General features: G+C 33.7%; 5 protein-coding genes across 5 annotated transcripts; 1 reads left to right on the top strand and 4 right to left on the bottom strand.

The window, feature by feature from the left end:
• Positions 1–9980: 9980 nt before the first annotated feature.
• Positions 9981–54039, top strand: LOC132736776 (sacsin-like). The gene is made up of 9 exons (XM_060723997.1): positions 9981–10006; positions 20995–21071; positions 25835–25950; positions 28013–28126; positions 31511–31658; positions 32175–33824; positions 34563–45508; positions 45681–45777; positions 48299–54039. The coding sequence occupies exons 2-9, from the start codon at positions 21068–21070 to the stop codon at positions 48490–48492; spliced, it is 13269 nt and encodes a 4422-aa protein (XP_060579980.1). The 5' UTR covers positions 9981–10006; positions 20995–21067; the 3' UTR covers positions 48493–54039.
• A 22-nt stretch (positions 54040–54061) lies between these two features.
• Positions 54062–80487, bottom strand: LOC132736669 (adhesion G protein-coupled receptor L3-like). The gene is made up of 21 exons (XM_060723862.1): positions 80286–80487; positions 79371–79468; positions 78899–79090; positions 74665–74747; positions 73877–73938; positions 73320–73418; positions 70454–70532; positions 69805–69934; positions 69008–69054; positions 68202–68328; positions 65334–65437; positions 64843–64945; positions 64305–64455; positions 62325–62394; positions 61799–61865; positions 61357–61442; positions 60384–60510; positions 59198–59239; positions 55758–55850; positions 55482–55526; positions 54062–55002 (listed from the first exon to the last, which is right to left on the bottom strand). The coding sequence occupies exons 1-21, from the start codon at positions 80443–80445 to the stop codon at positions 54859–54861; spliced, it is 2109 nt and encodes a 702-aa protein (XP_060579845.1). The 5' UTR covers positions 80446–80487; the 3' UTR covers positions 54062–54858.
• A 1356-nt stretch (positions 80488–81843) lies between these two features.
• On the bottom strand, positions 81844–97375 carry LOC132736725 (A disintegrin and metalloproteinase with thrombospondin motifs adt-1-like). Its single transcript, XM_060723925.1, has 12 exons — positions 97052–97375; positions 90848–90947; positions 89998–90143; positions 88769–88862; positions 87901–88067; positions 87523–87619; positions 86767–86867; positions 85485–85649; positions 84785–84955; positions 84057–84203; positions 83114–83260; positions 81844–82043 (listed from the first exon to the last, which is right to left on the bottom strand). The coding sequence occupies exons 1-12, from the start codon at positions 97101–97103 to the stop codon at positions 81919–81921; spliced, it is 1512 nt and encodes a 503-aa protein (XP_060579908.1). The 5' UTR covers positions 97104–97375; the 3' UTR covers positions 81844–81918.
• Positions 97376–102843: 5468 nt separating this feature from the next.
• Positions 102844–105308, bottom strand: LOC132736680 (uncharacterized). Its single transcript, XM_060723872.1, has one exon. It carries the CDS (start codon positions 105306–105308, stop codon positions 102933–102935), a length of 2376 nt encoding a protein of 791 aa, XP_060579855.1. The 3' UTR covers positions 102844–102932.
• A 10451-nt stretch (positions 105309–115759) lies between these two features.
• Positions 115760–118556, bottom strand: LOC132736787 (uncharacterized). Its single transcript, XM_060724007.1, has 2 exons — positions 118304–118556; positions 115760–116667 (listed from the first exon to the last, which is right to left on the bottom strand). Exons 1-2 carry the CDS (start codon positions 118392–118394, stop codon positions 115820–115822), a joined length of 939 nt encoding a protein of 312 aa, XP_060579990.1. The 5' UTR covers positions 118395–118556; the 3' UTR covers positions 115760–115819.
• Positions 118557–119937: the final 1381 nt, after the last annotated feature.

A 119937-nucleotide genomic window follows, 5' to 3' on the forward strand; every position in this document is an offset into this window, starting at 1 on the left:
CAACAAAACTTGTTAAGATATAATTTGTGTTCTTAACAAACATTACATCGAGTAATGAGCAAGAGCTTTCTGTAAAGTGGGTTGGTGTAGTAATAAGTTGTTATGCATTGTAAGAGGCTATAAGATTAGACAGTTTGTTTGAATTAGAATTTAGAAGATTTATGTTAAAATCGCCAGCAATCAGGATATTGTTAGATCTCTCGGAAAATGCTTGATCTATACACTGTTCAAGAAGAAGCCAATGCTGATTGTTAGAGTCTGGGGGTCTATAAATACCACCTAGAAGAAGTTTACGACTGTTTATATCAAGTTCCTTCCATACACATTCGATACGACGTACAGATAAATCAGATCTTGTATGAAATCTTAAGCCCTCTGTGACCATGGTGACATAGATCGCTACTCCACCACCGACTCTGTCTGTTCTGTCGCAACGAACCGGGCATTGGAAATGTGTTATTTCAATGTCATTGTTATGCACTTTAGGACGCAGCCAGGTTTCAGTAAAAATAAGAATATCATATGGCTGTGTTTCGAGTTCAAGTATATCAAGCTTAGGTCTAAGACTCTGAATATTTAAACACTTAATACTTAACCCACTATTTATAAGCTCAGAAGTCGAAGATGCAAAAGATGAGTCGGTGCTAGAGTTGCTTTCAACAGATGGAGCAGGATTAAAATGAATATCTCCAGCACAAAGTAATATTATTGATAGCCATATACAGAGTAAAAAAGGGTGATGATATCCAATGTGTATTTGTCATTGCTTTCAGGTTCTGTCTGTGACACTGTCGTATTTGCATGCATAAACGATATCATGGGGGATGGTATCTAACAACATTTAATAAGTAAGATATCAGAGACAGAACTGATGATATATATGTTTTATGTGTCACATCCTCCACGAAAATACCGTGTGCAGGTCATTAAAAATGAAACTTATAAAAACATGAATAAACCTGAATCAATGGTAGTCATAATAAGAGTGTTGGTGCAGCGTTAATAATTAAGATTACTACGGAAATGTGTCTTGAAAATTATAGAGAATTGTATTTTTCTTTAGTGCCGATAAATATAACTGTTTCCTATAAACTTTATATTAAGTCTGCAGCAAAATGTGTGATATGAAATAGTACTGACACAAAAAGGGATAATTACTAACATTTACAAAATATGACATGTACATAAAGACAAACAATTAGCATTATTAACAAAGAAAATCATATATATATACATGAAAACAAAATAATTACAAGTAATTGAGTTAAGCATGGCTATTTTGATTTTTTTTTTAAATGTTTTGTTTCTTGTTAAATTTGAATTTAAAAGAGATGTAAAGACTTAGTATTTTATGCTTTTATGCAACTGAACTCTTTACCAAAAATGACTGGTGCATCATTACTTTTAATTTAAAGAAAGGACAATATTTATCAATTCAATAAATATGAAATGTCTGAAAAAATTTATATAAAATTTTGCAGTATAAGTCCAATATCAAAACAAGAAATAACAAGTTAAACAACATGGTAAAGACCAATAAAACTTTATCATCCTTAATTTAGTATTCAGTTCAAAATTATTTTATTCAGAATCGACGAAGTTTGAAGAAGAAAATTATTGTCTGGTACAGTAATTTATAAGTTTTGGCGCCTATTTTACATGGCTTTACATGTAGATAAGATCATTTGATCATTTGAAAAAATAATAGTTCAATATTGAAGCGGTACAGAAAAAAAAAAGAAAAAAAAAAGTAAGCAATAGAACAAACAAACAAAACACGAGACAATTGTTATCAATTACATAATTATATGACAGGTATGTAAAGACAAGTCAATACTTTTTACACTGAAAAACAAAAAACAAAAACAACAACAACAACAACAACAACAAAAAAAAAACAACAGGGATTTTACAAGTTTATGAAACACAAATATATGTTTGATTATTTTCCATGTGTTATATTTTCATGATATATATATATAACGAGGAACTTATAATTTAGGTAGGTCGGAAACTTCATAAACAGGACAATTGCAGCAGTTGAACTAAGTCAAGGGAATCAATCCTAATAACAAAAATATAGAGTATGCAATTAGTTGTGTCCCTTATATTCGTCAGCGTACCGTCTACTATAATTATACAACAAGGTTAGCTTTTAAAAAAGCTAGTAGCGACTCGCTTCGTAATTTTTTTCCAGGGGTGCGTTTAAATGTAAAAATGACAGTTCTGTTAGCTGAAGAGACTTCAGCGAACATCAAAATAAAAGTGACATAAAGTTATGGAAGCCAGTTTCACTCAGTTTAACAAAGAGGAATATGAGTATATATGAAGATGCATGTAAACAGATAGAATGAAGTCCCTATGTCTATGCACATTTACTATATGGCCTTTTGACCTTGACCAAATAAATGTTAGATAGGTAGAATTCATAAAGATGTCTCTTTATACGGAGTTAAGTTGTAATATGATATTTAGTATTGGAATGAGTGACAGATACAAGTCCTAAAGTAAACAAAAGTTGTCAATTAATACAGCCAGAAAAGCTGGGATCCTATTAAAAATATAGGGATCCCGGGAATTAACCAGTCTAAGATGCTTTTCAGATAAGTCGGGATCCTATTAAAACATATAGGGATCCCGGGAATTGACCAGTTCAAGAATATAGTTTTCAGAAAAGCCGGGATCGTATTAAAGTATAAAGAGATCCAAGGAATTGGCCAGTTCAAGAATATAGTTTTCAGAAAAGCTGGGATCGCATTAAAACATAAAGGGATCCCGGGATTTGACCAATTCAAGAATGTAGTCTTTGATTTTTCGATTAATTAGGCATATAATTATAAGTATTGTGATTTTTAAGTTTGTTGATAAATAGCTCTAAATATATTTATATCCAAAGTTTAATTAATTTAACGTTCATTACATACAATAAAAAACTTAACGTTTAATGGCCTTTCATTACGACAATAATCAACACAAATATAGTTTAAAAGTTTTTCCTCTATATCTTATACGATCCCGGATCCCGGCCAGTCCGGGCGTCCCGGATCCCGGCCAGTAAATATATACACTAAATACCGGAAAGGATAAAATGACCGGAAAAAAATGCACAGAACCAGGTGTACACTTATGTTAATTAACCAAACGAAAACTTACTACAGAGGAACAGGTGAAATCGCTAAATCAAAAGTCAGTGTTAATATGATTTATTGAAAAAAATTCATGAAAACAAACATTTTTAATCATCATAATATCTTTGCGCTCAAAACAATACTTGCTGCTTTTAAAATATGGCGTGAAAATTGAAGGTTTTTTGACGCTATGTAAGATTAAATTTGATTGGCTAAATAATTTTGGATCCTAGCCCTGATAGATAAATTTTTATAGAAAGCTGGAAGCCAAGCTTCGATTAAATTTTTGGATGGATTCGGAGTTTTAGGTTGTTTCTCAGTAAAATCCTAACGTAATACCGGCTCGCCGTGGCGAGCCGGCATCAATATTTTTACTGAATAAATATCGTTTTTATTTGAAATATGTTTTAAGGTTATTGTTATTATATTTCCCGTGACATTGTTATATGAAAAAGGCAAAGCCTCAAAGCGAGCTCGATGTACTTTTTACGTGAAATAGTATGAAATAATCGCTCATTTTTATTTCAATTGCAGTGACGAGTGCGTGTGACGTCACACGTACTGTGTTATATATGGCTCCGTCCCTGTCGTTAAATGAATAACGAGTTTTGAAAACGTTGATTAAACTTTGTTTGTTTATTTTATTTCACTCTATAATTTTTCAAGTGAAATAAAGATTATTAAAAGTGAAATAAATGAAAAACTTTAAACGTTTGCGACATTAAAATAGCGTACTTGATTTGATTGCTTTGCACGTGCTGTTTGGAGCTACAGTGTGACGTCACGTAAACAATACTTTAAACGTCTGTACAGCGTTAACGACTAAATAAAATATATTAGTGTTCGGATTCATTTTCTTAGTTAGACCATTTTCTTTCTTTCTAGATAGTTTTCACAACAAAATTCGACAAAAAATGTTTTTATTTATCAGATTTTTCAAACAAAATGGCGCCTTCAATTTTCATTTTACATTTTCCGTTTTAAAACTGTCATTCGATATTTTATACACAGCTTCCGTTATTCTGGTTCCCTGTCCAATTATGGTTCCCATAGACGTGCGCGGGTGACCAGTCTACACATCCGTTTTCAGTCAGAATTCCTCAGTTTTTATCGTTATCTTTAAATTCGAAAAGTTGCGATGTGTCCAATTCGGTACTTCGGACGAAAGTTTTCAAAACCATCACTTAACAGGTACTCGCGTTACCGTAAAGCTCGCTTTGCGAGCAGGCCCTTCGGGCCAGCTCGTCGAGCTCGCTTATTAAATGAGATATTCACTGTATAAAGAAAACATTTATTAAAAATAAAACTACACGTACTGTACAACGAAAAAATAGTTTATAATCTAGTTGAAGCCGAATTCGTATTAAGGATTCTAAGGCCAAAGAAAATAATAAGCTGGTACTGTATATTCGTAACGGTCAGTATGTGAAATCTTTGACTTACTGTTATAAAAATGTAAACAATTCAACCATTAAATGATCGGTATTACAAACACACAGGGTGATCAAAACGAAACAGATAAAACACAACGTGACATACTATATTTAACACTGTTAAGCCGTCAACATTATAACTTTGACAGGAAAGAGTCTAAGTCATTCTTTGTTTCGATGCGGGCTTTGTTGTCAGACTTGTCTTTATCATTATTACACTGTCTACGATCCATGTTCCGCTCACAATCTTGTCTTTGACTAATTTGTGAGTCTGTTGAAACAAAGGCTACGTGTATGTGTAAGGTCTTCATTGAGGTACACGCCTTTAAACTTTGAGACTTTAAATTTGCTTTTATTGCTCAGAAGTTTAGATCTAGCACGATAACTCACAAATTTAACGATGATGTCCCTTGGTTTCATATTTGAAGACGTAGCTTTGAATGGCTTTGCCCTGTGCGACCGATCCACGTCATCAAGGGTAATCTTAGCCCCCACTGCCCCAGCGACATCAAGCACGATTTGGTCTGTGGATTCGCAACTTTTTTCTGGTACGCCACTATTGCGTAACAAGTTACGCCGAGAGTACTGGTCCGATCTGTCTTGTTTAGCCTCGGTTACCAAGAGCCGGGTTTCGAGCTCGGACACTCTGCTTTGGGTTTTTTAGGTTTTATTTTCAGCTTCAAGTATCTCGACTTTAGAGTTGATATTCGACATAACACCATAAATAACATCACTCACCATTGTTGAGAGTTCATGAGATCTTCATCACAGAGGCGTATATGTTACTGCTTCATCCATTTGATCTGACTTTCTTTGTTTCGTTATGATCAAAGGGCGACGAGAGTTCCCTCTTATTACCTTCAGAAGACACAGGGGTGCTTGTGACCGATTTGTTTACACTCATATCAACAAACGGGATAAGCTTTGGGTGTGATGTATTGTTCAAATATTTGTCAGCGTGACTCGATATATAACGGTGTGTTCATATATGGTATAAAGTTATTGGTATAAATGTTTATATAGCTATTCAATGGAGCGCGACACCAGAAGTTTTCTTGCTCACCATTATAAGCATATCAATATTTTGCTTCGTACTCCAAGTAAACACTTTTGTAAACAATTTTGTCTTCATCCGTCAAGAAAGTATCGTGGCGTATTATATTTTCGACGTTCTTATATTTTCGACGGTAGCCATTTCTATCCGAATATGTTATGATCTCGCGAGAATTTTTTAACTCCACCCCTTCCGAATGTAAACAAAATGATGCTGGATGCCGCTAAAATGTCAAAGTAACATAACATGGAAATTAGACAGGTAAACCTTTTATCACAATGTTTATAATGGTCAAACACGTGTAGTTTCTTATTTCCTAAAAATTTGTTGCTAAGAAACACAATAATATAAATATTATTGCCTAAAAAATTAAATGTGTTTCCATACGTCTGCTATGATCATCAATTCTCCCAAAGGTCATGTGATATGTCAAATTTTATGTACAGGGTGTTGATTACACAATGTATGCCTAGGGTTCAGACTACTAAATTAATTTCTTCTTCATTTTTTTTTTCAGATTAAGACTCACGTCCGGGGCAAGTATAGGTCCTACACAGCAAGTGACCTGAATGAAGCTTACAGGACAGTAATAGAAGAAGGATTGCCTGTAGAGAGAGTTGCAAAAAGGTTTAGTGTTCCTGTCACAACCCTTAAAGATAGAGTTAAGGGGAGAGTTGATATTGACACTGTAAAAACCAGGTCCCCAAACTATATTTAGTCAAGAGCAGGAAGCTTTCTTAATTGAACATTTGAAAACTATGGTAGAAATAGGTTTAAGACACCAGATTCCGCATATTTTGTTTTTCCTGGAGCAAGAATGTTGCCAGCTTTATTGGAAGGCGCTACAGCAGGGTCTCAAGGTGATGTCTCAGAGTCAGGGTGGTCAAATACAGAAATATTTACTAATTTCATGATTCAGCACTTAGAGCCATTTCTGCCAAGTCGCACTAAAGAAACCCAAGTTCTGTTGTTGTATGATGGTCATAAAGTCTACTCTAGGTCTTATTACACATCATTCTTTTCGTACTTCCACCACATTGTTCACATCTATTACAACCTATGGATGTTTCATGTTTTGCACCTTTTGAGGTAGGATGGAATTCAGCGTGTCATCAATACCTGAGAGAATCTGGTGGTCGTATAGTTACGCACTATGAAGTTGGTAAAATAGCAAGCAACGTATACATAGCAAACCTCACACCTGTCAATATACAGTCTGCCTTCAAACGCTGTGGTTTTTACCCATTTAACTCTGATGTTAACTCTCACCTGAGGTTTTGCAGTCCAGTTAGAGTGTTAAGAAGGAATGTCACTTTTCTGTGCCCTTCTTGCTCTAATGAACAATAGACTTATCTGTTAAGTTATTTTATATAAAAAAAATGAAAAGAAAAAAATTACCGTTTTATTATGTTGTTGGACACTACCATTATTTTCAAAAATTGTTCTACATTGTTTGGAATAATTTGCTTTCTTCTTGGACTGATTGTATTTTACTGATATACAGTGTGAAAAACTTTTTTGACCACCCTGTACCTTAATTTCCTCGACCAATGAAAATCGTCGAAAATATAAGACGTCATTTTTCTCAGAAACCAAAATGGCAGCCTCCATGAAACTAGTGTAAAAAGGTAAATTGTTATGTTTTTGTATTAAAATTTTCAAATTATAAAGGAAAAGGGTAATTTTAGTTGATGGAAATATGAAATATGCACTTATTTCCTTTTTACATTTTTGCCGACACGAAATGTCCTTACACCGTCGAAAATATAAGAAGCCAGGATATATGATATTTATCCATAAATAGACACTTATCAAGCAAAAATTTGTCCGCGCACTTTTTTCTAACCCTCCATTATTCTAACCGGAACCGGAAATGGCACCTTTTGACAGAGCAGCCTCCCCGTAAACTTTTTGAAAATCTTCACGAATATCGGGAAAAGACTTTCCGAGTTTTGTGTAAAACCTTATAACGATGCGCTGTTCGTTGACGCTGTGTGACGCCATTTTCGAACGGACGCCCGTAACGTGACGTCATTTGCGGTTTATGACGTCATAAGTGATGACGTCAAAGTTGTGTACATTGTACGATTCAATTGGAAATAATCTGTTTTCACAGCATTTAAAGTTTCATTTTAAACGGACCAGTAGTTTTGATCCGCGCTCCCGCGAGGCGACGTTTATGTTTTTTAAATCACGTCCCTCGACCCCGCTTATTAGCGTGTTTTCGATCCGCACCCTCGCCATTTTATTCCTTAAATCTTAAAAGTTTAATAAATAACAATCGCCCCGCGGGGCGCAGAGCGAGATTTAAGAAAGTAAACGGCGGGGATGCATATTAGCCGAGCGCGCAAAACGAGGTTTGATGAATGTATAAAAAGGCGAGACGCGGAGCAAAAACACGATAATTAGCGGAGGGCGTGGCGAAAAGTCGAGATTTTAACTTCTAAAACGGCGGGCGAGGAACGAAAATAGGCTTATTAGCGTGGGCGTCGAGCAAAAAGTCGAGCTTATTAAGAAAATTTGGCGGGGCGTGAACAAGAGCTATAACAATAAATATTCCGCTTTGCGGCACCGCCGTATTTCAAGTTTAACCCGACTTTTCGCCTCGCGCAACCGCTAATTAGCGTATTTTCGCTTCCCGTCCCGCTATCTTAAGTTGTTTATTCTCGACATTTCGCTTGGCGGGTTCCCGGAAAAAACGAATGGCACAAATCAGCCGCCATACTTTACTATTAAAGAGAACTATAATGATAACACCTTCCATGCATTTTGCTAAATGTCAAATAAAGAAATTCATATCTAGCAGACGATATTGAAAACCGTTTTGTGCTATCTATAAACAACTGATTGTTACGCTATTATTTGTAAGTCAATGTTCAGTTACAATTAAATATATATCTTATAAACTTTATTTCACTCTAAATGTCGATGACACATAAATCAATCTGTATGTTAGAAAATGGGGCTTTAATCAGTCTAGTATTACAAAAGCCGATTTGCCGATTTAAGTAAATGTGTTACGATTCGTCTGAAATGCTTTAATCTTATTGGACAACAAACACTTATAATATATAATACTTATCGGCTCTGTTGTTAAAAGCGGATTACATGTAGCAAATTGCTTAGCGACTGCTTAACAGGTATTCAAATATTTACCCACCAGTTTTTTGTGTTCTTTAATATAAAAATGAAAATTCACAAACACAAATAACATTTTTTTTAAAAAACCCTGAAAAAAATGGACAACCATAGGATGCAATAAAAACAAAACAAACAAAAAATAAATAAATATTAAAATTGCAGGTTTGGTTGAGTCTAGTAAATTCATGAGAGATCATGTAAAAGTGCAACATCTCTCACCCCCCCCTATCTTCTTAAGCGTATGCCCCTCCCCCTATCTTCTTAAGCGTATGCCCCTCCCCCTATCTTCTTAAGCGTATGCCCCTCCCCCTATCTGCTTAAGCGGTGTTCAATCTTCAACACACTGAAATCAGAGAAATATAACAACACTGGAACTACTACATGTATATGGTACTAGGGTTTACAACAGTCGTCGAAAGACACTTTATAGAATACGACAATTAAAAGAAGGGACATATTATAGAAAGTTTAAATGATAGAGTGCGACACATGGTCGAAAAATATTTAAACCTTCAGACACTTGACGTGTCTCCTATTGTTATAACTCATCTCTGGTCAATTCGATTATATAATCTATACTTTCTATACTCTAGAATACGCTCGTGCAGTTTGAACATTTAAAAACTAATCATAGTAAACGTAAGTATGAACATTTAATGTACTGTTATTGATGTATGTTTTTAAGTTATACACTTGCTATCAAACAAATAGAGCAGGAAAAAATGGAAAAGACACCAAATGAAAACAACAAAATTAAAGTAAAAATTGAAGCCATAGTTTGTGTCTGTTCATTGGAGATCGTGTCAAAGTGCAACATCTGTCACGCTCCCATCCCTACCCGTTAAAAACAAAACGTAATGGCGACTGTATCACAATTCCTCACATCACAATAGACCTTTAATCAGAGGTTTTGTCCAATGAAATCGTGCAATTCATCATTTAATCATTTGATGATCACCAACATATTATTTAATTCTATCCCGCTAAATCACCGCATCATATCACATTACATGAACCGGATACACGCGATATTAAACATTTTATGTTCGTCTCTCACATTTTATTTAATAGACATAATTTCCCAACCACAAGTACCCGCAACCAGTTGTTTTTCTCGTAACCGGTTAAAGGGTGTGAATTTATATCTTAAAGATTTTTCGAAAAATGATATTCTAGTTTCGATATCTATGTTTTCCGAAAACCGATAATTATCACGTGACCAAGTCAGTATCGAGGATTACTTCGTGCGGGTAAGTCGATGTGTTTTTATCTCTTATTTAAAAGGTGAATTGATTTCAAAATTTTGCTTGAATGGCTTTTTTATTTCACCCTGCTGTAGACACACATGTACATTGTTTTTTCAGTTATATATATATATATATATAAATAACTTGATTGGTGTGAATTAATTTCAAAATTTTGCTTGAATCAGCTTTTTTTATTTCACCCTACTGTAGACACATGTACATTGTATTTTCAGTTACATGTATTTATAAACAATTTTGTGATAGATCTTCATTGGTATTAAAAAGTAACTAAAAACTTTAAACTTTCGTCCTCATGAACTTTATATGAAATCAGATTTAAATCTTTATGCATTATCACTGGAGATATAAATTTGATTTTATTAACGTGATTATCGACTTGTAAGATAAATGATATCGTTCATTTGAATATTTTTTTGAAGTCAAGAAAGAAAAACAGTATAATTATGGTATATCTGAAAGAGTTCTAGATCTACTTGGAATAAGATACTTGCTTAAAATTATTCAGGATTCAATCCGGACTTCCGTGAAAATAGTACCTCAGCCCATCGTACGACTACGTACGTGCCTTAATTATTTCTTGTGAAGCATGTTCAAAATTCTTGTATCTATAAACACATAAGTCAGTGAACGAGCATCTGAATACGACTTTTCTATTTCTCTTAATAAGTAAACCCCAGAACAAAAAGAATCAAATCAACGTGTATGCTATAGACATACAGTGAGTGCGTGTTAATAATAGTATACACTGTGCATGTATTTGATATACGATTTTAACTCTGACACGTTTTAATACCATGATACAATTTGGTTTTAACGGTATAATGAAAACTCTGTCTAGCCGGTGATGATATAATATGTGGTAACTATTTCTTTCTTTGTTAAAACGCTTTACATTTGTTACGATAATGTCATGTGATAACATTATAATGGCTTAAGTTGATAAAATGTAATATTTGATATCATTGTACAAATATACACTTAAAATATTACTTGTCTTGGATTTATTACAAAATAACAGTTGTCTGTACGATTTCCTGATTATTCTCAGTGCTCAACAAAAGGGGCATCAGTCTGTTAAAGATAATTCATAGTTATAGGAGCTGTGTCTATCATGTTAGATAATCACAGAAGAGAACAAGTGTGTAAAGTTTAAACCCATTCCCTTCAGTAGTTTTAGAGATACCAATATGCACCCTGCCTAAAATATGTATTTTGATAAATTTGTTAGCGACTTGTCATGATGTAAACATCGAAAATTAAGTGATATAATAAAATTTCACTAGTGACTAACGGATAACTTACCGTTAACTTGTATCAGTAAAGTTTATTTATTCAATATTTTATTCTTCGGCAGAAATGTATATGAAATATATGTACATCGCCAATATCTGATACTGAAGTTATGTACTAGATTAAATTGATAGATAAATTATTTACTTAACACATATTTCAATAGTTTATAAATTAATACACGGTTGTCCTTTTTGCCAATGTTTCTTGAACGACTTTGTTAAACCGGTTTTGCACGGCCGTGAAATACATGAAGACAATAATCCAATATAAATCACAGTGATTTTGATTTTCTTGAAAAACGAAAATATTGTACATGTATTTATTAAAAACTTAATGAAACATGACATGATATGTTATGAACGCAAATTATTGATTGAAGGTAATAGCTATAGAACTTGTTTTGTAATTCACATGTATTATGCCTAGGTCACAAATAAAACGGGCGCCGTCCGATTAAACGATTTTTATTTAATCGGCAGATTTTTTGATGTCGTGGACACCGGGCGATTTTAAATCTGATATTGTTTGGTTTTATTAACCTGTCAATTACATACTGATTACACGGTCGATGCACCCAGTATATTAATCTTCGGTAGATGTTCGGTAAGTTTCGTGATATGTACGCTGTACGATGGAATTTAATTTAATTTGTATCTCTAAACTAAGTGTACTCATCGTTATAGCGCAATAGGATAAATCACGAGTTTATAATCTAAGTGCCACACGTGTTTTAAGTTCGAGGCCACGTTGGTCCATGTTTTTTTCTTATTAATACTTTCAACATAGCTTAAGGTCTTCAGCGTACCCGTTTATATACTATGACATGACGTGAACGCTGAAGATAACCCCATAGGGAAAGTCCACCAATAATCGTGCCAGGAATCTGACACGCTCGTATTTATTCATCGAACATGCCATGAAGTAAGTGAAGCATACCTTGATAAAACTATATATAATCTGTTGATAAGCCAAGGATGGACAAATAAAAATCTTATTACGAACATAAACTACCTAATAGTTTCCGACAGGTAAAATTTTCGGCACTTGGCCGCCATATTGCCAAAATGTTTGATCACGTGATTACGAGATTGACCTTTACGAACCCATGTGCCTCCAATATTTTTATAAATTACTTTTTTTAAAGATATTGAAAAAGGTGATTTACTGACTTTTATATTCAATACAATCGTATTTAAGTACTAAAAAATTAATGAACATAAATAAAAACATTATCTTGAATAAAACTATCGAAATCATGTCAACAAAATGTTCTAAATATAGTACACGACTCTATTTAAATCTGTTCCCGCGAATGACGTCATACGAGATCTCGCGTGGCACTTGAATGTCATGGCCAACTGTAGTCGGCGTAAATTGATATTTTACAGTTAAATAGGCAATTTTATTGACGGTATTAATATTTTGATACTTTAATTGGTATAGAATGATATTAAAATGATTGTTTTATCGTAAAATGCACAAGAATTGATTGGGTCAAGTGTATTTGCAAGTGAAAAACAAGAATAAATCAACTTATGTTATTCTGGTTAGGTTTCGTAACGGGTCTAATCCAAAACTTTAATGCCGCATCAGATGAAAAACAAAAATGTTAAAAAGCGGCTTATAAAGTTTTGGAAGCCAGAACTACTTTCAACATTATTGAATCTATATATGATTATTTTATGTTGTTCGTTTTGTTTGATTATGTTTTACTTAATTTTGTTATGTATGTACTCTTTTTAAATAACATGTTTTTTAAGAATTAATGTTTAAAATTAAAACGGATTAAAATCAATAAATGTCTTTTCAATGCCGTACAACACACTACAAATCTGTTCCATTAAAATATACTGCAAAAATAAAGAAAGGGTACTAAAACAATAGCAACAGTAAGGATCGAACCACAGACCTCTCAATTATCAGGCATTCTCTTTACCGACTGTCCTATTGTGAATTAACGAAAACCTTCAGATTAAGCTGGCGTGACTTTCAATCCATTACTAATATACTCCACATTAATTCTCGTAAACTGCACGGACCAAACCGAAGTGGGATCGAATATTTAAATGAGTCCTATAATGTATTCATAATTGACAGGTCAATAAAATCAGACTATACCTTGTGTGGTCACGAATGAAACAGTCGTCGGGCGATTTTTGCCGAGTGGATTTTACAGACAGAATTGAACGGATCAGGCGGTCGCCGCCCGATGTCCGTACGGCGCCTGTGCGATTTAAAAGTGAATCGGACGGTTGCCGCGCGGGCGCCGGGCGACAATGACTTTACATTTAATGACATCCTAGATAAATCAGCCAGTTGTAATTATGCCAGCAAAGAAGTCAGCTGCCAAACCCAAGGGGAAGGCCAAGGAGTTGGTCCGTGTTGTTGACAACGAGTCACCAACGGCCAGTATCGAGGCCGTAGAAGGCGAAAATCAATCAGACATTCGCATGGACATTGAAGGAAAAAATCATGTTTACCAGTATTCAAAAGAAATTCACAAATATATTTTTGAGGCAATAAAAACTTCTTCAAGCTGAAATTACAACAAACACAAGCAGCCCGGTCGCCGGATGACAGAACGATGACCGCCCGGTGCCTGTACATGAATCGTCCGGGTACCGGGCGATAATCGTTTGACTACTTAGCTCTATTCAGGCACCGGGCGGGGCCCGGCCGATGTCCGCCCGGACGCCTTTTAAATCGGACGCTGTTTTAGTAGAACAAAAAAATCATCGCCCGGTCGCCGCCCGGCGACCGAACGATGTCCGCTCGATGATATTTATACTCAGTGACCCCAAAAATTATCGTCCGGCCGCCGTTAGCTTTTAAGTATTACTTAAAACTCGAAGGCGCCCGCCCGATGAGCAAAATTTTCAGCTGCTGCCGTCCGATAGTCACTGCCGCCGGACGGACGCCGGCCGATATTGCGATTTTTAGCTCGACTATTCGATAAGAATAAGTAGAGCTATTGTAGTCACCCGAGCGTCGGCGTAACCACTTATGTTAAAGTTTTTGTAATAGTTCAAATATTTTCAAAGTCCATTGACATATGGCTTTGAAACTTTGCACACTTGTTCACCATCATGACCCCAACCTGTAGACAGGAGGAGGTAACTCTATCAAGCATTTTGACAGAATTATGCCCCTTTTTCGACTTAGAATTTACGTTAAAGTTTTTGTAATAGTTCAAATATTTTCAAAGTCCATTGACATATGGCTTTGAAACTTTGCACACTTGTTCACCATCATGACCCCAACCTGTAGACAGGAGGAGGTAACTCTATCAAGCATTTTGACAGAATTATGCCCCTTTTTCGACTTAGAATTTACGTTAAAGTTTTTGTAATAGTTCAAATATTTTCAAAGTCCATTGACATATGGCTTTGAAACTTTGCACACTTGTTTACCATCATGACCCCAACCTGTAGACAGGAGGAGGTAACTCTATCAAGCATTTTGACAGAATTATGCCCCTTTTTCGACTTAGAATTTACGTTAAAGTTTTTGTAATAGTTCAAATATTTTCAAAGTCCATTGACATATGGCTTTGAAACTTTGCACACTTGTTCACCATCATGACCCCAACCTGTAGACAGGAGGAGGTAACTCTATCAAGCATTTTGACAGAATTATGCCCCTTTTTCGACTTAGAATTTACGTTTAAGTTTTTGTAATAGTTCAAATATTTTCAAAGTCCATAGACATATGGCTTTGAAACTTTGCACACTTTGCCATCATGACCCCAACCTGTAAACAGGAGGAGGTAATTGTATCAAGCATTTTTTCTTACTATCAAGCACTAAGAATAGTCGAGCGTTGCTGTCCTACCGACAGCTCTTGTTCGACTTAGAATTTACGTTTAAGTTTTTGTAATAGTTCAAATATTTTCAAAGTCCATTGATATATGGCTTTGAAACTTTGCACACTTGTTCACCATCATGACCCCAACCTGTAAACAGGAGGAGGTAACTGTATCAGGCATTTTTTTTTTACTATCAAGCACGAAGAATAGTCGAGCGTTGCTGTCCTACCGACAGCTCTTGTTTGGAGAAACAGACGCCGCCCGGCGGCATTTTCTTATTTGTGACCTAGGCTTTAGTTGTATATTCTGTATATGTGTATTGGCTGGTGGCCATATATCGCATAAATAAAAGTATCAAAGATATTGACCGAGTACGAGGTCTTTATATGTCATACATTATTATTTCATGTGCCCAAACAGAAATATCAATGTACAACATGGTATTAGCTTGAACAATGGCTGATGATTACGGCTCAGATAAAATTATATCCCGAACACATATCATGCACAAAGATTATTTTAACACAGCGCATACATTGGTGAAATCTTTTTAGTTACATTATGCCCACCAATGGTAACTTTTAAGGAAAAAGTCTTAATAATTTTACGCTTTGGCTTAATAGACTTACTCCGGAATAAAGAATATTCGTTTTTTTCCAGCCAATCCGTAGGTACAAACAAACTTAACAGTTACAACTTCGGAAATAAGGGCAACATGTTGACTAGTCTATATAGAGACGCACCTTGAAGCTATAACGGTAAAAATTTGGTTGGATAATTTGGAAAAAAACACATTTGCCGAGTTCTGGATAACATCACATACACTTTCACACCGTATTACCGGCGGGAGTGATGGCAGATAGCTGAAATTTACCGCTCGGTACAGGTAGGTTATACATTTGGTTGGTATTATTATTTTACACAAATACGGCCCATTTCATTGCTATGAAACTATTGTCCATTGAATGGAGATACTGTTAGGTAATTTTGGACTAGTTTTACCTGTTTTTAGGCTATTTTGAACAGGATAAAAGTGACAGCTTCGGAAAAATCCGTGAAAATGTCTGTTTTTTTTGTTCAAAATATCTCAAGTTTTAACTAAATGGCAGAATTTCGTGTTATTAATATAGACGTTCATCCATTTGGGTTACGCAAGCCAAATATCTACCCCGTGATTCTTTCTTGAAAGTTTTACAGACGTTCAATCTGGTCCGGTTGAAGAAAACATGTTGCCGTTGTAGGCAGATACTTATTTTAAATGCTGCCGTCGATGGCAGAAATACCATGAAAGTGGCTAACATTCTGACAGAAAATCAAGGTCAATCTTTTATCAATTCCTCTGTTCTTTGCGCCCTTTTAGTCGGAATTGAGACGTTAAACTATCATTTCTAATATTTTCTCAAGATAGAAAAGTAATTAATGCGGTATGTGCATCGAAAAAGCTTTTTAGCAACACGCAGATACAATACAAAATGTGATGATTCAGTACGACCAAATTGCACTTTAAATAGAGCAATACAGATGAAGAAATTCAGTTTTCTATATTCATGCATGTGTGCTTGATCTGTTGTGTCTGTCAGTTACACGCATACAATACCATATGTATCTTAAGTTTAGCAGCGCATAATTCACTGCCTTTTCAAGACATAACGCCATTTGCATATTACAGCTGTAACTTCAGTAAGTGGATATTCATTTGCTAGCATATAACATTAATTTTCTCGAGGTAATAATGTTTATCGCTTTATGACATATAAAATCTGAAATTTACTTAGTCGGCGCTAATGCTGCAGACTATAAGTTACTAAATCGAGGTAATAAAGGGGAGACTATTAACCTTGCAACTGACAAGATCTGTGGACATCAGTGTATCATACAACAATGTATGTTAATGTAAAATGGAGATTAAGATAATATTATCGACAGTTCAAATATTTTCCTGTATTACCAAGTTCTTGAAAAACACGACAACGTGGATTCATTTCTTTAAATTTTCATGTTTGAAATCGCGCTGTATGTCCACCTTACTGTTAGTACTGTTGTTAATATTTTAGCATAGTAAATGTTATTCAAAGGCAAACTACAACGCGAATTTCAAACATGAAAATTTAAAGAAATGAATCCACGTTGTCGTGTTTTTCAAGAACTTGATAATGTAGGAAAATATTTGAACTGTCGATAATATTATATTAATGTCCATTTTACATTAACATACATTGTTGTATGATACAATGATGTTCACATATCTTGTCAGTTGCAAGGTTAATGGACCTTTACGGTTTTTCGTAGCGGAACATTTAGCCACACCTTTTCCATTCATTGCTAGGTCAACTGCTCACAAACAGTATCACAAACATATGGACGTGTTCTTTTGTGCAAACCAGGTCAACCAGTGACTATGTATTATCTCTGTGTAGCGATTGGATAACAAGTTAGCCAATTTAAATAAAACTGTTAACACCGGAAAGGTCCTATCTTCCCTATATTACCTCGATTTAGTAACTTATAGTTTGCAGCATTAGCGCCGACTAAGTAAATTTCAGGCTTTATATGTCATAAGGCGATGAACCTCGAGAAAATTAATGTCATATGCTAGCAAATGAATATCCACTTACTGAAGTTACAGCTGTAATATGCAAATGGCGTTATGTCTTGAAAAAGGCAGTGAATTATGCGCTGCTAAACTTAAGATACATATGGTATTGTATGCATGTAACTGACAGACACAACAGATCAAGCACACATGCATGAATATAGAAAAATGAATTTCTTTATGCTAATTGCTCTATTTATAGTGCAATTTAGTCGAAATGATTCATCACATTTTGTATTGTATCTGCGTGTTGCTAAAAAGTTTTTTCGATGCACATACCGCATTAATAACTTTTCTATCTTGAGAAAATATTAGAAAGATATTTTAACGTCTCAATTCCGACTAAAAGAACGCAAAGAATAGAGGAATTGATAAAAGATTGACCTTGATTTTCTGTCAGAATGTTAGCCACTTTCATGGTATTTCTTCCATCGACGGCAGCATTTAAAATAAGTATCTGCCTACAACGGCAGCATTTTTCTTCGACAGGACCAGATTGAACGTCTGTAAAACTTTCAAGAAAAGACTCACGGGGTAGATATTTGGCTTGCGTGACCCCAATGGATGAATGTCTATATTAATAACACGAACCCCTGCCATTTAGTTAAAACTTGAGATATTTTGAACAAAAAGAGACATTTTCACGGATTTTTCCGAAGCTGTCACTTTTAACCTGCTCAAAATAGTCTAAAAACAGGAAAAACGAGTCCAAAATTACCTAATAGTATCTCCAGTCAATGGACAATAGTTTCATAGCAATGAAATGGGCCGTATTTGTGTAATATAATAATACCAACCAAATTTATAACCTACCTGTACCGAGCGGTAAATTTCAGCTATCTGCCATCACTGCAGATCAGTGATCTGCCATCACTGCCGTCGGTAATACGGTGTGACTTTACTTGGGATGTGGAGCTCCAAACGCCTTAAAATCCAAACAAAATGTATATTTGTCAATCCCAGCACATATACTTATCATATATGTCCAAAAATCTTAATGTAAGCTGTTTTTTAAAAAAAATCTTATTTCAACATCTCATCTTCATCTCATCTTCAAAATTAATACTTGTAGAAAAAGTAAAAAAGTCGAGCGCTGTCCCAGCCCGGCGTTGGCTCTTATTATATTTTAATCTTTTCATTATCAAAGCGGCATGCCTCCAGATGAGCCAAAATATTTCAAGAAAAACAAACTTCAGAAAAATGTACTAGAATTTTAATAAGAGTGAAAAGATTCAAAATGTAAGTAATAATTTACATGCTGAATACGAATAAAGACTGATTTTACGATATTTATCACCATATTTCTACTGCATGATAAAGGCAGTAGGGACTATTTTTGCATATTCTTACCTCTTTTAATAATTAATGTGGATTACCGTGCCGTTTGTACTGTGTAAAATACTTCATTTTTTTACGTTCACAATATTTTACTTTTAAATATTTTTCAATATATTCTTGAAAAAAAAAGCAATAATCTGAAGGCCGCTTTAAAAGTGTTTTTTTTTTTTTTTTTTTTTTTTTTTTTAGAAAGGCAAATAATTTTGTTATATTTTTCTATATAAATTTTGGCACAATTTTTATGTACTGTTAATTTTCTATTTAAATCGTTTTAAACATTAAAGCTACTATATAGTGTATATAGCTTCATTATTAAATTTATTATGGATCCCGTGATATGAGGTTTTTTTCTCAATAGATTCAGTATTGTACATACACACATTCAATATCCCTTTATTATAACATAATAAAGTGCAAACAAATGAATAACGACACTTATTATCGAAAAGCAGATATTGAACAAGTTGTAATAAAAAAAGTACAGGCCTTTTTATTTAGCAGGTTTTTATCAGATGAACTTTCAACGAGTAAAGCTAAACGAATATTGTCAAAACATTTGTATTTCCTTAATCGTTTTTGTTATTAGATTTATTGAATTGAATTTATATATCTTTGCAGGGGACTTCACGTAAAATGTTTGAATGAAATGAAGTACATGCAGCCAAGAAAATGTTAACGTAAAAGTGTAAAAATGGTAAGTTTATGTAATATTTTGTTCAGTAACTAAGTTTCTATGTTGTGAACGTCCAAGACCGTTAGGTCAATGTGACTGACTACAAATCACGTGCCTTAACGTTTTTTTTTTCAATTCCTGCAAGGGATGTTGATATTTTGTAGCAAGGAAGATATCTTGGTTATTGAAAGTCAACGGTCCTATCCACTTGCCTGCTCGCGCAAGAAAAGAATGCACGGAAAGGTACTTAGGGTGCTCATTTTGCCAAAAAAGGAAGACAACAACAAATAACATCAGACATACACCTCGACTCTACATACTCGTGATTTCTGTAACCTATTTTTCGTTTAATAATAAATGATTAAAAAAATTACATATTAAAATCCAGGAGGTTAGTCATGATTAGTAGATGACCCTATTGATTTTGGAGGTCACCAGGTCAAAGGCCAAGGTCGAAGGCCTTGACTTCAAAAAGCTTGTCCACCCAATAACTTAAGAATCCTATAACCCTCAGTCTTCATTTTTGGCATGGAGGTTAATCATGGTTAGTAGATGACCCCTATTGATTTTGAGGTCACCAGGTCAAAGGTCAAGGTCACAGGGACTTTGACATCAAAAAACTTGTCCACCCAATTACTTAAATAAACTTTTGACCCACCGTCTTCATACTTAGCATGGAGGTTAGTCATGATTAGTAGATGACCCCTCTTGATTTTGAGATCACCAGGTCAAAGGTCAAAAGGTCACAGGGGCCTTGACTTCAAAAAGCTTGTCCGCCCAATAACTCAATAACTTAAGAATCCTATAACCCACAGTCTTCATATTTGGCATAGAGGTTAGTCACAATTACTAGATGACTCCTTTGGCACAATTTTTTTATGTACTGTTAATTTTCTATTTAAATCGTTTTAAACATTAAGTCACTGGGTCAAAGCTACTATATAGTGTATATAGCTTCATTATTAAATTTATTATGGATCCCGTGATATGAGGTTTTTTTCTCAATAGATTCAGTATTGTACATACACACATTCAATATCCCTTTATTATAACATAATAAAGTGCAAACAAATGAATAACGACACTTATTATCGAAAAGCAGATATTGAACAAGTTGTAATAAAAAAAGTACAGGCCTTTTTATTTAGCAGGTTTTTATCAGATGAACTTTCAACGAGTAAAGCTAAACGAATATTGTCAAAACATTTGTATTTCCTTAATCGTTTTTGTTATTAGATTTATTGAATTGAATTTATATATCTTTGCAGGGGACTTCACGTAAAATGTTTGAATGAAATGAAGTACATGCAGCCAAGAAAATGTTAACGTAAAAGTGTAAAAATGGGTAAGTTTATGTAATATTTTGTTCAGTAACTAAGTTCTATGTTGTGAACGTCCAAGACCGTTAGGTCAATGTGACTGACTACAAATCACGTGCCTTAACGTTTTTTTTTTCAATTCCTGCAAGGGATGTTGATATTTTGTAGCAAGGAAGATATCTTGGTTATTGAAAGTCAACGGTCCTATCCACTTGCCTGCTCGCGCAAGAAAAGAATGCACGGAAAGGTACTTAGGGTGCTCATTTTGCAAAAAAGGAAGACAACAAAAATAACATCAGACATACACCTCGACTCTACATACTCGTGATTTCTGTAACCTATTGTTTCGGTTAATAATAAATGATTAAAAAAATTACATATTAAAATCCAGGAGGTTAGTCATGATTAGTAGATGACCCTATTGATTTTGAGGTCACCAGGTCAAAGGCCAAGGTCGAAGGGCCTTGACTTCAAAAAGCTTGTCCACCCAATAACTTAAGAATCCTATAACCCTCAGTCTTCATTTTTGGCATGGAGGTTAATCATGGTTAGTAGATGACCCCTATTGATTTTGAGGTCACCAGGTCAAAGGTCAAGGTCACAGGGACTTTGACATCAAAAAACTTGTCCACCCAATTACTTAAATAAACTTTTGACCCACCGTCTTCATACTTAGCATGGAGGTTAGTCATGATTAGTAGATGACCCCTCTTGATTTTGAGATCACCAGGTCAAAGGTCAAGGTCACAGGGGCCTTGACTTCAAAAAGCTTGTCCGCCCAATAACTCAATAACTTAAGAATCCTATAACCCACAGTCTTCATATTTGGCATAGAGGTTAGTCACAATTACTAGATGACTCCTATTGATTTTGAGGTCACTAGGTCAAAGGGTCAAGGTCACAGGGACCATGACTTCAAAAAGTTTGTCCGCCCAATAACTTAAGAATCCTTTGACCCACAATCTTCATATTTGGCATGGAGATTTATCATGACCATTAGGTGATCCCTATTGATTTTGAAGTCACTGGGTCAAAGGTCAAGGTCACAGGGGCCTTGACTAAAAAACGCTTGTCCGCTCAATTGCTTAAGAAGGCTTTGGTCAAAAGTCTTCATATTTGGTATTTAGGTTGTTTATGACTAGTATATGACTCCTATTGATTTTTAGGTGACTGTGTCAAATGTCAAGGTCACAGGGATTATACTTTAATAAGCTTGTCTGCTCAAATGCTTAAGAATGCCTGTCCGCAGTGTATTGATTTGACATTTTACATTTGTAGCATGTAGAATACATAACTTAGCAAATGCACTGGCTTAGTAACCTCAGATTTTGCAGGGAGGTTGTCTTTGAGCTCTCAATGGTCACTGTTGATTCTGACAAAGTGGTATGCGGGGGTATTCACGCCATGACAGTGGCAGTTCTATTTATTTGTCAGCTTCTTATCACAATTGCAACGAATATAGGTTCAGGACTGGGAATCAAACTGCATCGTATCCTACAAAACGTAAACAAACGCGCAATCTTGGAACAAAAAGGGATGTTTTTGCTTATAACTCTTTTTGTTGGAAATGACTATTTTGTAAAACAAAAGTTATAACGAACTTGCAACTCGAAGCGGAGCAGATTTTTTTATGAAATTGTGTAGATTCGACGAAGTTCATGTTGCTTTATCTATCATTTTTTCCTTCAAATCAATTATATACCCGTTTCAGAGTTCACCATAAACTTCAAAATATTATTTTGCATCATTAATTAAAATTTCATTAAAAAGAAATGTTTATTTTCCGGGAAAATAATAATTTGTATGAAATGATACGACGCAGTTGAAAATAGAATATGATACGACGCAGTTGTATTTTCATTGCAGGCTGCATATTAGTTCAGTTATTAAATTATGCGTTAAGTATGGTAGTAACATCCAACAACATTTCATGTTTACAACTTAAGGTATGAGCCCCCTAATGGGCACTATAAGGAACTATAAAATTGACAACATAAGTCAGTTATATACCTTAAAAGACGCAAGAATGCAAAATTTAAACAAAGTTTACCGTATGGTTTACGAATTATGGAGATTTTTCTTAAGTAAAACTTGGCTATTAGAAGGGCTCTTCTTCAGAAATGAGAAACTCTAAATATTCTTTTATATAACCATTATAAAAAAAAATATTTTCCTATAGAACATTTTTAAAAAACAAATAATAGCATTCAGCTAACAAATGACCCAACAAAATTATTGTTTCTACTCAAATTGTTTGAAATATGTATACAAATGTTACCCTACCCCACCCATTATAGGTAGTTGTTTGATCATTTTTCTACTTGGAGGGCCTTATTCAAGATATCCCTAAAATTTACTCAAATCAGGGACTGTTTCAAAGTTTGCATAAATTTTCTTAAAAGTATATTCGTTGCGCTTGTCAAATATAAAATACTTTTATCGTCTAGTTTTTATTTTATTAGACTTTGGATATATCAGGTACCATGTTTGATAATAAATTTGGAACAATTTAGCCAATAAATACCAATAATATTTTTTTAATTAAAATAAAACTCCTTTTTAACTTATCAAGAGTGATCTGAAAGACACAAATAATGTTCGAAGAAAAAAGAAAGAAAGAAAAAAAGTTGCCTCTTATGGGGCTTGAACCCGCGCCCCTCAGTTTCAATGCAGTTGACAGTAGTTCTAGCCTATTAATTTGAGTACTCTTCAAAGTGGAGGTAATGTATACCTTAAGTCAAAAGCAGAGGTCACTCATTGAATTAAAGCCAGGATGAGAAAATTTAGGTCAGATTATCGCATCGCATTTTCTACAGACTAGAGACATGGCATCTTAACATACCTTTATACTTAAGTGCGATTTTTATTTGATAATGAATTGCCCGACACATAAAACAAAAATTTTCAAAAAATGACTTCACGTTTACATTGAAAATTACTCTACTATTCACACCACTAACACATACTTTTTTTAAACGATCGAAATGTCAAGGCAAAAAGTGATCTTAGAAATTGATAAAATATTTTAATATAATAAGAAATTAAATGTAATTGTCTTTATAATTAATTCAAATGAACTTAACTTTTTAAAGAAAAAACCTACTTATTTGTACAGTTGACAGTTAGGACCAAAACAAATTTTGTTGTAACAGAAAGGTGTGTCCGACCGAGGCCGAACTCTTTATGTTTACTGACTTCAAATCACTTGCACTGAACTGCTAAGAATTTCGAAACTATCAGGGACTTTTGATTCTTTCGCGTGGAAAACCTAGCAAGCAAGTTTCAAAATGTCGACGGTTCTCTGCAGGTGCAACATTATGCCTGAAGTAATGCACAAAAGCGCACCCGAGGTCCTTGCCCTCAGTAAAGCTAAATGGTAGAGTGAAAGTTTGAAATAAAACAACAAAAAATCAGCTATTACCCTGAACATACAGAACCACATTTTACTAAATGCATAGCTGGCCAAAATGAAGTTTGTGATTCAAGTTCATATACTTCTATATGTTTGCAAGAAAGGGAATAATATTGAACATACAAGAAAATATAAACAATTATTTCAGATATTATGATAAATTAAGTAACATGTTCATGGTTTAAAGTAGCTTCCGCAATTTAAAAATTCAAATTAAATGTTATATTGGACATCACACAATGTATTCTAAATAATCAAAAGCAACAGATCATTGCCATAAACCGCGAATAATCTTCATTTTTATCTAGCACAAACGATTATTCCGTAAAAAAGACATATATTATCAAAATTATCCTTGTTGAAAAGACTGCCAAAAAAATAGAACTGCGTCGTATCATATCTTAACACAAAACCTCATAAAAAGTCTGCTCCGCTTCGAGTTGCAAGTTCGCTATAACTTTTGTTTTACAAAATAGTTGTTCAAGCAACATATACCGAACGAACCGGAAATTGGTGGAGCGTGTTAATACATCTATCTGGTTTTCAGTCATTTCTTTTGAAACCGATTCATGTTGTTGGCAAATATAGCTCCCGGGAGCTTCATATGTCCATTCTTATCAGATATAGCTCTCGGAGATCTATATGCATTACAGCCACACTGACAGAACACTCCATCGAAAGTTTATACTGCTCCGCGGCTCTACTGACTGAACTATCTGGTTGCGAACGCATTGTCTCACCTAATAAATGAACTATTCATTATGTGTAAAATATAAACCGTGTACGAGGTCTTTCTTTTCAGGAAAGAATTTCATGTGAATTTCATGAAATTCCTAATGAGGTCTTTCCTAAAGCATGAAAGAGAAAGATTGATGTACGAGGCCGATATCCAACTAACACACCGTCATATAATTGGTTTAAGCAATGACTGACGTGTAAGATGTCGGATTCCTGGCACAATACGACCTTGACTTAAGTGTATCTGTCCTGTCAAAGTATAAAACCAGTACTACTAGTACGGACGTAGTGTAATTACCATGTCGGAACGTGTCCCCTTTACTTCCAACCACTAAACAGACACTCGTCTAGGTAGAATTATGAGGAAGTGCACAGCTGACCATTCTTTCACGGCCATCTAAGCGTGCGTAAAATCTCGCTTGTTTTTATGTTTCAAAATCTAATTCTCTAACAGCATGGCAGGTGACATGTCCGGCCTCCGAACTCCCCCAAATAGCTTTACACTTTGAAAAGGTGGGTGGACTTTTGGTTAACAAACGATTAAGATCTGTTTGAATGTATGTATTTCATAAAATATTTTCTTAGGGAAACTTGTTTGCCAAACACAGACAATTATGTAGTGAAATTTGAATGTTTTAGGTGACTCTAGCTCGGAGTCGGAGGGTGAGGAATATTCGGGGATCAAGCAACCTACCTTGCTACAGCAGATCAAAACTATTCTTGATGAATACAGGAATGATGTTCAAATTATCAAGGTAGGACAAGCGAAATTATCACACAAACAAAATTGAATAAGAAATATTAAACCCTGTAAAATAAAACAAGAAATAAAGAAGTTTTTGACTAAGTAGTATTTTGCAATAATAAAATCTGATAAAAGCATGCAAATGTACTTTCAAAAGCATATATGATGAAATGCACAAAAAGTATCAAATATAACTGATATTTTTAGCAGTTCCACATGACTTCGTTTCACGCTTGTTTCCTAGCATAGTAACATTTTTAAAATGTTGGCTATATTTTTATGCCCCCGCCATGTAATGGCCGGGACATATAGTGTTACCCTGTTCCGTCAGTCATCATCAGTTTCCGTTCATTATCTTAGTAAAGGTTGCACACATTCAACTCAAATTTGACATATTGATATGTCATGTGAAAATGCAGGTCAAGTTCGAATTTGGTTATGGTTCGATGATTTTTCGCAGAGTTATGCCCCTTTTACTTTAAAATAAAATGAAATTTTCAGTTTACGTTCATTATCTCCACAACGGTACAACACATTCAACTCAAAATTGACATATGGATATGTCATGAGAATATACAGGTCAAGTTCTAATTTGGTTATGGTTTGATAATTATTCGCAGAGTTATGCCCCTTTTACTTTAAAATAATATGAAATTTTCAGTTTCCGTTCATTATCTCCCCAACGGTACAACACATTCAACTCAAAATTGACATATGGATATGTCATGAGAAAATACAGGTCAAGTTCGAATTTGGTCATGGTTCGATGATTTTTGGCAGAGTTATGCCCCTTTTACTTTGAAAATAATATAAAATTTCAGTTTCCGTTCATTATCTCATCAACGGTACAACACATTTAACTCAAATTTGACGTATAGATATGTCATGAGAAAATACAGGTCAAGTTCGAACTTGGTTATTGTTCGATGATTTTTCGCAAAGTTATGCCCCTTTCACTTTGAAAATAATATGAAATTTTCAGTTTCCGTTCATTATCTCCCCAACGGTACAACACATTTAACTCAAATTTGACATATAGATATGTCATGAGAAAATACAGGTCAAGTTCGAACTTGGTTATTGTTCGATGATTTTTCGCAAAGTTATGCCCCTTTCACTTTGAAAATAATATGAAATTTTCAGTTTCCATTCATTATCTCCCCAACGGTACAACACATTTAACTCAAATTTGACATATAGATATGTCATGAGAAAATACAGGTCAAGTTCGAACTTGGTTATTGTTCGATGATTTTTGGCAGAGTTATGCCCCTTTCACTTTGAAAATAATATAAAATTTCAGTTTCCGTTCATTATCTCCCCAACAGTACAACACATTCAACTCAAACTTGACATATAGATACGTCAAAGAAATGCACAGGTCAAGTTCGAATTTGGTCATGGTTCGATGATTTTTCGCAGAGTTATATGCCCCTTTCAATTTGAAAATTATATGAAATTCACAGTTTCTGTTCATTATCTACCCAATTGTGTTACATATTCAACTCAAATTTGACAGATGGATATATCAAAGGAATGGGCAGGTCAAGTTGGAATTTGGTCATGGTTCGATGATTTTTTGGCAGAGTTATGTCCCTTTCACTTTGAAAATAATATAGATACATCTTAGGAATAAACAGTTTAAGTTTGAATTTGTTTGCGGTAAAATGATTTTGAACAAACTTATCTTTCTTGAATGTTGGAAAAAATTTGAACTTTCAGTTTCAGCACTCATACTTTTGTGGGAATGTATGTAGCCATTATTTTGGCTACAAATATGCAATATGCTATTTTCAAAAGGTTAAGACTGAATAATTTCAGTGCCTTGAACATTGTATGAAAATGGTTTGTGTTAACATTGAAAAGTTTTAAGGGGTTTGAACTTAAAATGAAAAAAATAAATTGTGGAAACAAATTTGGAACTGAATATTTTAAGATCTGAAATTTTGGCTGCATGCGGGGGCATCTGTGGCATGATGACACATTTCTAGTTATATTTAGAATTACTCTATCAAATAAGTACAATGTAATAAGTTAAATTTAAAATAATTCTGAGCATGTGGCAAATACAGGAGCTCGTTCAGAACGCTGATGATGCCGAGGCAACAGAAATGGGTATACTTTACGAGGGGAAAACAAACGCCGAGGACAGGACTGCAGGGCTAAAGTATGGAAAGTTCTTTAAGGTATATATAATTATGGTATCACTTTATTGTACGTTCTTTGTATTGACAGTTTAAATGAAAACCAAATAATTCTCGTGGACAGAGTGATACGAAAATCAATAAAAACCTACCTCGGACATATTTTTGTGTCATATGCCCAAGTTTTATCAAAATCAAAATTTGGGCCGATTTTCACTATAGTTGAACTCCTTTATTTGAAAAAGGTAATTTGTTTTTAGCTCGACTATACGAAGTATATGGAGAGCTGTCCTACTCGCCCCGGCGTCGGCGTCCGCGTCCAGATTTTAGATTAAAGTTTAGGTGCAGTAAAATATTTTTCACTATAACTTTGTCATTTCTTAAGGTATCAACTTCAAACTTCAAATATATGTTCCTTATCATCAACCACATCTTATGTGACAAGGTTCATAACTGTAGCACCATTATTTTCAGATTTATCTCCCCTTGAACTTAGAATTTTCCTTAAAAAATACTATTTTTTACTGTTACTTCTTTATTTCTTAAGGGATCAACCTCATACTTCAAATATATGTACCTTATCATCATCCCCATCTTATGTGACAAGGTTCATAACTCTAGCATCAATATTTTCAGATTTATCTCCCCTTGAACTTAGAATTTTCCTCAAAAAATACTATTTCTTACTGTTTCTTCTTTATTTCTTAAGGGATCAACCTCATACTTCAAATATATTTACGTTATCATCATCCCCATCTTATGTGACAAGGTTCATAACTCTAGCACCAATATTTTTAGATTTATTTCCCTTTGAACTTAGAATTTTCCATAAAAAATATTATTTTTTACCGTTACTTATATATTTCTAAAGGGATCAACTTCATACTTCAAATATATTTACGTTATCATCATCCACATCTTATGTGACAAGGTTCATAACTCTAGCACCAATATTGCAAGAATTATCTCTCCATAAACTTAGATTTTTTTACTAGAGAAATGTTATTTTTTATTATAACTTTTTTATTTTTAAAGGTATCTAACTCCAACTTCAAATACTTATTCCTTATCATCAATTACATTTTATGTGACAATGTTCATAACTCTAGAAGCAATATTTACAGATTTATCTGTCTTTGAACTTAGGATTTTCTTTAAGAAATATAATAACTTCTTTACTTTTTAAGGTATCTACTTCAAACTTCAAATATATATTTCTTATCATTACACAAATGTTGTGTGACAAGGTCCATAACACTAGCATGACTATTTCTAGAATTATTCCCCTTAATCTTGGAATAAATGTTAACAAATGTTATTTTTTTTCTATAACTTAATACATAATTATACATAATGGATTTTTCTTTCATAGTTTTGTCCTCCTTACTGCGTCCAGTATTTTATTAGTCGAGCTTCGCTGTCTCCTGTGACAGCTCTTGTTTCTATTATGCCCCCGATTATGGCATATATTCTCTTTTAGTTGACAATCTGATAATCAGCTGTCTGTACGCCTTTTAGTCTCAACCCTCACTGTTTCCTTCATGAACGGATTTTGAATTAATTGTGCATAAATATGGGACACATGGATATCATGCAAGACCAAAGTATGAATGTCAGATGCCAATTTCTCGCCGCTTGACTTGCAATGATTTCTTTTACTTAAATGCATTGATGGTCGTGGGTTGTCAATATTTCTGTCGTTCCTGTTAGGATTTTAACACTTAAACTTGCAAATCAGCGTGATGGTTTGATCAGTTTAAATTTGGAGACGTCTGTTCAAGGTTTCAGGGATTTTAATCTCAGCATACAAAATTTGAATATCCAACATTATAGAGCTGTCAGACAATACGGATGGTGCGAGATGATCTGCCTCTTGTGTCAGAGGCTTTTCACATTCGTTTTAGCAAATTAAAGGGTAAATGACTAGGCATAAAGCTTTTTGGACATGATGACGACGTACTACGCCCACAATAGGCCTCACGCTCAAACTACTTTCAAGGCCTTGCAAGAGTAATCTCTGCAGTTTAAAGGACATGGATTCGCATGTAAAATAGCTTAGATATTTGGTGCAAAACATTTTTCTGTGAACCAAAAATCAAATGTTCAAATCATGGTATTTGGTCAACATTAGCCCTGACCCGCGGGTTTCACTTGATTGGAAAAAGCCTGTCTGAGAACCGTTTGACATCCTGTAAAATATACAGGGAAGAAATGAATATAGGTAGGATTCTCATTGGTCTTTTTAAAATCACATAATTTCATTGGCCTTTCTAAACTAAATAAGGAAATCTTAAGGATTTTTTTTAAAAACGAATACATGTCTATTTTTAAATAATCTGAAGAAGTTTCGAAAAAAAATTGTCAGTTAAATACTGTTATTATTAAACAAGCGCTAAGCTAACATTTCTACTCACTCCATAATAACCTAATTATGCTTACTGCGACCGAGTATCTTTTTAAATATACTTCTTGTTTTATATTGTTTAATAGAGGTAATCATTTAAGATACTCATTCTCCAAAATTCCAGTGCATGAAGCTCAGATATTTTGTGTGTGGACCATAACCATGTTCGTTTAAAACATAACACTAGGGTCAAAATTGGCCCCGCCCCGGGTTGACTTGATTCCACATAGTCATATCACATAGTCATATAGGAAAATTTAAAATACTCATTCTCCAAAATTCCAGAGCATGAAGCTCAGATATTTTGTGTGTGGACCATAACAATGTTCGTTTAAAACATAACACTAGGGTCAAAATTGGCCCCGCCCCGGGTTGACTTGATTCCAAATATAGGAAAGGCTTTAAAAAATCTTTTTCTCCAGAAACAGAATGTCTACAAAATGTCTACAGCTTAGCTATATTTGGTATCTAGCAATTGATTTTACTTTCACATTTATTAAATTCCTAAATTATGATCACTGATTAAAAAATTGGCCGCGACCCGGTGGTCTTTTGACTTTACATACATGAGTGTAATTTGACACATTAGTGAAATTTGACCGACTTAATAAAACATACTGTTATTTTAACCTGAACAAACCAACAAAAAATAGTGCAAAAACCGTGATGATTAAAACAATCTGACATTGTTATTGTACTGTAATTTGAACAATGTTATAAAGCATACTGTTATTTTAACTTAAACAAACCCAAAACAAACGTCCCCATTATATTTATAATATATCATAAGTTAGATTTACATAGATAAACCACTAGTGTTGATGCAAAAGAAGACGTAAAAATTATTATAAATTTTTGAGTGCGTATCTGTTGCAGTTTCATAGAAATACAGTTTTGTCATTTAAGGTATATTATGAAAAAATAAACAGGTCAATATTACAACAGATATTTACAATATGAATAACATATTAACCATTTTCATGTTTACAATTCTATCATGCGTTTTTTTGCTCATAACACAGACACCGGCCCTCATTTTCTACAATGATGCCAAGTTTACAGACGCAGATTGGGATGGAATTAAAGCTATTTACAGCAGCGTAAAAAAGGACAATCCATTGAAAATTGGTCGATTCGGTCTTGGATTCAAGTCTGTTTTTCACATGACTGGTTAGTAAGTTAAAATTCTTTAGGATAACATGCCAGTTTCATAGACAACCTGCCTCATAATGTAACCTTAAGCTTTCATTCCTTTTTTGGCGTTTTTGCTTGTTTAGAATAATCACATATATTGTATTTTTATAGCAAGTCTGGTTGTCTATTGTAGTATACAAAACATATTTCATTGTTGAGAGAAAATTTTTATATTTAAAAGCGTAATCATTGTAAAAAAGGAGATAAATTATTTTTCAAATTAAAAAAAGTGATCTTCGTCAAAAAAGAAAGAAATTAAATATATGTCAATGTATAAATTGTCCGATATGCAAAATCTCAATGTCAAACTCATTTATTTTCTACTTAATGTTAATCCAAAAATAACGATAAATTACTTAATTTCAGCTAGTTCATACTCGTAACTTATAATTAAGAAAAATATATATCCCTTATCATATATCCTTTGTAATATAAATGTGTCTTATATGTATTTTGTTTCATCAAAAATAGCGTACTATCACTATTTTGTAGATAATCCATGCATAATAAGTGGTGAAAAGGCGTTGTTTATTGATCCACTTGAAAGTAAGCCTGACAATGTTTGTGCTATGATGAATATTGCAAAATGGAAAAAATCAAAATTCCGAGGTTACTTCAATATTTTGAAAGACACATTTGGATTTTCAGAAGAATCAGTTAATACAGGAGAGTTTCAAGGAACCATGTTTCTGTTTCCACTTCGACAGAAAATTTCCAATCTGTCAGATGATATTTATGGCGAAAAAGAGGTCTTATCACTATTTCAGGCATTTATCAGTGAATCAAGAAGAAGTCTGCTGTTTCTTAATAGATTGTGCAGTGTAAAAATGTACGTGAACCTGCCTTTTGAAGAAGGCATTTCTCCATCTAAACGCAGAAAACTTGACAAAGAAGAGAATACTGCAGAAGGGAGTCCTACCGCTATTAAAAGAATGAACTTTGGTAAACACAAAACATTCTACATTGTTGAAATAGACAATAAAACAAATGACTTGATAGGGAAAAGGACTGCTTGTTTGAATCAATTAAAGGAGAATGGACTTAATGTCCCTGATAAAACCATGTGTTGGAAATACGACGTGACTGTAAAGACAAAAATGATAAACGAAAGTAACATATGCGAAACAGCTGAAGCTAGGTGGTTGATAGTAAGTGTTCTGAAAGGTGGAGGTGTTGCCGACAGAACAAAGACCTTAATGAAAGACGACGATTTAAAATACCTTCACCTAGTTGGTCTTGCAGCACCAATACATGAGAACATCGACTACAAAAATGATGATGGTCATATATTTTGTTACCAGCCACTTCCTCAAGACATCTCATCTGTAACCAAACTTCCAGTGCATTTAAATGCATTTTTTGCTTTAAGTCAAAATAGGCGTCAAGTTAGGTGGCCAGACAAAGACGACGATGCCCAAGCCCAAGGTGACAAGAAAATTGAATGGAATCTTAGACTTGCAGCAGAAATGTTTCCACCGGCTTACTTTGAATTAGTTAACGGGCTAGTTGAAGTAAGCAAGCAAGAAAAGAATACAAAACCTCTTATTCAGGCTGTATATAATTCATTTCCAAACTTGGAAGAAGTTGAATTACAATGGAAAGATATGGCGGAAAAGTATATTCTTTTAAGCAAAGATCAGGCTTTATTGTACACAAAAGCAGGTGGCGGTAAATGGATCAAAGTAAAAGATGCAATATTTGTAGACTTCAAACCATATCCTGATACAACAAGGTGTGAAAGCACTATTCTAGATCTCTTACTTACAGATAATGTTCAGTATGTTACAACTCCTGAACATATGACAAAATCACTGAAGTCTGTTTTCTCAGACCTAAAGTTTGTCACACCAGCATACATAAGATGCCATTTGACACAACACAAATCCTACTTGAACCTTACTTTTGATAAGAAGCAAGACATTCTTCATTTCATTATGCTCGACCTCCAATATAATTCTTTGGATGATTTGAAATTGCTTCCTTTGGCAAATAATTCATTTGAGTCATTTTCAACCAACAAATCCATATTTTTTGAAGAACAAGGCATTATTGATCTCTTTCCTGGGAAAGAAGCAGAATTTGTGTCAGCTAAAGTTAGACCAGAAATAAGAGAACTATTATACAAGCTGATTACTGACAAAAGTAAGCATACTAATTTTATCAATATTATAACAATTGTAAAGCAAATTTTAATTTGACAATACATGATCAAAATAGCATGCAAGTTAATATTTTTCTGTATATAGTTAATGTGACGGTTATATAGTGCGAGTCACATTTTCTTTTGCGTAAATTACGTCTGCCCCTATGGATAAATAAAGAAAGAGCAATGCATATATCATATAGGTGTCGTTAGTCCGATCCTCGGTCAAGGCGATTTTTCTCCTACACAATTAATCTCATTTGCCTCTCACCGCTGATTCAGAAATCATGTGAGATAAGAAGTTGGTCACTTGCGGTGAAAAAGGTAAATACAAATGTACTGGTAAGTTATCCAGGAAAGGCATTTAGATTATATGTCCATAAATGTGTGAAGTCGGCGTAAAGATCAACCTTACAAGTAAATAATGTCTAAAATAAAAACACTTTTGGCAGAATTACGTCTGGTCGTTTATCTTAATACCCCACCCCTCAACTTTGCATCTGCTTGTCTTCTCCAGTTTTAGTGACTGCAGTATGAAATTACTTGTTCTACACTGCCAGAAAAAGGAGTTGAATAAATTTATTATATCAAAACAATCATAATAACATTTGACATTGAAAGAACTTAATTACAGCATTCGTTTCTTTGAAAATCATTGGCTGGAAAATGAGTTTCTGAATAAATATCTGAGTACATTTAGTTAAATAAAATAATTTATACTATACAACTTATTTCAGACGTTGCATGCGTTCAAAGGTTGACAGAAGAAGATATGGTCAAGATGTTGAAATATGCAACGAACTGTAAAAATGAAATAGTAGCACCGCTTGAAAGCAAGGATAAGTGGTTATCGTGGGTAAGAGCTATTTGGGAAGTACTTAAAACTCGGTTCAATTTAAAGTTGGATATGTTTAGTGAACTCCCAATATTTCCTATTGTGCTAGATTACGAGTTTGTAGAACAAAAACGTATGTGTCTGTTTTCTCTGAAAGCGAATATTTTGTATATGTCATCACTTAGACAGTTAGAAGGAAGCAAAGAAATCTATAGATGTATGAACTACCTAGGTGTTACTGTTACAGATAATGTACCTGATTGGTTAGATTACAATCTTATACGTACATATTTGCCAGAGGACAACAGCCAAGGTCTTATTTCTGTTTTCTCAAAAATAGATGAACTACATGCTAATAGTTTCAACACAAAATCAAGTGAAAATGCAGCTACGCTTTTGAAGTTCGTTTCAAGTAGAATACTTTCAAATTTAACTACTAGTGGTGTTGCAGTATTCAAAATGCTGAAACTATTCCGTGGTTACACCAAAAAGGATGAATGGCAAGTTGTTTCGCTCAATCAATGTAACAAATTGTATGTTGGCAAAACGATTCCTGTACGTTTTCCAGAAAGATTGATAAAGATAGAGTCTGAAACAGAGGTTTCATTTGCAAAACGTCTCCAAATAAAAACATTAACTGAAACTGATGTCATTTTAAAGACATTGGAGCAAATCAAGAATTATCAAGCTGAAGAGAAAAAGATATTGATGTATTGGATAATGGAACAAAAAGCACTTTTTTGCCAAGACAAAATTTTCAGTAGGATGAGAGACATAGAGTTTATACAGGCCTCGGATGATTTATTCTACAAACCATCTGCTTTGTTTGATCCAACTGATCAGAAATTGATCGATTTGTTTAGCGATCAATCGGTTTTTCCAGATTTGGAGTCTAGTCAAGACTTCCAATATATCGCAAATTTGAAAAAACTTGGTCTTAAGTCTAGGGACCAAGTGACAGGCCAAGATTTAGAAAATATATGTTCAAGCCTTCATGGAACGACCAATTTTGATGAAAAGCAGTGTCGGGCACTTCTCGTCGTAATGAATGAAAAAAGTGAGTTACTTGTCACATGTAACATATCAAAGAAGTGTTGCATTTTAGTAGAAAAAGTTGCAGATGGTAATTATCCAACTTGCGTACCACAGAAAAATGTGGAACCACCAACACTTTGCTCACCAGTAGATATTAAGTCTAAAGAGTACATGCATTTAGTAGGCTCGACAATGTACATGTTGGATTGCAAGTTGTTGCAAAATTTATCTCTGAAATTTGGATGGCAGAAACAGCCATCTGCCTCTAAGGTTGTTGAACATTTATATAATATTGTTTGCCATTTCCGTTTGGAAATGAAATCAGAGTGCCTGTCTATGATAACCAAAGTGTATCAATGGTTAGCCGAATATGAAGGTCTCGATATCAAGGACATCTTTGAGAGACAGTTTGCGTCAAACAAAAGATATATTTGGTTTGGAAAAGGATTCGAAGATCCAAATCATATTTATATTGAAGACATGGCAACAGATATAGATTTAGAACCATTATTATATAAACTTCCTAGTGAAGTAAACAGTCTTCGAAACTTTTTTGTTCGGATAGGTTGCCAGGAACGTCTTAATTTCGATTTGTACCTAGATTGTTTGTACAGAATAAAAGAAGAAAGTGAGTCACAGTCAGTAAGTATCCCACACCAGATGAAACTACGTAAATTAGCTGTTGCAATACTAAATAAAATTCAAGAAGATTTCAAGGATGAATATGTCAAAAGCAAGAAAGATCTGTACTTCCCAGTTAAATGTGAGCAGACATTAATGTTAAAACCAACAAAACAGTGTACATTTTGTGATGCACAGTGGCTAGAGGATATAGAGATCGGAGACGAGGAAGAGATCTTTTATGTTCACCCAGATGTACCGAATTTAACTGCAGAGACACTAGGTGTACCGTCATTGCGACAACAAATGCTGTCCAACGCAGAAGCATTTGAAGATTGGGGCCAAGAGGAACCATTGACAAGGCGTATAAGAAACTTGCTTGATGACGGATATCTTGAAGGTTCTATTGCTAAAGAATTGTTTCAGAACGCCGACGATGCCGGGGCCAATAAATTACATATTTTACTTGATGAGAGGGAAAATAATGACTATAAAGTACAGCTTATTAGTGATGGCATGGCGGAATGTCAGGGTCCAGCTGTTTGGGTGTTCAACGATGCACAATTCACTGACGAGGACTTAAAAAACATAACAAAATTAAGTGGAGGAACAAAAGGAAACGACTCAACAAAAATTGGCAAATTTGGACTTGGATTTTGCTCTGTCTACAATTTAACTGATGTGCCAAGTTTTGTTTCAAGAGATAATGTTGTGATATTTGATCCACATACAAGCTATCTTGGAAAAGCCTTATCTGGTAAAAGTCCTGGTCTAAAAATTAATTTTAAAGTATCGAAAAATCTTAAGATGATGAAGAAAATGAAAAATCAATTTAAACCGTTTGAGAACGTATTTGGATGTAAGCTTACAAATGATGTAGCACCAAAAATAGACGGAACACTGTTTCGGTTACCACTTCGAAACAAGGGAAGCGATATAAGTGATGCAGTTTACACACAAAGTAAAGTGAAAAGAATGTTTAACAATATCATGTCAGTAGCAGCTAATATGTTGCTTTTTAGTCAAAATGTCACTTCTGTTAAGTTATTTTACCTTTCGAAAAGCGAGAAGAATCCTTTGGAAAGCAAACTGCTATTTCAAGCATGCAAAGATTCAAAATTGTTGTCAGATACAAATGTGACTGGGTCATTTTTGAAAGAAGCTTCAAGACGGAAACAGCAAAAAGAATTATCCGACAATCCGATTTCATCAGTAGAAAATGTGAAGATAAATGTCAAAACGCATGCCATTTTTGACTTGAATAGCGGTGGCAGTTTAAAAGCAGATGGCCAAGAAACAAAAAGTGACTGGCTTCTAAGCTGGGCAACAGGAACTGAAGAAAAGATGGTACAACAAAGTTATGAAGAAAAGGGTGCAATCAATCTTGGAGCAATAGCTGTGCCAGTGACATTGAATCACAGGCAATGTAACAAAATAGCCATAGAAAAATGTGGTTTTAACAATCTTCCATATGGATTTTATGACAAGGGACATTTATTTTTCTTTCTGCCTTTGCCAATTGGTCATAAATTTCCATTTCATATCAATGGGCAATTTGCTGTTTCTGCATGCAGACAGCAATTACATCAGTCGGCGGAAGATGACGGAAGTCGAAAAAAAAGAGTTTGGAATGAAAACATTCTTAAAGATCCAGTGACGCATGCTCTTTTGAATTTACTCGAAGGAATAAAGCCATTATATGATCTTAAGCAATGGAAGTTTTTTGACCTCTGGCCAAGAAATGAACAAGATCAAATGTTGAAATATTTACAACAATCCTTCTACAACAAAATTACAATCCCTTATTCACACAACCTGTTTGAAAGGAATGGACAGTGGTTTGATATCTCAAAAACCCTTTTTCTTGATATGGAGTTCCGGAAGTCAGAAATAGGTCCTTTAGCATTCGAAGTCTTATCGTCGTTACAACAGTTTCTTATAGATATACCTGATGACATATACAGGTCATTACTAGAAGCTAACAAAACACTCATCAAGGAAAGAACCGTTACTGAGGAGCAATTTTTCCTCCAATTTTTCTTCAGAAACTTGGGAAGCTTTGAAGAAACAAGTGAAAAAAGGAATACAATTTTGAAATATGCAATAATGATTTCCGAAGACAATCCTTCAATAGAAAACTGGTTAAAATCAAATGAATGCATACCATCTTTACCGCACCAGGTCCTTAAAAAGCCTTGTCATTTAATCAATCCTAATTCTGCGTTAGCAAAACTTTTTTGTAAGAATGATGGACGTTTTCCAAGTGAAACCTTTTCTAAAAAAAAACTTTTAGGACCATTAGAAGATCTGGGTTTATTAAGTAAGTTCCTGTCAGATGACATTGTTTGTGACCGAGCCCAGTCAATTCAAAATTTGAGCAGCTCTTGCATTCATTGTGCATTCGTACGGACCGATCACTTCCTGACATATATTTGTGAAAACTTCTCAAAACACAAGGGAACATATTCTAAAATGCAGGATATACCATTTGTTCCTGTTAAACGTAAGCCTGATGACTGGCCATTTAAATGGTATTCAGAAGGTGAAGAACATAGTAAAAACTTGGTGCTATGTGATAAGCATTCATTAACCGATAAGGCAAACAGACAGTTTGCTTTTTTCACAACTGCTCCAAATCTTTTTTACAGTGAGTGTAGAGACATTGTCGGATGCGTTGCGCTTGTATTTGAGGAGAGCGTGAGCCGAGTTTCTGACGGAGACATACTAAAACAATTTCTCTCAGAGATAGGCATGAATGGACTGCCGGTAGAAAAAGTGGAACATAGCGTTGTTATAAATCAGCTTAAAACTGTGGCGACATTAAACAGTACAACAGAGATGTCGGCAACTAACGATGATATAATTGGCAGAATTTATAAACACTTAGATGATTCATGCAAGTCCGCCAATGTCATACAGATAGAACAACAGTTAAAAGATATTCGAACAGTGTATGTATCAAAATATGTATCAAAATGTTTCGTTTCCCCTAGACATGTCGCAAAGAATGTTATAAGAGACTGTAAGCCGTATCTCTTTCATCTTGCAGATTCACCTCTACAATTCTGTCCACACTTAAGCAATACTCTTGGAGTTGCTGATAGCTTTAAAGCACTTGATTTGGCTCTCTTTGTCCAAGACGTTAAACTTAAAAATAAAAATTCTCAGTTAGAACCTTTAGAGGTCAATGCTATTATCAATATTCTCAAATGTCTTATTGATGCTGTTGGATGGGACTTAGATAGTATTATGAGTGACGAGTTGGAAGCAATATTTGCACCTGATGAAAATGGCATATTGCGAGACTGTAAAGAAATGTGCTTTAATGATTTTAAAGATATTGAAAAAAGTGAAACCATGATTTACGCGCATAATGAAATTACTGCTAATTTAGCAAGGCATCTTGGTATAAAACCAAAGGCAGTTCAGAATTTAGAGAACCATTCGGAAGACATTACAGATTTTTATCAAGACGAGCCTTTAGTAACGCGTTTAAAAAGGCTTGTTGAGGGATACCCTCTTGATATTGGTATATTCAAGGAACTTTTACAAAATGCAGACGATGCAAATGCAACTGAAATAGTCTTCCTCAAAGATTATGACTCGCACCCTAAAACGAATATAGCAGATGCAAAGTTTATACCCTTACAAGGACCGGCGCTTTGTGTTTATAACAACAGTGCTTTTTCAAACGAAGATTTGAAAGGCATACAGAAATTGGGTAGAGGAAGTAAGGCTGATGATCCGTCGCAAACAGGACGCTATGGCGTTGGTTTTAATGCAGTTTATAATTTAACTGACGCTCCTTCATTCTTCACTAAAGGTGGAGACATAGAAAACGGTGAAACAATTTGTTTCTTTGATCCTCTTGCTAAATATATTCCAAATGTAACCAGACAAAAACCCGGGAAACGATATAAGAATGTTGAATCAATAAGATGCCACCATAATGATATGATGAAAGGCTACCACGAAGCATATTTTCATAGCGACAAAGTTACAGTTTTTCGTTTCCCTCTGAGAACTGTCAAAATGGCACAATCATCAGATATTAAAGATGAACCAATCGGTGTTGAAGATGTTTCGGCTCTCTTAGACACCTTTTGCAATGAACTTGGAGAAATTGTACTGTTTTTGAGAAACATAAAAACCGTACGAGTAGCATCACATCAATCAGGAAAATATGTTGAAGATTTTTCTGTCACGTTACAATTTGAACAAGATGGCGAACTTCAAAAGAATAAAGCTATGCTTCATTATTCAAATATGTGCAGAGATATGAAGACCGACAAAAAAATAGTTTTAACATCAAAACAACATTTATACTTGTATCAGCTAACTGCTTCAGAATATAAAAAGGGGCATACTAATGAGAAAAAATATATAATTGTTCAATCGCTCGGTTTCAAGAATCACCAGACATTGCCAGATTTACTAAGACAATCATTTCTTAATGACAAAATTGGCCTGGCGCCTTATGGCGGCGTTGCATTATTCACGGGACACAATAGTTCCTTATGGGACTTTGATAGCAAAAAGAGCTGCAAAGCATTTTGTTTCTTACCACTTCCAATAGAAACTAACTTGCCAGTTCATATACAGGGATATTTTTCGCTTGATCACGAATCAAGACGAACCTTATGGAAATCGGATATGACAGACAAATGTTATCGTACATTATGGAACAATGTTTTGATTGAATCCGTTATTGCACCCGCTTATGTCAAAATGCTTGAGTACATCAAAGGAAAGATGTTTTATGACATTACAGGGAAAAGACAATTATCTTCGACAGTGACATATTTAACATTTAAGTACCAGTCTCTTTTCCCATGCAACGCAAAAGGTGATTACTGGGAACATCTAATGCGGAGTGTGTACAAGGAGCTTGTCTTGAACCACATACCCTTTCTGCCATCTCTAGCTACTACGTATACAAGATATGGGTATTCTAAAAATGTGATGAAAGAAACTGAACTAGCATGGACACCATATAAGGATGTTGGTCATCAATTTACATCTTATGCTATGCCGGAATCAGACATTTATGAAGAAGATAATACTAAGTCTGATTTCAATAATATACTGAGACGCATAGGAATGAAGATTGTTTTTATCACAGACAAGATGCAAATGTCCATGCGCCAGTCTGGAATAGAGATAGACTGCATCAATCCTGCCATTGTAGTTGATTTTCTTTGTTCTTTCAATGACACCGCAGCTGATAAATGCAAGATAGAAACCGAAATAGATGTAAAAAACTCCGTGTTGATCTCTATCAAAGATGCAGCAATTATTTTAGAGTTTTGTTTGAAGAACAAGGAGTATGTATTTGAAAAGCTACCAAAAATTCCATTAATGATTACACATGATAATATTGTTCATACCCTGCCGGAGAATCACAGGTTTTACATATTAAATGAAAGGTCTGGTCGATTTAGTGACCTTTTTCCAACAAAAAATCATGTTTTTCTATCTGGACCGATCGCCTTTTTGCTGTGTTTTACATTCAAGTCGGAATTAAATCGTATATGGTCGTTACAACCATTTGGAATGCACGAATTTGCCTCTCTTGTACAAGAAACAGGGATAATCAATACAACACAACAATCTGTTGTTTGGAAACACGAAAGGCCAAGTGTTGAATGGATTAAATTATTTTGGCACTTTTTCAAGCATATATTTCAACGTTCTAGACTAGGAGAAAAGATAAATTTTCTCAAAAGTCAGTTGCAGCTTGTCCAGTCCTTGCCACTTATACCATCCTTTGAACATTCTGATACTTTTCTTGTTCCGTATTGTGACTTGAAAAGATTGATACATGTTGATAGTTTTAGAAGTAATCCTCTTCTTATGGAAATATTTTCAAAGTTGGATATTCAACAAGTTGACAATACTTATTTCTTACAAGGTCATAATGACCAGTCTGAAATACTTACATTATTGATGGATTTGATTCCCAACCAACAAAATCCAAAAGACGTTGCCAAATGTCTACTCATAAATATGAAAAAACTTGAGGGATCTTGCATGAATACTGATCACGCAAGAAAAATACTTGAGTATTTCAATTATACTTGCGGATCTATAGGCAGCGACATTTACATATTACAAGAATTGCCTCTTTTCGAGACCTATACTGGAGAATTAGTTCCTCTTTCCAAGTTTCGTGAAAGGATCATTTTGGACAAGAATATTCCAAGCGATGGCTTGCAGAAACTAAGTGCACGAGCTGATAGTTTGGTTCTTTTAAAGGATACTGGTTATCCACAGCTGTTCAAACGCCTGCAAATAAATGAAAAGTCATGGGAAGATTTGTATGAACAGTATATCATTCCGTATCAGGATTGTCTTGAAAGAGACGAATTTTACAAACATATAGAGTTTTTAAGCACACATATAGTTTCTAATCCAGATCGTTTTATAGACATTCTATCTTTGCTACAAAATGCAGAATTTGTTGAAACAACAGATAGAAAGCGAGTACTTGTTTCTAAATTATTTGATCCATCAAAACCTATTTTTAAGCTAATGTGTGACGAATCTGAACTTGTGCCTGAGAGTTTTAAATCAAACGAAAATATAATGAAGATGTTTGAACTCATTGGCTTACAGAAAAGCATGACACTTCCCCTTTTCCTAAGATTTGCAAAGCATGTGGAGAAAAGCGAGAAGATTAATCCAAGAATGACTGTTACCATGTCGGAAAGTGTGTTGACCAATCTGATGCATATGAAGAAAAGCTTTTTTGACGAAAATGAGTTCAACGAGCTCGCAACTATTCGTTTTGTTACACCCTTTGTTGTAGACGAAAATATGTTGGCTATTCACGAGCAGTTCAATATCACAAAGCTTATATGTTTCGAAGGAGCTGTCTTGAATACGTCTAAAAATATATCATGGACGATATTAAACATTCTGCCGCCGAAAGCTGATCCAACGACCAAAAATTTTGCAGATAAATTCACTAACAAATTACGTATTTGTAAACGCCCATCGTCTGATAAACTGATTCAACACTGTATAAATGTTGGCAGGAATCTAAGTGACAAGCGAGGCATTTCATCAAGACTGGACACGTCAACACTATTGTCAGTCATGGAATCTATTTATCAACAATTACAGGAATACATGACAAGTTGTGCTCTTACTTCAGAGCTAGTGAAGACTATTGAAAATGTGCCGATTATATTTTCACAACAATATAGATGTATACATCTAGCAAAGAGAGTAGTAAATGTATGTAAAGAGGAAGAAGTGATACCACCATACCTAAATAAATGTCCAAATGAACTTGCAAAATACCATGATTTATTTTCGTTTTTAGGTGCACACAACGAGCTTGATGCTGATGTATTTTCAAAAGTTTTAAACGACATTGCAAGTGAATGTGGCATATCCAAACCACTATTGCCTAAAGATTATGCTGATAGTCAAAAGGCAATGGGCGCTTTTTTCAAATACCTGATCCAGCAAAATGAAGACATACCTTTTCAAAATGGTCAGTTGATTCTCCTTTGCAAGGATGAGACCCTTGAGCCCTCAAATATGATGGTACTGGCTAATAACAAACATTATGAATGCCAGCTTTCAAACATTTCTTCCAAACAAATCAAGTTCCTTTTCCCAATTGAAAGGCTTCCTACCAACGTAAAAGTGGAAGACTGTATTGATAGCCTAAAAAGACTTCCACCAAAATGGAGGCCGCATTTATTAACTGATTTGATTAAAGAAAGAGTTTGTTTGGAAGGAATCGTGAATAAAGACGTACAGGTAGCAAACGAATTAGAACAATTCATACACAGTCCTTATTTCATCAAAGGATTTATCCGATTAACCCGACACGTTATTAGGTCAAATAATATGAAATGGAATACAGATGAAGAAGCCCGATTAGCTTCAAAAATAGGGGAAATAACTTTCAAGCATGCCTCTGGAATCAAAACGAATTTGTACCTGGCTTGTATAAACAATGATGGGGAAATAGGTGACGAAACGATGATAAGAAACACGGAAAATACGAGATCCGTTCATTTGGAGAAAAGCAAGAATGAAGAAGTTTGTGTTTACTTTGACTCGTCTGATCAAAAGTGCTTCCAAACTCTAACTCGAGAATTAACTTTGCACCTAAACAGTGTAGTCAACAAGTGTCTGAAAGATGAAAGCATGATGATTTTAATGGACATGATTGGATTGAAACACTCCCCTGAAGATATAGAAAACTTTCTAAGTAAAGAGAAAATTGACGAATACGATATTTCAATTGAAATAAAGGAATCTCCTACTTATCCTGTTCCCGGAACATTTGTTCCAAAGTATTTGCACGACTTTCTAGATAATGATTATGGCATTATTCAAGATTACGAGTACAAGTTCATCGCATTTGAAGTGGAAGATCCTGATCTTAATGAAGATCAAGACAAAGAAGAAACAGAAGAAGAATGTGATGCAACATACATTTTTGTTCACATAAATAGAAAATTAGAGCACCAAGACAGTACGTGTCCCCTACTTCAAGAATATGAAATTAATGACGGAACAGAAATTCCTCGTATTGTAAAGGCGTATCAACTATTCAAGTTTGTGCGTAATAGGGCTGTGAAAAGTACAGAAATTACGGTATACGACGGCAAAGATAATTTAAGGTCACAGCCAAACGTATCATTAAAAGATGCAAGAAAAGAAGTAAGAAATATTCTACAAGAAGCATGGTCAAAAGAAGGAACAGAAAGACGACGAATTATAAAAAGGCTGCTTCTCAGGTGGCATCCAGATAAAAATCACGGTAATGAAAATATTTGCACAAAAGTATTTCAATATATACAGCAATGTCTTTCTCGTCTTGAAAAGGGACAGGAATTGATTGATGATGACGATGAGGACAGTGCTGATTCTCAATGGTCTTCTGGTGGCAGCAGTTCATCGGGACAGTGGACTTCATGGTCTAATAGATATTGGAGTAGATATCGTAGAGGTTGGAAAAATAAAACAAGATATAAGAGACCTTTCAATAACTTTGATGATTTCACGTTCTCTAGGGGGACTAATGAAACTGAGGAAGAACCGTATCACTGGGATTCTGAGGCTCGTCGCTGGATTAGACAAGCGGAGTCAGACATATGTAACGCAGAATTGTCATTTCAACACGCCAACGGTCAATCTAATAATTGGATATGCTATAAAGCTCATCAGGTATAAATTTAAAATTCTTTTTAAAACAATTAAGATAAAAATGAATGAAATTGTATTTCTTCGTTAACTGCTTATGAGCATATTAAATCATCACAATGTTTTTATTTGTTTATTGACAAAAGCCTTTTTATTCTTTCCTAAATGTCAATTGTATGTGATTTCCTTTTAACAGGCTGCTGAAAAATCTTTGAAAGCTGCTTGGTATGCGAAAAATGCAAACAAAATACGAAGAATAAAATACAGTCACAATCTAACTGCTTTAGCATCAGGTAACACATATTTGATATCTAATGATTTGTCATATATATTTTATATATATATGTTTAGTATTTAAGTGCAAGGAATTGTTATAAAGTCTAGTCGAGCTTTATTTTCTTTGACGACTTATAGTTTTGTACATGATATGACAACAAACGTGAAATTAATTTTATCAGATGACTAAAAGTCATGAAATTTATTATACAAACATGCTTTATGCGCGCTTTTGGTCGAAAATGTTGAAGTATTTGTGTGTTTTATAAAGAAATACGTAATGGTTAACGACCTCCGTGACAGTGATAATCCTGCCAATCCCGCCCGGGACTTTGGAATTTTTCATGTGATGAAGCATCTAGCTAGTTAAATACCTATTGGTTACTCGGGTGTCTGATCGTTTCACCAATTAAGCTGTGAAGTAGCCATATAATGTTTTTGATTTGTTGAAGTCACACCGACACTAACAAGGCAATAATATTGCCTTGTTAGTGTCGGTGTGACTTCAACAAATCAAAAATATCAAATAAACTGAAAACAAACAATGTCGTGTGATAAATACTTACTCTAGTTTTTCATTCTAAAAGTTAAATTATTAAAATATTGGAAAGGCGTAATAATTAGAATAAAGGTGTTATAACACGAAATAAAAGGCGTAGTAACGCGAATATAGACGTAATTCAATTCAATTCAATTCTTTATTCAGCATATGAACATTATATGTTCGTCGCCATTTATCATGGTGACGGCGGTTACAATATTTGAGAAGAGCATGGTAATATATATACATACATAATCAATTCACATTACACTATGTAAAATTAAGTATGTATACCAATATTTGTACACACCGACTCTCGATAGGCCAGTAAGAGGATATTAAGCCTGTGATATATAAACATACATAATCAATTCACATTACACTATGTAAAATTAAGTATGTATACCAATATTTGTACACACCGACTCTCGATAGGCCAGTAAGAGGATATTAAGCCTGTGATATATATACATACATAATCAATTCACATTACACTATGTAAAATTAAGTATGTATACCAATATTTGTACACACCGACTCTCGATAGGCCAGTAAGAGGATATTAAGCCTGTGATATATAAACATACATAATCAATTCACATTACACTATGTAAAATTAAGTATGTATACCAATATTTGTACACACCGACTCTCGATAGGCCAGTAAGAGGATATTAAGCCTGTGATATATAAACATACATAATCAATTCACATTACACTATGTAAAATTAAGTATGTATACCAATATTTGTACACACCGACTCTCGATAGGCCAGTAAGAGGATATTAAGCCTGTGAAATATGCATACACATTTGGATATTCACTTAAACTTATTCTTTAAAATTATCATTTCAGCCACCTTCTTAAGCCTGTGTGTTCAAATACTGGTTTATATTTTTAGTTAAAGCTATGCTACTTAACAAAGTTACTGTAAAGTATCAAAAAATAAAATAACAATAAGAACGTTATACTTAATGACATATAGATCTAAGGCTAAAACAAAAGGGAGACAATCTGGTTCCATTTATGCATCATATTAAAGGAGTAACCTCCCTTATACTTTTGTGCATAACATTAAAAAATTGTAGCAACAATTGTATGTATGAAACAAACATTACTGCAACATTATTTTATGATTACGTCACCTATGTTTCTACATCAATTACAATACTACTGATCAATAAGACTAGTACGTTTATTATCAGCCAGAAAAACATATTTAGCAAGTTTACATAACACACCAGATTGACTGCAAGTTAACAGTGCTTGAAATTTCTGTATAGTTGGCCAATGGCAATAATATTTTGGGAGACATTGATTTCTTATAGTACGATATTGTGGACAGACAAGAACAAAACGATACTCGTCTTCTATGACATTCATGTTACAAAATATACATTTCCTTTCCATCCTACTAATGTTTCGATAACGACCCTCTTCTATTGCAAGTTTATGAGCAGAGCACCGTAGTCTAGTTAATGCTATTCTATGATTATTATAATAACACGAACAAAGGCGTAAAAACGCAAATAAAGAAGTTATAACACGAGTAAAGGGCATTTATTCACGTTACTATGCCTTTTGTTTCGTGTAATTATGCATTTTGTTTTCGCGCTATAACCCTTTTTAGCGTTATTACGACTTAACGATATTTTACTTTATTTAACTTTCGTAAAAATATAGAGATCTTAACCTTTATTAATCAAATACTTATACATAATAAACATTCCGCATGATTCTAGAATCTACATGTATATAATAATCGTAAATTGGCCGTCTTCTGAATGCACTTTTAATTGACCATTTAATTTCATTATAAAAACGCCAAGATTGCATAATCCATCTAAAATTCCAGAATACCTTTGATATAAGCAAGTAAATAAATCGTGGTGGTGTCCATCGTCCGTAAACTCTTCATTAAAAAGCATGTATAGCACAATTTAAAAACGGAAAAGAAGAAAAATTCAAAAAATAAACGAGTTTATATTTCTTTAAGGGCTCGACGCTAGCATCAGTGTGATGGCACAGAGATTATCAGCTAAAGCCGGAGATCATTCTAAAATGAGATACCCAGATATGTATAGTGGTCAGCAGATACCAGCAGATGCATACACAAGAGAGACCGCTGAAGAAGTTATGAGTATTTCTAGAGAAATAATTAACGCAGTGAAAGATAAACATATCAAATAATCAGAAATCTGATATATATAATTTTTTTCATATAATGCTTTCTTGCTTCATTAACAAACATTAGACAGGAATCCAAAATATTTTATTTTTTAGAATAACAATTCTTCAGTTTTGCTCTGAAAAGAATGTGATACCTGTTGAAATATGCGTTGAAATGAATGTTGAAGTCAGTTAGTGCATCTGATTCATGCTTACTATTAGTGTCGCCATTCAGCAATGTAGAATCAAGTAATTTCATTGGAAGTAGCTTTGTATTGTCGAATTTGTGTATGTACTGAAAGATACGTCAATACCAAGTATATGTGTATTGTCGAATTAGTGTACATATTGAAAGATACATTTGTCGAATTTGTGTACATATTGAAAGATACGTTAATACAAAGTCAAGTGTATTGTCGAATTTGTGTACATTTTGAAAAATACTTAAGTTGCAGGTGTGTTGTCGAATTAGTGTACATATTGAAAGATACTTTAAAAAGGAATGTTACACTAAAATCATCACATAAAGTGTTTTAATGTATGGAATATTTTTACATAGTTCACATACTGTTTATTCTTTCAAATTACCGCGTGAAAACAACATAGTTGTATATAGCTATAGGTGAACATGGGCATATAGCATGTTGGGTTAAGAAAAGATAAAGTGTTTACAAACAATTTGATTATTGAAGAATAGTACATGGAGTAAACATAATGTGTACATATTGTATGTTTGTTTATGAGTGACATTTGTATATTATGCTGACATATGATTACATATTTCTGGTGTAAATATTGTATGTTGGTTTTCGAATGAATGAATTATATGTACGCATGTCGAAATTTGTTGAATTAAGTTGTGCATTGTGTGCATATTGGAATGTTCATTTGATCAATTTTGTTTGTATAAGTACACTCCGTTTGTATCATTATATTTTGTTTGTATGAGTGTATAGTTAAAGAAAATGACTACCTTATTATAAGTTGAGTTGTAAATACAAATTAATGACATAAATAGTTACAGAATGTACACAAATAATATAAATGGTGTTTGCTGAATTGTTATTGAATATGGAGTTGAAGTGATAAGATGTATGCGTTGACTGGCTAATTATAAAATGTATTTTTTTTGTAATATTTAAAATTGTAAGTAGTTTTTAAAAAATTATTTGATGTACATATGGAATTAAAAACATACAACAATGGATGCCTGTTTTAAAATGCAAGACTTTTTTGTTCATAGTATAAGAACATGATTTGTTTTTAGTAAATACATTGTTTTTTATGTTTTTTCGCTTTGTTTTTTTTTATGTTATATATATATTCATATAATAAAATGCATGTATGAGGGCTGACCCACAAACTTATAGACTATCACTGCAAAACAAAAATATAAGTCCAAGCCTAAAATAATTTTGCCAAAGTGCATTGTGTTACCAGGTTATAAGTTATTTTATGTTCTCAAAATGAAATGGCATTGTGCTGGGGGTTTTTCTGCATGTACACTCAGCATTGGCATATTAAATATTTTCATTTTCAAAACGCCCGCTGCGTATTTTGTTTTCATACGTTGCTTTGGACAGCCCTGGTATACAATATGATGGCTTTTAGGGATGTCAGTGAACATGCTAAGATGTATATTTTTTTTTTGTATATTTGTTTGTTTCTAATAATGAAGAATATTTTACATTTTGGGTTGTATTGCCTGAGACTTTTATGTTTTTGTATGTATATATATATATATATTTTGTACCTGTACATGTATATATCTTTTCTTTTTTTCTACAACAGTTTGATGATTGATAGTTATACAATACAATTAATGTACCAACTGCAAGTACATATTTCTACACCGTATTGTTAAACATATTTCTTTATTTAGAAATTAACCAGGTTCAACTTGGTCAAACCTAAAGTTTTCACTTGTTGATTTGTAATCTCCTTCTAAAAGTAAGGTGATGTGCCTTCATTTTGAATATTTCTTTGTGCATTTATGTGATTATGACCATATGAAAATGGTACTTGATATATTGGTTCTTATTTTTCTGGCATGTGACATATTTAATTAAACGTTTAAACATTGGCATGTTGATAAGGCCATATTACAGAACATGTGTTGTTTAGCAGGATACATTTGTGTGATAACGTTTTGCATCCTCATTGATGATTATAGGATGATTTTTTTCTAGATAACAGACAATGTCTTTTCCTTACAATGTCTGTGGGACTTCATTATGTTTGTACATAATCAATTCTGTTGTTATTTTTGTTGTTACTTTTGGAAATAATTGAATATTTGTACATATAAGTAGTTAACATTGGTTTATATTTGTTACTGTAGATAATCCATGTGCATAATCACCGTTTAATTTCTGTTTTGAGGTTACATTTTGTTTGTACATACTCATTCTTGTATATTTTTTTGTTTATTTGTTGATGTTGTTGTGTGTGCGTACGCGTGCGTGTGTGGGTTTTTCGGGGTATTTTTTTTCGGGGGGGGGGGGGGGGGGGTTGAGATCATAGAATATTTGTACACTTATAATTGTTTTTAATTGTCTTTGGAGATGTTTCTTACTGTATATGATCATCATTGGTTTATGCATGTTTTCGGAGATGAATGTACCATACAAAAGTACAGTATGTGTACTAATCTTTTTTGAGAAAACTGACTATTTCACATTAATCATCGTTGGTTAAAATGTTTTTGGATCGCGGAATGCATCTTTGGTTTTCAAATGCAAATATTTGGCGTTCATACGGTATTTGTACATAGTATATGCTGATTTAGAAAATGTGACGGATTGTTTGTAAAAAGATGTAATTGTGATTAGTTTTTAAGATGTAACTGTAGTGATACCATTTGAGCCGCGTCACGACAAAACCAATATAATGGTTTTGCGAACAGCATGGATCCAGACCGCAGTCTGATCAGGATCCATGCTGTTCGCTTACAAACCCTATTACAAGTAGAGAAACTGATAGCGAAGAGCATGGATCCTGATCAGACTGCGCGGATGCGCAGGCTGGTCTGGATCCATGCTGGTCGCAAAACCATTATGTTGGTTTTGTAATGACACGGCTCATTTATTTTGTTAATAGTATTTGATTGTTTTAAGGGTAACTCTCTCGATACCAGAATGTTTGTGTACATGTACATACTCACTCACTGTTGGTTAAATTAATGGGCTTTTTTGGAGTTAAATTAATGCTTGTACACTAGATCCGTTGCTTTCCAACATCTTAAATACCGGAATAAATTATGTATTTATAGGGTACTTAACATTTATGTGTACAATATGGAAATATATTTTGATGAGTACTCAGCTGGCGAAATAATATTGGACGAGCCATCTGGGGAGTGTAATATGGTGTATTTACCCGTTTTGTAATAGTTTAATGCTTCATAACCTTTTTACTCTGTATACAAATTATATTATGGAAATTCGACTTAATATTGTTAAGGTTTGACGTTGGAAAACGCTTGCAGCGCGTTAAGTGGAATTCATTCGGATACTTATGCCGTTATTGGCGTTACATGGAAACATTTAAACACACTTAATTGTCCAATATAGGATTATTACTTTGAACGTTACGGTGATTATGTATGATTAGATATATAAACTATGTAACTTGTGTAAATATTAATACGTATAAATTTTTACTATGCCATTTATTTTTTGTTTGTTGGTACGTTTATGAAAAGAATATTTTTAGCCTGTTATTTACACTAAATTTAATATGACTTTATTATATGTAATATTTTCTTTGTATGTAAACGTTTCTTATATGCAACAAAAGCATGTAATTGATGTTGTTTTATATGATGAAGATGATGATGGCGATGATGATGATGAATACTACATATAATTATAGATGTATTTTTGTAATAATTGTCAAGTATTTTTTTATTCAATTTCTTAAATTTTGAATTATTTAGATAGCCAAATTATATTTAAAACACAAGATGCACTTATGAGGTCGTTGGTTAATATTATATAGGAGAAAACTTACATTGCCAAGTGGTCAACGTTGCTGAAACCTTTGTTTATTCATATGAAGCAACTTTCCATTAAGCATATAAATATTGTTGGTATGCCTTTTGCGGCTTGTTTATAGTGATTTACCTCACAATTCTTGGAGTTTTACCTCTGATTTCTTGTGGTTTAATACAAAATGTATCTGAGCTACTAATAGCTGTATAGAACCTGATTCTATACTTGTTGCCAGGGGTAACCACTTTTAAGTATCCAGTAGGTTACGGGTTAATCTCACTGTATAAAACTTGTTTTCTGTCTTTGACTCCAGATGTGGTCAATTTAAACCATAGCCCCACCCCCCACCACCCACTACTCACAAAGATTTTAGGCTCAAGATAATTTTTTTAAAAAAATTTCTCCATTGCTTATCGTCATAAATTAAATATCTAATATTAACTTGATAAAACTGGACTTGAAATAGCATGTTTATGAAAGTTTAAGAATAAATTAATTGTTATTTTTGCAAGATATGAACATCTTACAGTTGATCAAAATATTGATCTTGTTATAAATAATATGTATTGTAATATTTCATATTTATTATGTATCTACACATAGTAACTTAATAACATCATACAATAATCAAATAACATTTGCAGTAGAAAATCAAATTGTTTATGAATATATATATATATTTAGGTATACATTTGTATCTTATATGCCATTGATTTTACATGGTGAATGTTTACATTGATTCAATGTAAAAAAAAATAAATTTACATTAACATCGTAACAATGATGTATACTAACAACATTGGAGACTGCATTTGTTTTACATTGATTCAATGAACAGTGTATCTATGATGTATAACATTGATTCATCATAGAGAGTTGGAGTGATATTTTACATTGATTCAATGTAAAAGAAAGTTTACATTAACATCGTATCTATGATGTTTAACATTATTTCATCAAAGAGAGTATGTTTTACATTGATTCATTTTTTTAATCAGGATATGAACATGTATTTTTGGATACATGAACATGTTTTGAAATAATTAATACTTGATAAACAAAGGATGAAGTTATAAATATTACCATAGTATTGCAAATGCGTAATACTGATGCAATAAAGCATAATTGATATAATTTATGCAAGTGTATTATGTAGATACGTGATAAGCACATGGTAGTGTAAATGTTTTAATCTTGTTTCATTATATGCACGTTTTTCATATTGATTCAAGATATATGCATGTTTTGTATCAATACTTGATATATACAGGTTTTAAATCGATACATGATATATATACATGTTATTATATATCAATACTTGATATATACATGTTATATATCGATACTTGATATATACATGTTATTATATGTCGATACTTGATATTTACATGTGTTTATATCGATACATGACATACGCAGGTTTTTATATCGATGCATGATATATAAATGTTTTATACTGATACATGATATATACATCATGTACATGTTTTATATCGATGCATGATATATGAAATGTTGTATATTGATATATGATATATGCATGTTTATATCAACTTGATCAATACATAATAGATATGTGTTTCATATACAAAATTAATATATATATATTGAAAAATAAAGATCTTTTTTTGTACATGTAACAATTGAAAAAATATGCATTTGTGTTGTACAAACTTATAGTATACACAATGCACTAAGTTGAAATGGAAATAAAATATTTGATACCATAAACAAGTTTCTTGTTTTCAATTTTACCATAATAAAAACTGATTTAAGTAATGGATGTCTTAAAAAAGATAAGACTTAAGTTATACGCTAAAATAGCACCAGTTTGGATGCTAGATTAATAAAGTCTTGCATTCAAAATTAAAAAAAAAACCTGTCCTGTTAAGTTTACAAAATACCTCCATACAGTATACAATAGTTTATTTGCATGGAAAATAAAAGTCCGATTTTCTTCCAGCATCTTTATCCTAGACTACATGTTGTAAAACATTCTTCAACATTGTTCAAGTCTAAGTGAACACTCAAAAAACGCCGTGATTGTTTCACATGAATGATTGGTACATAAGATTTAAGAAAATCTTACATAAAAAAATAAATTTGTCCATAAATGTTAACTCGAAAGGAAGAATAACATACCCGTCCATTACAGTTTTTTTAACAAAAAAAGCAAACTGTTAAACACAATGCAAGTTAGAGCTATGACCCTTTAGATAATCTTATATCCATGTTTTTAGGCGAAACTATTCTTTAGAACTTGCCATCTATATATACACACAGACTAGTTTCACTTTGGAGCCATATTTGCATTCTCAAGGCAAATATTTTACAAAACATTATTGCAACGTTGGCGTTTTCTCACCTACATTGAGAGGTACAATGTTTATTTTAACTACCGCCACAGTTTTGAACCACGCCTTATATTTTTATGATACATTTTTCGCTCAACTTTGTCCCAGTCGTCTGCATCATAGTCCTTACTGAGTTCCCGCTCATCTTTTCCAGTGAACGCTTTGTTGCCAATGCCGTTTTGTTTCTGTTAATGTAAACAGCAATATCCAAATTTCAATAGTTTTTTGGAAGATCAGAAGAATTAGACAAAACACATTTCTTACCCTAATTTAAAAGTCATTATATTAGCCATTTGTTGTGGTTTATGGGTACAAATGAATTGAAACAGTAACGAAGCTTGTCGAGTACCCCATTGGTTATATTTTCTTTGGGGGACATTTATGAACAATCACATTACCTTTACTCTTAATGCGAGGGAGTGTAATCTAACAGCTATATTCCTTTGATGATAAATAGGCATTCATTAAATTTTACTCCCTCGGTTTGATTACCGATATAATTGTTATATAGATGTTTCTAGCATCAATGCAACTTTATATTCTATTGATGTTTGAAATATAAAGAACAAATTATAAAAATAAAGAAATCGTACAAGATATACAAGAGCAAATTTCTTTTTAGGTTTTATTTCTATCTATTTTTTTTTAAAATAAAAAGACTCACTATATCTGAGGTGCGCCTGTCTCCTGATTTGCGACGTTTTTCATCCTTGAATTGAAAAAAAAATAAGCATTTAACATACGTGCTCTGAAAATACTAAGCTATTTGCAATGTTTCAACGAAGGGCATGTAAGTCGAATTTACACATTAACCTGTTGTCATAGGGCTTGTTTATGTCAATTCATTTTATCGATCTCCCTAAGTACATTTAGTCTTTCTTGGAAACAGAAATTGATATTATTATTCATATTCTACATGGTAAAATAAAACTAAACAAACCTTTGAAAAACTTCGGGACTGTTTCCTGAGATCAGAGCTTAATGTCTGCAGGCTCTTTTTACGTTCTTGTCTACGTTTTATTGCCTCTCTGATCTGTAATTTAAAGGCATGCAGCGATGTTATGTACATATATAACATAAAATGGACATTAAATTTCGAGAATTTACACCAGTTTTGATGAAGACATCAAATCCATCATATTTCAGATTATCAGATACATGTATACACTTTATTTCCTGAAAGAATACGCAACAAAGAAGCTTATAAAAGTAATCATCATCATCATGATCGTATTTATTGTTGATAGTATTATGCGCTGATTTTGTAGTTCTACTGAAGGTGGATTGAATCTCAACACAATGTTCCGTTTTATTATTTATTGTTTCTTTTCTCAGTGGAATACCACAAACATTAATAATATATAAAATATACACAGGTTATCCTGACGTTAACAAATACAATGTAGATATTAAAAAGCAGTAACAAATATTTCTAGTGGAGAGCCACAATGTTATTAATTGGAAATCCAAAATCTAACTGTTCGATTATTCTATCTTTACAATATTTCTAAAAATGGTTTCGTGTTAAACTGACCAATAAAATTTTAACATCTTTGTTTCTTAAATAACAAAATAACCAATCGGGTTTCAATACAAAATAATGTAGCATAGCAACATATAATTTATAACAACAATCATCACCTGGACATTTTATCAGTAATAAGGTTTAACAACTTATTAAGTACAGACGGCTAAATTGACATTATCACTTAAATAGAATAAAACTTTTAACACCATTGATTGGACAAGGAGGAAAAGCCACATTTATTCTTCCGGTTACATTATAATTATAAATTTGACATCTATTGTTAAAACATAAAGTACCTGTAACTTAACATATTTGAAATTTCACACATAGTTTTGAAAATATGACCTTTAAGAAAATGATTATATTTTGAAATATTTGTGTTTAAAAGAAAATCATCATGCATATTTACTCATTTTTTTTTGTAAAAGAATTTTATCATTTTTCGGCCGCACAACACTTCTCCCTCCTTTAAGACTATTTCACTCCTGTGAAATGGAGCATTAAAATATGTATATAACAAAAATAAATATCATTAAAATACTGTTTACGTAAGACATTCAGTTACAGAAATATATTGTGAACATAAAGCACCGATTTTGCTGAAAAGCGTAAGTACCATCCACTAATAATATATATATCCTAACTGCTGTCTTATTGTAAACCATACACCCCTAATGACGTTTATTTCTGCTGTATTGCCCTCTATGTCCTTGCTGTCTTCCGCGGTGACAATTGCCTCCCCTATGTTGGAACCCGGTTTCGCATGTGTTATAACGATCGTGTTGTTGGTTTTCATTTTCAGTTACTCTTCTGCGACATAAATCTTTCGTTTTGTCTGTCAGCTGAGCGATCTCATTTCTCAAGCTTTCATTTTTATTTTTAAGTTCATCTATTTGGTCGTTTTTCATTGATTCTGTCACCATTGCTTCGTAAGTGTTCCGATTGTATTCAAGTCTCAGTTCTTCATAATCGTCATGTATTTTCTTAAATTCTAATATGAGTTTGTCCATTTTTTCTAGTTTTGACGCGTCAGCCCTAAATTTTTCTTCTAGCGAGTTTCTTTGTAATATCCAATGTTTCTTGAAGATGACAAATTTCTGATTTCTTGAGGGAAATCTCATTCTGCAGGTTTTCGGTAAAGTCCTTGAGTCTTTGATTTTTCAAATTGAGAGCCACATTTTCTGATTTTAAACCGTTAATTGTTTTATTCATTGAATGAGTTAAAGATTTCAACTTTTGAAATTCTGCTTTTGAAACATGACTTACAGAGTTGTTTGTTTGGTTGTTCTGAAAGAAAGCATCGTTTTCATTGTAGAATGGTAATGTGCATTCTGCTGTCTTGCGTCTAATAAAAGTTGTCATTCGTTCTTGATCCCGTTGTTTAGATAGACTTGACTTGACTGCTTGATGTCGGCAAACTCGTGCAAAATGTCCAATTCTCTTGCATTTGTTACATCTTGCCATTTTCGCACAACACTTCTCCTGTCTGTGATAATGATTATGTCCACATGGTCCACATGATTTTTCACTTCTAAATGGTATTCCATTTATGATACTCATTGTTGTTTTTCTTGGGGAAGTTGAATTCGTAGTCTCGCTTGCTAAATTGAGAGGTTGGGAAAGACACTGATTCCCACCAAGTATTGTGCGCTGATTTTGTAGTTCTACTGAAGGTGGATTGAATCTCAACACAATGTTCCGTTTTATTATTTATTGTTTCTTTTCTCAGTGGAATACCACAAACATTAATAATATATAAAATATACACAGGTTATCCTGACGTTAACAAATACAATGTAGATATTAAAAAGCAGTAACAAATATTTCTAGTGGAGAGCCACAATGTTATTAATTGGAAATCCAAAATCTAACTGTTCGATTATTCTATCTTTACAATATTTCTAAAAATGGTTTCGTGTTAAACTGACCAATAAAATTTTAACATCTTTGTTTCTTAAATAACAAAATAACCAATCGGGTTTCAATACAAAATAATGTAGCATAGCAACATATAATTTATAACAACAATAATCACCTGGACATTTTATCAGTAATAAGGTTTAACAACTTATTAAGTACAGACGGCTAAATTGACATTATCACTTAAATAGAATAAAACTTTTAACACCATTGATTGGACAAGGAGGAAAAGCCACATTTATTCTTCCGGTTACATTATAATTATAAATTTGACATCTATTGTTAAAACATAAAGTACCTGTAACTTAACATATTTGAAATTTCACACATAGTTTTGAAAATATGACCTTTAAGAAAATGATTATATTTTGAAATATTTGTGTTTAAAAGAAAATCATCATGCATATTTACTCATTTTTTTTTTTTTGTAAAAGAATTTTATCATTTTTCGGCCGCACAACAATATCATTATCATTGATATCATCATCATCATCATCACCACCATTTCCATCATCATCACCACCATCATTATCATTACCACCAACATCATCAACATCATTACCACCACCATCATCATCACCACCACCATCATCATCGTCATTATCACCATCATCGTCATCATCTTAATTAAATATTGTACCGTATCAAATGTACTAAAATTAGACTTGCACATTATTACACCTATAACTATAGTATACATATACTTAACATTTTAGAATTCAAAATAATTTAAATAGATCTAATATTGACATTAATAAGATGCATTGAAATTGTATAAACATAAACAAAAGACGTACGCAGATAAAACTGAAGTTTTGATTTGGAATTCTTAATAAAAGCTACAAATTTCCTCTATTAATGAATACGAAATGTGTATGTTTTCTCTTAGTTCAAACTGAAGACAAAGAAATGAGAATATTAAACAATGGTACCTGTCGGTTGAAAACACAGTGGAACAGAAAAATAAATAAACCCTGAAAATAAAAGACGGGTTGATTATTGTATGGAATATGATAGGTGACATATGGTTGAATAATTGGTTTAAACATTATTTTATTTTAGCTTGATTGCGAAACAAGTTTAATCAGTTTCAAGTCTGTTCCCTGGAACTAACCCGTACTGGTGACATTATGAGAAACCATTGTCGTGATCCGAGTAAGACTTGAACCCATGATCCCTTGGCTGAGACACCATAACCACTTAGTAACCGCTCCCACTGTTGTATATATATGTTTAACTGGTATCTTTACTTATGCATGTCAGCCCGCATAGCTCAATCGGTTAGAGCGCGAGACTTGTAATCTCGACATTGTGGGTTCGATTCCCGGGCTGGCCAACTAAAATTACTAATCAGTCTTTCGGATGAGACTTTAAATCGAGGTCCCGTGTATGGGTGCTTAAACACTTAGCACGCATAAGAACCAGGAGAAGCTTCTGGAATGGGGGCATCTTTCTGTATCTGTAATTGCACTATCCTCCAAAAATCTAAAATGACTAATACTCTTCTGGAGGACTCGCCCATATGGGCAACCGGTGGCGAGTTTAAATAAACGCAAATACACACATACTTTACTTATGCGTTTAACAATGATAGGTTAAACTAAAGAGTTAAACTATAGTGTATTCAATTTCTATGTTTAACAATGATTATGACTAGCTATAGACACAGTATCGTTCTTAGTTTAACTATTATAATATAGCTACCATGTCCAAGTAAAAGAATAAATAAAACATGATGTTTGGAATAAATTATGAATTGACTCTATGATAAAATCGACTACATTTTTAGTTCGACTACATCAAGCGTCTGGAGGCTTGACCTATTATTCACGGAGTCCACGTCAAGATTTGATTTGTGGTTAATTTTGCTTACAGTTTGTTCTTTTTTCATCTCTCGGGGTATTTACTTTAATCTCCACACAATTATATGTTCCTTATCATCGCCAACATCATATGTGACAAGGTCAACATATCTAGCACTATTACTCCAGAATTATCCCCCCTCCCCCTTGAACTTAGAATTTTTCTAAAAATGTGTTAATTTTTACTGTCACTACTTTATTCCTTAACACATTTACTTCAAACTTTAACACGTTATATATATAAAGTAAATAATACCTGTAATGTATTGAATATACAGAAAAGATATTGTAGAAAGAACATCGAACTGTTGACAGACAGTATACCAAACACCCACGTGAGACCCATCAACGGTAGTAATACACACAAACTTCTTAAACCTGTCCTTTAAAGAAAATTACACACAACATTTGTCCAAATTCTTGAATGAAAACAATAATATATCAATATCAACATGACGTTTGAATTAAAATTCTGAATATTTATGTCAAAAGTGCATCGCAAGAGTTCGTTTTCTAATCATTTTATCCGTTTTTGCCAAAATGTGTAGAAAATGAAAGTATTGTACGTTTTGAGAGTTTATGATGCGTCGCTCAAAATGATAGATTCTAAAAAAATAACTCAAAAAAAATGTACATGTATTAACAAGAGTATATATAAAGTCATGTATTCTCTAAGATAGTTGGTCTTATCATCACATGCACGGGAAACTTGGTCATTTCCGCTTAAATAAAGATTAACTTAATGATAAAACGGAAGATTGCGTCGCCAATAAGTGCGAGACCAGAATTTTTGATTGAGAAGCAGGAGATCCGTTGTTTTGTAGCCAGTCACTGTTAGAGAGAGTCCGCTCTTTAAAACGATGCTACGGAAAGTGGCGAAGTTCGCCGAATGCATTCGATTTTTTAAAATATTGAAAAATAGTAATCATGACAAAAGAAATCAAAAATCTTGAAGTGCAAATGGAAGGCAATGTTTAATGTAATGAAAGAACAAAGGATTCGCGCACGTTGGAAACAGAGTCGTGTTTTCAAGTGTTTTATATATAAAAAATGATATGCTGTTTAAGTAATTTTAAGAAACGCCAAATAGGATGATTAAAAAAACTGATTCTACTTGCTCATAATTTTGGAAGTATTTCGTTACGATCTAGTTAATATACCCTTACGTGTATGGATTTTTGTTGTTCTTGGGAAAATAAACACCGACCAAAAACTATATGTAAACTTACTTTATCTTTATCGACGAAGTCTTAGATTTGAGAACTGCTGAAGACGCCATCTTTTTGAAGACAATCAAAATAATTATAAAATTAATCTGAAATTAACAAAGTAACATCTAGTGTGTGCCCCTACAGAACATTTCAAATCACTTTAAAAACCGTTAAATAGAAGAATATTTGCATCGGCATTAATTTTGATAATCGTGTCAATAAAAATCAGTAAGCAAACCTTACGTAAAAATGAAATACTTTTTTCCTATTGAAATGTTAAATTTAAAAGTTAAAAAAAATAACTTCACAAATTGGTCCGAAATTAAATGATTTTCATAGCTACACTGATCCACTTTTGCTTATCTAAACAAAGTGACAAATTATAACAATTTATGTATTTTATATTTTATGACAAACTTTCTACCTTTAAACTTGTTGAGTTATATCTACATGTACTTACACAAATTATAAAGGCGGCTGGGCCAATGAAGGACCAGATGAGTCCCGACTCAATGTCAAGCCAACAACTGAAAAGAAATATGCATAAAATACATGTACCCCCATTTTTTATTTGCAGGGGATGGCGCTTGGATCAAATTAAATACACAACGTAGCCTAATTAAATATACAACGTAGCCTAATTAAATACACGACGTAGCCTAATTAAATATACAACGTAGCCTAATTAAATACACAAAATAGCCTGAATGTTCGAAGTATTTAACAATATACATTTGAGAACAAATGTTATTCCAAATATTCAAATCAGATCTAGTGTAGGAAAAACGTTTATTATGCTAAAGTTTAGAACCACGTAACAAATATTGTTGACGTAAGATGGACAAATAGTGAACAGTAATAGTAAAAGTAATTAGGTAAGAATATTTCTTTACTAGTTAATTATACAAATACAATAGAAGCTATTTAGCAGCCTTGTAAAAGTGACTTACGGATTTGTTTTGTAAAAGGTACATACATGTACTTACAATTTATCGTTCCCGTAGCCCTCAGCCTTCGTCACTCCCAACGAAATTCCAACAATAACTGCTGGTACCACTGTTATATGATATGATAATAAAAAGTACAGTTTCTTCGTTACAAACGTACACTTATAATATTCGTTACAAACGTACACTAACAATCTTCGTTACAAACGTACACTAACAATCTTCGTTACAGACGTACACTTATAATTTTCGTTACAAACGTACACTAATAATTTTCATTACAAACGTACACTAACAATCTTCGTTACAAACGTACACTAATAATTTTCATTACAAACGTACACTAACAATCTTCGTTACAGACGTACACTAATAATAAACGTTACAAACATACACTAATAATCTTTGTTACAAACGTACACTGATAATTTTCGTTACAAACATACACTAATTATCTTCGTTACAAACGTACACTGATAATTTTCGTTACAAATGTACACTTATAATCTTCGTTTCAAACGTACACTAATAATGTTCATTACAAACGAACACTAACAATCTTCGTTACAAACGTACACTAATAATGTTCATTACAAACGAACACTAACAATTTTCGTTACAAACGTATACTAATAATTTTCGTTACAAACGTACACTAACAATCTTCGTTACAAAGGTACTCTTATAATTTTCGTTACAAACGTACACTAATAATTTTCGTTACTAACGTACACTAATATTATTCGTTACAAACGTACACTAATAATATTCGTTACAAACGTACACTTACAATCTTCGTTACATACGTACACTAATAATATTTGTTACAAACGTGCACTAATAATCTTCGTTACAAACGTACACTACTAATTTTCGTTACTAACGTACACTAATATTATTCGTTACAAACGTACACTAATAATATTCGTTACAAACGTACACTTACAATCTTCGTTACATACGTACACTAATAATATTTGTTACAAACGTACACTAATAATCTTCGTTACAAACGTACACTACTAATATTCGTTACAAACGTACACTAATAACATTCGTTACAAACTTAAAGTAATAATTTTTGCTGCATAACAGGAAGTCAATAGTTATGTAATTAAAGCAAAGAAGGGCGTCCGTGGCCGACTGTTATGGTCGTGGCTTCAAATCACTTGCCTCTCATCTCTGTGGGTTCGAATCCCGACAGTGACTTTGTATTATTTCATGTGAGGAAACTATCCTGCTGGCTTACGGAAGTCCGGTGGTTCTAATCAGGTGCACACGTGCCTGAAATAATGCTCGGAAGGGAACCCAAGATCTTCCTCGACCAGTAAAGCTGGAAAGTCGCCACATTGTCTTTACTATGTTTGTGCGGCGTAAACCATAACCAGCGTAAACCCCAACAAAAATAAATAGATAAATAAAATTCCATTAAAAAAATAACTATTGTAAATACATAAATAATTTACGGTCATAAAACTTATAGCTTAATTATTAGACAAAATCTAATGAATAGAGGGAGATTAATAATATCTGTCATATGTTGCGGTTCGGACCGGAATATCCGTCCCGAGGGGACCCGCCCATTGGGCGGTAACGAGGCTTGCCGAGTTACCGCCCATGGGCGGGTTCCCGAGAGACTGATATTCAGGTCCGAACCGCAAACATATGTCAGATATTTTTTCTTGCATATTCTGCCATATTATTTCATATTTAAAATGGTTTACCTCAATATGATATATGTTCATGGAAATTAAAGTCATTTCATCCCTAACTATTTTCTTAAAATAGCGTATGAACTTACAACTTTAATAACAACGGCGAAATGACGTCATCCTAAGCACATATTTCCCTTCTAAAACGACGTCATTTTACCGCGGTTCATTCATAAAGTGCCCTAAAATGACGTTGTTGTTTGGCACGCGACTCATCTGGCACACCCATGCCAGATGAAATTTCCGGTATGGGTAAAACTCACGGAAACGCCAGTCTGCTATGCAAGAAAATAATTTCGACACTTACCCCACGCGACCGGAAGCAGAACTTTGATGCGGAACTTCGTCACAAACACGTGTACGACACAGATGAGTATTTCAATGCCGATAAGCAGCATAAAGAAGAACACGGCCAGGAATAAATACTGAATGATTGCTGCAATAGCTGCACAAGCTTTCTGTAGAAACCAAATGCGTTTTATATGTTATCTTAGTATTGATGAGATTTTGAATGCTGAATAAAGGAAAGACTATCAAGCGGCAGAGTGTGTATATTACTTTTTTATCTATAGTAAAAGGTTTTGTGAATTTTAAATTGATTTTGTCATAAAACACATCAATTTTAAATGACGAAAAACACACTTAATAAATGACTTAAATACAGGGGGAAAAACACCAAAGAACATTGTTTCTTTCATCCCATCTACATGGAACTATTTTATCTTTTATATTTTTTTTTTACTTTTCTGTCACTTTCTACATGTATAAAGGCAATATTAAGTAAGTTCTCAAACGGAACATACATGTACAATGTATATGATTATATGGTCTAAACGTTAACTCACCTTGCTTTCGGTTCTATTCACTCCGGCCAAAAACATGCCGAGGGCAACAAATAATGCCACACATAGATTCATCAGAACAATAGCACGGTCACTTCTGACTAGTCTTTTTGACGTCATTAAAAAGAATAAAATAAAATATGTGTGCATGTATTTGAATTGTTACAATACGTAAAATCATCAAAAAATGGAATTAAGCGTTATAAAACAACACTTATGGCTGTCATTACAATAAAAAAATCTGATTTACCTACAGTATTAATTAAATGATATCATCATATAAAAGATAAATACAAGACCACTGGGTTTTGTTTAATAATAATATTATAAACGCTGCGTATTTTAGGAACTGTGTGTATTTTAAGCGACCTTGGACCCACATGCAATCACCACATCATACCATAATCAAAGCACTTGCTCGTTTGTTGTTAATGAAATATACATTTAACTTTCCATTAATTTTAGGACTTGCGTGACAAATGAAAATAGCCTACCTCCAAACAACTGCGTGGGCAACAATAGTTAGAATCAAACAAACCATTGATATTGCACACCCAACAGCCGATATGATACTTAATATCTGAGAATGTTTGCTATCCTGAAACAATAAACATAGATATTGCACACCCAACAGCGGATATGATACTTAATATCTTAGAATGTTTGCTAGCCTGAAACAATAAACATAGATATTGCACACCCAACAGCGGATATGATACTTAATATCTTAGAATGTTTGATATCCTGAAACAATAAACATAGATATTGCACACCAAACAGCGGATATGATACTTAATTGCTATCCTGAAACAATAAACATAGATATTGCACACCGAACAGCTGATATGATACTTAATATCTGAGAATGTTTGCTTGCCTGAAACAATAAACATAGATATTGAACAACATCCACCGATATGATACTTAATATCTGAGAATGTTTGTTATCCTGAAACAATAAACATAGATATTGCACACCCAACAGCGGATATGATACTTAATTGCTATCCTGAAACAATAAACATAGATATTGCACACCCAATAGCCGATATGATACTTAATTGCTATCCTGAAACAATAAACATAGATATTGCACACCCAACAGCGGATATGATAGTTAATTGCTATCCTGAAACAATAAACATAGATATTGCACACCCAACAGCGGATATGATACTTAATTGCTATCCTGAAACAATAAACATAGATATTGCACACCCAACAGCCGATATGATACTTAATATCTGAGAATGTTTGCTTGCCTGAAACAATAAACATAGATATTGAACAACATCCACCGATATGATACTAAATATCTGAGAATGTTTGTTATCCTGAAACAATAAACATAGATATTGCACACCCAACAGCGGATATGATACTTAATTGCTATCCTGAAACAATAAACATAGATATTGCACACCCAACAGCCGATATGATACTTAATTGCTATCCTGAAACAATAAACATAGATATTGCACATCCAACAGCCAATATGATACTCAATATCTGAAAATTTTTGCTATCCTGAAGCAATAAACATAGATATTGCACATCCAACAGCCAATATAATACTCAATATCTGAGAATGTTTGCTATCCTGAAACAATTAACATAGATATTGCACATCCAACAGCCGATATAATACTCAATATCTGAGAATGTTTGCTATCCTGAAACAATAAACATAGATATTGCACATCCAACAGCCGATATAATACTCAATATCTGAGAATTTTTGCTATCCTGAAACAATTAACATAGATATTGCACATCCAACAGCCAATATAATACTCAATATCTGAGAATGTTTGCTATCCTGAAACAATTAACATAGATATTGCACATCCAACAGCCGATATAATACTCAATATCTGAGAATTTTTGCTATCCTGAAACAATTAACATAGATATTGCACATCCAACAGCCAATATAATACTCAATATCTGAGAATGTTTGCTATCCTGAAACAATTAACATAGATATTGCACACCGAACAGCTGATATGATACTCAATATCTGAGAATGTTTGCTTGCCTGAAACAATAAACATAGATATTGCACACCGAACAGCTGATATGATACTTAATATCTGAGAATGTTTGCTTGCCTGAAACAATAAACATAGATATTGCACATCCAACATTCGAAATGATACTCAATATCTGAGAATGCTTGCTATCCTGAAACAATTAACATAGATATTGCACATCCAACAGCCGATATAATACTCAATATCTGAGAATGTTTGCTTGCCTGAAACAATAAACATAGATATTGCACACCGAACAGCTGATACGATACTTAATATCTGAGCATGTTTGCTATCCTGAAACAATAAACATTGATATTGCACACCCAACAGTGGATATGATACTCAATATCTGAGAATGCTTTCTTGCCTTAAACAATAAACATAGATATTGCACACCAAACTGCCAATATGATACTTAATATCTGAGAATGTTTGCTTGCCTGAAACAATAAACATTGATATTGCACACCAAACAGCTGATATTATACTTAATATCTGAGAATGCTTGCTAGCCTGAAACAATAAACATAGATATTGCACACCCAACAGTGGATATGATACTCAATATCTGAGAATGCTTTCTTGCCTTAAACAATAAATATTCAACTAATAAACTTATATAACAATTTTCAAGAGAATATTTCAGTGATGCGAACGAAAAATAACTAAAATATGATTGGAGTGAGGTTATGTCGCATCATCACGAGAGTAGAACGAAGTTCAGTAAGCTGGCTGAATACTGGTAGATTCTTCTTTATTATGAAAGAATCCAAAGTCCCTGGTGGGTTTTGAACCCACAGCGGTGAGGGCAAAATGGTTTGAAGAATTAAAGTCAAAGCCTTATATCTCGGCCACGGATGCCCCTAATTTCGTAAATGGATGGTAAAATTACAGCTGTGTTGAAATCAACAGAAAAAGGGATCAATGTAAGATACCTATACAATGGATCGGCTATGGCCTCATCCCTATATATACGTTTCCCTTATCATACAACAAAACAGCAACAACATCTCAATTTACGTGGTCTTCTAAAGTATCATATTCCTTTTCTTAGAAAATGTCAATGTCCGAAATGGTTGTTAAAGATTTTTACTACTACTAACTTATATACATGAATGCATTTTTCATGGTTTGAACTTATGTGTTAAAAGTAAGCATACTTTAATATACATTCCTTAAAATACTCCAACAATTTAAGTAACAGAAAATATTTATATAAAGGGAGCTTACTCGAGCCTGGACAACGAAACTATCAGCAACTATCATGCACGATAGCAAAGAATATCAAAATTTGAATACAGAAAAAAATTTAAAGGATATACTTACTACCCCCGAAGGGCTCATTAAAACTGCGAAATTGGTCAAATGTGAACACTGGCAGACGACATTATCCGCAGTTTCTTCTTTTAGTGAACATCCATCTGTTGACCAAGCTCCTTTCTGTCCAGGTCCACTGTAATAGAGTGTAAAATAAGAACATTAACTCACCGATGGGTTCAAATCACTACAGGAAGTTTGGATTCGTTATATATGAGAAAGCTATCCAGCTAGCTTATGGAACGTCGGTGGTTTTAATCAGGTGCCCGTAAATACCTGAAATAATGCATAGAAGGGCACCTGAGGTCTTCCTCCACCAGTAAAGCTATAAAGTCCCCACATGATGTTTACAGTGTTGTGACGTAACACAAAACCAAAAAACCTCAGTAAACAATAACCACACTAATGATTTGGCTATACTAACAAGCCCAGAGCTACGCCAGACTTAACGGACTTTGCATGGTAGATGGTTTATTTTACTACGTCATAAAGAATTCTCTGAAATCAACAGTGGGACGTTTCATAATTGAGGCTTGTGCGGATATTTGTCGGAAAAAAAGGAATAAAGATTGTTTCATGACTTTCTAAGTTTACTTGTTTGGTTTAAACATATTTATTTAAGCTCGATGACGAAACAAGTTCTTGCAACTTATATTATAATCACTTTCGAGTCTGCTTCATGAAACCAACCAGTACCGATGTCATATGGAGAAAATGGTCGTGGCCCGTATAGGGCTCGAACCCATAACCCCTGGGTTGCGAAGCAGGCACAATAACTTTGTAATTTTATTCATTTTATAAGGTAATATTCTTACAGAGCATTAAAATCCCAGAACACGCATACTGGTTTTGTGAAGGTTTTCTGAAACAGAAAGAATAAAAAGACGACAATACAACACACGAAATAAAACATAAAACAGCCACTTTACGGTATAAGCGCGACTGTGGTACTAGTATATCGTAGATTATATGAAATTTGGATTTCAAAAGGGTGGTATCAAACCACGAGGACGCTATTCATTACTAGCTTACGAATGGCACACATACTACAGTTACACACATATTCTACAAACGCTTTTGCATAGCCTCCTTTGTCTGGTGTACAAAGCGCGAGCAACTTTCGCAGTGCTAGCTCAGTATTTCTAGAAAAGTATCTATTAGTATATTTCATAAAACAAAATCAAAAGGATCACAAGAATTCTTAGCATTACTTGGAAATTTAACGATAAAAATAATCTGCTGAAATGCCATCAAAAAAGTAAACAATAGTTATACGATGGAAACATATCTTCACGAACACACTGGAACAGTCGATTTTCTCGTGCGCAACGTGCTCAATTAAATCGCTGATTTCTTAATTATGCATGAGTAACTTTCATGCTGAATTCATTTTATCTACAGTTATAAAATAAAGGTATATTTATACTTATATTAAATATATATTTTGAAATTAAAACTTCAAATTTCAATACTTAACTGATTGATTATTATGAAACAATACAGGAGTGAATTAAACAAGTTAATTCCATAATTGTTTACAAAATATATATCCTAAAACATACTGATAATTATTTTATTGTCCTAAATATATTAGTTTTACTTATTTACTTACATTTTTTGGCTTGAAAGTAACAACTACTGGTGGGTCTAGGTTTGTATATGATACGCCTGATTTCTGCGGTAAAATGGCTGATACAATCTCAGAATTAACAACTTGACTCGTGTCCACTGACTCCACAGAGCTTGAAAAAACATTAAAACCTATTTGATCATCAAACATTATTTGCCTTAAATTTATAATTTATTTCATTTGTGTTGTTTTTTATACAATAAAAAATTATTAAAAACATATCTATATGAAAAAAATATGTTCGTTTGAGTTTTGATCGGTTGTCTGGCACGCCAACACAATTTTGGTCTTATGGCGCCGAAACATACAGGCTAACCATGGTTGTTACAAACTTAAAGCAACACCACGGGGCAAAACCACCTCACCTGCTACAGCTAAAAGATACATAAACCCCAGAAATTTGATCCCATTTTATCGCGCCTCTTTTAACGATCACACAGGGATAAATTGTGATAATTCTGATGTCTCTACGCTTAAAGGCAACCCTTCAGTCACAAGGGGGAATAAATTATGTAAGACTATAGAAAATGAACGATTTCAGGTATGCAAGTACTGACGTAAGTGATATAAACTTCTTATAACTTTGATAACTAATATAACATTTTTAATAGATAGGAGACCTGTATCTTACCCGTCAGAAGAACTGCCTCCATTTATGAGATTTCCAATAGATTTAAAACTTGTTCCACCAAAACACGTATCAGTGATTCCTGTAAATATAAATTAAATTCTTGTAAATATAAATTAAATAGACAACACGGGGTTCCCCCTAAATTCCAGCAACTCGCTCAAACAAACATTTTTTTAACAAATTGGATTAACTTTTCTAAAATGTTGAAATTACCTACAATACTTGTGCTTTCATAGCCAAACAAAATCAAGATTACTAGACCTATAGCAAACTTTTTACGTCTATTTAAATGTCATTACTATCCGATATATAAAAGCCATGTTAAAAAGTTTAACCAGAGTTACCAAGCTACCTTTACATCATAACTGAGTTTGTACTATACAAGTTCCTTTATGGTTGCAAGAAATGATCATCCACTCTAGAAATATTCTTAGCCGCTCTAGAAATATTCTTTGAAATGGACAACTGATGACTTTAAGCGTAAATTACATCTTCGTCAAAAACAGATGTACATGTAATATTGTACATATAGTTTAAGAACATAACGATTTGCTTCCTATCAGCGTAGATTTTTTTTGTTAGGCTTCACGTCATAATAAAAGAGCATAGGTCATATGGCGACTTTCCTTAGGTGCCCTTCTTGCATTATTTCAGGCACGAACGGAGTAGAACCACCAACGTTCCGTAAGATAGCTGGATAGCTCCCTAACATGAAAGAATCAACAGACCATGTCATGATCCGGACCCACAGCGTTGGGGTCAAGTGGTTTGCAGTCAACTTCTTTAACCTGTTGGCCACGGACGCCCCTGTGGATGTTGCGATATTATTGTAAAACATTTTAAATAATGTAAACTACTAGTACCATATTTTATGGTATGCAACAAGAGTTAACGATGCGAGAATAATTGCTTTTAACATTTTGATTTATATCTTGTTATCTAAATTTATGTACTTTGTAATTTGTTGCAAATAAGTACCCCATTCTTACTGTCATTTTTACATGTATTAAGTAATTACTTTTATAAAATTTGAAAGTATAAACCACCTTTGGAAATAAAAAAAATAGATAAACATATAATTGATATAGAATATATCGGTAACATATGAGAAAGTATAATCTAAAGGCATTTATTGACATATAGTAACAAATCTTTTCTTAAAACGAGAGAGAAAATTAAACTTTATAGATAAGATATATTTTATTGCTGTTTGAAAAAATGATATACAATTTTCGATGTTAATATCACCAATTTCCCTGCTTCGTGATACAGAAAATTGGACTTTTTGAAATTTAGTGAAATAGTTTATTTAAGTGCAAACTCGCAACCGCAATTGGCACATAATGTCTTCTTCATTCTCTAAAACTAGGTCATACCATATTAACAAAAAGTGTGTGTATTATCTTATTTAAAACCAAAATATATACATACATATATTTTAGTAGATATAAGTGATATACAAAAACAAAATGTTTGATTGGTATGCCAGTTGCTTGATCATTTTTTATAATATCTATCTGATCACGCAGGCCAGTATCAATTTCAATCAGTGTCCAAATAAATTATAAAATTTCATAACATCGAAAGACGTTTTTATTACCTTCATAACATGTATGGAATGCGTCGTAAAGGGGTAAAAATGTTGCAAACTTTAATATCTGTTGGAAGGTTTATGAGATTCACTTGAATTAATATCAGATAATTTACTCTTGAAAACTTTACTGTGATTTGATTTGTTTTTAATATGATGATCAACTGATATTCACTCTTTTTCGCCTTCCGCCCCTTGCGTAACAGATTGTTTAAGCTAATTTCAATCCATACATTACGATCGTATAAATTCGGTATATTCCGTAACTTTCCGTGACTAGTGAAGATTAAATAAGCTTCCCTATGACTAGGTGCATTTAATGTCGTGTCATGTCCGTCACGGAAGGCGCAAATGTTGCAATAATGTAATAACCAAATTGTCAGTAAATAAACCACAATGACTTTGTTAACTTCTACCTTGTAAATACAAGGTCAAATAAATGTAAAAGTTACAATTATGATGCCGTCCACGACTAGTTTGTGCCAATTGAATTACCGAAATGTCTAAAAATGTACCGTAACAATTGGTTCACACTACTTTGTTACAATTAGGTTACCGCAATGTCTACAAAAGTAAGTTATGATGCCACCATTTACGTATTTGAGAATATAAATAATGATATATGTGTATGTATTCTAGGTTAAATGATGGTCAGCTTTCGATGTCGAGTACGGAGCCCAGCCAGACATGTCAACCAGTCAGTCCCATTAAGGGTTAATTTTAAAGCCCAAAGTGGTGATAACTTAGTTCCATGCACCATGCAATTTCCACGGATAATTAGCCAAAGATATGAATTTCGAGCCAAAAGTAAGTTACTGTACGGCGCCCAATTGAATCTAAATGTACAGTAACTCGAGACAATATGAAAAGAAAGTGGCCTTAAAAAGGGCTGTTGGTGACAAGCATAAGGCCTGTCTTTCAAGCCGTCACTCTCTGTGATAGGGGCTCACGCACCCTAGCACACATTACTCGTCGTCCCTGCATGCTTTGTAGGGCCACTTCCCTTGGCTTAAGTCAGGAGAACGGCTGCTGGTCTGCAGTTACAAGTTCTTGTCTTTATTTATTTTTTGCCATCCAGAGTTCTTCAAATCTTCTGTGCTTTCTCAACGAAATGCATGTGCTGAGGGGAGTAAATAAAACAATAATGGTGTTGTCGATGAAAAGGAAGCCACACTTATTTTTTTTTTCCAATCCTCGAATTTTTCATTTTTAATATGCTTATTGCATATATTCATAATGTACAATTTGGGAGTAAATATTGTTGTTGTCAATTACCTTTTGATGCCAATGAAGCTGCTGGAATTTCGATAGAATTATCAGCTTGTATTTTCGAGGGAAATTTTACACCTGCGTCCGACTTTCCTATCTCCGTATCTAGTGACAAACAACAAGAAATTTACGAAGTAAAATCAATCTTAGTTTATAAATGTCTTCATTTCATTTTATAGTTGAATTATATTATATTACAGGGGTATTAATCTGGAAAATTTATTTGACTGGATTGGAGTTTATTAGACTTGCATATCAAGAGGCGCTTTTCAAAGACTCAAAAGGCCCCCGAATGTTTTCCTTCTGGGCCAAATAAGGGGATAAGTTTTCTTTTTTTATTAAAACCTTTTATAAAACCCTTCCCTTTTATAGAAAAGGGAAAACAGCGATGTAAGAAAAATTAAGTTTATTTTAGTTGGAGACAAATGACATAATGTATTTAAAATTCTTTTACACTGGATTAGACTTAACATACACCAACTATTGTAGTCATGTAGTAACAATAAAAAAAAAAAATCAGCGCGATATTCTGGCCCGGGCCTTTTCAATAATGTTTCCCGTACCATGACTGTTTCCCTCATCAATGGCCACATTTGATCCGTACCACGAAAAAATATTTTCAACCCTAATTAGAAACGCCCCCTCACATACTTAAAACAATAAATTTGTTTATTTTATGGTTTTATTTTTATCATTATCTGTTATATACCATATCACAAAAGTCGTTAATATCTGTTATTTTTGTAAGCTATTACATCTGCCATGGAATTTATTTATTCATTCTGTCGGGTTTTACGCCGAAACCAACACAGTAAAGGTCATATGGTGACTTTCTAGCTTTACTGGTGAAGGAAGACCTCAGGTGCCCTTACGTGTATTATTTAAGGCTTGTGTGGGCACCGTATGGAACTACCGTCGTTACAAGAATAGAAGGAACTAAAATAGTACAAACGACAATAATGTCGCATTGAGCGTTCTTTGAAGATAAGAAATATAACTTCTTATAGTATAATATCGGTAACGTTATCTTTAATCTTCTTCACCTGTTTAAACCAAAACTGATAAGCCTCTGCAACCAGTATGGAGCCAGAGATACCTGCACCATCTGTGCAGTCTGACCAATCTCTATATCATCGGTAGCTCAAATCTCGTTTCTTGACTTTTAAAAAGATTGTTCCAAATTTATACTGGTCAAAATCACTATACAAATTCATCAGGTTATGGATATTACTTAGAGAACAAAACTGCAGATTGTAGAAATATTTAATATCAGCTCAAGTCAGCGTCAGAAAGATCATCTACCTGTCTAGGAAATACCACTAATATCAAGTAGTGAATATGAATCAAATACGTTAGGGATAAGTCTCTACTTACTTTCTGCCAAGTCTCTTCCGTTTCAGGCTTAATGACATCGTCCATTAACTGAAGGAACTCCTAAAATACAGACAAATGTAATGCCTTCAAAATAATCATTTGCGTGATACCACAGATTTGTAGAAAATGTGCCAAGACAGATATAATCGTTATAGCATGTCTAAAACAAATTAAGCCATATCTTGTCATGGGTTATCTTTGACGGACGGACACACAGTTTTCCCGTAGAGCATTACTAATGCCAAAATTATAATGATATAAATGACATCGACGATGACGGCAGTGATGATGATGAGAATGATGATGGTGATGATGATAATTATAATAATAACAATGAACATTTGGAACTCTTCTTTAATTGAAATATCATTTTTTGTTTCCTCACAAACATGTGTGCTATTTTAAGTAAATGGTAGTCTGTAGGTTCTACAAATGTTAAATTGCTTTAAAAAGAGCAAGAATGTTTTACTAAAAAATAGTGTCCGTTGATAAAACTAGAACTGCCACTATCATGGCGTGAATACCCCCGCATACCACTTTGTCAGAATCAACAGTGGCCATTTAGAGCTCAAGGACAACCTCCCTGCCAAATCTGAGGTTACTAAGCCAGTGCATTGCTAAGTTATGTATTCTACATGCTTCAAATGTGAAAATGTCAAAATCGATACATTGCGGACAGGACATTCTTTAGCAATTGAGAAGAAAAGCTTTTTTTTTTGTCAAGGTCCCTGTGACCTTGACCTTTGACGTCACCTTATAGTCATGATCAACATCCATGCCAAATATGAAGACTGTGGGTCAAAGGAATCTTAAGTTAATGGGTGGACAAACTTTTTGAAGTCAAAGTCCCTATGACCTTGACCTTTGATCCAGTGACCTCAAAATCAAAAGGGGTCATCTACTAATCATGACTAACCTCCATGCCAAATATGACGACTGTAGGTCAAAGGAATCTTAAGTTATTTGGCGGACAAGCTTTTTGAAGTCAAGGCCCCTGTGACCTTGACCTTTGACCTAGTGACCTCAAAAATCAATAGGGGTCATCTACTAATCATGACTAACCTCCATGCCAAATATGAAGACTAAGGGTCAAAGGAATCTTAAGTTATTGGGCGGACAAGAAAAAACCGACGGACGACCGGACGGACGGACAAGCTGATTCCAGTATACCCCCTTACAACTTTGTTGTGCGGGGGTATAATTATGTTCTATAATAAAATGTGTTTGTTTTCTAATGCACAATAAACCAGTTCGTTTAGGTAAAGATGTAAACAAAATGGGCTTAGTCACTCTGTTTACATGATAAAAAAACAAAACCTCAGTAAATTTACATCTGTAATATGAGGTAATTCGTAAACTATGAGTAAAGCATATATGCAAATCACTTCCGTTTAACATTCGTGAACAATAAATTACCGCTGCTGTCGCTTTTACGATATCAAGATTATCTAATGAAATTTCAATACTAAATGATTTGTCTTAACCACCATTTAGATTCAGAAAAGCCAAAACGCCCGCCCTATTTTACCAGAATTTATACTAATGGCTTCTCAGTATCTGGTTTTCAATACTGAAGCCACTTAAAATAGCAACAAACAGTTCCAAATTCTAAACAGGTTAGGTTCATTGTAAACATATGGCGAGGCGAGGTTTAAAATACCTTACTCCCGGCAGAGCCCAGGACCATCCCGGTAAGTTACCGGGATGATCCGGGACGATCCGGGGTGAAATTATTGTTGCGGTCACACTTACCCCGGCAGCACTACGGTAGTTCCCAGGATGCGCTCCGGATCATCCAGGCAGAGCCCAGGTGAAGCTACGGTTCATGCCAGTGCTTCCCCGGTCGTTCCAGGATGACGCCGGAAGAGCCCCGGTTGACCCAGGCAGAGCCCTGGTCGATCCAGGCAGAGCCCGGCAGAGCCAATGACGATCCAGGCAGAGCCCCGGTAGAACCCCGGTGGATTGAAAACGCCCGAAAATGATAACATTAATACATAATTTTTATTTAATATAATATCTATTGTTCCAGAATAGTAATTCATGATGATTTTCTGAAAACTCCTTATGCCATACTGGAGAGAAGGGAAATGGGAAGGGTTTTAATACAAACAATTGTAATCATCGCAAATGGTCGTTATTCTTTTAAAATGATCCGGGCTTTGCCGGGGCTCCACCGGGATCAACCGTAACTCTACCTGTATCCTCCAGGGCTCTGCCTGTAGTTACCGGGGCTCTGCCGGCATATACCGGGACTCTACCGTAGCTCTACCGTAGCTCTACATGCTAAATCATACCCCGGATCATTCACGGTTTGTGCCAGCAGAGCTACGGTGCTTCCCCGGTATAACCCCAGTCGTTCCCGGCAGAGCTAAGGATAAAGCCGGCAAAGCTGTACCTTCCTGGATCATCCCGGATCACCCCGGTGATATTAAATATTTTATTCCACCCGGGGTCGAATGCCGGATGTTCCCGGATCATCCCGGATCATCCAGGACGTTGCCGGCAGAGTTACGGATGTATCCCGGTTGTTCCCGGTCGTACCCCGATCGTTCCCGGATCACCCCGGACGTCTACCGGGGCTCTGCTGGGGCTCTGTCGGGATGTAAGTGAGACTGTAGCTTAAGCGACCGGGGTTATACCGGGAAAGCACCGTAGCTCTGCCGGCACAAACCGGGGATGATCCGGGGTATGATATAGCCGGTAGAGCTACGGTAGAGCTAAGGTAGAGCCCCGGTATATGCCGGCAGAGCCCCGGTAACTACAGGCAGAGCCCAGGAGGATAAAGGTAGAGCTACGGTTGATCCCGGTAGGCCCCCCCCCCCCGGCAAAGCCCGGATCATTTCAAAAGAATAACGACAATTTGCGATGATTGCACTTGTTTGTATTAAAAGCCTTCCCATTTCCCTTCTATCCAGTATGGCATAAGGATTTTACAAAAAATCATCATGAATTACTATTCTGGAACAATAGATATTATATTAAATAAAGATTATGTATCAATGTTATCATTTTCGGGCGTTTTCAATCCACCGGGGTTCTACCGGGGCTCTGCCTGGATCGTCCTGGGCTCTGCCGGGGCTCTGCCTGGATTGGCCGGGGCTCTGCCTGGGTCAACCGGGGCTCTTCTGGCGTCATCCGGGAACGACCGGGGAAGCACCGGCATGATCCGTAGCCTTACCTTGGCTCTGCCTGGATGATCCGGAGCGCATCCTGGGTGGTTAGTAGGGAGCTACCGTAGTGCTGCCGGGGTAAGTGTGACCGCAACAATTATTTCATCCCGGATCGTCCCGGATCATCCCGGTAACTGACCGGGATGGTCTTGGGCTCTACCGGGAGTAAGTGAGACCGAGGCTTTAAAATGTATGATTACTTATGTAATACGCCAAGGAAGAAAAATTATGTTTTAACGATCAAATGGGGAGGGGAAATCCCAGCTCATGATGTAAGTCAGAAATATATTTATTTGCCTTAAATAATTTCATCTCTTTAGACTCGTCATTCAATGACACAAGTTTATTTACTACATTTGCATAATCACCAAATGTATTTTTACCACATAGACCAGTGAACCTTTCACGCAGATAATCTGATTAGTTCATTCAACCATGCAATCCATCAAAACCAATTACTTATCAGGAAGTTATGAACATTTGCAGTGTTGACACGATATCAGCAAGGAGATTTGACATTAAGTTATAACCTATTACTCTGGTAAAAGATTGTTATAATGAATATTGAATTTGAAACTGTCAATTCATACTTGGGGCTCCAAAAAATTCAAAATGTTAAAATTAAACATCCTTTGGTACAGAGCGTGATCAAACAGCACGACTGCGCAGACTGAATTTGCCTAGTGGTTAAGGTGACAGCCTATCATTTCGGGGATTGTAAGGTTTCGAGCCATACTCATGTGACACCAGTATTGTTAAATTTCAAGAAACCAACTCTTTCAATTTGCGTAAATGCTTCACAGGCTAGTATCCTTAACACTCGAGCTGAAACAAATGTGTTTGAATTGTGATAAAATAAAAGCAGACCTTGATATTGATGCAAAAGACAATTAAGTTTGTTTGCATGTTTGTTTTGGTAAATTTTAAGCCACGACAATACTGTAAAGATGATAGGTAACTTTGGAGGAAGACCTAAGTTGCCTTCAACGTGCATTATTCCTGACACAACAGGTAATTATTCTAAAAGAGAACACTGATTACCTTTGTTCCTTGTTCTGTGACGGTTTTACTGCTTTCAATGACGTCGACAACACTTTGTGCCGTGCCTACAAGTCTTGTCATTGAAGTGACACTTGTATCACCGTCGACCGTTCCAGTTAATTCCGTTAGGTTTTTCAGTATATTTTCAAGGTCTTCCGATATATCTTCATCAGAGTTTGCAAGTCCTTGTAACTTTGTACGAAGAAAGTGTACATTGTAAATACATGTTCATTAACTGTATCTTTTTCATTATTTACAATATTTTCAATAATGGTTAGAAATGTAAGCGTTTTTTGTTTTGTACCTCATGGAGATGACAGAGAGTGACAGCAAATCTGATTATATTCGGCAATAGAATAAACCAAAACCATGCATTTAAGAGCTTACACTCCCCCTTATCTTACAATTAATCTTACATAAATGAAATGTTAACAGCAGAATTAATAGCAACTATGGCTTCTTACATACCTACCTCTTCATCAATCTCGTTCAGAACTTCAGGATCTATTTCACAAGCTCCAGTAACCTCCTCCCAGGACCCATCAGACCCACATCTACGCGAATACGATCCTAGAGACAGTAAATATTAATATGTATTGTTGTGTTTAATACGAATTTAAAAAAATTTTTATTTCAATGAAAATTTTTTTTGAGGGGAAAAAAAAAAAATTATTTCGAAAAAAAATTTTAAAAAAAAAAAAAAAATTTTATAGAGAGATTACTTATATTTGGTCCTCATTAAAAATAAAAATCCAAAACAAATGTATTTGAAAAAGATTAAAATGGCTACTTAAGGACATTCAGACTGTTACAAAAGATGGGGCTTTTTTTTTCGTCAATGTTCCCAAAAACGGGGGAAATTTTCTAAACGTTTTCAGGACCGGAAAAATGGAACAAATTTTTGTAAAATATTTTTGATATCTTTAAGTTATACACTACTGCAACTAGCTCATTTTGTTCATTTGTGTCTTAAGATTTAACACTAGCGTTATTTGTTTGTTTTTGTTTGTTTTTTTCTGTTGTTTTTTAAATGCAATAACATGTTTACTAAAATAGTAAAATAAGATTTTAATATCATTCCAAAACGACCACCCAAAGTTGGATATAAAAGAATTTTCCAACCAAATTAAAATAAAAGCTTAAATCTTATGATGTTTAAGCTAATATATCCTATTTAAATAGAACAGGTCGGCAGATCTTTTCCCTATAACCCATTAACATGCACAGTAAACAAATAATTTTGTCATGCGAAATCAGATAAAGATCAACTAAATATTGCATGATTGAGTTTTTAATTGTTTTGTTACTTATTTTGGTTCTCACAGGTTATTACTAACATAGAGGCTTACAAATTCCGCTGTAGAATAAATACATTTAACACTAGTACCTTTTTCTTCTTGTTTCTTGCATCCTAGATCAACTGTCACTCCTGGGTCTGTTTCTGGCCATGAACCGTACTTATTCGTTTCCGCAAGGCACTTTTTAACTTGATACAGTACATAAAATAAAAATGAAATAAAAATAATCTGGTTACAGATGTCTTTCATATTTACACTTTGTCAAAATAAATGGTACCTTACTTTTCGAAGACACGCGTAGCGTTTGTATCAAGATATACAATGTGTTAAAAAATGGTAAAAAAGCTTCCTTTTGGGGAGGACCCTAGATAATTTTGTATAACATTTGGTCTAACCCATTTGTATGTGTATTGTACTTATGCTTAAGATAATGCTTTTAAATTGTGTAAATCTATAATGTGCAAAATATACAATAAAACATTATTAAACTAAAAATGGTAAAAAACGATATTGCCGACAATTTATATGAAATCGATGAAACATAATGTTGTGTGTTGAAAAACAAATCATGCTTAAAATACATATTTCTGTCAATTACAGCCTATAAAGCGGGTTGTGCTCGCGCGAAATAATCATAAACTAAATTTAAATTCCATTTGAATGTTTTATATTTTGTTTTCTTATGTCATGTTTTGTAAAGGAATGTTTTATTATGTTTTCTTTAATCATTCATGTGTGTTAAATATATACTAGGACCATTACACATCTTAACAAAATAATGTTGACTAAACTTGACAAATGCATTCAATTTAACAACTTAATGTAGCGCCCACACAAATTGTCATGCTTCTTCTTTACAACCGTTTATTTTACATTTATTGCAATGAAAATCGTTTTAGTAGTTGGTGTTATTGTAAATGTGTAACATATGAAAATACGCCTGTTTTGGTTTTGTTACATTGAAATCATTACAAATCAAATCATATAAATACTCTATAAAAGCTGTTCCTTTTAAACATACAACGACATTTTCAATAAAAGTACCCAAAATATTCCATCGTTTATCAACATTAACAAATATGTTACAAATGTTTGTTCAAACAAACGGACGGGCGACCTAAAATTTTGGTACGTATGTGGCTTCTACTTTGTTCTTGCTATTTTTAGCCTTAAAACAGAAAAAGCTAACTGAACGAATTATATAAAAGGAAATTTACTGCAACCTATTGTCCTAATATCTACCTAAGTACTTGTATGTTTGTATGGACATACAGAGACTGGCAGAAAGAAAAAAAAACAGGTCGCTGAGGGGCTGCATTTAAGGACTGAGGCATCAGCATTGCAGCCACCGTTTATCCCTCCGTGATCTAACAGACGCGCAAATGGGTTCGAATTTCTGGAGTCTATGCATCTCTAAGCCTAAATCACTTTTCTTGTTTCGATGCGATATGACCTAAATTGTTTTGGTGCGCAAACCAAACAATTGCTAGGACATCGTGAAGCCAGAGGAGATGAAGGTTGGTTAGTTAGAACGGAAATAACATTCAATATGAGACATATAATCTATTTGTATTATATCTTTCACCCATTCCTAATAGGTAGTTATTCCTAATATGTATTATCTATCAAAACAATAGCAACTATAAAGAGTTTAATCAGCTAACTTCTCTTTTACCTGGACATGTGAGCCCGTTACACGTATCTGACTGTTTGTATGATCCATCACATTCTATCCCGCCAAAAGCCGGAGAAGGATTTGAACGATGTCCGTGCTCTCGTGCGAATTCCTCCGCCACATGTCTTAGAACAGATTGTCCATACTTCCCAGTCACTGAACGCCCCATCCACTAAAATAAATGAATAACAAAATATTCAATTTGTTGTTACCAACGCTTGTACACAACGACTGTGATTTTTATCGGGTTTTTTCTGGCGGATGCATCACATAGTCCAATGTATTTCTTCGGGAACATAGGGTCACCCTTGGGAAAAATACATCCCTCTCGAAAAGCAGCACATTATATAACCAAAATTTGTGTCCATTGTGTGAATGGAAATGACTCGTGTCAATAAGACAAAAACAGAGATAATATTCACGGTCAGTATGAACATACTTTAGGCGTATTTCGCAATATTCCGCCAGAAACAACAATACTCTGAACAATTTCTTCTAGATATACGTTATGGGGCCATCACACCATGACATTCTGGTCAACGCTCTCTGAACGTTTCAATCGTTCCATTTTCTTTAGCATTCTAAAATGAGGTTGACACATTTGGCGAGATAGTGGCATGTATCTAACACATAACAAGCGTGTGGCTAACGCACGAAAAGCGTGTAACATTTACCAAGCATGATACCCCTGAAACCCAAAATCAAATGAACCTTGCTTTTCAGATATGCATAGACGTTCATAAAACGGTCGAATGATGCTCAAATGACTCTCAATGGCACTAAAAGGACGTTCGTTTGTCTTTAGTCACACGTTTTGTGCGTCCAGCGATCGTTGACAGGTCGCCGGTGAGTCGTTCACTGCAAAGCAATTGAAACGGCTGACTGACGAAAGCCGAACGAGTGCAAGTTCTTCAGCGTTTGAAATTTAAACGTTGAAAAACGCTGGTCTGAGTGAAAACTTTTGTGCATGTTCAAAACCTTTTTTCGGACCAGCGTTCTTCGCCGATTCCAATCTATTACCGACGTTCACTGGCGTTTACACCACGTTCTTCTGGCACTACCCCAGCAATCATGCATATGGGCCACTACCAACGTTTCCTCATACGTCATAGAACGCTGACCAGAACGTCATGGTGTGACGGCCCCATAACGGAAAATTGGCATACCCGTTTTGTTATGAATGTTGCATTACATGATACTAAGTAGACTACTTTTATTGATATTAAACCATTAAATTTTCACCATGACATTCTTGTACAATACAATCTTCTGATTCTGAGCTGGATCCGCTACATGAACCGCCTCCTTCACAAGTCCTTGTCCGAGATTGTGAGCCCTTGCCGCATGTTGTAGAACACGTGCTCCATTCACTCCAAAGTCCATATTCACCTGTTGAATATTAACGCATCAGTTAGGATGTCAACAACATTTTCATTTATTATTATATAATTGACTCAATACTCGATCAGGTTTTGAATTATACAATTATTTTGTCTTCCGTTCGTTGGACATGTCTATGTGATTTCCTCTTCACATCTCCTCTTCAAAACCGATTTCAAACATTTGGCATACAGTTTAATTTATCTTTTTATAATTAAATTCCTACCAGTTAGATTCAGTCAGTTTATACGAGTATTCATTTTCCATATAGAAAAGTGATGTTGCTTTATACACTATATAGACTATATTCCCCTTTCCAAAATGTACTTTCGGATATTTCGTCACTTTCCGTGCTTCAAAAAGATAATATACGCGTCTCTATGACTCGGAACAATAAAATGCTCGTTAACTTAATGCTTTCTTTTTAATATAAGTTACGGATAATTACGTAATTTGTCGAATTGTTAACAATAACGGGAACAGCTCAGTAACGAATATTTAAAGACGCAAAGAAATTTTTCAAAAGTCACGAACGTTTCAACGATAAATATCTAATTTGTTGTCTATGCGTACGTACGGCAAAACATATTTTACTTTTTTTATTCCCATAAGTAAACGTCATCATAGAATCTCACTTGTTATGTGTTTGGTTTCTTTATAATATATTTATCTATATAACTGATTATTTTGTGATCAATAAGACAAAATTGGATATCAACAAACGCTCTTAACCGTTAAGTTACTTATGTTGCGTTAAATGATATTTAGTGTTAACAAGAAACAACTTAAAATGATATGATTTCACCTGGACATTCTTGTACAGTGCAATATTTCGATTCTGAACTGGGTCCGCTACATGAACCGCCTCCTTCACAAGTCCTTGTCCGAGATTGTGAACCCTGGCCGCATGATTTAGAGCACGTGCTCCAAACACTCCAAAGTCCATAGTCTCCTGTTGAATATAAAATATTGGACTGGGCGCTTGTCGTGTCTACTATAGGTCTTGCAGCTGCATGAACTTGTCTTGTATTCAACAACATACATTTACATTTTAACAGTACAGAGTTACTTTAAGTACAATAAAGATTTAATATGGTTTTGTTTGGACTCTGAAAATGAAAGCGAGGCTATGCGGAGTACAATAATGACTTGACGCGTTTTAATTTACTTTGAAAATGAAAACAACTCTAGACGGAAAACAAAAATGATTCGATATGGATTGTTTGAACGAGGTTAATTTTTTTTAAGATGGGTCCAATAAAAATTGCAAACGGTTGGTGCTAACGCTGAAAATAAAATACATTAGAATCATTTTATAGGATGTAAAATAAAGTTATTAATTTCTGTGTTCATTGGTCATAACTATGTCAAATTCCAATCCTGCTTTTCCATACCGATTTTAGACAATGAACATAAAATGTAAAAGTCTTTTTTTAAAAGTTAATTTTCTACCGGTGCAAATTTATATTTAATGCTCATGTTCTTTAGTTAAACAATAACAAACTTAATATATATCAAAACAGGTTTAGTTACCAGCACATTGCTGTTCGTTACAAAGCTCCGATTGGCTTTTATCTCCCTCGCAATCCTTTCCACCATTGGCTGGTGTTGGGTTGTTGCACGATCTGGTTCGAGTTCGAGACCCTCCGCCACAATTTTGATTACACTCTGACCAATATCCCCAAAATCCAAACTGACCATCAACTGATTGTTTTGTAATGATATAATACATCCATATAATACATATTCGATTATATATTTAGTTATAAAGTTACAATTAGAATATGTTGTATATTCATTGCAAATATCAGTTTAGTATCAGAAACTATGGAAAGTCGTAACAGGCAAAGCTATAAATCCATTCCCGTTAGCGGCATGCCGTTGTTTTCGTGAGCAAGAAAGCTTGTACTGGTTGGTTTTAGGACCGAATACGAGAAGCTTTTAATAAGCTTATAGGTTCAAACACAATCGGACAAAAAACGCATAAACTGCAGTATAAATCCATTTTGTTTCAACTAGAACAAAATACGCGAACGTTTACATTTTTATTACGCTTTCAGAACTAAGGAGCGATTTAAGCAGGAAAGTATGGTAGCATACATGTCAATCTATACACACGTGCAACATTACGAAACTGTATATCATGGATGCTCCATTGTAGAATTTAGACGTGCTGCCTCATAAAAACTGTGTATATAAACGCAAAAAAATATAGAAACAATAAACAAAATACCTGGACACTCTGTTATTGTACAGTCTTTAATTTCCGTGCTTTCTCCTTCGCAAACCTGTTCACCGGAAATTGGTCCAATGCTGCAATCACGTGTTCGTAGTGTGATACCCTGGCCACATGTTAACGTGCACGTCGACCATCCAGTCCAACCGCTCCATTCTCCATCTGGAAATGATAGGTTTTTTATATTTATGTGCTAAATTGAGTTTCGCGTTTGTATATATGAGCCGCGTCACGACAAAACCAACGTAATGTGTTTGCATTTGCGCAGTCTGATCAGGATCCATGCTGTTCGCTATCAGTTTCTCTACTTGGATTAGGGTTTGTAAGCGAACAGCATGGATCCTGATTAGATTGCGCGGATGCGCAGGCTGGTCGCAAACCCATTATGTTGGTTTTGTCGTGTATTTCTCATATGTATGTTCTGTATTGAACGGCAAATTACTAAATTTTAACGTGTGTCGTTACAAATAGCAATATAGATTTCACATGGTAATATAGATTTCACATGGTAATATAGATTTCACATGGTAATATAGATTTCACATGGTAATATAAATATCACGTGCCAATAAATATCACAAAGGCACAAATAAATACATACTTACACAAGTCTATATTATAAAGTTAACAAACATTTGGTCCGTGAAAAAAAAACACTTTTCTAAAAAGGTTATAAAATGTAATTCTTAAGTGGTTAGCTAACTTTGAGGAAGTAAATTTACTCAAAATAAAGCTTTTAAAAGTATAAAGTGACACATTATTATCATGTGTGCTATAAATTACTTTCATTTTATAGTCATACTGATTTAGTTTGATTGTTTTTTTTTTATATATAAACAAGTATTCATCAGAGTGAACAAAAAATAATAATACAAACATGGCATAGATGTAAATAAGTAAATAAGGAAGATGACTTAAGTGAAATTTAAGCATTGTTGCTTTAACAAAAATGGCTGTATTAAATATAGTATTTCTGTTGTCGCTACACATAAGAGCCTGAATATTTAAAATTCTAGGAAATCTTTAATAATAATAACTGATATACTTGTGTCTTTCATGAGTAAAATAACTACACTTAAAAATATAGTGAAATTCATCACCTATTTCTTGCTGGTTACAAATTGAGCATGTTCTATTTTCACTTTCAATACCAAAATAGCGACCTTTCTCTATAGGAATATCAGAATAGAGACATCAACATTTACAAAGAGTAATAGGAAGTAAAGAAACTTTTTTTATAGTTACGGTGATTGTAAGAATAATTCGTCATGTAACTTACTGTTTAGGAAACAATTTAAAAATGTGTACATTGCATCGTAGAATGTTGCCACACTAGCTCCACATTTCGCAGAAACGCATGCTTTAGTCTTAGAAGTATACCTGAATAGGGAAAACTTTTAGTAAAAATAATTTTTTTAAATGCACAAGCGTCCTATTTTTGTAAAAAAATAAAGTCTTCATGCTCAGTCATTTGTAACCCATCTCATACATGATTTTAAGCGGAATATTTTTCATGACATCATGTTCGTTTATATATTTCAGAGATTTACGATTTCATCCAACAATATTCGCTATTCAATATTCAATTGTCACCTGGACCAGCCGTTTCAAAGTGACTCATTTATAGACGGTAAACGACTTGAATACTACTAAATTGGAATTAAGTCTAGATTTGTCTTGGTCTGCACTTGACGCATAGTTAAAATCTGTTTCCACTAGCATTGTTAATGTAAATTTTTGCCCAGTCATGCATTACTTACTTCCAACACAAGCAGTTGGAAATACCTGATTAAAACAACAAACCCTCTAATAACTTCTCGGCATGAAATAATATTATGTATCCTACAAGACTCGAACCCACAGAGTTCAGGCGCACGTTATTCTAAGTATATTTCTGACTATAAATATTAATCTGCACATAGCACTGTGAATATAATTGGAAACTATCATATCTTGTTTTAAAATATTTTAATTTCCTTCAAAAAATAAACTACGCATAAAATTCAGTCGGAATAAATTAGCAAAATGTCCTTACTGGCAGTTCATAGTCAAAAACGTCATGTTTATTGTCGAAATGATGCCGCACTGAGCAATATCACCAACTTTTGACTGAATACATTGTACATCTTCATCTGAAAATGACGTAATCTTTTTGTCTTTATTTCAAGATTTAAGATATCCCTCATTAACAATTTGAATAAGTTATTAAGAGAAACCCTGATTTTTTTTGTAAAATTTCAATTTTATATCGAAAATGTAATGACTCAAGAATTCAAAACATTGACGCTTTCGCATTTATATCATGTGATTGATTGATTGATTGATTGATTGATTGATTGTTTAACCGACATACAGTCATTATGTAAAAAGTGCGTATTACTGCAACAATCAAGATATACATATATTTAGTTACCTCCAATTTTTGCACATTCTGCTAATGTGTTGGTGGCAAGTGACGAGTATGATAAAAGACCCGAGGGTGTATTTAACTGGTACGTCGAAAACTGTTCTACAGTAACAGGACAAGATGGCTGTAAATCCGCAAGGCATTTGAACATAGTCCACAACGATACTTCCGGTCTGAAATGTATTTGGTGATGTAAAGAATTCTTAAATGAAACGTTATGGATATGAGCCGCGTCATGACAAAGCCAACATAATGCCTTTGCGACCAGCATGGATCCAGACCAGCCTGAGCATCCGCGCAGTCTGATCAGGATCCATGCTGTTCGCTTACAAACCCTATAACAAGTAGAGAAACTGATAGCGAACAGCATGGATCCTGATCAGACTGCGCGGATGCGCAGGCTGGTCTGGATCCATGCTGGTCGCAAACGCATTATGTTGGTTTTGTCATGGCACGGCTAATATATATTTTTACTTTGGATAGTTAAGGTATGTCACTTTGATTCTAATAGTGGTGACAGCAGATAGTGTGTGTAAATTTAATATGAATGTAGGCAAAGCCTATGAACAGGGAGGTTAGATAAAAAAAATCGTTCATTTTTATTTTAAATTTTTCGTTTTAAATGTGTCATTCTGTATACCATGCACCGTATATCCTGCACCGCTTCTTTTTTCAATCGGAACACCTCAACGAATATTCTTAAGCTGAAAAGTTGCGGTTGTTCCATTGTCGGAATAGCTCGCCGATTATCATTCAGTTACATTAAAAATGGCGGCGCTAAACTAGAAATGACACTGAAAATTCCATTGATAAGTATAAAACTCATTTTTTAATTATTTTGTTTAATATTTGATTTCCTTTTAAATATACACACCCGCAGAAATATTTGTAGAAATCATACACTGTCACCCCTTGGAAGCCGTATATACTTGACGGTACGCAGAGTGTGACACCCTGACAGACGGTGTCTGAAAAAAGAATATATGACTTTGAAATTACACCTTTGATAATTCTATGCTACCTGTATAGTATTAGGCCAGCCACGGTGACCATCAAAGTAAAAGGCACATTCGTGCGGTATGGCTAGGCTTTAGAACTCTTAATTATTTCATAATTTTATGATGTTTGCCTTCTGGTGTTATAACTTTTCATTAATAAACATTCAAATTACTATTATATTTACCTAGTGATAGTATAGTTCAGAAGAAAACTTATATAATAAAGAGAAAGAACGTCTTCAACAGAAAAAGTCGCCCCTGCGTTCCTCTTTTTGAGCTTGTTTTTTTTTCTTTTATTATAAGCATCTGTTTATTGCATGGCGGGAATGTTTTAAACATTTAGCCTCATGCTGTCGTAAAATATATATGTAGTAAAGAAACGATTCGTAAAACGCTATCGCAAATTCCTTAATTTGAAAATTTTAACAAAATACTATTTCCAATATACCTGAAATATGCTATGCAACATAATTACAGGTATACATGTACCAGTTCTTAAAGATCCTGTAACACATTTTTTTGTTTTAAATCATAAATATTGTGCTCAAATTAAGATTTATCAATATTGTAGTTTCCAAATTCATTATTCCTAAAGATATTTCCGAATTTTACATTTCATGTAAATAAAGGGAGGTAATAAAAAAATATTTTCTATAAAATTCAAGTCAAATTTTACAAAAAGAAATGAATACATCTATTTACATACATATAATACGGACAACTTGACTGGCTTTCGGTTTCATAAATAATTCCTTTATTCATATACTTTAAATACGATTTAATTTCACTTCTATAATAGCCTACTCTAATCTTGTTTTATTTTTGTTTAATGAGATTATATTTATGATTCAGGTGAAAATTAATGAAAACTAAGGTGTAAGGTAAAATATCCTTGTTCAACGGGATTATAATTTTAATGATGATGATGATGATGATGATAATAATAATAATAATAATAATAATAATAATAATAATAATAACAACAATGATAATAAAAATAACTATAATAATAATAATAATAATAATATTAATAATAATGATAATTATAATAATAATAATAATAATAAATATTAGTAATAATAATAATAATAATAATAATACTTACTTTGATATTCGCATGCGAATCCTATGTTCATTTTGTATGGGTCGAATCGAGCTTTGAATTTTTCTAGAAACGTTGTTTGAACTGCATTTTCAGTAGGACAGTTATTCTGTGCTAAAATACACGAGTATACCAGTTTTCCTTGGTCACTGTAAACATAATATTAATGGCATAATAGCTAAAAATATCCTATGCTATAAACGTTATTTTTTTTAAAGTTTTAGATTTTTGCTTTATTTCACGATAGAAAAATCGTCATATTTTATTGCCAAAAAAGAAACATATACATTTTGAACATGCATGTAACGACAGTTACAATACAATGATATAATATATTTGGCAAAAGGGTTGATCTTCGAGTGCTCTCAACATAAGCAACAGATCTTCCTTTACGATGTGATTGTAAAGTTTTTTATACATTTGTATAATTTGTATATTTTTTTAGATTTCTGGCGGTCGCAAGTAAAAGTTGTACATCCTTAATCATCAAACAAATCATTGCCAAATAATATTTGAGCCGCGCCATGACAAAACCAACATAATGGGTTTGCGACCAGCATGGATCCAGACCAGACTGATCAGGATTCATGCTGTTCGCTTACAAACCCTTTTACAAGTAGAGAAACTGATAGCGAACAGCATGGATCCTGATCAGACTGCACGGATGCGCAGTCTGGTCTGGATTCTTGCTGGTCGCAAACCCATTATGTTGGTTTTGTCGTGACGTGGCTCATTTACAACATGGAAATAATCACCACAATAACAAAATGGTCAGCTTCAACTACCGACAAAATAGTAACACGAAAAGAAAGAAGAAGAAAACAGAAAAGGAAATGTAATTTGATGGACGAACCTGCAAATATTAGTCCAGAAATTTGTCGTCAGATAATTGTTGTAGGGTGTCATACATTCTGATTCGAAAGCGTCATCAGTCTTACACGAGAACCCATAACCTGATGGCAAATTGAATGATACATATGAAAACCAGGAATAAAAACAACACAGCTACCTATATTTTGTTATGGGCAGCATGTGAATATTACAACATGCCAAGTTTCGAACTTTTCATGATCGTAAATTTTGCATAATATGGGCCCTAACTAAAGACGTCAATTCGACGAATTCGTAACAGGAATATATGCATGCTGATTTGTTACACTTTTGCCATTTTACCATTTAAAAATTCTTTGTTTATTTTATTGCTATAGACAGAAGCATATTTATGAAATAATCATAAATGAAGTATTGAGGAATGTTCATGGAATAAAACGTATATTTTCATTTTCCATATTTTCACTGCAAAATAAATATTTTTCACTACAGTGAAACATATTTACGTATTTTCACTAGTGTCTTAGCGGACTATTTTCTGCCTCTTATTATAACGTCCAAAAAGAGATAAAATGTATATAATATTTATAAAATTCTTTTTTTTTTTACTATAAATACAGGATTTATTGTCATCTTGTGGTATGAAAAGTATCATATTTCACACGTGGCTACCGCCAATGATGAAATATTTACTTTCATACCATTCGATAAAAAAAAACCGTTTTTGTAGAAACAATTTAATTTTCCTCCATTTATTTTTCAAAAATGTCAATAGTATTTGATATGTCTACAGCATCATTATCATTATTATTATTATAATATAAGTAGGCTAAACCGAAAATGTGCAAAATGGGGTAATTCACCCTCAATGGGATCCTCTGTGCATGGGTACGTGCACTGAATAAGATAAAATATATTTCATGTTTTTCAAATATTTGTTAAATTTATGAATCGCCTGAATAACCACTGTCAATATGAATTATCTAACTTTAAAAAACGTAGTGTAACGTAAAGTATTCATAATATGCAAAGCGCAGATCAATATAATTTTATTGCTTTTGATTGGAATGGCATGCTATTAACATAAACAATTAAATATATATAAATATACAAATAAGACTCAGCCCAACATTATGAGCAAAACGTTATAGTAGAAAAATAACATCTCGTGAACTCCAGAATTGGTAAATTCACACGTGAACCGATCGCAACCAGAAATTGTATAAAATGTTGTATTGTTTTAATTTTTTTATACATTTTATATACATTCTGGAGGAGTATCTTCCGAAACTTAGAGAAATCGGTATGTAGAAGAGACACTAGATTTGATAAATGAATATTTCCTATTTTGAAATGCGGAACAATTTCGAGACATTTCTGAGACATACTTTATAAAACAAATTGAAATGTCTGCGTGGGTTCTATGTAAATTATTAAAAATAGCCAGTAACACCTTCAGAAGGAACTAAGGCATTATTTACTCCTTATTATTGTACTTTTTTATTGATTAGTTGCTTCATTGATTGATCACGTAATTGATCGATTGATAGTTGACTGATTACTTGCTTGATTAATTGATTGATTGATTGATTGATTGATTGAACATGTGCCTGATTGATTGATTGATTGATTAATTTATTTATCTATTAATTCGATCAATCAATCCTTCGGTCAATTGTTTGATTGATTGACTCTAAACTAAGCATACAGGCATTTCGGGCAAAACAAACAATCAATAGAAGTTGCGATCGATCTTTGCTTTTCGTGCTCGAAAAGTGCTCGAAAAGTGTTACTGTGCAGAAATTCGCATATCCTACTTGGGATATGACGACGCAAAAGGACTAAATGTATAACGAAATGCTGACCTCATACATGTTAATCATGCATCATTGCATTTCGTTATTAGCTGGGGATCGAACGTATAGATGTTCGATATCGATATAAGGGATGTGAAATGGTACGATACGGAGTAATGGCGGATTTAAGCGAGATGAAGTGGTACGATACGGAGTAATGGCGGATTTAAGCGAGGTGAAATGGTACGATACGGGGTAATGGCGGATTTAAGAATATAAACACACGTCAGACTGAGTACATTTTAGAAAAAATTAATGTTGGAGAGATTTACTGGTAAAATTAAATTTTTTTGTTAATCATGTGGGACTGTGTTCTACACATATTTACGGTGGCACAAAGGTGACATGTGTGTGTTTTTATTTATCTCGTGGCCACGAGATATTATGTCGCGGCCACGAGTTACTAAGTCGTGGCCACGAGATAGCTAAGTCGTGGCCACGAGTTACTAAGTCGTGGCCACGAGTTACTAAGTCGTGGCCACGAGATACTATATCGTGGCCACGAGTTACTAAGTCGTGTCCACGAGATAGCTAAGTCGTGGCCACCATCAGGAAAAAGAAAAAAATAAGAAAGGAATTTTGAGGCAGTTTGGAGGAAGGAAACGTCAATGGGGTTACAATCTGTTAGAATATGTTACAAGGTTGAAGAAAAACAAATATTGCCTTTGTTAGTTTTAGGAGAAGCTCAGGGCGTGCTATTTAGTTCATCAAAAGAAAGAACTTGATAGTTTTAATAATTTATTTTAATAAAAAAAAAACATCTCACAATAGTGAACTTGAATACAAGGGCGGTAAAATGTGTATATCCATTTCAATAGTTTGCAGTTCGAATGTACAATTTCGTGATTCTACAAATCCAACAATGCAATTTAAATACTATAGACGTGTATTTTAATTTCAACTTACAATTTACACCAGTTGAATAGTGAAATAGATGTAGAACTTCTTGTTGGTGTTTACGTTCTCATAAAAAAATCTTATAAAATCATTATAAAATATTAATACATGGTTTCCTGTCTCAATGTATGGCTGAATGTCCTAATAAGAATTTTCCTTGCTGCTTTACATCATATCGCTTTTTTCACATACATACTGGCTAAAGACTATGCTCAGGCAAGACTTTTCATAATTAGGGCACACGCATATATATAGAAGGCATATGTGCACTGCCATGTGTCTGTCAAACGGATCCTTCTTTAAATAGAGCACACATTCCACAATCTTCAGTATGAAGATTTGTCTAGAATTAAGCACACACATATACCAAAACTATTTTACTGAAAAGAAAACACATTTCGATTTAGATCCAAAGAGGTGATTTCATATTTCATTGTATCAGAACAGGGAATACTTCCTCCCTAATCAGAACTGGCCCGTCCTTGTATTCATTTGCAAATGCTTTGATCATAGGCATTTAACTATGATATAGTTATTTGTTCATAAGATGAAACTGTTTTCACCATACAAGTAACTAATTGCCAATGCGCAGTGAACAGATATCAAACGGTCATAAAAACTCATCGTAAGGAACCAAAATTTTTTGCGTACAGTTATTTTATCGAACCAATTACCATACGTACAGTAAGGAATACGGAAATGTTATATACATGCAAAATAGATATTAGAATATTTTCGTGCATTTAGCTTTGATATTAATAGTTAAAATGTTGGTGCTTAAACTAATCAAATATCTGTTTCATTATGTCTGTTATTGTTTTCTATTTTGTAAGCATTTAAGGTTGCCGGTGGCATCTGAAGAAGCAAAACCTCAATAACTTTCTCTTAAGTACGAAATATGTTCTTTTCTTTTGACTATCATATACAGTTATATAATCTGCTCCGCATGCACTTTATTATTTGAACAAAAATAACAACATACAACAGATATTTGAAACAAACCGGCTCTCACCAACGTTAATTTTTCATTTTTTCCGCCATTATTCCGTATCGCACCATTTCTTCACCTCATTTAAAAAAGTAACGAACATTAATACGTTCGAACCCCTGTATTAGTGAAGCACGGCGTTATTGTGCAAATACATAACTTTAAATTTTCAGAGCCACGCCTCGTAAACAACAGAACTACCTCTTTCGGAGCTTATACGATAAATTGCTCTATCGCTACTTCGCACATTTTAGTTTTGTTAATAATTATGTCCATTTTATAGAGAATTACGTTTAGCTTTTAGATAATCATTACACATGGCCTAATATGGACAAATTCAATAAGCTTATGTCAACACCCAAGAGATCTGTTCTACTGAAACTTGCAAAATGTGTCTGGCTTTAAAGAAGAGAAATGAGAGTGTTGTTGTATAATAAGATATGTATTTTTTAAAACTATTTGTCATATTTATGATGTATTTTATTAAACATGTTAAATATGCCGTGACTTATATTGTATGTGTTTATATGTACTTAAATATGCCAATCTTATGTTAAAACATGAAGATGAAACTTAAATTATATGTTTTCATACTTTTCAATATTATATTTCTATTGTTAATCTAACCGCCAATTATGTGTGGCGAAAAACATGTTTGTATGTTAATGTTAATAAATACTTTTATTTAATTTTACCTATGAAATATGGTGCTATATCAGTCAAATATATTTCATATTTTTTAAAAATAAATATGAAATATAAATATGAAAGTGGGCGGAGTCAAAACTCATATTTATTTTAAGGGACTTCTTGTTTGAAAAATCTGATAAATACAAACAACTTTTTTGTTGAATTTTGTTTTGAAAACTATCTAGAATGATAGAAAATGGTCTAACTAAGAAAATAAATCCGAACACCAATATCTTTAATTCAGCCATTAACGCTGTACAGACGTTTAAAAAGTTGTTTACGTGACGTCACAATCTAGCGCTAAATATCGCGTGAAAAACAAGACGATACTTATATTACTGCGCGCTGTATAATTGCAGTTGCGTAGCAGGCAAGGGGGTTCATAACCATTTTTCTTTGATAATGAAATTAAATAAAAAGGTTATCTTTACGTTTTTCGTGAAATATGGTATATATTTTCACTCAACATGATAAAATGCCCCATATTTTCACTCGCCGTCCCGGCTCGTGAAAATATGTGGCATTTTATCATGTTTCGTGAAAATATATTCCATATTTCACTCAAACGAAAAAATATCCTCTTAGGTTTTGAATGTCAATAAACGTAAAATGATGTCTTATTTTATGTTTTTTGAAAACTCATCGAAGAATGCTATACCAGATTTGATTTAAGTTTCAGGGGAACTTAAATTGATGAATTTATGTTTGAAATAAAATTATGGGGCGTTACCCAATTTTAGCGCTTTTAGCGTTGAAATGGACTGTTTCATCATGAGAAAATTGCTATTGCCTCATAGGTTTATTCTAAAAGCAAACTGGGTTAAAATGAACACATTTTAAATAAATGTTTATGCGGAAAAAAGAAATTCACTTTTCGCCATTTGAAAAATAGATTTAATATATACTCAGTTGAAAAAGAAAGTGTGCACTTGGTTAATTCGAAATTCTGTATACAGACAAGAACGAAACAATTGGGTCGAGTGATGTTCCATCAAACCATTCAAGTTTTAAAAGGCAAAAGCGCATTTACAAAAACGTACACTTCTACTATTACTTTTCATCCCTCGGCTGCTTTTACGTAACCAAAGTTCTGATAATAATCAGATCTCAATTAAAAGTCAAACATCATATAATCAATATATATTTCTGCAAATGTTGATATATCAAATATGCCAAAAGTGTTCTTAAATAAGTAAAGAAAGCTTCTCTGTAACCATATGCACACTTTCTTTTGAAAGTCAGTATATGGCGTCACATGGAATCACACTTGTCTTTTCTGATTTTGCTATCGAAAGAGAAAAAGGAACCTGCACACTTTGTAACCAGCAAGAAATAGGCGATGAATTTCACTGTTTTTTTCAAATGTAGTTATTTTACTCATGAAAGTCACAAGCATATCAGTAATTACTATTCAAGGTTTCCTTGTATTTCAAATATTCAGGCGTTAATGTGTAGTGATAACAGAAATACTTTATTTAATCTAGCAATTCTTGTTAAAGAAATAATGCTTAAATTCCACTTTAGTCATCTTCCTTATTTACTTATTTACTTTTACGCCATGTTTAAAGGAGACTGCAATGATGTATTTCTTCTGCACAGAGAGCTGTAACAATGAGTTAATGTACAGGATAATGAATTGTACATAATTAACTTATGAGAGTGGATATCTCCCGATCAGAAGTGTGAACGAGTCCCTTTAAATAGTTGAAACTGTAAATAATTAATTAACTTTTTTTAACTTTTAAATATCACGGAAATATTTAAATTATTTTAGATATGTAATTGAAGGTCTGACCTGGAAAGAGAGAAATTGTCACAAAAGATATCATCAATGTCAAATCCATCATTCAAAAGGTCGTGTTTTTCTATTCTATGTAGTATGACCCATGACTATCGAGTACATCCGAAAACAAAACTTCTGTGTTTAAGTTGTTCCTTTTATCCCTTTGAAAACAACCCGATACTGGTGTTAACAATATAATGACATTCCATTATTTACAAATTTCAAACGACATCACAAAGTAAAAAGAGTCTTTTTTCTTCGGAGCGGGTACTAATTTATCCAACGTTTCAGAATGGGAAATGATTTACGTTTTGGAGCGGGTACATAATATTTAAGTTATTTCGGGTTTCTACTCATATATACATATCGCTTTACGCTCCACCGGCGGGAACTGTATATAACGTAAATTGGATAATAAATATTCAATAGAGTCATAAATTATTCGCTGGAGCATGGGAAAATTAGATGTTACAGTCAGTTGCTGGGTATACCATCTCCTTTTCAATGATAAAAAACGATATTAAAAACGATACGCTTTTTAAAGATAAAAACCCCTACTTTACTGCTAAGCATTACAACATACTGCGTGATATTGACTGATGAGTATTATTCTTTTTATAAGGAAGGTGTTACTTATATATTCATTAAAAAATCCCCCGTCATTATTTACAGCTTAAACAGTTAACGTTTAAAATCCACTTACTGTGAAGATGATGGAATTATTATCTTTCGAAAGACATTATTAAAAGTTTAAAAGGTCAAAACATATTATCGTAACGTGATTTTAATGAATTTTGTTAAATAAATATTTCCTCTATTTATTCCAATATATCAATTCTATATGATTATGAGATAAACAGACAACAGTTTACAAAAAGGAAGGAAAGATGGAGGGAAGGAAGGAACGAAAGAAAGAAAGAAAGAAAGAAAGAAGAAAGAAGGAAAGAAGAAAGAAAGATAGAAAGAAAGAAAGAAAGAAAGTAAGAAAAAAGAAAGAAAGAAAGAAAGAAAGAAAGAAAGAAAGAAAGAAAGAGCGAGCGAGCGAGCGAGCGAGTGAGCGATAAGAACGAAAAGAGCTAAACGAATGAAAAAAATATTGAAGTAGATTGAGATAACATAAAAAAAAGTCGCAAAACAGCCTTATTCATCTTTATCTCTTGATGTATAGATTATTACGAAAAATTCTAAATGGCATAATTATTTACATGTACATATATCAGACAAGATGAATTAAATCACCTTCTTACGCTATCTTGTTCACTTGCCTATTAATTAAACAAGACTATTAATACGCGTATTAATGTAGTTCGTTGGCATTTAAGTAAACCAGAGAAAAAAGTTCCTAAGACATGTATAAAGAAGCAATTTCTTTGGAGAAAACGTTTTAATTTTCCAGAGATAATTTTTGAAATATAATTTTTAAAAACAAAAACATTATTTTATTTTTGTAAACGCACAAATCTAAATATAAACTACAGCAGTTACTTCCTCTTACCTTAAAAAGGCGTGGTGACTTCACACAGACATATTTAGCCCTAAGGCAATGGTTCTATGAGTAAGAAGTGAAAATGTATCTATATAGTTTCTGAAATCGCCTTCCTGATTATGTTACGGAAACATTGTAAATGTCATATGATTAAAGCTGCATGCCTATAGGTGAGCCAAAAATTTTTCAAGAAAATCCAAATTTGAAAAAAAAAATGTACAAATGCACTAAGATTTTAAGAAAAATAAAAAGATTTAATATTTAAGTTATATATAATTCATATGTCATATGTGATTTATCATTGATTTTGCAGTATTCACCACCATATTGCTACTACTGCGTGACTTTCGTGGTGAGGGTTTTTTCTAAATCATATCGTAATAAGAATAGCACAAAACTACGATTTTTAATTTATTTCTGAGTATATTTCTTAATTATCGAAACAATTGCACATCTTTCTGTTTTCGTGCCTAAGCTGATCTATATATGAGATTCTAATTTTATATTTTAAGCTTTTGGACCTGAGTGGAGTCCCTTAAGCTCAAGAGTGTCTTGAAACCTATTGAACTAGCGAAAACCAAGAACATGTGTTTGAAAGATATATTGACTTCATTGCAGAATAGTTTAACACCACTTCGTTCGTTTAAAGTAAATTTGAAACCAGTTCAAACCACCGTCTTCAGGAGAAAACCAAAAATAACTAGACATAAGCTGAGTTTCTATAAGGATAGATAATTTAAACGACAGTCAAACTGGTGAACAAAGGTCATCCAAAGGAAGGACCCAACATAACCGAAACATTATAAGTTAAAGACACTCCACTGATTTTTTTTAACATAAAGGGTTCGAGATCTATGTTCCATTTGCTGTACGTCTTGACCAATAATGTTTGTACAAAATTTCAGATCATCTATTTTTCCAGAATAATTATTTTTATCATGAAAAATTATTGTTGCAACACTTTTCACTCAAATTAAGCTACGACTAGCACGTGCTACGATGTTCGCTATTCAATCACAACATGTGTTAAAGTTTCCCCTTAGAATGATGAATGATTTGGTTTCACCTTGAATACGCTCCCTTCGCAGCCCAAGTTTTTTAAAAAAAGTGAGCGATGCACAGGAGAGTACGCATTGAATGAGACATAGACTGACGTTTTAAAGATCACGCAATTATATATATATAGATATATATTTTAATTTTAAGGTTGTGAATATAAATGGGTTTAACTTAACCGTGATCTGAATTTGAAAATAATTTGTAACAATTTTTTTTCTATCTTTCCTTTCTTCAAACTTCAAACTTTTATTTCCATCAAAGGTTTGCATCAAGTAAACAGCATTTTATCAGCATTATTTAAAAAAAATTGCAGTGAATAATGGCGGCATATTTAGTAAACAAGTGACTGTATTCAAGTAAATGGAGAACGACGAACATATCCAAATAAAATTAAATAGAGGTCAAGTAAAAATACATTTATCTATCTGTAGAATAAATAAGAAGTACATAGTATCCAAAAATACTTCATACTATCTTTTGACAAAGGTGTCTCATGAAGTCACGTGGCCTAAACAATCAATATATTTCCCTTTTAAAATAACAACCTTTGTTAATAATTTCATGTAATTTTGCAAAACAATTAGAAGTTTAATTTTTGTAATATCTTAATTCTGCAGTGCTTATTAATTTTACAAAAAAAAGATTGGTTGATATCATAAAGCTGTGTGAATTCAGTTAAAAAAAAATTAAGAAAAATAATTAATAGATAAATAAAAAAGATATTTTGTTGTTGGTTCAGATGATTGTTTGGTGTGAGTTTAGTCATATCGTAACGGTTACATCAAGTTTACTAGTGACAGCAGACATTATTATTTGAGCCGCGTCACGACAAAACCAACGTAATGCGTTTGCGACCAGCATGGATCCAGATCAGTCTGCGCATCCTCGCAGTCTGATCAGGATCCATGTTGTTCGCTATCAGTTTCTCTACTTGTAATAGGGTTAGTTAGCGAACAGCATGGATCCTGATCAGACTGCGCGGATGCGCAGGCTGGTCTGGATCCATGCTGGTCGCAAACCCATTATGTTGGTTTTGTCGTGACGCGGCTCATTTTAGGCACGTTAAACTCACACTTACTTCACGTCTTTATACGAGTACTCATCGTTTGCAGTGAAATCAGAGTGATTTTAAAACATTCATTCGTTCGTTCGTTCGCTCAATCAATCAATCAATCAATCAATCAATCAATCAATCAATAATTCATTCACTCATTTACTTACTCACAACTATGACAACTGCTGGTGTAACTGTGAGATTATTAAATTAGGTTTTGATAACATTTACATGTATATAGAGTAAATGCAGTTTGCTTTTTCTACCCATATTTATGTCATCTATTTTATCTAAATATGTCTGAATGGGTGTGTATTTATTTTCAAGGATGATTCAGAAGATAGGTTGCTGCGTTTTATTCATGAGAGAAAGTCGCATCAAGATTTTATGCTTTGATGTGTGAGATTATCAACTGAATATGAACAATTACCTTTTTTTACAACCTATAAATTCACAATGAAAAAAAAAAAAGAAATTTTCCTTGACTTAATTTTTCCCATACGTTGAGGAATATTGAGTTAATGTTCAGAATTTGTGTCTAGACTAAAGAAAATGTAAACGAATTATTGGAGTAAGTTAGTTTAAACAGATCAACTGATGCTCGATTACGAAACAATTTGTTTCAACTTATGTCCACTTCCGCTTCTGTCATAAAAAGAAACACGCTCGTGATCCGAGCAAAGGTTTGAATCAACTATCCATTAATTGAGAGTCAGACACCTAAGCCACTAGATCGTTATTAGCACATTCTAAATTACAATTCAATTCAATTCAATTAAAACGATGTTATTTGTCAGAAACAACTTTATTCAAATGATGACTTATTATTTGAGCCGCGTCACGACAAAATCAACATAATGGGTTTGCGACCAGCATGGATCCAGACCAACCTGCGCAGTCTGATCAGGAACCATGCTGTTTGCTATCATTTTCTCTACTTGTAATATAGTTTGGAAGCGGACAGCATGTATCCTGATCAGACTGCGCGGATGCACAGGCTGGTCTGGATACATGCTGGTCGCAAACCCATTATGTTGGTTTTGTCATGACGCGGCTCATTTGATAACTAGAAACAATGGTTGCCACCCCTTAGACAACTTTAATTGAAAAAGTAAATATTGTATAGTGAATAGACTTTTTAAAGGCAGAGTATTTCATGAACACTAGTTATTTCTATATTCTTTAGAAAAAGCAAACACGGCTTAAAGAGCGTTTAAATATATACTATGCTCATCCTTGAGAAAAATATTTTTATCACAGAAATTTTCTGAAATATATTAAATTCGTTCTGCATGTGTCTAATATGAATTAAAAAATGGGTAGACTATGTACAGGAAACTGCGTTCCCTATTACAGGTCAAAAAAAGTTGGTATTTTCTGGGAAAAAACCTGTTCTTCAGTTCTTTAGTTCTTTTTAATAACATTTATCATATTGTGACCACCACATAGTGTGTAGAGATTTAAACATAAAATATATACTTTATGTAAAGTCAAAACATGTTTATTTTATATTTACAAAGAGACAATGTAGAAATTATCAATATTTTCTAATTTCAAATTTGAGCATAGTATATCTTTAAGAACGTGTTTTTTTATCAACAAAAAGAAAGTAATGCTGAATGTAAAAATGTAATTGTCATGAACGGAACAAAATGTAGAGTAAACAAAGTAGTATTTTGACTTACATACAAAATACTAAATAACTATAACCTCCCTCATTGTAAAAAAACAAAGTATGGTTCAGATTATTAGCCAATCAATAACGTTTTGGAAACTATAAAATGACACAAAGATTTTGAGGAATCAAATAAAAGCATTTCAGGAGAAGTACGTGGCTTTAAAATGAAGAGAGAAAAAATTTCTTTCACTTTTCTTTCTTTTATTTTTCGGCAGATTTTTTATTTTAAATATGGAAACGTTAGCATGGACTAAACATATAGCTTACATAAATACAATAATTTCCATATTAACAACCAGGGGCAGTTGGTTTTTTAATTGCTACATTGCGAACAATCCCAGAGTCATCAATACACTTGACTTTGATAAAAAAAGATTCTTAGTGTAGTTTGAACATATTGTTACTTCATCTATAAATCGTGAAAAGTCGTACATATCGTCATTTTCCGTAACTTATCTGTTTTTCAAAAGGATGTACATTAACACAACAGTTTGGAGTTTTTGCATATTTCAACGCATGAATACGGAACGGAAGCCGGTCGAAATATGCTGAAATCTTTTAGATAAGTTTTAAGATAAATGTATTTTCTTAATTTTCCAAAAAGATTGATTTGAAATCACCTGTCATGCCTTCCGTTCCTAAACTGGTGTAAAACATTCAGATTTTGAAATAACTTTTCAATATCAATACGTGTTTCATTGGAACTACTTTCGTGAAAATGTGATTTTCCATTTAGGTTTCTTTTAATGCCAATATCTGGTATTTTGTTGCCTTTACCTTCATCATGGCCTTTGTGTTCTAATATGTGATGTTTATAGAAGTGTTCCGAATTCCATGATGGAAGATTCTCCGTCAGTTGTTTTTTCTTCGCAGTCCATGAATAAACAGAAGGGTACTTTTTCCTATTCTTTCCAAAATTATGCGTGTTGTCTATGAGTGTATCAGTGCTACTCCTGCTAGAGGGTATCAAAAATGAAGTGTCTTTATACTCATAACCATTCCATAACTGCCCTAAACTGTGATACGTTTGACTAGAATATAAAGTAGTCAAGCTATTCTTCTTTGAACCAATGCTTGGTTTCAAAACTGTTTCAATTGAACTTTTACTTGTTTTCTTTTTCTTTGTCAAACAAGATTTCAACTTCATTGATGTTACACCCGTAAAAACCGGCAAGAGTAAGACAGTTGTCAGCAAGGCTAAAACTAAAAGCGCCTCTTCGAAAAATGCAATAACTAGAGCTCCTGTCACTAAAGAAAACAGTGAGTAACCCCAAAGATGCCTGAAACCAGAGATAAATGGGTTTGAATTTCGAAACTCTTCTTCAACTGCCCTCTGTGGAACCCATTTAGCATTTAGAGAAACGTTTGCATGAAGCGCCCGTATAAGACGGATGCTACCAACCAACGCTTCCGGTGTGAATTGTAAAACGGAAGCTACTGATTCAATAATCACAGATTTATAATTCTCACGATTACACACCGCAAATTTCGGAAATATCAAAATGCTAAACATGACGATGATTATAGATAAGTTAGGTTGTTTTAAATGAACACTCACGTTTATACAAATGTACAGTAATAACAAAGGCTTCATCAACATATGTCTCAATGCGGAGTGTGCTATATATGACGTCACAAAGTCTAATTTCGATTCAGTTCGGACTTTAGTCTTGTTGAATTTTGATTTCTGAAAATATTTTTGAAGCCATCTCATTGGCTTGCCAAAAGCGTTTTTCCAGAAATATGTGGCAAGGATAATTTCGCCTCTATTCCAGCGTCTTTCGCGTATACCCCATGTGACGTAATTGTGACTTGGTGCTTCCAAAAGGTACGTACTTCCGGCGTATAACGGCTTAAGGAGCGCAGCTTCGAAAGTATCATGACTAAGAACATCAACGGGTACTCTTTCGATTAAATTGTCTTCGCTTCCAATAACATGTTCGATGTACAATTTATTGTTTATCAAAGCTTTTCCAAAAAATCCAGACTGTCCGAAGAGAGCCGTCAGAGCATTAGTCAATGGTTCATAAATGGATTGCCTCATGGCCTCTAAATGCATATATAGAGTATCATCTTTCGTGCATTTAAACTTAATTGACGGTTGTATTATTCCTTTGTCAGGATGTGCCGCAGCTATTTCAAGAAGCTTGAACACAACTCCCCTCAACACTCCTGTATCACCGTCCAGGACCAAAGTATAGTCAAACTTTCTGTTTCTAATATTCCTGACGTCATCACTATCGTGGAAGAGATTTTCACCAAAAGTCCTCGCTTGTTTTCCATAATAACTAATGTCACAGTAAGTAAATGCTTTGGAAATTCCTTCTGAAAGAAGCATTAGGTCCTGATATTGGCCGCATTTCTTTAAAACACGACTCACTCGATGGACCACCATAAATTCTTGAGAGTACCTTTCACACAAACTTTCCAGATAACATTCTTCAAATTCATTCCCGTCAATGTCGCAATATTCTTTCCAGACATTTTTGAAATGCATGTCGTCAATATCATCAAACCGTCTGTTGGAAAAGGCCAGTCCCTCTCTATATAACTCATCATGTATTATTTTACGGTATTTATCTCTTAGTTCTAGTTCATATTCCTTCAGTTCTTTGTCATTTGTAGCACTTACCAAAACAGCTGAAACCTTCGGACTCATATTCCCTTTGTAAGCCATATACATTGTTTCTATGCACTCCTCGATATCATCTTTACTCGTCGCTAGCAAATTATAGTTCAAAATAAGCGAAAGATGGTCACATGATGCACGTTTATTTTCCCGCCTTTTTCCTCCCATTGCAAAGGTGGCCACTGTCTGAAGTGGAAATTCAAGAACAGAACCTTGAAGTATTCCAAGTACAGCGACTATGACTGCCCCGAGCACCTTGTTAGTCTTTGTCCAGTCAATGTTAAAGCAGTTCAAAACTACGCAGAAGCTCGCCAGCAGGATCCAACCGGAAAAATATATCCGCACACGATTTGTAAGTTTCATTGTAAAAGGCCGTCAGTATGATAATGTATCTCACGTGGATGGATCGATGTCATTTTAATTTCAGTTTTGACTTTCTTTTTCTAGTCCCGGTTTTAACAAGTTATATATTTTTAATTTTTATTTAATTGTCTCGTTATTAATTTAACAATGGGACTTCTTTATAACATATTGTCAGTGTGACCATCTAGATCAACCTACTTCTTTTTTTTATATTCATATTTCAAAAGAGGACAGTTGTATTCTATTTTCATGTGATAATTAATAGAATGATCATCGCACAAGAAAAGCGCGGACGTATTGAATTGCGTTATTAGGCAATGTGATAGTCTTAACCGATTTTTTTTTTTCAAAAAAAAAGAAAAAAAAAGAATAAAGAGTAGTCATACCTATCCAGTTTTTGACCTTATCTTTATTCAACGAAAACTTGATAATTTATGGCTAACATGCTGGAGAAAAAAAGGACTAGCAACAAGTAGAACAGTACATTCATGGGTTATTAAAAAAGCACTTTAAGTCATATTTCAGTATGTGTGGAATTGAAAGTGTTTTACGGTTAAAATTAAAGCATCACGCCTCCATTTTTTTATTTACTTATTTATCTATCTATTTATTTATTTATTTATTTATATATTTATATATTTATCTATTTATTTATTTATTTATTTATTTATTTATTTATTTATTTATTTATTTATTTCATTCATTCATTCATTCATTCATTCATTCATTCATTCATTCATTCATTCATTCATTCATTCATTCGTTCATTCATACATTCATTCTTTTCTATTTTATTTTATTTTATTTTATTCTATTCTATTCTATTCTACTTTACTTTACTTTACTTTACTTTACTTTACTGGAAATTTTTAAGCGATAAAATAGGTGACAATTTTTACAATTAAGTGCCTTTACCTAAGCTTAGAAATAACCAATAACTTTTAAAAATAAGCAGAAATTTCTCTTATTCCAGTTGTAAGTTTGAATATAGAAATCAACTCAATTTATCAGGGAAAACGTAGAAGAAGGTTTTTTTTTCAAAGTTTGATTTTGAATAATTATTTATATTATCTCATTTGAAGGCGAGTCCCCTTAAGAGTATCTTTATCGTGAGAACTTGAAGCTTTGAAAAGAAGAAATTTCTGAAAATATGATAGGCAATAAATTTGATAAAAAGGTATTTTAATTGAAAAAAAGTGTGTAAAATCTTCACGGTACTGAAATAGATCGTAACAAAATGAAAAAAGTGAAAAAAGTTAAATTGACTTATTAATGGGTCAGAAGACCGCGAATTGATTGAAAGGTTGACATAATAAAAGAAGAGTTTCTTTATCTTGTTTTTATGTTGTTGTTGTTATTTTTTCTTTCTTGCTTTATAGTGGCGGCTAAGATTATTTATGTTTTGATCTAAATATTCGGACATTAATGTGCATCATCATCATCATCATCATCATCATCATCATCATCATCATCATCATCATCATCATTACAGTTACAATTACCACTATTATTATTAGTTTCTACCTTAAATTTAAATATTAGTTATAAAAATATATATTGATGAATACATGTATATGCATTTTGTCATTTGGGAAAAAAAGAATCACCATATTTCACCATATCAAATTTTATTTCACTTTTTTACATTAACATAGGCACTGATACATGTACGTTTCATTAACAGATGTTGATTCTTTTGCATTTTCTTAGTTCAAGCTTTTCCAGGACTTCTGGGCTTTTTAACTTGTTAATTTGTAAGTACTGGTGGCCTATAACTGGCTAATTTGTAAGAACTGGTGGGCTTTATCTGGTTAATTTGTAAGAACTGGTGGGTTTTAACTCATTAATTTGTAAGAACTGGTGGTATATAATTGGCTAATTTGTAAGAACTGGTGGGCTTTATCTGGTAGATTTGTAAGAACTGGTGGACTATAACTGGCTAATTGGTAAGAACTGGCGGGTTTTATCTGGTTAATTTGTAGGAACTGGTGGCCTATAACTGGCTAATTTGTAGGAACTGGTGGGCTTTATCTGGTTAATTGTAAGAACTGGTGGGTTTTAAACTTATTTATTTGTAAGAACTGGTTGCCTATAACTGGCTTATTTGTAAGAACTGGTGGGTTTTATCAGGTTAATTTGTAAGAACTGGTGGCCTATAACTGGCTAATTTGTAAGAACTGGTGGGCTTTATCTGGTTAATTTGTAAGAACTGGTGGGTTTTAACTCATTAATTTGTAAGAACTGGTGGCCTATAATTGGCTTATTTGTAAGAACTGGTGGGCTCTATCTGGTAGATTTGTAAGAACTGGTGGACTATAACTGGCTAATTGGTAAGAACTGGTGGGTTTTAAACTTATTAACTTGTAAGAACTGGTGGCCTATAACTAGCTAATTTGTAAGAACTGGTGGGTTTTATCAGGTTAATTTGTAAGACCTGGTGGCCTATAAGTGGCTAATTTGTAAGAACTGGTGGGCTTTATCTGGTTAATTTGTAAGAACTGGTGGGTTTTAACTCATTAATTTGTAAGAACTGGTGGCCTATAACTGGCTAATTTGTAAGAAAAGGTGGGCTTTATCTGGTAGATTTGTAAGAACTAGTGGACTATAACTGGCTAATTTGTAAGAACTGGTGGGCTTTATCTGGTTAATTTGTAAGAACTGGTGGGTTTTAACTCATTAATTTGTAAGAACTGGTGGCCTATAATTGGCTAATTTGTAAGAACTGGTGGGCTTTATCTGGTAGATTTGTAAGAACTGGTGGACTATAACTGGCTAATTGGTAAGAACTGGTGGGTTTTATCTGGTTAATTTGTAAGAACTGGTGGCCTATAACTGGCTAATTTGTAGGAACTGGTGGGCTTTATCTGGTTAAATGTAAGAACTGGTGGGTTTTAAACTTATTTATTTGTAAGAACTGGTGGCCTATAACTGGCTAATTTGTAAGAACTGGTGGGCTTTATCTGGTTAATTTGTAAGAACTGGTGGGTTTTAACTCATTAATTTGTAAGAACTGGTGGCCTATAATTGGCTAATTTGTAAGAACTGGTGGGCTTTATCTGGTAGATTTGTAAGAACTGGTGGACTATAACTGGCTAATTTGTAAGAACTGGTGGGTTTTATCTGGTTAATTTGAAAGAACTGGTGGTCTTTAACTGGCTAATATGTAAGAACTGGTGGGTTTTATCTGGTTAATTTGTAAGTACTGGTGGCCTCTAACTGGCTAATTTGTAAGATCTGGTGGGCTTTATCTGGTTAATTTGTAAGAACTGGTGTGTTTTAACTGATAAGTTTGTAAGTCCTGGTGGGTTTTAACTGATTAATTTGTAAGAACTGGTGGACTATAGCTGGTTAATTTGTAAGAACTGGTGGACTATAACTGGTTTATTTGTAAGAACTGGTGGACTATAAATGGTGGACTATAACTGGTTAATTTGTAAGTACTGGTGGCCTATAACTGGTTAATTTGTAAAAACTAGTGGACTATAACTGAATAATTTGTAAGTACTGGTGGACTATAACTGGTTAATTTGTAAGTACTGGTGGATTATAACTGGTTAATTTGTAAGAACTGGTGGACTATAACTGGTTAATTTGTAAGTACTGGTGGACTATAACTGAATAATTTGTAAGAACTTGTGGACTATAACTGGTTAATTTGTAAGTACTGGTGGACTAAAACTGGTTGATTTGTAAGTACTGGTGGGCCATAACTGGTTTATTTGTAAGTACTGGTGGACTATAACTGTTTAATTGTGTTAGTACTGATACGCTTTAAAGGGATTCCACTGAGATTTGTTGTCATGATGGGATTGGAAATATTTTTTTCTAGATTAATGATCCATTTGACAATAACTTGTATGCAAAATTTAGGATTATTCCCCACTCCGTTGTTCCAGAATGAAATACATGTATTCTAACTGTGAAAAATGACCCAAAACTGAAACGCTTTGCAATGTTTTGCTAAAAGTAGCACAAAAGTATGATTTTCAATTAATTTATGGGTATATTTCTTCATTATCTTTTGCGTGTCTTTTTAATTTAAGTGTCCCAGCTGATCTATGTAAGAAATTCAAATGTCAATTTGTATGTACTGTTGGGCTATAACTGGTTAATTTATAGTACTGATGAGCTACTACTGGTAAATTCGTAAGTATTGGTGCGATATAACTGGTTAATTTATAGTACTGATGGGCTACTACCGGTAAATTTGTACGTATTGGTGCGATATAACTGGTTAATTTATAGTACTGATGGGCTACTACCGGTAAATTCGTACGTATTGGTGCGATATAACTGGTTAATTTATAGAACTGATGGGCTACTACCGGTAAATTCGTAAGTATTGGTGCGATATAACTGGTTAATTTATAGTACTGATGGGCTACTACCGGTAAAATTCGTACGTATTGGTGCGATATAACTGGTTAATTTATAGTACTGATGGGCTACTACCGGTAAATTCGTAAGTATTGGTGCGATATAACTGGTTAATTTATAGTACTGATGGGCTACTACTGGTAAATTCGTACGTATTGGTGCGATATAACTGGTTAATTTATAGTACTGATGGGCTATTACTTGTAAATTCGTAAGTATTGGTGCGATATAACTGGTTAATTTATAGTACTGATGGGCTACTACTGGTAAATTCGTACGTATTGGTGCGATATAACTGGTTAATTTATAGTACTGATGAGCTACTACCGGTAAATTCGTACGTATTGGTGCGATATAACTGGTTAATTTATAGTACTGATGGGCTACTACCGGTAAATTCGTACGTATTGGTGCGATATAACTGGTTAATTTATAGTACTGATGGGCTACTACCGGTAAATTCGTACGTATTGGTGCGATATAACTGGTTAATGTATAGTACTGATGGGCTACTACCGGTAAATTCGTAAGTATTGGTGCGATATAACTGGTTAATTTATAGTACTGATGGGCTACTACTGGTAAATTCGTACGTATTGGTGCGATATAACTGGTTAATTTATAGTACTGATGAGCTACTACCGGTAAATTCGTAAGTATTGATGCGATATAACTGGTTAATTTATAGTACTGATGGGCTACTACTGGTAAATTCGTAAATATTGGTGCGATATAACTGGTTAATTTTTAGTACTGATGAGCTGCTACCGGTAAATTCGTAAGTATTGGTGCGATATAACTGGTTAATTTATAGTACTGATGGGCTACTACCGGTAAATTCGTAAGTATTGGTGCAACATAACTGGTTAATTTATAGCACTGATGAGCTACTACTGGTAAATTCGTAAATATTGGTGGGATATAACTGGTTAATTTATAGTACTGATGGGCTACTACTGGAAAGTTCGTAAGTATTGGTGCGATATAACTTGTTAATTTTTAGTACTGATGAGCTACTACCGGTAAATTCGTAAGTATTGATGCGATATAACTGGTTAATTTATAGTACTGATGGGCTACTACCGGTAAATTCGTAAGTATTGGTGCGATATAACTGGTTAATTATAGTACTGATGGGCTACTACTGGTAAATTCGTAAGTATTGGTGTGATATAACTGGTTAATTTATAGTACTGATGGGCTACTACCGGTAAATTCGTACGTATTGGTGCGATATAACTGGTTAATTTATAGTACTGATGGGCTACTACCGGTAAATTCGTAAGTATTGGTGCGATATAACTGTTTAATTTATAGTACTGATGGGCTACTACCGGTAAATTCGTAAGTATTGGTGCGATATAACTGGTTAATTTATAGTACTGATGGGCTACTGCTGGTAAATTCGTAAGTATTGGTGCGATATAACTGTATAATTTTTAAGTACTGGTAGACTATAACTGGTTAACTTGTAAGTAATGGTGGGCTATCACTTTTTTGTAAGTACTGGTACGCTTTAACTTGTTAATTTCTAGGAACTGTGGGTTATAACTGTTTAATTTGCAGTACTGTGGGGTTCATTTTTAGAAATAGAGTGGTATATTGAATGTTCATGATAGTACTGTTTGGCTATTACTGGTTAATTTGTAAGTGCTGTTTGGCTGTAACATGTTTATTTGAAGTACTGGTGGGCTATAACATGTTTATTTAAAGTACTGGTGGACTATAACATGTTTATTTGAAGTACTGGTGGTCTATAACATGTTTATTTGAAGTACTGGTGGGCTATAACATGTTTATTTGAAGTACTGGTGGGCTATAACATGTTTATTTGAAGTACTAGTGGGCTATTACATGTTTATTTAAAGTACTGGTGGGCTATAACATGTTTATTGGAAATACTTGTGGGCTGTAACATGTTTATTTGAAGTATTGGTGGGCTATAACATGTTTATTTAAAGTACTGGTGGACTATAACATGTTTATTTGAAGTACTGGTGGGCTATAAGATGTTTATTTGAAGTACTGGTGGGCTATAACATGTTTATTTGAAGTACTGGTGGGCTATAAGATGTTTATTTGAAGTACTGGTGGGCTATAACATGTTTATTTGAAGTACTGGTGGGCTATAACATGTTTATTTAAAGTACTGGTGGGCTATAACATGTTTATTTGAAGTACTAGTGGGCTATTACATGTTTATTTAAAGTACTGGTGGGCTATAACATGTTTATTGGAAATACTTGTGGGCTGTAACATGTTTATTTGAAAGTATTGGTGGGCTATAACATGTTTATTTAAAGTACTGGTGGACTATAACATGTTTATTTGAAGTACTGGTGGGCTATAACATGTTTATTTGAAGTACTGGTGGGCTATAACATGTTTATGTGAAGTACTGGTGGGCTATAAGATGTTTATTTGAAGTACTGGTGGGCTATAACATGTTTATTTGAAGTACTGGTGGGCTATAACATGTTTATTTAAAGTACTGGTGGGCTATAACATATTTATTTGAAGTACTGGTGGGCTATAAGATGTTTATTTGAAGTACTGGTGGGCTATAACATGTTTATTTGAAGTACTGGTGGGCTGTAACATGTTTATTTGAAGTACTGGTGGGCTATAACATGTTTATTTGAATTAATAGTGGGCTTTTACATGTTTATTGGAAGTACTTGTGGGCTGTAACATGTTTATTTGAAGTATTGGTGGGCTATAACATATTTATTTGAAGTACTGGTGGGCTATAAGATGTTTATTTGAAGTACTGGTGGGGTATAACATGTTTATTGGAAGTACTGGTGGGCTATAACATGTTTATTTGAAGTACTGGTGGGCTATAAGATGTTTATTTGAAGTACTGGTGGGCTATTACATGTTTATTAGAAGTACCAGTGAGCTAAAATGTGTTCATTTATCAGTTTGGGGCCATTTTTGTATGTTTCAGAATGATAAGCTTTTAACTTAGCCCTGAAATAACTCCCATAAATAGTCAACTCATTTAGTTTGTCAGTATGTCATAAAGAGAGTGGAAAACAAATAAGTTAGAAACGTAAACGAGACGGTTTAAAAGACTGCGTGTGGGTGAGAGTTTAGAATAGACCTTTTTATACTCGTACATGGTTATTAATCGCAACATTCCTTACATAATCTGTGATATTTTTTTAATTTTCAAACAGTGCAATAATGGATTTTTATATACAGTAGAACTCCGGTAAGTCGAAGTTGAAGGGACTTGCGTAAAAACTTCGACATATCGTACTCGATTTATTCTATACGGACCTTGAAAAAACTTCGACACATCGAAAAATTCGAAACATAAAATTTCGACCCATAAATAGGTTTTTATGAGGAATACATATGGGGAAAATCGGGACTTTCAATTTACTTCGACACATCGAGAAAATCGACTTATCGAAGTTCGACTCATAGAAGTTCTACTGTAGTTCATCATGTGAAAAGTATCAGTTTAATGACTCGTATTTCATGTAATATATGAAAAAGTATTGGTTGTGTCCGTAAACGATGCCAACACCATGAAGTAATGTGGGTTTGTTTGTTTGCCCGTCCGTCCGTCTGGTGTTCCGGGAACTTTATTTCGAAGAGAAAAGTCGAGTTGACGCAAGCTGGTTTTCGAATTAATGACAACATGTATGTTATACATGACACGCAGTAGTGTATCCATAGATATTTTAGATGTATAATTTCCTTTAAAAAGGATCGGGATTTTTATTGTTGTTGTTGTTGTTCCTGTTGCTGTTGCGTTGCGTTGCAGTGCGTTGCGGTGTGTATGTGTGTGTGTGTGCGTGCATGCGTGCGCGTGCGTGCGTGTGTGTGTATGTGTGTGTGCGTGCGTGCGTGCGTGCGTGCGTGTGTGTGTGTGTGCGTGTGTGTGTGGTGTGTGTACGTGCGTATTTGATATATTTTAAGAATCAAATGCAGTTTAGTTTACTACAATAGATCTTTCAGATGATCTAGATACACAATTATTATGTCTCCCCCACCTCGGGGGGAGACATATTGTTTTTGCCCTGTCCGTCCGTCAGTCCGTCCGTCCGTCAGTCCGTCCGTCAGTCCGTCCGTCCATTCTTCGTTTCCGGACGATAACTAGAGTTCCTTTTGACCTACAGCTCTCAAACTTCATAGGATGAATGGTCTTATTGAGCAGATGATCCCTATTGTTTTTGGGGTCAGTAGTTCAAAGGTCAAGGTCACAGTGACCGTTGGTCAATTTCTCGTTTCCGGATGATAACTAGAGTTCCTTTTGACCTACAGCCCTCAAACTTCATAGGATGATTGGTCTTATAGAGCTGATGATCCCTATTGTTTTTGGGGTCAGTAGGTCAAAGGTCAAGGTCACACTGACCGTTGGTCAATTTCTCGTTTCCGGATGATAACTAGAGTTCCTTTAGACCTACAGACCTCAAACTTCATAGGATGATTGGTCTTATTGAGCAGATGATCCCTATTGTTTTTTGGGGTCAGTAGTTCAAAGGTCAAGGTCACAGTGACCGTTGGTCAATTTCTCGTTTCCGGATGATAACTAGAGTTCCTTTTGACCTACAGCCCTCAAACTTCATAGGATGATTGGTCTTATAGAGCAGATGATCCCTATTGTTTTTGGGGTCAGTAGGTCAAAGATCAAGGTCACAGTGACCGTTGGTCAATTTCTCATTTCCGGATGATAACTAGAGTTCCTTTTGACCTACAACCCTCAAACTTCATAGGATGATTGGTCTTATTAATCAAATGATCCCTATTGTTTTAATGGTCAGTAGGTCAAAGGTCAAGGTCACAGCGACCGTTGGTTAATTTCTCCTTTCCGGATGATAACTAGAGTTCCTTTAGACCTACAACCCTCAAACTTCATAGGATGATTGGTCTTATTGAGCAGATGATCCCTCTTGTTTATGGGGTCAGTAGGTCAAAGGTTAAGGTCACAGTGACCATTGGTCATTTTCTCATTTCCGGATGATAACTAGAGTTCTTATCAGTGAGGACATTTAACTATTATTCATATATCAGTGATATATCAGTTGTCTGGTTTTATATACTCTGTTCTAGGAGACTTCAACATTGACCTCATTCAATATTTAGAACATCCATTGACCCACACTATGTTACGACATCGCTTTAAACAAATAATAAACAAGGCTACTACAGCACACAACACACTTATTGACCATATCTACCAGAGAGGCTTGATTGTGAAAACGAGTGGAGTCATCCCAACACACTACAGTTATCATGATTTGACATACATTGAAATTTGAGTTGTCTTTCAATAGTGTAAAAAATCTGACAATATGAACGTTTGTTTCAAGTATCATCAAAATCCTTCAAAGGGTTGAAGAGTTATGGAGCAGACACAATTTCCTTTAATTTCGTTTGTGAAACTATATATGATATGACATTCAAGTGTCAAGTAGACCTTGACCTTGGAACCAGCCATACGAAACATGTACTCTACACGTTCTCTGGATGTGGTGAATTTTTGTTTCAAGTATCTACAAGAGAGGCTTCATTGTGAAAACGAGTGGAGTCATCCCAACACACTACAGTTATCATGATTTTACATACATTGTAATTTGAGTTGTCTTTCAATAGTGTAAAAAAATCTGACAATATGAACGTTTGTTTCAAGTATCATCAAAATCCTTTAAAGGTTTGAAGAATTATGGAGCAGACACAATTTCATTTAATTTCATTTGTGAAACTATATATGATATGACCATCAAGTGCAATTTCGTTTGACGCCCGCCTGCCATACGCTGATTGAATAACCAGGATTTTCAAAATTGAATACCTGGTTAAAAACAAACAGTTTAGGAAGCATCTTCTCATACAACCTTAACAATAGAAACCATCCATAGACAGCCTTCATTGAAGTGACTACCGGGTATTTACATTATCTTATCTCCATTTCCATTCCTGTTTCCATTCACAGTTATTCTCAGCAGTGGGGGAGACATGCGCTTTTTTACAAAAGCATCCTCTAGTTACATTCAGGTGTGCGTTTGTTTTAAAAATAAATTTTCATAATTTGGAAGAAATAAAAAATCAAGTCTGTACATTCAACATTACATATATTTTAGATAACTTTTACTAGCGATCGTCTAGATTTAATACAGCTACTTTGTTTCATCATTCATAGCTTCAAGTGTGTACCGTCGTTTCAATCCAGCCACATCTACCTTATTCCAATCCCATGTTGTTGGGTCGAACACAGCGCTTTCCAATTCAGTAACAAATTTACAATCCGTATCTGTTGCATACTCCATTTCCTTCATCATGTACTCAAGTTCCACAATCTTCTCGTTCATTTCCCGCTTCCGGGCAATCAAGGCGCTCATTGACCCATCCGGTGACTTTGACTTTCTGCCCGGAGTGGAACAGCGTTCAGGGTTTCTTATTCCCTTTAAAAGTAGCGGGAAATGTGTAATATAGAACTTATATGATTCTGTTGATCTTTTGAATGGAAGTGCTCTTAGTTCAAAAGAATTTACAATAGATTCAAATAATTCCTCATCAATTTTAAGTGGTAGTGGTGGTTCAATTGTAGGCCGGCGAATTAGAAATGTAGCCGTTGGAATTCGTCTTTTGAAAATCGGAATTGGCGTTACAGAACTACTTGTTGAATATGAGCTATCAGAGCGCATGCTTGGCGTAGGGATCGGTGAAGATATCGGACTTCTTGAATATGAAACAACATCTATGTCCAATTTAGAGAGCAATTTAAGCCATGTTTCACGGGTCGAATTTCTTATAGGGAATTCTGGGAGTTTTTCTGATTTTCCAGTCACAGTCCATGTGTTGGCATCTGAGAGATGTTTCGCCGATGAAGTATTCTGTTCTTTAAATAATGGTGCAAGTCGAAAGTTAACATATTGTGCTGATGGAGGGCCTGGTAATCTACGTTTCCTGTACACTTCAAACGGTGGTTTCAGTATTCCTCGCAGCCTTGCCTTGTCCTCGAGAACTGGAATAAAACGAAACTAATGAGAAAAGTTAGTAAGTATTCCTTTCAACGCTTCGTTATAATTGTTATTATTTGCATTTGAAAGTTTAAGTTTCAAAATGAAGTTCATCTAGTATTTCAAAAAATGCATCATAATTCGAAATGTCTTGAATATCAAATACCGCGTCAATTGTATTCCATATCGTTACTGAGAAACTTGTTCAATTTGCCATGCCGTACAGAGATTTCTTTTTTCTTCTTTGTTGATGTTGTTGTTTTTGTCCTACTATCATTGTTAACACGTTTCATATTAATTAACTAAACTCAACTTCATATATTTTAAAAGCGTTCAGATGCTTGCCATAATCTGTGTAAGTTTCTCAACATTACCATGACATAATGTATTCAAGCTCCTAAATATCACCATGACGCTTTATAAAAAGATTTGGCCGGAACTTTGATATCTATACAATCTAGGCTATTATCAATAATCGAAGACTGTCGGAAAGAGCCGATCAGTTGCGATTGAGCGTTATATTCCATTTGCGTCACTATTTTGCTCTCTCTACAGCTTCTATAATTGTAACTTTAGAGGCAGAGAACCAATCAACTCACTATGATAAATGTTAGATATTAAGTGTGCAAATAAACTGTGCAAATGTAAATATGATTTAAAAGCGCAAATTATTAAGTTTGAAGCAACACAACTCTTATTCTATATTTGGTTAAATGGAAAGCAAGCATATAAGCAAATGCGAATGAGAATGAATTTTTAAGTCTCGTAAATTACACGTGATAAAATCTCGCTAATGATATATTCCTATAATTACATAATTAACCCGAAAAGTGATTTTTACACTAGTAGTTAATTGTTATAAGCGCACTGTAACGACTTTTCAATAGTAAATGGTAAATGCTACATATCTTAAATCGACGGTCTAGACAAAAACATATATCATTTTAGCGAAATTTTTCAAACATTTAACTGAGTAAGTAACAGTGCAGACCGTAAATAGACGGCAAGGCATGTATGTGACAGCATATATCTTGGTCTGCATTTGTTGCTTAGATAGAATCTGTTGCCAACAGCAGGCTAAAGGTTAATTAAAGGCGTGTCTTTTTAGAGTACAACCTCTTTGGGGGTGGTGCAAACAATAATTTGGTTGGTGCAGAGAAGAGGCTCTAGAAAAGTTAAATATATAGTTGAAGTCTTACTTTAGGAATGAATAAGTTAAACTGTTGTTGTAAAGAGGTTTTTTAATTGTTTTTTTTTTTTATTTTGGATTTTTGTATACAAATGTACAAGTTATAGACAGAATATTTAAAGATGACTTAAAAATGGGACATGTAAGATAGGTCCCAGCTTAAAACGAAGTTATCTACAATTATCATATCACTGTTAGATCTAAGTTGCAAGTAAATAAAGCAAGTAGCTCTATTGCATTATTAAACTTTTAAGAATTTTGTAATTTCTCAGAAGATTTTTGTCTGAATATATTATAAAGCAAAATTATACGTGTACATGTGCGTCATGCAAACTTATTGCGTAATATAGGCTCAGTAATGCACATAAATTTAAATGTTTAAAAAGTTGCAAACTAAAATGTTTTAAAGATAAAAAGTTTTAGCACAAAAGTGAAAATAAGTTTCATCATACCTTTTTCATAATCCTTGTTAAATGTTCCACTCTCATCCATTCGTATATGAAAAAGTAATTGAGGTATGCTAGATTCACTATTTGCGTGCATTGTTGTTACATTTTCTCTTATTTTTTTCCTTCTCGTTTTTTGTATCAATTATAATAAGATAATTATAATAAGATAATTATAATAAGATAATTATAATAAGATAATTTCCATTGTTGATCTTCTTCTAAACTGCCATTAATCTACATAACGTCGTTGCCATTAGCTATATAAAAAAACTGACGCATAGTTATATTTGTGACGTCTATTACGTCATTAACGTCATCTTTGTCTAATTGAATACTTTAGTTGCATTCGTATTTTTTTTAATTATGTGTTTTGATCTTTGTTTTTGAAAACCTGATATCAATAGTTTTTATTGTTTTGTTTAATAGTTGTGTATTAACTTTTTATCTATCCTTCACTCTTACTAATAAATACATTTTTAAAAATGACGACTTAAAGTTTTAAAGTAAGTCTCTAGCTGTCCTGATAATGTTCATTTTCAGGTTTGTATTTTCTCTCACACCATTTACTAACACGTCCGACGTGCACTATTCTTGCCTATAACACTCGCGAGACGGTTTGGTAGTCCTCAGAGATAGATATATATTGCAAAAAAAAACAACTTTAGAAACAAAATGTAAAAAAGATGAAGGTAGCGTGTTTCTTTTTTTCTCACAAATTAAAATGAAAGAAACTACTCCACGGTACAAATAAAACTATAATGAGTATTCGAGTTAACGTCATTAATACTGTGCAAGGTAATTCTTTGATGCAGTCGGCATTATTTTACAGCATCATTTCTGTATCGATTAATCGATCTATGGTGAGAAATCTGACAATGACATCGTATTGTTGAGGAGGAGATTAGAAAAATGATTACTTGTTAGATCTACATGTTATTGTCAAGTTATTGTCAATACAATTGCAAACCATAATAGTGTGAACAATGAGTGTCAATTCGGAGGGGGAAAACGGCATGCTTTTCAGTGGACACTAAAATTTTATTTTGAAAAGATAGAAGAAAACGACCACAGAGTCCATAAAAACCGCCCAAAGCGATAAAATGGAATTTGTTGCAGGCTCGGGTTGGATGAGTCTTATCATGGACGGTATTATTGCACTTTGCTTCACTGTGAAATTCTTAGAATATAATTATATCGTAGATCTAGATCTTTACATATCCAAGCTATATTTTAAATGCGGATGAATATAATAAATCGAAATTTTGTTAAAAACACTTTATTGTAAGTTAAGTAGACTACTCAGAATAATAGGGAGCACAGAGATATTCGTATACATCATGCTTCATTGTACATTGTCGCATAGAATCTTAGTAGGAAACAACTACATTTTATCATCATCATCATCATCATCATCATCATCATCATCATCATCATCATCATTATCACCATCATCATCATTATTATAATTATTATTATTATTATTATTATTATTATTATTATTATTATTATTATTATTATTATTATTATTATTATTATTATTATACGAATCTATAGAAATAATAAAAATAATAATAATAATAATAATAATAAAAATAACAATAATAAATACATAGTTGTATTTCCTAGAATACTAAAAC

The sequence above is a fragment of the Ruditapes philippinarum genome, unplaced genomic scaffold (genome assembly GCF_026571515.1).
Source record: "Ruditapes philippinarum isolate M1 unplaced genomic scaffold, ASM2657151v2 ctg172_1_1_1_1, whole genome shotgun sequence".
In the NCBI taxonomy this organism is placed as follows: Eukaryota; Metazoa; Mollusca; class Bivalvia; order Venerida; family Veneridae; genus Ruditapes; species Ruditapes philippinarum.

Coding starts and splice junctions, on each gene's coding strand:
- LOC132736776 (XM_060723997.1), top strand. Junction 25,951..28,012: donor ATGATGTTCAAATTATCAAG/GTAGGACAAGCG, acceptor TGGCAAATACAG/GAGCTCGTTCAGAACGCTGA. Junction 33,825..34,562: donor CAAGCTGATTACTGACAAAA/GTAAGCATACTA, acceptor AACTTATTTCAG/ACGTTGCATGCGTTCAAAGG.
- LOC132736669 (XM_060723862.1), bottom strand. CDS start 80,445: ATGAAAGACATCTGTAACCAGATTATTTTTATTTCATTTTTATTTTAT. Junction 73,939..74,664: donor AGTAGAGACTTATCCCTAAC/GTATTTGATTCA, acceptor GTTTCTAATTAG/GGTTGAAAATATTTTTTCGT. Junction 70,533..73,319: donor AGCTTCATTGGCATCAAAAG/GTAATTGACAAC, acceptor TTATATTTACAG/GAATCACTGATACGTGTTTT.
- LOC132736725 (XM_060723925.1), bottom strand. CDS start 97,103: ATGATGGATTTGACATTGATGATATCTTTTGTGACAATTTCTCTCTTT. Junction 88,863..89,997: donor ATTCGCATGCGAATATCAAA/GTAAGTATTATT, acceptor TTCTTTTTTCAG/ACACCGTCTGTCAGGGTGTC. Junction 87,620..87,900: donor AGAATGTGCAAAAATTGGAG/GTAACTAAATAT, acceptor CGTCATTTTCAG/ATGAAGATGTACAATGTATT.
- LOC132736680 (XM_060723872.1), bottom strand. CDS start 105,308: ATGAAACTTACAAATCGTGTGCGGATATATTTTTCCGGTTGGATCCTG.
- LOC132736787 (XM_060724007.1), bottom strand. CDS start 118,394: ATGCACGCAAATAGTGAATCTAGCATACCTCAATTACTTTTTCATATA. Junction 116,668..118,303: donor TAACAAGGATTATGAAAAAG/GTATGATGAAAC, acceptor GTTTTATTCCAG/TTCTCGAGGACAAGGCAAGG.